Here is a 110,520-nt window from a genome sequence, read left to right on the forward strand (position 1 = left end):
GTATATAAAACCTCAGAATCACAGAAATATTTAGGCTGGAAGGGCCCCTGGTCCAAGCCTCAATTCAAAGCAGGGTTATCTTCAAAGTTCAATCAATCTTCAAAATGTCTCAGGGTCTTAGCTATTTGTGTAACTCAGAATTCTGCATTTTCTTTTCTAGAGAGAACGTGCAAAAACTTCTAGTAGATGGAAATTTGAAACGCTAATTGTTCCTGCTCTCAGTTTTGGATTTATTACTGATTGGCAAACATACTACTTCTCAGTAGCTCAGGAACAGGTTTCTTGTGCCTCATGAACCATGCAATGCAATGGTCCTGGACAACCAATGACCAAAGTCAACCTCACACAGCACAGGAGAGCCAGAAGAAGATCAAAAGGAGAAAAGAAGCACAAACTCCATCGTGAGAATGGGGAGGGAGAAGGGGGAATGAAAGCATTCGTTTGTTAAACATGCAAAGAGTCCGTTGACTCTCTAAACACAGGGATGCTTTTATTCTCAGGGTTTTGCAAGGCAGATGGAGGAAGTGGTCATTTGGAGGGACTGGAGGAAGTAAGGGATGTGGCTTGGTAAACAGTTTGGGGCCACTGTTGCATGCCTGCAGAGATAAAAGAAAAATAAAACCAGACAATACCCACTCGAAACTCAGTGACAATTGATAATATTTGAACACAGAAAGAGAACATGTGAGACAACCCTGAGCTCAGGATGACTGGTCTACACAGATCCCAGTGGCCGTCTCCACTGCATGGCTATCCCAGTCCAGGACTGGCATTCTCTGCGTGGAGCCCAACATCTCAGTTCCTCAGATAAAAATGAAGTGAGGTGGACTGCACTTGGCTGTCTGCAAGACACCCACCCAGCCCCTCTCTCATTCCCCCTCCTCAACAGGACAGGAAGAGAAAAAAAGGTGAAGAAGTTCATGGCTGAGATAAGGACAAGGAAATCCCTTATCGCCACATGGAAAACAGATTCCGTTTACAGAAAAATAAATTGATTGCCAATTACAATAGACTTGGATAGTGAGAAACACAGAGAACTTACACAACACCTTCCCACTCCCTCTTCTGCCAGGCTTCCATTGCCATACCTTCCCCTGCCCTGAGTGGCACAGGGGGAATGTGGTCAGTCCATGGCAGTTTGTCACTGCTGCTCTGTCCTCATCCTTTTCTCATGCTCCGTTGTGGGTCCTTCCCATGGGCTGCAGTCCTTCAGCATAAACCAATGGAATATCCTCCAGGATAGTCCAGCATCAGCTCCCCATGGCCACAGCTCATTCAGGAAATGTGCTCTTGCTCCAGCACAGGGGCCCTCTGTGGTCTGTGGGGACATTCAGGTCTGGCACATGGAGCAGCTCTGCTTCCTCTGTCTCCTCTAACCTTGGTGTTTGCAGGGTTGTTCCTCATGTTTTCTCCCCCCAAATCCTCATTTCCTGCGTGGCATTTCGTAGTTAAATACAGGTCAGCCATGCCCTGAGCTGGGACTGCTGCAGAGCTGGCTGGAACACACCAAAGCACCAGAGCTGCTGGCTCAGTAGTCAAGACACCAGTTGGCATCTCTTGAACCACCCCCTCCATTTAATTACATTTGCTTCATTTGCAGTGGTCACTAACCTGACATTGCAGAAAAAAATTCAAAGAGCCAGCAGCAAAACAGTGCTCTGGTACTGAATGGTTTTTTGCACAAAAATACGTTTCTTCCTACCAGGTAGGATGGCTGATGGAGTGGGGGATTTTCTTGACTCTTGGCTCATTTCACCAGAGCTGGAACTTGATGAGAATGTGTGGAAACATTAATTTCAGTTTGGATCCATACTCGCTTTAAAAGTCAGCTATGCAATGAAATGCTTGTCCTTTGGATGGGAGAAAGGATGCAAGTTGTTCGCCCTTTTTTATAAATTGTTATAAGCAGTCAGCTCCCACTAACTCCTTCAAATTCAATTGATACCATAACTTCTATTTTAGCATCAGTGATGCTTCTTCCCTAAGACAGGGTATGGCAAGGGCCAGAAAGCAGGCACCAGTCACTCACCCCAAGCTGAAATAGCCTCCTTGGTACACAGCTTCCCTGCTCCCTGTCCCCTCTCCCTATCTGCTCACTTCTGTCCAAAGTTTTGTTTGCACAGGTAATACCAAAGCAAATTGTAAGGCAGGAATGGTTTGCTTGCATCAGGAAATCAAGATTTATGATTAAGCTATGTTTGCTTGAGACAGGGAAGATTAAATGATTTAATCTGACCCTGGAGACAACCTTGCTGCCTGGCTGTGGGAATACCAGTTCCCTCCTGACAGAGGCCTCCTGCCATTCCTCTGCTGCACTTGGTCCCGTTTCTCAGTGGCCATTAAGTCACAAATGTGTTCCTTAAGTACAGTGGTGCATCAGGCAAGGAGAGAAAACAGGGTCAAATGGACTTTTCCTGTAGAAGGCTCGCTGGTGCTGCTCTGTCCCTGTCCTCTCTGGCTGCTTTGCTCAGCCATACAACCCTTCCACTGATCCTCTAGAGATTCCCTCTGCACCTCTGCAAGCTTTCCTTCAGTTCTCCTGTTCTTCTCCTTCTTATACAGCTGTGGCTGTCCTCACCATGGATGTCTGAGAGCACGTGCACAGCTGGAACAGAACCAATTACAGATCTTGATTGCAAGGTACCAACAGAGAAATCTCAGCTGCAGACAAACACACAGACACCGAGTCCCCTCTGCATGGCTGTGGGGTTCTCCTCTCTTCGTTCCTCTTCTACCCTCTCTCTCTTGGCTTGCTGTTGCTTTCCCAGCCCACTCCTCTCTGCTCCATTGCTGACTCACTCATCTCCAAGAGGAATGACATTCAGATCCACACCAGCAGCTCCCAGGAGGGCAGAGAATGTTTGTCCAAACAACTCCTGCCTGGTGCGCTATGGGTGAGAGCATCCAGGTGAGAGGGTGGGGACAGATCTCTGTGAGAGCCAAGAGCTGCATAAGGAAATAATTTTATTGTTCGTATGATACTTAGGATCTATGGCATTCCTGAGAAGTGACCATACTCCAGCCAGGAGTAAAGTTGAAAAATGGGGAGAAAAAATGCTCAACACAAATTCAGGCTGAATTCAGCAAAGAATTTAATTTGACCAAAATGCTAAAGTGTAAAAAATTTCTGTTCTGGACCTGTCATAACAAGATGTTTCAAATAAAGTCATTGGGAATTGACCCAGTCTTTTCTTTAAAGCTTGAAGAACCTGAGAGCCTGAGACACAGTCCCTTTGAGGCAGTGAAAGATTGCAGCTGAAAGATTTATTAAGCAACCAGCCCTGCAATTGTTGAATTGTTCTCCCATCCTTGGAAGAGATGTTGAGCTGTTGAGTAAGTGAAGGGATGTGGAATTATTTGGGAAAAGTGCTAGGCAGATGAAAGGAAACTTGTGCCTTGCCTCCTTTTGTGTTCCTGTTGGTTGCACCTCATCTGCTTCCGACACTCCTCCCTCTTCCAGACCTCCACTGACTCCAACCCATCCCAACTAAAGAACACCAACCTCTTTGAGTGCAACAGGATTTATTTACCAAATGTATACATGAGATAACAGAAATCCTTTACCTTACGGCCAGGGGGACACCATGCAGAACAGGAACTCTCTGATCCCTGTTTGCTTTCTGGTAGCAAATATCCCAATGTTTTACACACCATGTCAGAGCACAAGATATTCTTTTATAGGAACATATAGTTGCCGCTCCTTAAATCAACACACTTAGGCCTGCAGCTGGTAAAGATAAATGAAGGGTCACTGGCAACGGAAAAATAAATGAAAAATATAATTTCTGAGAATATCCTTGTCATTATGATGTCTTAATACCTAAGAGTTACCTAAAGACCTACTGCAACAGAGACATTAATGAAACCTAGAGCAGCACTGAGGCTTCCACACCTTCAAACAACCTTTAAAAGTGCAGAAAGCTGCTCCTTCCCCTGCAATTCTCTGTGCCTGGCACCACACAGGTAGAAGCACAGAGATCTCTCCCACCCTGGCCAACAGGTAATCAAGTACTTAGGTTGGTTTTGTGGGATGAGATTGATGGATTCGGCCCCTTCTCACCTGGGGCATTTCTCAGCTGAACAGAATAGCCCTTAAGCTGGGAACCACCCGTGCTCAGAGAGAAAACAGCTTCTGCTTTCCTCTTTTAAGTATCCTCATCTGGCACTCGCTGATATGTCCCACCATTTCAGACCTTTTAGGCAGCTGCTAAATGTCTGAGTCCCAATAACCAAATTTAAATACCTCCAAGGTTTGTGGCAACTGCTGCCTGCAAGAGATATGGAAGGGCAGTTCAGCTTCCATCCATCCCGGATCTTCCTTGGATCTTGCCTTATGTTTGTTGAACAAATTTGATCTATTACCCAACAAACAGCAGAAGCTGAGAAATGCACTGCTGTGATTTGCAGGAGGAGGGTGGGTCTTAAAGATTTATTGTTTCCTGAACACAGAAAGGAAAATAATTAGAGGAATGATCCATTAAACCACAATCCCATGAAATTTCACAGAAAAGTAAAAATATTACCATAAACGTAAGGATAACCAGAAGCACTTGACAGGTATCACAGCTTGAAAATTTGTGTTTTCTTGTAGCTAAGATCTCCAGACCCAAAGTTGGTGTTAATGCTCACAACGTGTCATGAGTTCCTTCACCCCTCAAAATGCTAAAATATTTTGGTTTGTCATTAAAGTTTAACACTACTATCAAACAAATATTGACAATCTTCTTATGTAGTTTCTCTCCCACTGCATAAAGAAACAGTGCTATGTATTATTAACACATACTTTTGCCTATACAGTTTGGCCAACTTCCTAAACAATCCACCCCACCTGGTTTTGAATTTAGGACAATGGTTTCATTAATTCAGCTGGGCTGATTACTGCTAGTTATAAACTTTGCAGTTCTGCCTCCTTCTCCCAATATGACCTGTAATTGTATCAAACACTTCTGCCACCCTGACAAAATTAATAAGACCACAGCCAGACTAAAAAATGTCAAAGCCAAGAGCATTTGTATTATAAAGGAGAGAGACTAAGGTCTCTTAAGGTCATTTAAAAGACAAAGGAAAGCACAAAAATGTTCTTCATGAGGGGAACAGCTGTTTGACCAGGACAGACACAGGACTGAGTTCTGCAGTTGTATTTGAATGCAAAACTGACTTCCAACACTAAATGCCAGAAATTCAGACATTTAAGGCTAGACCCTGGGAATCTCCCACTCAGAGAGACCCAAGTGCTCACCAGAGCCGTGACTGATCAGCCACAGCCGAGTGCAGGTCCCTGCTCTGAGGGAGCAGCCACGAGCCACAGCTCCAGCCTGGCATTGATGCTCCCAATGGAGACAGCTCCAGCTCCCCACTCCTGCACTGGCCTTCCACAGGAGGTTTGGGATCAGATCAAGGTTCTTTTCTCTGCCTTAGGTTTCTGTGCCATTTCCCATTCCTTGTTCTTCAGAGCCACTGTCCAGTGTCTGGAAATAATTTTCTGTGGCCATTGTTTCAAATAAAACGATTCTATTTCTCTGCTGAAGCAGACTCTCCTGGAAGCACAATTTCCCTGCTGTGGCCAAGGTTTGGCAAGGATCTGATACAGAAACAGAAAAAGCCCTAAAGCAGATCCCAAACAGATTGCAAGACTGTGAGAATTGCAACCCCCACTTTGTAAAATACATACAGGCAGCTCATCACAACAATGAAGTGCCAGGCAAAACTTAGAGGCCAAATCCTTTCAGAAAACCCTGTTTCTTACCAACACCCAGCCCTGCCACCTTCCTCAGTGCACCAGCCATCTGTGCAGCACCCTGCTGAGCTATTTCAATGCAACTTGAAACAACAAGGCACTTTCTCCATGTTCCCATCCAAGATCTCCCACAGAATGGCTCAAAGAACAGAAAAGGGAAAGAACTCCTATCATAATACGATGTGTTTTTATAAATACAAGGCTGTCTGACTCCTGTAAGCTCAGCACTGACTGTCCATCTTGTTGGCTTTCTGAGCAGTGCCCACTTCCATAGGAGAACATAAATACATTTATCTTGGACATGGGCTCACCTTAGAAATCTTGTATTAACCCTTCTGAGTCCTTGTTGCCCAGGAGAAATGCAGGCAAAGAGAACAGGCTTGAGGAAATGAATTGCCATAGATCAGATTTTAATGTGGGCATCCTGTAATCCAGAAGCTAACCTCTTCTGAAAGACTGCATTTTTGTTCAAAATATTAATAATTTTGTTAAGTGCATATGTTTGGTAGGTTGCCATAATTTTTCTCCTGTAATGAGGGCAAGTTTCAGGCTTTAGTAATAACAGCACGGTTAATATAATTTAATTTGTGGATGTCATTTTGGATCAAGGGGTTTGCACAGGCAATTACCATATTTGAATGTAATGATTAATGGTTGATTCTAAATAGCAGGATTTACAAAGACATAAGTGGTTGATAGCACATTATAGTCATATTAAAGTTATATTTAGTTTATGTAAAGGCAACGCCTGGATATGATGACATCTGGATTGAGGTAGATGAAACAAACAACTCTTTCAATTTTAGCAATAAAGCTTCTACCACTTCTGTTTAAGCAAGTCTGAAGCATTTCTGTGATAAAGTTGAGAAAGTACATGATATCTTTTTCAACCTTCAGGCTGCAATTTCAAACTGTCCCAGACTGAAGCCAGAGCTAAAAAATTACTATAATCCTATGTGACATCACTCCATGCTAGCTACAGATAAATGAACGGCTGTCTCTCTGAGTCTCTAGAGGGTGCAGCTTTGCTCTCTCCATATAACTGCAAGGGATGCCCTGTGGCCAGGCTGGGCACCTCAAAAAGGATCTGGACCAACTGAAAAGAGTCCAGTAATGAGGACAAGGACAGAAAATGTCACCTGAGATAGGAAGAGAACAAAATAATCACTGAGGACAATTGTCCTCTGTCTTCAGAGGCGTTGTGCCAGGAGTGGAGCTGCAGCGTGTTTGGGTAACAAAGCAAATTTCACTACGAACATCTGTGGGTTGGGATTTGCTCTTGCTGTTTCTTTTTCTCCTGGGCAGAGACAGTGTTGAGCAGAGAACTTTGGCTTTTAATTGAAAAGAAAAAGAAATATTGGTCTGCTCTTCAGGCAATAAAGCAAGTTGAGCAGAGGAAGCCCTTTGCAGGAGTGGCAAGGTTTGCAGAGTCCCTCAGCGCTTCAGGAACTCACTGCCCAAGCTGGAACTGATCCCAGCAGAGCTTTTGCACAGCCCTAGATTATCTTTGGGAGTGCTTTTTTGTTAATCAAATATAAAAACCCTTTAGCTGAGATAAATAACAGTGAAAAGATTAGATTGCAATGTAAAAACAAGATGAGTGTCATAGCTCCAGCATATCATTATCCTTTACACAGTTCTGTTTATGTAACATTTGCATGGCTGTAAACCCTCCTCTGTTACACCAATAAAATATTCATCTCCCACTAACTGCACCAGTGAAATGCAGCGTTCTTCTGCCAACTCCTCTTCAAAAGGAAGCTCTCCTTTCAGGATCCCAGCCTCCAGGTCAAATGTTGATTGAGATGTGAGGAAATGTACATTTATTCTTCTGTTAATTACAGCTGGGTTTTATTACAGGTTTGTTTTGCACCCGAGAGTGGTAGCTAGAGCACCTTTTCTGTTATATTTGCCTGTTTGTGGTTGATTTGCAGGTTTGGTGGGTTGATTTCTTTTTCTTACAAGTGCAAAGAATTTTAAAACAGTCACAGCATGCTGAAACATCCTAGTTTTCCAAATGAGACAGTCGACTCTCCTTTTTGCCAGACACAGGAACTTACCAGAGATGAGATGCAGACAAAATCTACTTTTTCCTTGCCAGAACTGCCCAGTTCCTTGGAAGATTGGAATCACCTTTTATGAGAACAGCTTTCAGCACTTCTTTCTGAACAGACACTATATTCAGACTTCCAAGGACATCTGCTTTTCCCCCTGCATCCCCCTCCTCCTGCAGGAGGTCACCCCCTCACCCCAGCCACACACACCAGCAGAAAGTGCTCCAAATCACAGTGACACATCCAGACCCTGCTTCCACAGAGGATGAAGCTGAGTTTTTAGCTTCAATTCGCCCTCTCGTGGACTTACCTGTCCACAGGTTCTTATAAAAAGGTTGTCCACAGAAGCTGTGGCTCTGCCGTCCCTGGGAGTGTCCAAGGCCAGGCTGGACGGAGCTTGGAGCAACCTGGGATAGTGGAAGGTGTCCCTGCCCGTGGGACTAGATGGTCTTTAAGGTCCCTTCCAACTCAAGTCATTCTCTGATTCTATGAAAAACACCCATTTTTCCTGGAGGACTGCAGGTCTAGGGTAAGGTCCAAGGGCTGCTGCTTCTCTCTCAGCTTTCATGAACTTTGAGGAAGGGGTTGTCCAGGCAGACACAGCAAATCCCACAGTCACTGCACGGACGCAGCCTAACTCACAGCTCTCTCAATCAGTAACACCTCACAAATGTGTTTTCCTCTGTGGGGTGGTGATCTGCACCATTAGCTCCATTTCAGAGGGGAAAGGAAGATTACACTATGCTGCTGTTACCACAGTCCGTCTCCCTCAAACAGCCACATGGCAAACTTTCTGAAGATCACTCTGGTCTCTGCATAAACACTGCACAGAAAAGGAATGAACTGAAAAAATATTTAATTTTCTCCTCCAGCATGTTATGCAGTATTTCCAAGCTCCTAAAGTGAATTCTTTACCACATTAAGTAAATTTGACTCGTGTGCTTTAGCTCTGACTCATTTTCCTTCTAATCAGTTGCTAATTATTACCCACTTCCTCAGAAAGTTTATGGGGACAGATGCTGCAGTACCATGACTACTAAACAAAACCCTGAGATTGAAGGAAAACTTCCCAGCAGATGCAGATAGATTAAACTGGTGAGCTGCTCTGTAGTTTCTTTCCCCACTTTCTCTACCCAATTAGTCAATTTACATATGCACTGGTTTTAGCAGTGGTTTTATGCAATCAGCAATCCTTACCTGATCAAGTTATTGCATATTTACAGAGGAATGGTACAAAGAGGCTGAACTGGCTGAAATCCTGGGGCCAGAGGGTCCAGCTCTGACTTCCCTGCCAGCATCTTGCACAAGAGATGGGGTTTTGGGGTTGAGGGGACCTGAAAAGGACTCACACAGTGACCTACCATCACATACAACTGAATACTCAGTGCACTCATCATTCACTGCTCTGGATTGGTGACTTCTACCTTCATCACCTCTATTTCTCCTGAACGTTTGCAGTTTTAATCAGTATTATATAGAATCAGAACAGTTAATGCTGCAGTACTTTTCTGATATACAATAAGAACCTGTATTTAATCTGATCATGCTTTACCAAATGTCTCCCTCACCATAATTTGGAAAAATGTAGTTTTAAAAATATCCTCAACATGAATACAAAATAGTTCTAGGTAAGGAGGGGAAAAAGAAAAAAAAAAAGTCCTCTGGTAATGAAATGACAGGATTTTACTTCTTGGCATCTAAGCCACAGAAACCAGACAATTGTTAGTCATGACCATTTCTTTTATAGCTCAAGATTTTTCCCTTATGGAATAAGTGAACTTGCACTTCAAAACTACCTCCAAGAGTAGCCCCATGTAGCCATCTACTCAGCATCACACACAGCAACTCCAGTTTCCATTTCAGACATTATAAAATACTGAAAATCAAGCCAGAATGTCCAATTTCCTTGATATAACATCCAACACTTTTTAAAATTTCCAGGAAACTGATATTTATACAAACTGTGCCAAAGCTATTCAGTACAAAGTATTTTCAGTTGCACTTTGGAAAGAACTGTGTGCTGAAGCAACAAAGAATAAAAACCATTCCAGATCTATAACCCAGTAATACATCAAAAAAATACATGGTAATCAACTGTATTAAAGAAAAACTTTGCCTCCATGTCTTTGCTCATCAGTAATCTTGCTTCATAAACTTAAAAATCATTTAGAGAATACTTTGATTGTAAGAAACCATCTGAGTAGCTGCATGGTTGGATAGAAGAAAAGTAAATTCTAAACATTTTGCACGTAATATTCATGTGGTTACCGATATCCACTGCCCAGAAATTAATTATGTGTCAAGGAAAGGTAAATCAGAAAACCACTCTCCAAGTGAACGGCTGTATCTCACATCCCACTAGATGGAGCTCAGGGCTAGAATTCTGGTCAAATATTCCACTAATCCCAGTGACCCAGGAAAACCATTTACAGAATTTCATTTGCCTCTTTCCTAATGCCCACACAAAGAAAATTAATGACTTTGCATATTAAGAGACCACAACAACAAGCAATAGGAACAAATAGAATCGATCAGCTCTGCAAATTGTGCAAGCGCTTGTTTTGAAGTAAAAAGGCAGATGGAAAATAACTTCTGGTTTAAACACAATTTCCTGGCTTTGGGGCTTTAGTTTAATTTTTGATAGTTGGGTTAGGTGGAGTACTAGAGAAGGCAGGTGATTTTCAAACTTATTTTTGCTGAGAGCTGTGTGTCACCACTCTGTGCTACCCAGGGCACAAATGGTCTGCAAAACAGAGCACCACTTCAGTGGGAAGCTGGAACATTAATCAACATCAGCATGATGAACTTGCAGTGCAAAGATGCTACAAAACACTTCTGCAAGATCATTCTTTGCATCTTTGGGGCCAGAAAGGATTGCAGACTACCAGGGTTTGGCACTGCAGTGTTTTGGCAGATTTTCACAGGTGTGATTTACCACAGCCATGGCACAAGTTGGTAATGAGGTGTCAAGTGTCAATATTGGGCTGAAAGGTGCACTGCAACTAATTAATGTTATACACTCTGTAAATTTACAGTGATCCAAGTGAGTAAGGGCAGGCACTGGCAGTTGGGGATACAAAGGCTCCTCAAATCAGGATAAACTGGCTGAAACAGAACTGAAATACAGCTGGGAGGAGAAGGAGCACTGTCAGGAATCCAGCTCTAGTGGATTTGTTGCTGTAATTGGATGGAACACAGCCCTTTCTTTAAAAATCATAAACTGCCAGCTACCCAGCTGGAGATGTTTACTAAAACACTCTTCTTCTAAAAGAAGAACATGTTTAGGAGTGACAGTCACCAAAACTTGTCTACAGCCCTTGGATTTATTCTCTGAGATACATGTTTCAACAGAGGAAAGAAAAGGCTGCTGAGCCTATTGTTTACCCAACGAGTAATCACCTTGTAATTAAGTGTGGTTGATTGTTCTCCTTCACAGCAGGACAAACCCACTCACCACCCCCAAGCTTCAAGGGCATCCATAAACACGTATATAAGGATTAATGCCTGTTAGAGGAATGCCCAATATCCTAGAGTCAAAACCAGGTCCATACACACACCAGCACTCCAGATTTGAATAAACCAGGCCTGTTTTAAAGAGTTTAAGGCCAGATCTAAATGGTTACACACATCCTAATGTCAGAACAAGAATGGTATGGGATCTGTGATCCACCATGTGGCAATGTCTACAGTGGGCAAACAGATTCCAGGCATTGGTGAAGCTGTAATTAAAACAACAAGGAAAATGAATTAACATCTGGATGGCATAAGCAAAATGACAAATTCAACCCAGCCTTGCTGAGGAGAACAGATGCACAAAAGCACAAATACAAGACACATACTGAAAAATAAGTCATGCGATTCATGATGATTAAAAGGAGACCAGCAGGACATCCTCCCAGGCAGATGTGCCACTCAAAGTAAACCACTCCACAAGGGGAAGCAAAATGAGTCACTCACAAGAAGTACTGTTGAATTCTTTTAATAACACTAGGAAAATATCATAGTATTAAAGTCCTGCACGGGATCCTCGGAAGGTTATTCGGGTTGGGATTCCTCTGTGTTTATAAACCAAACTTTGTTTCCCAAACTACTCCTTTACAATGGCATTTCCAGTTAAAACACAGCTACCCTATAAATACCTGAATGCCACAACACACACTGTGTGCGTGGGCTTTGTTTTTGTTTAAGTCTTAGCAGAAATAACGGGAAATCTACTCAACACAGGGAAGCAAATGTCGATTTGTTAAGCGGGGGATGTAAAAGCCAGTAAAGAATACATTGCGTACATAATACAGAAGGAAAAAAATTATCATCTGGAGTATTTGAAATTACACTGATTTTGCACCTTAAACCTAGTAAAGTTACTCTGTTGGCCAATACTAATCCACTGAACAAGCAGAATGTTGGTCAGAAGTCTAACGTTTCCTGTACCAGCACAGAGAGGATATAAGCAGTCCATTGCTGTTAAAAGAAAACATGAAATCCAGCTCATGTTTCTGGTTAGGGATCGATTTCTTCGGGAACTATTGTTAACATAACATCTTCGTTGCCCCTGCGCACAACCATGTGCAACGTACTGTCCTTTTTAATAATGTCACTGACATCACTGGCTGAGCTTATCGACTGTCCATTGATGCTTATAATCACATCGTTGTCCTTCAGGCCACCACTGAAAATACAAAGCAGCAATGTGTTATTATAATTGCAGTTTTATTGTTTAGAAAAAAAAAAGAAAAAAAGATTGCTGGATTATTTCTATTTCCCACCCAACAGCAGCTGTGCAGACATGGCAGGCATGAGGAAAGCAATCAGAATTTATGAAGCAGTGAAGGTTACAATAAAGTGCAGAAACCTCAGAATCTGATGGATGTACAAGTTCGATGAATCCCATATTTCACTGTCTTCAAAGGAATTCACTATTGCAAATAGCAGTTAATTCTGCAATAAAGATCCTAGGTGCTGATATCTGTCTTCTAAAATAATTGCAACAAGGCACACTCATTTTAGAGGGGAGATTTCCCAAGCTTTTGGGAGAGGCATAGAGAGGCAACCTGAGTGGCACTGTGTGCTAACACATGAGGAATTTCAGTCCCTGTTCTCCACACGCAGCTCACTGGCAGCCACTTCACATACCCTTCATGTTTTAAACTTGAGCAGAGTAACACATGTAGCTACCCAGCTTGGTCACCAAAAATCATGTGCATCCTTCCTCTCTGGGCACTGCCCATAGCACCCAAAATCCCTTTTTCTGACCTCAAAAACTGAACCTTCCTGACTCAAAGCAAGACGGGGCAGAATCGGGGCCATGTCCCTCCCCGAGCTGGCTGGAGCTGCTGCCAGCACCAAGAAACAGCTGGTGAGGGATGCCACAGACCACAACATCTTGCCCAGTCTTGCACAACGATCTGGCTCCCAGTTATGGAAAAATTAACCAAGACAGATCAGACATGATTCAGCCCTTCACAAGCATAATCCTTCACAAAACCACAGACCACTCATCGGCCTCTTCCACCCACAGAAGGAGCCTGACATGAGTGTCTCCTGCAAGCAGGATGCCCTTGGCCAATGTTTGCAACAAATCTGGTCGCCTACTGAAGGCATGGCTCAGAACATGTTCCTGGAGGAAGTCATTCCATGGTTTTTCATGCAGCCTCTCCGTGCGACTCAAAGCCAGGACGGGTGACTCCAGCACTGCTCCAGTGCCCCACCAGCACATCTACAGAACATGTGCTGGAGAGATCAGCAGAAGAAGGAAACCCCTGGGCAGGGGGACTAGAAGTGAGGAGGACAGAGCCAACATGGGCTGCATTTTAACTGCCAGGCCAACCTTTGGATGGAGCACCTTGATTTAGGTCTGCCTTCACATTCGAAGGTTACATTGCCTCACATCTCTTCTCCCCTTCTAAAGTCCTTCTCCCACTCTCTGCTGTTATCCATGCTCCTAAAATGACTTTTCTGCACCTTCAGACTGGACCTGCACACCAAGGCAGCAATTCCAGCCCCACACTGGAGCAGCCAAATCATTCCTACACATTCCTTCACATTACAGACACTCTCCAGTCTTCTGCCTGACCAGCACTGCCAACAAGAATCATCTACAAACACAGCACAGCAATAGTTCACAGAGGACACTAGACAGCTAACACTGTTTATCTTACATCCAAACTGCCAAAAAGACACCATCCAACCATCCTTGCAGTCTTCCTAAGAGGTAATGTATGCCTGCCCCAAGCAGCTTTCTGCCTACATGCCTTTGGTACCACATAAGCCTCTTCATTGCCACAAAGATTTACTCTTCTCTTAAATGATCACTAGTTTCAGAAAATGAATAAGGTTTCCCATTTCCTGCCCTTGATTACTGAGCGGTTTCCTATCAAGCAAACCCCTAGAGGAAAGTGTCTCCAGCAAAAGCCAGCCAGACCAGTGCCAGTGACCACAGCCCAGCTGCCAGGCTTCAGCCAGACATGGTACCAACCAGCAGGGCAGTTTCTGAGCAAATACTGAGTAATATGAATTTAAAAAATCAGTTGTCCAAACCCAAAAGCTCTTCCCAGTAATGTGACTGCTGACAGAGCTCTCACATGGAAGAGTGCCTGCTGCCAAGAGAGGATTTCAGCCCCAAGGCTTGCCAGGGGAGCTGGTGGGTTTGGCCAACACTGAGGTGGACACATCTTCCCCAAGGTGGACCCAAAGCTTCTCGCTCGCTCTCCTGCAGAGTGACCAGCAGGGCTGTGGAGAGTGTGAATAATCAAAGGTCTTTATTCAGCACTGGCATTGGTACAACAGATGCCTTGGAAGCAATTGCTGAGAAAAATGAAAAGGGAGCTTTCACACCCCCTGAATCTCTGCCCTTTGGGCCTGGAAAGCTGACAGGGCTTCCCTGCAATACCCTGATACAGTTACAGAATTGCCCATCAGGGACCAGACTAAAACCACAAACCCATTTCCAGCAGACAACATAATAGCAATCAGATGGCCGTAACTTTGTTAATTTAGCATAATGAAGAAAGCCAGTTAAGCAGAGAACAGCCTCCATCTTTACCCCCTCAAGTCAGTGGCAGTGGTTTTGAGAGAAAAGTACTTCAACCTACGCTTCAGCTGGTGTTTCTGGAATAACTTCAATAACATAGGCCCCAGAGACAACATCAGGGAAGTCTTTATGGCGATCCTTCAGCTCTCTAGCTTTGCTGAAAAATGAAGAAATAGCAAAAAAAATATTTTGTCAAGACAGGAAAAAACCCGCCCACACTTTTTTACTGAAGTCACTTAATAACCACGAGCTGAGGTGTTTTACACATTGATATGGCACTTCAGCATTCATTTTAACCCTTAGATGCATATTTCAAGAATTATTACACTTCTTGCATGCATACAGCTTTTTAATGTTTATTTCTGGTAAGGGCAATAATTTCAGTAGAAACAGAGAGTCAGAGTTAAAACATTCCAAAACTTTACACCTAGCAGATCATAGAATCACAGAATGGTTTAGGTTGGAAGGGACCTTAAAGCCCATCCAGTCTCATTCTCTGCCATGGGCAGGGAACACCTTCCACTGTTCCAGGCTGCTCCAAGCCCATGTCAACCTGGCCTTGGACACTTCCAGGCATCCAGGGGCAGCCACAGCTTCTCTGGGCACCCTGTGCCAGGGCCTCCCCACCCTCACAGGGAAGATTTTTTTCCTAATATCTCATCTAAACCCACACTCTGTCAGTTTGAAGCCATCCCCCCTTGTCCTGTCACTCCAGGCCCTTTGTAAATAGTCCATCTTTCTTTCAGGCTCCCTTCAGGTACTGGAAGGCCACAATTAGGTCACCCCAAAGCTTGTCTTTTCCAGGCTGAGCAATCCCAATTCTCCCAGCCTTTCCTCATGGGAGAGGTGCTCAACCCCTCTGATCATCTTTGTGGCCTCCTCTGGACATGCTCCAACAGGTTCATGACCTTTTTGTGCTGGGGACCCCAGAGCTGGATGCAGAGCTCCAGCTGGGGTCTCCCCAGAGCAGATTAGAGGGACAAAATCACCTCCTTCAACCCTCAACACCTAAAAAACCCCAACCCCGTGTGTTTCAACGCTTTGTTCTACCTGTGGATCCTGCACAAGGAAAAACCTCTGGTTACTTTTACAGGACATGGCGTTACCTGCTCATGAGTCTCTTATAGTTTGAGCATGAATAAGCAAGTCCACACAAAAGCTTCATTTGACGTTAAGTGAATTGTTTAATGAAAACAATTTTATAGAAATGGAAGTACGCACGTAGCTGATGTTAAGTCATGAAAACATACAACAACATTGATATAACCCCAGGACAGTCTCAGTCACTAGCTATTCTCTTCTGAAGCATTAAGGAGAAGAAAAAGCCAGGAGTTGTTTAAGAACTAGCTCATACAAGAGTCTAGAGGAGAGTTCGACCGTGTAGCAGACGCAGAGGAGAAGGTGGCAAGAACTGGCTGCGAGCTGTCCCCAGCCCGCACAGAGAGAGACACGGTGCTGCCTCAAACCTCCCAGGCGCTTCTGCACATCACGAGCTTCATCCAAATGCATGCAGAGACCATGCTTCAGAAAGGTGAGGAGCCACCTTGCTTACTTACCTGGGAGTTAGAGACATCATTCGTATGCCAATGTATTTCTTTTTGGTTACAGCTTTTCCTACAAAAAGGAAAACAGGTCTTGATCAGTCGCTCTGACCAAAGGAGCCTCGCAGGCTGTTGGCTTTCTGGTTTATCACTGTTTTCACAGAATGGTTTGGGTTGGAAGGGTCCTTCAAGGTCATCTAGTTCCAACCCCCTGCCATGGGCAATGATGCCACCCACTAAATGAGGTTATTCTCATGTTTTCCTCTTTGAAAGCAGTGAAGTACAGTACCTTTAGCTTGTCTGTCATGGGATTCAGTTAGGAACTTCTTTATTTTATCAGATGGGATAGCAAACGAGATGCCTGCTGTAACTTTTAATGTGTTAATTCCAATCACTTCACCATCCTATAGAAATTTAAAAAGTCATTATTAGCAAATGTGGAACACCTCAAAAAGAAATGGATAATTTCTTCCAAGCAGTCACAAAGACAAATTCACACTTTGTAGCTGGTCTTTAATTTTCTAAACTTTTTAAGTCTTAATTTTTTTTGTCTCCTGATAAAACACTACTTAGGAATTTTAGAAAATCAATGTGATTATTCATCTTGCTGCAGAAGAGATCAAAACTGGGCAATTCTCATGCTTCAAGCAGATAAGCAACATATTCTGCAGCCAATCTGTGTTTACTTCAGCAAGCACCACATAAAGTATGGCACCGACTGCTCCTGAGCCACTGTAACATAATAACGTAAAGAAAAATGACAGTTCACCAAAATCAAAAGTTTTCCTGGCAATGTAACTCCAGAGCTTTGGATAAAACATCTCTGCTGTCATCTCTTCTGAAATCTCAGCAGCTTCTTTGCCTGCTTCATCCCAGATAAAAACAATCCAGCCACAATTTTTTTTTAAGTGAAGGTTAAGTGTGACTGAATGTGTGCTGTGAATTGGGTGGAAACAAAAAAAAATTGCCAGATCTCCTTCAGGGCAGAAACTCTGAGTAGTTCTGAGTTTCAGTCTGTGCCATGCCTCCTGAGGACTCCACATACCCCCAGGAGACCTGAGAGCTCTCACACAGTTTTGCAACCTGCTTCAGTCCATTCTACAATATTGGCAAATAAAGCCTAACATCCTGAAAATATGTGGACTTTTTAGGTGTCATTCAAAATGAAAGGGTAGATACATTTTAGAAACACTGAACTGAGTTTCGGTGCACATAAGAAAAGAATTGCCAGCTGCAGGGTAAACAGCAATGGCAAACACCTCACTGTAAAACATGCTTTCTGCAAGGCTTGAGCAAAAAAAAACACATTACACTTGTTCAAAACTGTGCAAACCATAAACATCCTAAACATTGAAATCCAAATGTAGCCTGTAGCCAGCATAAACACAGACAAATGATTAGTAAGAACCATGTGAATTTTGTGTAGTCAGCCAGATATCAAAAGCTCTGAATCACATATCTGGTAGGGGGAGTTTGCTTTTTTCTTGGTTCGGGTGGGGTATTTTGTTTTGTTTTTAAATTAAAAATCAATAAGCTTGACACTAAGTAAACTTAGAGAAACTCTTACCAGATTTACTAGGGGTCCTCCAGAGTTCCCATACTGAAAATAAACATAATTTAAGAACATGTTTTAATATTTACCTCTTAATTTGTTGCAAGCAAAACATGAAAGAATTTTCTGAAATATTTCTGTAGTACTGTTCCCATTGTCTATTAAATATGTGCAATAGAACAGTCCTAAACAGCCAAAGCCATAAGCTACACTTTAACATCCCCCATTTTAGCTGAGCTTTGCAAATGCTTAGTTTTTCTTCTCTTGCCAGCGTAAGTTAAGAAAGCCAAGGTTTTCCTTTTGTTTTATTAGTGCCACACTAGAAACTGAGAAGATTTTAGGACAGCTCTGGGAGCTGTTAGTGAAGATTTCTTACAGGGCCAAGATTTGAAGTACAAAAACTATTGTTTTGCCTTAATGCAGAAACAAACTTGAATCCTTAAACTAATCTTGGCTTCTTTTTCAGAAAACAAGATGGATTTTGAAAAGATATTTGCCAGAGACTACTGCCTCCTCCCTAAAATCCTGCAAGGATTTTGAAGTGAAGGCAGATATTGTGCCTGGTGTGGTTCCTTGGGGGGTTTCTAAAAAACAACCAAGCGCTGCTGCGGCGCAGATGTCCAGATTTACATGGAGAGAAAAAGAAGAGCCAGCCATGCTCCCTGCTCCTAAGAGCAGCATCACAGGAGGAATCTTCCAAGCAGCTACTGCAGAAATGTGAGAGCTGGAGGCAGCAGGCTCAGAGGGGACGTACATTGATGATGGCATCTGTCTGAATGTAGTCCATGTCGGAGTTGCGGAGCCCCAGCTCCTTGCCCCCGCGCTGCGTGGTGCTGACAATGCCCGTGGTCACCGTGTTCTGAAGAGAAAAGGGACTTCCAATTGCCACCACAAATTCCCCTGGCCTCAGGTCTGCAGACTGACCAAGCAGAAGAACTGGCAATTTACCCTGCAAATGAAAATAGAATGAAAAAAAAGAGAAGAAAAATTCAAATGTTAGGACGCTGCTTCTGTGGCAGAACAAATGTTACAGAAGGATGAATACAGTCACAGGGTAGAGGAAAAGCCTCTCTCAGGGATTTTGCTTGCTCTGTTTTCTTTGAGTATTTTGTGTGGTTGATACTGAAACATCCCAATGGGCATCTACACTGGAGTGTGGGCTCTCTACACTGTAGGAGAACTTCTTTCACAACAGGTACCCATTAAATCAGGACCAGTTCCATGGCTAAAGGGATATTTATGCTCTGCTGTACAAAGCAAACATCTGATGATACTAGAAATGAGCCGTTTCCAACACTTCTTGAAATAATTAGCCAACAGCTGCTGAAGTAAAAGTACAATATTGTTTGAGAGTGAACACTAAAGAATCATGAAAGCAACAGCCCAAGAGTTTTAAACATGCATGTGTACAGTTAAAAGCATTTTATATTCTCACAAGACACCAGCTAATGTTTCATCTTACTTTTTTAAAATGAAGTTTCTCTTCTAAATAATTATATTCCCTCCTACATACAGTGACATCTTCCTCTGGAGATGTTAGGATTTAAAGACTTTATGTGATTTTTCTGTTATGAGAGTAGGGGATACCATTATACTCCCTTTTAAGGTCTTATCTCTAAACATATTAAATATCATGTAGTTGAAGACATTCCCACTAAAACATTCTTAAAATCCAGCAAACACTGCATTGTACAGCAGTTAAAAATAAAAAAAGGGAGGGAAGGTTGGATACACACATTCTTGCCAATGAATCAAGGGTGTTCTGAAAGAGATCATACTTGAAATAGATACTTTTCCTTCGTTTCTCACCTGCCTGTGCAACACACATTGAGTGCCATTTCTCCCTTTCTTCACACTTTTGAAAGTCAGTCCTTACCCTTACAGTGATGTGACATGTTTTTAAATATTTTTGGTTTATCTGTTATCCAAATGATCCTGACCCTCCCCAGGTAATTTAACCACGTATTTAATCTTGTCCCTGGACTATTTCTATTAGCATCAGTGAACCTGGACACAAATAAATACAAGTTTTGACTCAGAGGTTTGGAGGATTAGGTTACTGAACCCAAAAATCAAAACAGAAATCTGGAGGCATTTATCTTTTGCTTGGCAAAGCTGACTTGAACCTAGCTTTCCTCCAAGCTTGACCTACTTCAAAACTCTAAATTTTTGGCAAAAAGGGAAATTATTACGTGTTTAGTTTGGAAACCTATGGCTAGATCTTTAGAGGTCTTCTATTACCAGCAGTTTGAAAGCCTGAATCAATAAGTCACCCTTAGGGAAAACAATCTAGTAATATAAACTAGCCCAAATGCCCATCATTTTGTATTTTTCACCTACAGTTTTATTTCAAATACCCTAAGAGATAGAAAGTAGAAAGTGAAAAATAATGGCACCAGTTACCACTATATGCAGCTGCAAATAGAGAAGTTATGGTTTTAATGTTTAACAAGATTGATCTTGTGCATCCTTTATCCAGCTTTGTTACAACTCCACCAGGGAAATTTTACTCAGATGAGCAGATTATTTCAATAAAATTCATTGCCAGCTCCCAGACAGGGTAAGATTCTTTTTGGAAACTTTATCTTTCAGTCTCCAGACAGGAAGAAAACAATTAAACCAACTGCTCATTCAACAGAGTGAGCTGGGAGAGCAACAGAACAGGCAGCACAGAAAGGAGGAAAACATTTCCATGCCTAGTTACCTTTCAGAGGAATGTTTTCACAACCAGCAATGCCCTGCTATTAAATAATAATTGTAAAATACAGCCCTTATCAGTGCCACAGCCACAGATAAACCCAGCCACAGCTGTGGCTCAGTGCTGGGAAGGGTCCAGCAGCTCTTTCCCTGTCGTGTCTGCAGCACTGCAGAGAAGCAGCAGCATCCCAGGGCAGTCCCTGATCCCAGCCCACAGCCCTGGCTCCAGGGATGTGTCCAGGACAGCAGGAATCAGGCAGCTACGATTAGCTGTGCTGGGAAGCACGCAGCATGTGCAGCACAAACAGCCCCAGATGGGTATTGTTTGGATACAGGGAGCACCCTGGCCCTTCCTCCTCTGACCAGATGCTATTGAGCTTACGTAGCACGTGTTTGCAAGATGTCATTGGTCAAGAAGAGCATCTTTTTTTGGCACTTATTTGTGCCAAATATGCTTTTCCTTATTTAAAAAAAAAAAAAACAAACCACAACACAAAGACAAAAAGTGGCTTTTGTTTGTATCCCAGTGCACTGAACATGGATACTTTGCAGAGGAAGAGAACATTTATCAGCAAATGAAACACAGACAAGCAAAAGAAAACAGAATACTTTTTATTTTTCATTAACAGAAAAAAAAAAAAAGAGAAAAAGACTGGTTGTGTACAAAGTTAAAGATTTATACAAAGTTCCTGAGTTGTAACAACAGTCACAAAGCCAAAATCGCATCTGGCAGCAGAGAGAAAACACAGGAATGATCTCTGACTAATGCAATTCTGATTGTGCTGAGTTTTCAGGCCTGTGCCTATACTAGCCAGGCTTCAGCTCAAACTCTGATGCTGTATGGATTGGCTGCAGGTCACCCCTGTGATTCAACATGCCTTCTGGAAAGTCTGGCTAACCTTTCCCTCGCTAGGAACACAAATCCATTGCAAAAAGCGCCTCGTCCTGCACATGTTATGAAACACAGCTTTGGAAAACGTGTCCTCTGCTCCTTGTGATTTCATGGTGTGGGGCAGAGCACACTGACAGCACTCATGTAAATATATTTTTATACATATACAAAACAATGCCATGAAAAATTGGTTTTGATGAATATATGTGTTGCAGTGGCTTTAAATTTGGGGGGTTCTCTCTAAAATAGCTCAAAACATTGCCACAGTCAGTATTAAATTTTTCATTATAAAAAAAACCAAAACCAAAACAAGTATTTATTTAAATTGCACACGTGATTCTGAAATGAAACCAGTACAAAAGCTATCAAAATCCCATGATGGAGTGGGATAAACATCCTTCTGCAGTCCTCAAGAGGAGGCACTTATGGCAGTGTTGTAACCAGGATCATGTCAGAACACCCTCTCTGTGCCCTCACACCCTTCCACTGGCAAGCTCATCCCAAGGAATCCTTGTAAAATGAGTGTGAGTTCAGGGCCCTTAATAACTCTACTTAATAAATGTGCATTCTTCAATTTCTACATAATGTCTGATGGCCGTCAGGATGACATAACCACCTCTCCAACTCACAGTTCTCCTGTTTTAACTACAGCTTTGCCACAGAAGTTAATTAAAACTTCCAGGCAAAGGACCATGCCTTGCAGCACAACCAGCAGGGAGCCAGGAACACCGAGCACCCAAACCCAGCTCTCCCAGTGACTCACTGCATGGCTTTGGGCAACATAAAATGTCTTTTCTACCCCTTATTTTCTAATTCGTCCTTTGATGAAGCCTTGGGGCTCTACTGGATCCGTGTTTACTCAATAAAACAAATCTGCAGGCAGGCATTCTGCAAGCACACAGAAATAGGACTAAACATGCAAACCCCTAAGTGGCACATGACTCACTGTTTACACCCAGCCAGAGAAGGAGCCATTAATTAGGGTTAATATTTTAAGCCTTTCGCATCCCAAAGGGCTTCAGACATTTTTATATATGGATTTGACTCAAACCCTGGATAAACACAACTCCCACGACATGGAGTGCTGCACACCACCACAAGAAGTGGCTCCATCCAACAATAGGTCACAGCTATTGTGGCAAGAGAGAGCAGGAGAGGTAGGAGAGGTAGAGATCAACAGCATCAGCCAGGAGCCAGAGGGAATCATACAAACATGGAAACACTTAGGTTGGAAAAGACCTCTGCAATTACTGAGTCCAACCATTAACCCAGCACTGCCAAGGCCACCACTAACCCATGTCGCCAAGTGCTGCATCCACATGGCTTTTAAATCCCTCCAGGAATGGGGATTTCAACACTGCCCTTCTATGAAGAAATTTGTCCCCCTATCCAATCTTGCCCTCTCCTGGCACAGCTTGGGTCTCCTCTCCTCCTGTCCCTGTTCCCTGCCAGCAGAGCCCGACCCCCCCAGCTGCCCCCTCCTGTCAGGGACTTGTGCAGAGCCACAAGGTCCCCCCTGAGCCTCCTTTGCTCCAGGCTCAGCCCCTTTCCCAGCTCCCTCAGCCGCTCCTGGGGCTCCAGACCCTTCCCCAGCTCTGTTCCCTTCCCTGGACACACTCCAGCCCCTCCATGTCCTTCTTGCAGTGAGGGGCCCAACCTGACCCCAGGGTTCAAGGTGCACCCTCAGCAGGGCCAGCAGAGATGTTCATCTGATGTATATGAGCAGCATAACTTGAGTCAGGTAAAATAAATGAAATCTGGACAAAACAACTCCAAAACTAATGGAGGCGGAAGCACAAAACCACCACGAGGCACAGCCACTGCCACAGAGAAATGGAAACCAAGAGGCAGCCATAACCAGGAGGTGTTTTGGTTTGAACCTTTTCATCCATGAAATAAGTGAATGTGTCTCTATGCTGGCACAGAAAGCAAGTAAATCCCTCCTCTGTTCTGTAATCCCCTTCATTTGTGGATGGAAGGTCAGGAATTTGCAGGAAGCACTTTGCAGTTCAATAAATGGATGAAGAGGAGACAAAAGTTCTGAGTTCAATTTGTGTTAACCAGCAACAGATCTCCTTCATGCTTTTTATTTTTAGGTGGGAAAGGCACAGAAGCTGGTATGGAACACTAATTCAGCTGTAAGTGTAACTCTGGCAAAACATGTAACTTTCCCGGGAACTGCATTTCTGTTCTGATTAATGAAACTATTCAACTTTCAGAATATGCTATGGCAAAATAAAAACACCAGCCATGAGCATATGAAAATGTAGGATATCATCTACAATCTAGAAACTGCTTGACAGAGAGCCAAAGAAAATGAAAACCCTAGCTGAATGCATTACAAGCCTCCAAAAGTATTTCATCTATAGTTAGAAAAGCAAAACTGAGTCTCCTTTTCTAAATATGGAGCATGGGAAGCTTGCAGGAAAAAAAATAAAGAAGAAAAGGATGAAGTGTTGTTTTGATATGTCACCAGGTTTTCAATTGCCTGGCAAGACATTGCTGCTCTCCCTTAAAAATAAAATACAAATGAAATTGCAATTAAAATAAAAAAAAAATAAAAATAGTATTTAAAAATGCTAGTGCTGGGGATGTATGAGTATTTCACTGCATGGGAAGATGGACCAGCACACTGTCCCCACAGTGACGGCTACTAGGAGCTGAAGAGGGCAGGAAACCACTGCTGCCTAAATTGGTGAATAAACAGGAGTTAAGAGCCAAGCTTTTTACAAGCTATTTCATTTCTATGGGTCCGGAAGGCTTCTGGAAGAAATATGTAGGCTTCCTTGTGCTCTCGAGAGGAAGCAAGGTATTACCCAGTGACAGATTTCAAAGTGAAATAGCATTTTAGAAAAGCCACTTACATCTGGTATCCAAGTAGTTTGTTTTTTCAAAACGTGGGCTATTAAAATATTGATGTATAAACAGGAAAGTTTGCTGTCCTGCCTCCTCCAGTTTGTACACACGGGGGAAAAAGGCAAATCCCCTCTGACCACAAAGACACAGACACTCATTGCCTCAGGAAACCACCAGAGGAACGAGGGCAGGAGGTCTTGTTGATTTAAAAGTGTTAGACTAAGTGTTTATTAGTAAGATGCAGGAGAAACCTTAAGCTGAAGGTTTCAGATGAAGGGCTGAACGGCCACCACAAATTAGGGATGGGTCACAAACCCCCCCGCTGCTGCACCACACAGTGCCAAATCCTGTCTGGGATAAAGAACCAGGAATTGGCCACACTGAGACACAAAAATCTTCAGGACCTGGCATGTCTTCCATGACACAGCTGTGATGTCTCATGGCTGGTTTTTAAGCACGTAGAAAGAACTCCTCAAAATAAAGCCACTCACCGTGCTCCTCCCTTCAGTGCCAAACCACAGACATCATTTTTGTGGACAGAGTTCGATTTCCAGGGGTGAAAAGGGTCTCCAGGCAAAAGCCATCTCCACCTTCCACTACTTTGGGCTTCCAGTCTCCATTTGGGTTGGGTTCTTTTATAATTCTGCCCCCCATTACCCCTGACATTGTCCATTAAACCACCCCGAAATTTCTTGCCCTCCTGCTGGTGTTTATTTTTCAGCAGCTGTATCACACATTCTGATTTAACAAGGTAGTTATTTGCCTTGAGATGAATCCCACCATCCAGCTCTGCCAGCAAAAAAGCATCTGCTCCCTTTGGAGTGTTGTGCAATAATTTTGATGGGTTTCACACTCGCTGCAGTATCACACGTGCCACGCAGGACAGATTATTTATTTCACCAGTCCCTGCCTATGCTGCCAAAATCCCAATTTTTTCTAGGGAAGTCTTTTATAAATTTTGCATGTTCGTATCCAAATTGCCTGCAACTGCACTGTTCCTTTTTAGTGCTGTAGTCTCCTCCTTGCATTTGGAAGGATATTTAGATTGGATTCATGGCTACCACATTGATTCCAATCTTACTTCCTACTTTCATCACTCCAGCAAACTGCTCTGTGTCACTACAGACATGAGAAACACTGTTGCTCTCTTTTATAGACTGTAAAAACAAGCACGTTTTTAGGATTGGAACAACTGCTCCAAGGTTTCTGTTCCTCATTGACTGCAAGATGTTTTTCCACGGAGAAGAATTTAATCAGGGAAACGGTTCATCCTTACTGGTGCCCAGAGTTTACCACCCTCTTTCATTTCCTATTGCACTCAGCAAAGCCAAATTAGTTCTAGCAATGTCTTTGACCAGATGTTCACACCTTAAAGAAAAACAGCATTCAGGCTGCTGCAAAATCCGAACAGCTTTAGGAATACCAGCTGGCAGCCTGATCCCATACAGAAGCCCAGCTCTGTTCCTAACCACAGAGCATTCCTCACCCTTCAGATCCTGCCTTAACATGCCACACAAAAAAAGAAGAGAAAAACCCTTCTGCATCTTTGATGTCACCTTCAAATAATTTATTCCGATTAAGGAGCTTTGCCTTTTACTTCAGAAAAATTCTTAGGGATGGTTTTCATGCCATATCCAGATTTTTAAAGGGTCATTTGTACCATTCCATTGACTTCCTTAGCCAGCAAATACATTTCAAATTCAACAAATTATTACCCGTGTGATTTTAAAAAGTCCTTTATGCATCTGAATGACTGCAAGGTGTTTCAGTGCAAAAAGGAAAGCTCAAACACTGAACTTGAGGGGGAATATAAAAATGTCCCATAAAAGTTCAGTCTGAGAATCAACTTCTCATCTGTGTTTCCATTTTAACTTCTTTTTGTGAACACATGAAATACTGTGATAATTCTCAAATGCACAGCAACACCTGTCCTTTGAACAGAGGGGCCTCAGGCCTCACCTTGGACTGGGATTTCCCAGTGCCATGTTACCAGAGCTGGTTGGAAATCTGGATCTCCCATCCCATTAAATTTTTCCCAAGTCTTCTCAAAATTATCCTGAGCTGCAATGGGAGAGGCCAGCAGGAGAACAACACCCAAGGTACTGGGTTGTACAGCTGATAAGATGCTTCCAAGGGCATGTCAGACCAATTCCAGCCCTGCTGAGCAGTGGTTTCCACCACAAGCAGCTCATCTGGCTGCATTATCTTTTTTCCAAGCTGCTTCCAGTCTTCCAGGTTCTCCCTCCCCACAAGCAGCTTCCCAGGGCAACCTGGAGCCATTTCCTTAGGGTATCAAATAACATTCAACCCCATGTCTGCTCTTTTCCTAAGTCCTCACAACAATCCACCACAACAATTCAATGTCTCCTCTCTGACTGCCACCTCTCTTCTCTGAAGTTCAGCTTCCTGCTGCTCCAAGTCCTCTCCTTCTCACCGTGCCTGCTCTCCCCACCATGTTGTGCTTCCGATTTCAAAGCACTTTTCCAGCTGCCCTTCACTCCCTGCCACATCCTGCTCATCCTAATGCAGCCACTGCTCATCCTGGGGATCTTTCCCTTTGCTTTGTTACTGCTTTTGCTTATTTTAAGATAAAAATGAGAAAATAAGCGACCCCATGAGAACAGAGAAAAAACAACATGGCAAAAACGTTACTGGTACTGTTCAGTTTTTCTGCCTGGTTGCTGTTAAGAAGCTTTCGCAGAAGAAAAAGGGAAAGCTTTTAAATGATAAAGGTGGCAAGGGAGCAGCAGGAGCACTTCATACCTCGGGTCATCCAAGAGTTCTGCCTTAGGCATCTGACTTAGTCATGAACTCTGGCACAAACACTTCTGACCTCGCTGGGGAATAGGTCTGAACTAAAACAGCACTGCAAGATTTTTGAGTCATGTGTTTCAAATGAAACGTTCTTGCCCATTAAACTTGGAGGTCATTAACTGACAGACCAAACGAGGGGAGCCAACAGCAGCAGCACCCCAAAGAGCCACATTCAGCTCATTGCATCTCCATTATGCAGCATTTCCACACAATATTCCACTTGCTACATGTGCAGAACCTCCTGACGGCTGTTCTGCTGTGGCAGGAGGCACAATAACGCTGACAGAGGAACATTTGATATGGAGGAAGAGTATGGATGGGAAGCTGCTCAGAAAACCACTTGCAGTGTAAGCACATCTTGCCAAGCTGGCTTAATTTCCATGTTCCAAGATGCTCCCCAAGATTATTTTCCATTTTAGTAGCTACATCAGTGAGGGACAAATGTATCCTCTAAAAGCAATTTGTGACTTCAATACAGGCACTCAAGACAGAATAGCACAAGCAAAGCACCCCCATTTCTTCTCTAAGAGTTGTATCAGACAAAGTGTGTGCAAACCAGCCAGCAAACTGGGCTGTTGTTTTTTATTTTGAGGATGCATAAAGAAGTGCTGTGTAATACTTTCACTACACTGAGAGATGACAAAATTAACCACTACCACCCACAAACTTGGCTTTTAAATATGTGTATCCACCTATATACTCTCTACAACCCAGCCCAGCAAACCCATAGTTTTTCCTTCAAACCTGAAAATCAGCAACAGTTTTTGGAAAGGAGGATGTTAAACTAGAGGAATAAAACATGTCTTGCTTTAACAACTCACCTGAGAATCTATTTTAATTAGTGCAATGTCTGATTTTTCATCAACGTCTTTAATTTTAGCTTCGTAAGTCTCCCCATTCTTCAGCTCCACCTTCACCCGGTTCTTGTTGGTGACCACGTGGGCGTTGGTCACTATCAGCCCATCTTCAGAGACAATGAACCCCGAACCACTGGCAACAGGAACCTCCCTCTTGGAAAAAGGAAGTCTAAAAGACAAGGGAAATAAAACCCTTATTGCTGCAAAAAAGCTGAAAGGTCACAAATCACTCCAAATAACACACAGCCAAAAGGAGTTTGGTGAGTTTTAATGTTTTAAGCTATCTGCTGTTACTCTCATTAAGAAGATAAAGCACACCCATTAGTTTAACTAATTTTTTTTTCCACGACTCTTAAATTATCCTTAATTCTTAAGCATGACAAATATTTATTATCTCAAAACCTCTTTGCTATTTCATAGCACCAATCAACATTTCTGGCATGCTGGCAGCTGTTTTCAAGAATATAAAAAAAAAATCAAGACTGGGCATCTTGTTTACTTGCGAAATAATTCAATGTGAACCACAGCAGGAGCGATCTTCTCCACCACATCTGCAATAAAGTTGTATTTGTGCCTCAGGCTGTTCGGATGTTCTTGGCCTAAAATAGAAACAGAGGACATGTCATGAGTTCTTCAAGTGACTGCAGGAGGGTCATTGCAAAACACCTGAATTAAAAAAAGCTCTGAGTGGGTATCTTTCCCTTCCTTAAAAGTCATCTGCAGCATGACCCCTGGCCCTAGATTTCTCTTCTGCCTCTCTGCACAGAGGCAGAGTGATTTATCCTTAGGAAAAGTGATCTGTGAAACCTCCTGGTCTGGAGTGCCATGGGGCAGCATGGGCTCATCCCACTGTGGTGCCCAGGGATGAGGCACTGGAGGAGCACAGAGTTTATTCCCTGTCTGCACCACCCACTCTCCCTTTGTGAAAGGGATTTTGTACTCAGATGCCTCCATTGCTGCTCTCCTTTCCTGGATGGTCTACTTAGCTTGTATGGTCTTCTCAGATTAAACAAACGAGCTCTGTTCCTCTGCCAAAATACGCCTTCTTGGAGGTTTTTGAAGTCTCAGGCTGCTGCATTTGTAAAATGCCGAGGACACCGAGGTCCTGACCCCAGTGCAAGCCCTCAGCAGCTGCTGAGAAAGTTTAACTCTGCTACAAGGTTGGGCTTCCTTTCCCACCAGTGTCCCCACGCTTGACCCAGCAGCCTCTGCCTGGCACCCACACGTGGAAGCACCTTGCACAACTCCACACAGCCATACTCAAGGTATCCTTTCCACTGATGCACCCTGAGGTCCATCAGCTCCGTGGAGTGGTGGATCCCACACTGCTTTGGAGTTATCAAGCCACCTCCAGGGCCATAAAATAGATATAACACAGCACATGAGGACAATGGGACCACGAAGCTCTGCATTGCTGGGCAGTGTGTAACAAAAGCTCATGCTCACTGAGTATTCAACAGGGCCAGTGGGATTTTCAAAAGCAACTGGATACCCAACTCTTATTGTAGCCAACAGAAAACCTGTCTGCACCAAGAGATGTCTAAAAATCTCTGGGAAAAACTCACAATTCTGGCACAGCTTCTCCTTCTGAAGCAGTTCAGGGCCAAAACACTCCTTTATAAAACTGGGAGCAACTATGCAAATTGGGAACATCCCAAAGAGCTATTTTGTGTTCCTTTAGAGGCAAGAAACACCCTTTGTTCTCACTGCAGTTTTATTTGGTGCATCCATCTCATGTTATACAGGCACAAGCCAAGCCTGCAACAGACTTTCAGGAGTATTAATGTGTTGTGCTGCTCCCATCCATCTCTGCCATTTGGCTTCTAAATCTGTGCAGAGATTAAAGCAATAAGCAGCTTTGGATGCTGTAAGTGCCTTTTGACAGCGTAAGAGGACAGTTTATTTGCAGAATCACAGGAGACCAAGGACTATCCCAGAAAACCATCCCAATACTGAAACCCTGAATGCCCTCTGCTATTGGAAAAACCAAAGTGGAAAACCATGCAAACTTTTAAGTACACACTGGAGGCAATAATATTTTGGGAACAAAATGCCTCTGCTTTTAACACTAGCCAGACAAGTTTGATTCAGGGGCAAACATGTTCCAGGTGACTTCCCAATGCCAGCCAGCACAGCTGCCCTCAGGAGAGGGGTGCATGCTCCACCCAAACATTATCTGTCACTCAAGAACAGGTTTTTTTCTTATTTACACCCTGTGAAACATCTCAAGGACTTTTAAATGCAGCCAGTCACAAGCAGCAGCCACAGCAGTAACCACGAAATCCGCTGTGCGGTTCCGGAAATGTTTATCTGCTTTATGAAGCAGCAACATTGATCAGGAAACTCTTGTCCTCACCTACTGTCTTCCTCAAGAGTAATTCAGTGCTTTCTGATTTACACATGAGCTGTTGCCCTTGGGCTTTCACCCCACAGGGGCATAAGGGCTTGCTGATTGAGAAATATCAATTTACTGAAGGATTTCTATTCCTTACTAGAAATATTCGGTATCAAACAATTCATACCACTGTTGTAAAGCTGACGATTATAACGGGGATAGTTTTGGAAAACTGCTACAATAAGAAATGCAGTTTGGAATTATCCACTTGCATGAAATAGGTGCTTGGACAGATTATCAGATGGGATTAACGTGGTGCTGGGCTAAAATGCCACAGGGCACTGCTGCATCCATCGATATGCTTTGTGATCACTGCTTGTAAAATGATTTCATCTCCACTGCAATGCTGTAGACATCCAAAGGTCACATCCTGCCCTTGGGGAAAAAAAAAAAGACAGCTCCACGGATGAGGAAACTGCACAGGAAAAGCACAGCCTTTTTTTATGCCTTCAATCTTTTTTGCTTTTAGCCATTGAAGAAGAAAAAGGATGCCCAGGCTGTACATGGTGAGACTGCTAATACTTCACCTCAGAGCTGCCTTCCCTTGGAACTGGAGCCTACAAAAGCCAAGATTTCAGAGGCAACAGTATTTTGTACGTAATCCACCTCCTCATGCAGTCCCAAACTAAACTGTGGAGTGAAAAAAAAAGCTTCAGAATTTCCTACTTTGGAAAAGTTAGATAATAAATACTAATTCATGGCATACTGACCCAAAAAGCTCACAGCAGCTGGCCACGCCTGCCTATTGCTTATGTATTAGGAATTTCTGCATTGTGTAACACAGTTTTGCAACAGCTCTTGAACCATTGCCCATTTAAATGGAAAAAATACCTTTTAAAAGCAAATAAACAACAGTCAAAGCACTAATTCTGGTGAATTCATTGATGAATGTTAACGAAAATAATTCCTGTGAGCTGGTCTTTACCATCGACATAAAACCTGAAGGCTGTAGTAGAAATATCAATATATTGAAAATTTCTTCTGTCATTGAGATAAAGAGTAATGGGGGCGGGGGTAAAAAACGAGACCAAAATAAGCATGCTTATCATTTGCATATTATTCACATACTTAATGCTCCCCACAGCTAATTGTTCTTTGGGATTACTGAGCCACACACTGGGGGTTGAGAGGTTCACTGATCTTTCCTACAAGAAACCACCCGTGTGGAATTTTATATAAGGTTTGAACCTAGGCACAAACTACTCCGTGGAAGCCTAAATGGCCAAAAACCCACCAATATTACAAATTTAATATGAGAAGATGCTCATTCCTCAACCACCCCAGGGCAGTTTCCAGCCATCACCAGCCACTGTAGAAGACAGCAGTGAAACTGAGAACTTCACCAGGTACACTTTCCTCTTCTCTCTTAAACATTTATTTTCCAGCTGTACCAACAGCTCAGGGGCTTAGCAGAAAATACGTTTTGGTTTTTGGTTTGGAGGGATTTTTTTTTTGTGGGGGTGGTGTTGTTTTGGTTTGGTTTTAAATCATTGAGAGTTGGGCTTGAATAAAGCTCTAGCTCCTAAATACCTTCAGGCTCTGACGTTCAGATCTTCCCAGACTGCTTGTCTTTCTATTTATATGCTGTGATTATTGTGTTTTGTAACGTTTTTATTGAACTATTGCACAATGCCCTAAATGCCCACGAGCACGGCTAAGAAACCTTTATTAATGACATTATAAAGATGATTGTTGTGAATTCAGTTAATGACCAAAAAAAAGAAAAATACAAATAGGTTATAGCATGAAGAATTCCCAAGGCAACTAATTCTTCAAGGACTTCAAAGGTGTGCTGGCTGCCAGCCCTGAAATGAAAGGGCAAATCTCTGCCAACTGGCATTAACAGGGCTAATAATCAGTAAACAGACTGCTAGGAGAGCAAGACAGAGTACCAAGCCATGAGAAAAAGCACACCTAGCTGTAAACAACTGAAGTAATTTGGTTTCATAAAGAGGAGCCAAAAAGCAAATTAAGATCTGGGTTCTGGTTAGGTCATTACTCAAAGTGGCATCGATGCAATGATGCTCACAGCTCACACATGCTGCTTTTGGTGGTTATTTTGAGCTAAACTGAAGAGATGCTGTGGAGATAGAAATCTCACCAAAGTAACCTCTCCCCTTCAGCTGGGAGAGCTGTGTCTGCTGCTCTGGACTTCTCTTGGTGTAGGGAAGAGAGCAGGTCTTCAAACAAAGCTTTAGGCACATCTCAGTCAGACATGATGCTTTTCCCCATCCCATTTTCACCTGTTTTCCCCTTTTCAAAAGAGGGGGTTCTGCTCTCCTTCATCAGGACCTTCCCACTGACTGAAGTTAGGACCAACACAGTTATCCCATCCAATGGGACTTTTAGACCCAGTGACAGGGAAAAAGGTACACCCCAGCAAGCCTCTCCCTTACACCCTCACTGAAGGGCTGCAGTTTATGGGGTAACTAAAGATATTAAACTACCCAGGCTGCTGAAAATAGGTGATTATTTCCTCTGGCACTCACCACTTGCTCAACAATATGTTTAGACACACACAAGGGTTTGAAAGCACAGCTTGGGTTTGGGATGCTCTGCAGAACGAAACCAAAAGAGCTCCAGCACTCACGAAACCTCTGGGCTGCCAGAACCGGTGACTACTGACACAAACCACAAACCAAGTTTTGCTTGGAGAACTTCCACCCTCCCAAATAAAACTCCAGCCGCTGGTGTTTGTACAAACTTCCATTCATGCCATATGAAAACGTTCAAACCTCTTGACTATGGAGACAAAAAACTCCAGCAAAGGTGCTCAGCTCACGCTGAAAACAGGGGGATCAGCAAGCCCTGCTGGAGAGAGACAAGGGGAAAAGTGTGGGAATCTGCTGCCACACATTCTTTTTTTAAATTACAGAAAACTGCAAGCCTAAATATTCCACTTCCTATTCAAGGATAGATGGTGTAATTCACCAAAAAAAGGGTGTTACACAATGAAAACACTAAGAAAATAAGAAACAACATTCTACGTGTCACAGGCAATTTACTCAAGAGCAACTCTTAGGTCATGGGAGGGAATTTTGAGAGGTCTAAACCACAGCACCTTGTTAATAGACATGCTATTGCATCAGTTATTTTTCCCCCTGTATAATCCATGGAGGAACTCAAGACACTTCACAGATTTCTGGAAGGTCTGTATTACTGTGACATCCTTAAAAGCAGAAATATTTTCGTAGCCCTAAATAATGGTAGAATAAAATGCTTGAGACCTCTCCAAACAGTAAACTGCACAAATCTGGTCTTCACTTAAACTATTTCCTGCAGCAAGAACCACTGCAAAATTAAAGTGAGGATTTTAAGTAAAATTGCTATTTGGCATAAATGCACACGTGCAAAGGGAAACTAAAGTCCATTTTCATCATCATAATATTTACGTGATCAATTCTTTCTTGGCAGTCTTCAACAAGGACTTTGTATTTTCCCTGCTAATCCGAAAGCATAAACCCATTCATTTTAATCACCAACTTTAAACAAAACAAAAGGAGCTGCCAAGCTAAACAAAACAGGGAATCTACACAAAGTTCATAGAACAGAACAGCTCTCAAATTAATGGTAACCCAGGACAGTTTTCAGACCAATATGTGGTTGCTCGAGTAACAAAAGCACGTTTGAGTAACAAAAGGAAGGTGGAAAAGTTTCACATCTTAATGGATATTCTACTGGTACACTACTGGACACAAATTAATGCTTGCCCTGAGCAGAGCTTAAAAGGGAAAGGTATTGAGAATCCAGCTGGAGTAAGTAAAAGCAGATATTGGCAACACAAGAAGGTTACCAACAGCTGATGTCCCATCCCTGGAAGTGTCCAAGAACAGGTTGGACAGGGCTTGGAGCAGCCTGGGACAGTGGAAGGTGTCCCTGCCCATGGCAGGGGTTGGAATGAGATGGTCTTTAAGGTTCCTTCCAACCTAAACCACTCTGTGACAGTATGAATTATCAGGCTATATGGGGAGAAATACACATAAATAGATCTTGTGTGTTTATAAAATGGGAAAACAAGAACAAAAAGTATTTGAAGATAATGAAATTGCAAAGCAAAGCCTTCAGAGAACTTTGGTCCAATGTCTTCAGCCCAGCTTCTTTCTTAGTGGGAATCAGACCTCTTTGGCTTCCAGTACCAAGGCAGTACAGGATCTTCTTGCCACTGAAAATGGTCAGTGGGCAAATTCTTCATGTAACATGCCCATAGCTTGCCTCTAGGAAGTTCCTATATACTTTCATATTTACACTTATATTTTTAGCCAAACAGGAACTTTTCCTACCACTTACCTACAAGGCAGAATAAGTGGGAAGTTAATCGGATACAGAATATCTTTGTTACAGCTCCGCTGCTGAATTACTATAGATCACAGGGTTGGAAGGTTCTGCAAAGGAGGAACGCCCTGGATGGGTGCATCTTGGTCCAAGCCGTGTTACTCAGTCTCCCTGTAACTTGTGAAAAGCAATTTGTGCTTTAGTGTCCTAGATTTATCTCTAAAATGGGCATAACCCCTATTTTATCTGATTGGAACAGTCATGGGCTTTAGCAACCCTTGCAGAACCTCACAGGGAGAAAATATGTATATAAAAAACTCTCAGGAATGCCAGAAATTCCCTTATAAACCAAGTGCACTGGCTGCCCCTGCAAAACAGACTCACAGAGCAGCAAGGAACAAAAGCCACCAGACTTTCGAGCAGATGAGGCTCAAAAGCAACTGGGTGTCAGCAGGGAGGGCAGGAATCCAGAAAGGAGCGACAGCTCCATCTAAAACAACAGGAAACTGCAATTCCTTCTGTAAACAGCAGCGCTGAGGTGGGAGGAAACCCAGCTTGTGCATAAACAGGCAGGCCTGGAGCCCCGGGAAGGAGGAGCAGGAACCCTGGGAGCAGGAACACGCCGTTCCCGCAGCAGCATTGCCATATTAATACAGTGCTGAGCGGGGGCTCAGCGAGATGACAAATTAATTGGGAGCCAGGAGCCCTCTGACAAAGGCACAGGGCTCTGGTGGCTGTGCCAGCAGTGCTGGCAGTGCCCTGCACAGGCACCAGGCGTGGCACAAGCAGAGGAGGCAGCGTGCAGGGAGATGCTCAGACACACAGAATAAAGGTGAAGAGCAATTCAGGACAGGGGCAAAGAGTGCTGAGCTCGAAAATGTCATTAACAGCAGCCCTGCCTGAGCTGGAAACACTAAGAAATGTAACTCAGGTAGTTATGGAAAAGAGTCTGCCCCATTTCCTGCAGACAGAGGAACAGAATATTTCAGCCAACAGGTTAAAGCAGACGTATTCTCTAAAGAAGGTTGAAAATACAACAGATGAGTCAGGAATAATTTCTCCTCTCCTTTTTTCCAGCCCTGCTCAGTCTGTATCACTTCCAAGTCGGGTCATCACCCTGCTTTACCTCCCTGCTCCAACTCACTACAGGCAGAGAACCAGAAAAATAACCTCAAAACTGCCATTAAGTACCAACGACGTGGTAATTCCCATAACCCACATGTAACCAGCAGCTGTCCGATCTTGAGAATTCCTCTTAAAATTATAAACCCATTAAGATCTCATTTTAAGTATGTGAGAAACTTTTGCACTGCATCTTCAGAAGAAATCCCTGCTTAAGAGAGACTCAGCTTCAACTTCCAGGAACCCTGGTATGAAGACACCAGGGAATAAAAACAAGTTCTTGTTTCCATGCTTCTTAAACTTCTCTCTAACCTAAAAAAAAACCTCTTAAGGGGAAAGCCTATAAAAAGCTTCCTAGGATGCTGCTTTTCGGCAGCTGGAGGAGGCATTGATTTCACTGCTTTGCTGTGGCAGGACTTAAGAGTGACATGGAGCTGATACAAATAAGGATCAAATCTATAGGAAAAAATACAGAAAGCCCTCAGAACAGTAATAAAACAAACACCACTGCTACTCTGGGGTGTTGTAATTGTACAATACATAAACCCAGCACAACTATGTTACAAAAGCCTCAATAGCCTGAAAAATCTGTCAGCCTTTGGCAGTATTTTCTACATCTGTCTCAAGAATCACTCCAAGACCACCCAGATTTGTTTTAGTGCAGACTTCAGAAATCAGTGAGTGGCTGGGAATTGAATCTGGAGTAATGTGGATGTTCCTTCTACCACCCTACTCGGAGAGGTGCAAGAAGGAGGTGGCAGTGCCACTGGTGAGGCAGCCACTGTCACACAGCACCCTGCTGCTCCTGTAGTTCCTCATGAAAGGTTTAAAGGAGAGCAGGTTTCTATTTCACTCTCTCAATTATGCATTTTTAAAAGATATTTAGAATTCTCATTATTATATTCACTGCTCCCCTAACAATAGTAGCTATTTAAATAGCGATATTTTTATCCACCCACCCATTCTGCTTTATTTTATGGGCCATCCAAGTATTTTTTGTATTTATAAGTGGCTTCTGCTTGCCCACTTTTCGTGTCTGAATACAAAAGCAAACAAGGCCAAGCTTTACCTTCATAGGTCAAGGTCTACCCAGAGATAGAGAAAGGGCAGACATTCCAAACAGTGCCTGTGCTGTCCTGGAAAAAGGAGTGAATCATCCCTTTACCACCACAAATGTTGAAGTATGAGATTCCTGGGGGGTTGTGTTTATTTTGGGGGTGGGATGGTGGGAGAGGAGAGACTTGTTTGGGTTTCTCTTCCTTCCTAGTGCTTGGTCCACCCACTTCTTCCCTCCTCCAAGAGGACTTTTCTGCGGACGCAGATCGACAGATCATTGATGCTGTTTGCAGGGCAAAGCCAAAACTGCAGCCTGCAAGTTTGAGAAATAAGAGTAATGGAAAAGAAAAGTAATGGAAAATGGAGCAGCAGTGCTGGCAAGGGACAGAAAACTGAGTAGGGACTCATGAAAGCTCAGTTTGCTCTCAGCTCTGCTGCTGGCTGACCTTGAGCGAAGCTCTTCATCTTTCCCTGCCCTAGATCCACTATCTGTGAAATGGTACAATGACAGCAGCCTCTGGAAAAATATTGTGAGCTCCTCCTAATGTTACTCTCTGAAAATAGATCAAATTTTAGACCACTGGGTAACTTCTGTGCATGGCTACCACATTTAATAAGTGTTATTTCATCCATCAGTTGTCTGGTGACAAAAATATGCACAAATCCAAGCACTACCAGAAACATTTTAACCACATAGCTCTGTCTCACTGGGATTTCTAGCAGCAGTTCTGCAAGAGGGGATGTAGAACTATTCACTTTACATCCCTCTCCCATGTCTCACCAAAAAAAGGCTTTACAAGAGCGAGGCAATGGAAAAACTGAGAAGCCCTGATGGGAAAAAATGACAGAGACAAGAATGAGGTTTGGTTAACCAACACCGCACAGGGTTTTAATGGCACTGCCACACCACTGCTGGCACCAACAGGGCCGGGTACTATCCTGGTGCCAGCCTGCAGGGCTGCTGTGCAGGAAAGGCAGAGGAAAATCCATCTGCTCACATGTGACACACACATTTGCTTTGTTTTCCCACTTTTTTCCTCCAGAATCAAGCTCCTGGCAGAGCACTTGTAACAAATAGCACAACACAGCTGACCTCCAGCCTTGTGCTTCACTTTATCTGGGTACCTGATATTAACCCAGAAATTCAAGAGCTGCTCTGCCTGGCTGCGTAATTCATCTCCAAGGGGTAAAATATGGCAGTAAAGATCTTCTCAGTTCACTAAACTTTAAAATAACTTGTCACCTGTGTCCTGTCCCACAAGCTTGAGATCCTATAACTCTCCTGTTACCTACAGATATGAGGTCAACATCAGTTAGGATGAGATCAATTATTTTATATCCCTGTAATATACAGGAGTGGAGGCTTATTTTTTAGCTACATTCTTCTCTTTGAAACAGGACAACCAATCACAATGACCTGCATCCAGAAGGCAAAATAAAATATTTTTTTCTACATCCTGAACACAGCCTCAAAAATAATGTCAGATATCCACCTGGGCCCAGTTACAAAGGCAGTGGGACTCTCTGCCAAGCCCAGCCAGAGATCCTATCCAGCAGCTTCTGGGAGTGAGGAATGGCTGTATTTACAACACAAGTTCCACAGAACCCCAGTTTCTATTTCTAGCTTTGCTTTCTCTTACTCCAAGCACACGTAAATTCACATTTGAAAAATATTTTCCAGCTTCTCCTATTTCTTGGACAGCAGAGCCTTAAATCTGCTTGGGATATGCTGCCTCCCTCACATCCAAACTCTGCTTAACAACACTCCTGCTGCTTACTCATGGCCTCAAGTATTCCTGCCCAGTCCACAGGTACCTTTAAATTTCAAAGCCCAGAAGATGAAAGGATTGAATCATTCCTTGTTCCAAATCTGTATTTACTGACTTGACTGTTTGAAGTCTGGAGACTGCAAAATTACTGCCTGCTCCCCGGGAAAGAAATATAGATGTGGAGAGGGGAAAAGGTGAGCTTCTTCAGACAAACCACTTCTCACAGTTGCCTCCTCTCTGAGCTGAATACTTGGCTTTGGAAAAGCGTTTTAATCCCACACTTGGGGATTGGTTCTCTTCTGGAAAGATGTTGCTATTTATTTCCATTGCCTTCAGCTGCCTCTTCTCTCCCTCCCTGCCTCCCTTCTTCTGCTGCTGCAAAATAGACCGAGGAAAAGTCAAAAGAGAATCATGTTCAGACCACCCAAACAGCAACTGAGGGAGAGAGATGAAATTTAACAGCACTGGAATGCTTATTTGTGCCCCCAGACCCTAAAAACCTGGTCCTCCTGGGTCATTTTTAATTGACTTGGCACGTGCCAAGTAACCTGCCAAGGTCTCCCAACACTTCTTCAGCACACAAATAATAATAATAAAAACACCACCGTGTGCCTGTTATTATCTTTGGGGAAACAGCTGAAAGCCTTGTTCATAACAACCGTATCAACTTCCCTCTTGATAAATATCTGGCCGAGTTCCCAGCCTCTACAGACTTCCCGGCTGAGTTTCTCTCCCTGCCCTGATTATCCATTCCTGCCAGGCTCAGCACTGCCAGCCCATTAGCACTATCAGCACCACGGGCACAGGAATGCAGGCAGGTCCATCTCCTTCCCATCCTCTGCTGCACTGAGCTCTTATGCTGTTTTTGAAGGGCTCGGGTAATGGCAAATGGGTTATTGACCACAGAGGTCCTTTTCTCCTGCCAGATAATTACACAGAGACACTTGGATGCAGTTTTGCCTGGTGCATTTCAAAATACAGTCAGCCACTTTGCAAGAAACTTGAGTTTGAGTGATTTTTTTCCTTCCCCTTCCCTGTCTCTAGAACTGTGAAATTTGGTGATGAAGTAGCAAAGTCTGTATCTCAGTGATACACAGCTTTCTAGACTGAGAGTTACCCCTCACCTCTGCCTTCCCCCCAAGCAACCAAGCTGCAAGGACCTGCTTAATCTAAACCATAAGAGCTCCCATCAAACCCCAGATATGACATCATGCTGTGAGCACTCCTGGAATAGAAGTGTGAGCCACCTGTGACAGATGTCGGCAAGCTGAGGACTGCTGAGGTCACTGGGATACCACATCAGACATAGTAAACCTAATAAAAATATGAAAACATATAAAACCAGCTCAAAACCAGGCAGAACATAGTTAGAAATGGAGAGCAACCACAAGGAATGTTCTTCTTCCTCGGGTTAATGAGGAAAGGACAAATCCAGGTTAGTTTACACTTTACAGTGTGAAGAGCACAACGAGGAGAGAAGGGCACACTGTCCCAAAACGCCTGCCAGCACTTGTGGGAAAAACGAGAAAGGGAAGAAAGCCTGGTTTAAGTTGTGTGTTGAGCCTTCTTCCCTTGGTCAGCAGGAGGGATTTAAGGCCACCAAAAACATATTTGCAGAAGAAAAAGAAAACATCCTGCCAGCACGCTGAGCCTCACCACTGAATACTGAGGTCTCGTGGCACTGACCTCACTCCTGGGTGTGGGATGCTCACAGTTTCACCTTCTCTCTGTGCCTTTGCATTTTCAGTGCTATCAACACGCACTGAGCTGCACCAGCACGGGCTCTGCAGGCCTGAACATCCTGCAGCAACATCTCTCATGCTCTGGGGGAAAGGGAGGATTTCTTCAGTGACAGCTCAGGAGCCCTGTCCAGACTGGTGCAGAAAGGGCCACAACAGGACGGGTACCACTGGTTATGCTGCCCGTGGCCACAGCCCAGCTGGACACTGCTGGGAAGAGTTTGTGTTTTTTAAGGCTCATTTTGCACAGGAAAATATCCCCCTTATGCACACAGAGCCAGAGCAACCTGCTCCTGCCTCTACTGCAGCTGGTATTTGAACAGATTCCCTGGGAAACACTGAAGGGCAAAAAAGAGCACCAGGAATGGACTGTAATAGATGAAAGTCGAACATGACAGGAAGTTTTACTTTATTTTAAGCAATATACACAATATTGTACTTGACCAGCTACTGAAACAGTGTAAAGCTTAAAAACAACAACAAAAAGTGCTTTCCAAACACTTTCTCTACATCCCCATCCCTTCATTTCCCTGGACCATTGCGTTGTATTGACCAAATTATTTATATGGGTGTGTTACTATGAAAAAAATTGCCAAAGACAGCTCAATCCCCAGATAGAAAAAGCACTCCCAAGGATGAACTCAAAGTAAAATTAAAAATTAACTACTCTAAGGAGACAAATATTAGGCAATGCTTCTTTCAAAACATTGATTCAAGCACTTTACTCTCCAACCCTTTTTATTTCAGGTTCTTTACATATGAAAAAAAAGCTCTGCTGGTAGCAATGTTTGCTCTTATCTAGGGATAAACATGTGCTACTGGTTGGCTTCTCCAGCACTTTCTTTTTGTCCCAGAGGTGCAACAGGGCAAAATGATTGTCTGGAATTACTCCTGATGGATCTACAACAGCAGAGCTTTCCCAGACAGGGTCTCTGTGCAGCCTGTGCATTCTCTGTACCCCCCACCAGAGGCACGTACTGCTCCCAGCTCAAACACAGCCCCAATTCTGCAAGCGTTCAGCACAAAAGGCTGAGAAGACAATATTGGTTTCATGAATTGAGAATAAAAATCACAAGGCATTGTCTTACACTGGGCATCAGGAAACTGTGGCGTGAAAGGTTCAATTGTCTCTAGTGTCAGCAAATGCCAGCAACGTCCCATGGAGCACAACACAGCTTTGACACCGAGGGGACAACCAGGGGTACAAAAATTTGATTGTGTTGACACCAAAGCTGGGAGCTTGTTCTGTAACACAGGATTGGGATTTCACCCAATCTGAACACACAGCCACTGTACATCGGAATGTTTTTCTGCTGGAGAGATGACGGCTAAGTGTAGAAAAATGTGTGTTTTAAAAGGAAGTAAGTCCACAAATGATACAGCCTATACCAAAAGAATCAATCCTCGTTGAAACAGCGCTGATTTACTTAAAGGTGACTACCACTTCAGAAAAAAAGACTGAATTCATGCTAATTTTTACGCATTACCCCCTAATGGTGCTGAATGGCTTGGAAAGGATACACAGCCTTGGCTTAGAGGTTTAATCCAGCCTGTATTAGGGGCTGCATCTTGTGACGATCATCCCCTGCTTATCCCAGCGCGGTTTTGCCCCGCCGTGTGTCACATCCGGCACTCACCGCTCCTACAAGACCAAACACTTCGCCGGGCTGCTCAGCCCAGTCGCTCCAGCTGCTGAGCCACCGTTTCGTAACCCAGCAATGCCTTTTTATACCGTTTACAAATAATAGCATCCGTCCTGCAGCTCTGAGGACTCACATTACATTCGATTTGACCGCACTGACAGCTAAAGAACGCTGAAGGAAAAATGCGACGCGTTGTTACTTATCGGCGGCCATCTCCATCCTCAAAAAAAAACTCAACAAAAACAAACACAAAACTCTGGACTGAGCTTAACACGCTGTTACAGGCTTCTTCCTTTCCAGCAAGTCTTTTATTAAATAATCAGAGCGCATCTGCTAAGCCGGGTCAAGGCAGGCAGCAGCCTGCTCTGCCCACCCCTTTGCTCCATCACATCTGAACGGCTCCCGCATTCCTGGCTTTATTCCCCAGGGCATTTCCCTGTGACAAAGCGCCGGGACGGGAGCGCGCTCGAGTTATTTCTCCGAACTTTGCTGGAGCCGCACAGCCGGCCCCGGGTTCGCATCCGTACCCGCCTCTGGGGGTTTGCACCAATTTCCCCCAGTTTCGAGTCCGACATCACCTCTCGGGGGTGGGAGATAAGTTTAAATCGGGGGTAGGGTTTTTTTTTCCCCCGGCACTTGACACCCGCGGCCAAACCTCATTCCTGCTCCAGTTTCTCGCCGAGCTGGAGCGCCCAAGTTGAGCCGCGGCCAAGCCTCGACTCCAGCTCCTCTCTCTCCGCGGTCCCTCCTCCCCTCGAGGCGGTGGCAGCACGGCCCGGGACGCCGGGCTGAGGACCACGGGGCTGAACCTCCGCGCTACCCCCGCACCCCGGCACATCCCCCCGCGCATCCTCACCCTGCCCGCAGGCTCCGCGCTGGATGGCGATGATGGGCGGCTGCCGGAGGCGCTCTGCGCGGCGGCTGGCGGCCCGCAGCTGGCAGGGGCTGGCGTAGGTCACCGCATCGCTGCCGCACACGGGCTCGGTGCTGGTGCACTGGCAGCGCCCCGCGGCCGCCCGCTTGCGCACCGTGGCCGAGGCGGGGACGCCGGCGCCGGGCGGCACCACGCACTGCAGCCCCTCTCCGCAGGGCGGCCCGCCGCCCCCCGCGCCCCCGCACGCCTCGCCCTCCTCCGCGCCGCACACGCGGCAGCAGCCGCAGGCGTCCAGCACGGGCCCGCCGGGGCAGGCTGCGGGCAGCGCCGGGCAGCGCGACCGATCGCAGCGCTCGGGGCAGGCGGGCGGCGGCGCGGCCAGCAGCGGCGGCAGCACGGAGGGCAGCAGGGCCGCCAGCAGCAGCGTCCAGCCCCGCAGCGGCATCGCGGCGGCGGCTCCGGGGCGGCGAGCGCGGTGAGCGCGCCGGGGGCCGGGCGGCCGCTTTAAGCCGAGACGCGGCGGGGCGGGGCGGGACCGCGGGCGCGGCCCCCCCTCCACCCGGCTGGGACACCCCCACACCGCCCCCCGGGACCGTGACACCCCCCCCCGGGACAGCGACAGCCTCTCCCCGCCGCCTTGGCTCGTGTGGTTACACGGCTTTGGTCCGGCGCTGCGGGGAAACTTGGCGGTGAAAGCGCCGAAATCGCGACAGGCGATTATGATCAGGGGAAAGGCTGATAACGCGCTCCTGCAAACAAGGGGGGGGGGGGGGGGGGACGCTTCCCCACCTCAGGAATTACGGGAAAGCAACCCAGAGTGAGCGCCGATAACGTTTCCAGCTGATAAGGGGATGGATGGAGCCAGCCGGTCCCACGGTAGAAGGAGTGAAGCGATACGCCCATTATATGTAAATGTATGCAAACATCAGGCATCCCCACCGGGAATGCCCGGCATTCCCGCACACGGCGAGCCGTGACATTCCCGGCTCGGAGGGATGGGAGGAAGGATGCTCCCGACCCTTCTGCTCGGCCCCGCTTCACCCGGGATGCTCAGAGCCGCAGGGCGAGGCGGATACCGGCAATCAGCAGAAGTTTAATCTACCGAAATAATAATCGGGAAAAAAAAAAAAATCAAAAGTCGTTTTCCATCATCCCACAAGCAGGCTGATCCCATTTATCCGGCAGCTGGGCAACGGCCAGAACCTATGGACAGCGGCCTCTCTGCCATCTGCTCTTTGGGCACACACAAGGTGCTCTGAAAGGAGGTTTAATTACTACCAAGCGCCCTCCGAGGGACAGGGCATCCCTGCCAAAGATGGGAGGGAGGGAACGGTTTAAAAGAGCTGGAAACTGAGCAAAGCCAATTTTTTTTTTTTTTTTTAATTACAAGCCGATTAAACTTTTGAACTGACTCCCCATCTATAATTATTTAAGTGTACCTTTATCAGGCACCGATAACCAAGCAGCTAATGAACTTTACAACCCATTAGGCAAGAGGAAATGCTGTTAACTGTTAGATGAGCTGCAACCAAGGAGATGAACTTGGCAGCAGCTACATTAATACAAAATAATTCGAAGTCTTTTCTCCTAGGAAAAGTTTAACAACGAGCCACTTCAGCAGGTAGCAGCAGCATCCCAAGCACCAGAATTCAAATTGTTCCAGGGAACATCATAAAAACTTATCAAACTGTGTCAAAACTTACTAAACTGCTTGGTTAGTACCTGAAGGTGGGGAACCATGTATATTCCAGTGTTCCCAGGTAAAGTTCCAGTGTGAACTCTTTTCATCTGTTGTTTTCAAGTAACTTCTACGCTCTGCAAGAAAGGAGATTTCAGGAGAATTACCTGATTTCAGAAGTGACCCAAGTAGTAAAATGGAACAATTCACAGAAAACTACCTTAATATTAAAATCAGTAGTGCTATCACGTCTAAGAAAAAGTTTGAAAATGTTTACAAGTTTAAATCTTTTTAATGTATATATACACACATACATATACATACCCCCTATATATATATATGGATAGATATCATGGCAAAATTTTTCCAAGTTATTAGTTATCAATTGCTTATTGGCTACTTTTACTAAGCTTTGGGGTTTTATAAGCTTGGGGTTTTTTTGTTTGGTTTGGGTTTTGCCCCTTTTTAAATAAAGACAAGTCTTTAAGGAAAGATGAACCGCTTTTAGTGAAAAACAAACAAACAAACAGCCCCCACCAAACAAAAAACCAGAACAAAAACAAAACACCAAACCCCATTAAAAAAACAAACAAAAAAAACCCCAAAAAATATAACAGGTTCACAAAAGATCTTATAAGCTCCTATTTGGAAGCAGGAACAAAATATTGAAAGATCATTGAGTTATTGTGGGGTTCCATCCTCCCCAGCCCAGAAAGGCTCACTGCTTTCCTCTCACATTGCTGTGGTCAGATAACTTACTGCTGCTCCAAGCCATATCTCTGCAGCCAGGGAAAGATTACAGGCAGTGGGAAAGCTCCAGGTTCTGTCATCCTCCCTCTCTGGATGGTTGAGTCTCTTTTTATCTTGGTATTCTTTGACAGCGGTCCTTCTAGAGAGCAAAGGTGTACAACTGTATTTTTAACAAGTCAGCCAGCACTATGAGCTTCAAGGTCTTTTGGTAAGAATGTAAATCTTCTATTGAGTATCAAAAATATAATATTTTATAGTATTAATTTTATCATTTTCATCTAGGTGCACAAAATGCTGGCAATTAACATCTCTCTTCCCAGAATAACTGAGCTTAGTCTTTGGGGAGGTTAATAAATCAGCTTACCAAAAAATAGATTTGCTAATTGCCTACATGATCTGTGCAGAAGTGCCATAGACCTGAGAGGCACTGCACACCCAGCGATTATTATTTCTCCTCCACCTGATACAGAACAGCTCCCCAGGCCAGCAGACATTAACCACCAGAAAGGCTGAAAACGTGGTCTGAAAAACACACTCCAGAGACTCAGTGGTAAAATATCTCATCTCCTACTTTTCGAAAGGAACTGGGTGATAGGAGGCTCCACCTAGAGATCACATGCTGGAAATTCTCCTAGAGGTACGAAGTTTGGATACTGCTGTCAGGGATGCAGGGATGCTGTGCCAGCCCGCCCTGCCCTGCAATGTGACCCTCGGAGCACCTGGGCACACACGGAAAGGGTGGGAAGCAAGTAAAGGATGAAAACAGAGCTCACTTGGCCACAGAAAAAAGGGTAAAGTCTGAGTCTAGAAGGGTCCCGGCCAGAAAAGAGGATGAAGGAGGTTCGGAAAGGTTGGAATGCTGATAGTCTGAGCAAAGTCCAACGTCTTGGACTTTGCAGAAAGCTTTTCGAGCTTTATTCTGGTTGCTTCATTAATTATTATCATTATCATTTTGCTTCATTCCTTAATGGCTTCCTCTCAGATTTCTCAGGGAAAAAAATGGAACATCTCTACTCCCACCTCCCAAAAACCCAGGACTTCTCTACTTTAACATAACAAGAGAAGTCTTAACAAAAACTTAAAGAAAAAACCAAACCCTTTTTTAGAAAACATGTGCTGGATTCATTGCTACGTACAGGAAAAAAATGCCATTGCCTTGAAAGAGAATGGCTGCAAACCAGGGAATTTAAAGCTCCATGGTTTTTTTCCTGATATAATCTAGCCCTGGTGCTTGACAAGCATTAACTGTTGGCATAATTTACAAACTAAATGAACCACCAGGGTGCCTTTTGTAAAGCCTGACATGAACCCAAGCGACCTGCCCCAAGAAACAATGGCTAATCTGCACCAAGTATGTCTCTGTGGTCAGGTGGCATTTCCTTCCTGTCAAGAGGGCAAACCTACAAGCAGGAGTGCACGTATCACACTGCACACTGTAAAACAAGCGCTGAAACTTCGTAATTGATAGAGAACAAACCCACTGCGCTGCGAACTCGCAGCTGACACCCATCTGTTGAGAGCAGACTGACTCAGGTGTCCCGACGTGCCCGGTTACCATCAGGAGAATGCAGTGCGACAGAGCGGCTTAAATTCTTGCAAGATGCGTTCACTGCGCACAGTGATATGCAAAATGCCACTCGTTTGAAATGCAAATCCCTAATTACAGTGTCAAAAGCGACACTCTGAAGAGCAGTGTTCAACCACTACTACACCATTAGTAGTGCCTTCACAAATGAGTACCAGTTTCTTTTCCTGAGAGGCTGCGCAGAAAAGCTGAAGGGAAAAATCCAGGCAGACAACTCACAAGGCAGGATTCAGGTTTAACTCTTCCTGAGAGCTGCCTTCAGTATTTCACTGGAAGATCTCAGAAGGGCTTTAGCAGCTCACTGGCTTGGAGCATCGAATACTTTATAAGCTGTTCCACAAAGTACAGATGAGTATTAAGACATTAAATGAAACTATTAAAAGGTAAAACTACACATAGCACAGAGGGCTTCACTTTCTTAATTTCAACTTTTAGACTAAAATTCCCTATCCAGATTTCCCCTTCTTTCATTTCTTCCCTCTCTCTCACCTCTATCTAATATGGAATGGATAAAACGACAGCAATATTTCTGTTCCAAACCTTCAGAGTGCACATATTAGGTGCACTCTGTAATTTCTCCATCCATTATAACACTTACTATAAAACTTTAGAAGATTAGCCTAAAAAAGAGCAAAAATAAAAAAAAAAACAAAACAAAACAAAAAAACCAACAACAACAACCCAACCAACTGGAGCAGCCCAATGACTTAACAACTGGAATCTCCAGATCACTTTTTATGTATGATATACACTACAAAAGCAAATACTAGACTTGACTGATTTTTAAAGCTGGAGTGTGACCCCTAGGTGGCGCTGACATCCTGTTATTCCACGAGGCTTAAGGAATATTCCACTTTCTTAAACTGTATCCTGGAGCATCACCCCTCAGCAGCCGCCTCCAGGAATGTGCAGTGCAGAGTCAGCAGCTCCATTTTCCGTAAATATTTTATTTAACACAGTGGGTTTAAATCTGTAGCCACACAGAACAATTTGATTTCCTCTTCAGTGCAGAGGCAGAGTGCACAGCCAGGTGGTGGCAGTGGGATCTGGGTAATTGTGTACAGTCTGCATTTCAGGAAAGCATTTCTGAGAGAGAACCTCTCTTATGCATCACCATAAATACAGAAAAATGCATGATATAGTTTGTTCTTTTTTCCCCCTTTCAGATGGTGCCTGAACATTTCCAAATAATAACTTGGTATTACTCTGCATCACCCCTTCCTTTAGTGGGAAAGGAACCTGGTAAGTATCCCCTGCATGTAAAACATGTAGAACTTCCACAGAAGAAACTGAGAACAGCACAAGAAAATCAGCTCAGTCTGTTCAATTCCATTCTTAGGCTACACAACCCGATCAGATTTGAAGAATTAAAGAGATGTTATGGCTGGATAAAGGAGAATCTGTTCTCTTACATGCTGAAAAGGAATATACTGCTCTAATATTTACCATGGCAAAGAAACTCAACCAGATGATATTTTAAGTTACCCAAACTGATTTATTGACAATTTAAATGTGACATATTTACAGCACTGTTTCTAAAATAATTTAACAATTTTCATAGATTTATAAAAGTACTGATAAATAGGAGACCCTGACAGTGACCAACCACAAATATTTCCCTATGCTACCGAACTACAACAGTAGTTCTTTTCTTTTTTCGTTTTTCTCTTTTTCCCTCTTTTTGTAAGTCCCATAATGGAGCTGCTTTACCTCCACCCAACGTGTAAAAATTGCCAATACCAAAATATAATAAAATGACCATGCAGTGTGAAAGCTGTACCAGAGCAAGTGATTTCAGATGTTAGACTACAGTAAAAATATTACAACACAAAGTGTCTTCCACACATAATGTGAAAAAATAAGCTTTGAAAGAGCTATTGGTTTATTTTTATAGAAATTAAAACCTACAATACTAGTACAGACATTTACAGTAACTTCCAATTCTGTGCTAGTTTTCACATATAGCTAAAGAGTCAAACAAAACCAGTAATTTACAGACACCACTGCCTTCAGACAGTGGTTAATTAGCTTATGGATAAAAAAAAATAGACCAAAACCAAAAGAAGGTGCTGATATAATTTAAGGTTTTGAAATTAATTCTATTCCATTCTTATATGACACCAATTATTCTATCCTGGGATCAACAAATTGCTGTGGGAAAGCCATCCATATCTCTCAAGCAGGAAGTCAGTTTGGAAGTTGGAGAGAAGATGGACTTGCCTGATATGTATCTTAGGTTCCAGCAGACAAAGAAAGTCTCACAAAGCTGGACAATCGGGATCACAGTAAGCAGCAGCATGAGATATTTGTGGGGTTGGGATTAAAGCAAACATTTTTTTTCCAAAAATGATGAAAAGTACACACCATCTAATCGAATACTTGAAATGTAAAGGTTCTCCTCATTGGCATCGCTGATGCCCCATAACACAATGTACACAAACAACAAATACTCACTTTTTAAGAACATATTGCACAGCAGCGGGTGCAACACCAGAACACTGGTACCCCTGGCATAAATCTTCTTTTAAAGAGCTGTTTCGAACTATGCTATCCAGAGCAACTCCAAGCCAACACTCAAACCCAGTAAGAATGGTTTGTGTACATCACTAACCCAAAAGTGTTTCAAAAACGTGAGAGAAAACACAGGCACTTCAGATTCTTAGTGCACCAAAAGTTATAGGCCACGATTGCAGGACTAGGAACAGTTCAGTACCAATAACAACAAAACTAAACAACGAGCTCTTCCACTGATCAATACAGAAACAAGAACTGTTCACAAAGCACTGGGAAGGAAACCATTCTCAAACAGTAACCAAACAAAACATTTAAACATTTAAGAAAACATAATTGCTGCAAAGCCTAATGTAACACAACATAAACCCTACTTAGTTCAAAAGATCTAAAGTGTCCAAATTCCAAAGTCCAAATTCTCTTCTCCCCCCCTCCAAAACACCACTACATGCAGTCCATGGAAATCCAAATGTGCAAAAAGTTATAACCCACCTTTAGGAGTGCATCAAAAATAGGCTGACTATTCAAAATATTATTTTAGTGGAAATTTTACAGCACCATAACTAGAATTCCAAGGGAGTTCAGAATTCTTGTTCTGATAACAACTCAGTTGACACTGTTGATCCTAAAGAACAGAAGAAACATTTTTGCATTTCCTGGTATCTGAAAGTCACGGAGAGAAAAAATTCTCATATATGCCTAAAATCTTACTGTAGTTTAAGATGAAATTAAATAATCACATTTGTTGGCAACAAGTTCTCCAAAATAGAGCATTAGTTGCAAATTTAGTAAATCTGCCAGGTTAGGAATTAGAAGTTGCTGGTACCTTGCTTACTTGCAGAAGTACTTTTTTCTTTTTTTTCTATGTGTTTTGGGTTGGTTTTATTTCCTAAATTGTGCAGTTTGGCCCCTCCCTAGTAAGCAATTTACTATCAGGCTTTGAGAAAACGCCTAAGGTCCATTTCTGACCCTCAGCTGCAAGGCAACACACAAACACATTATATATACCCATGTGTGCACAGAACACACACACACATATATATAACAGCAGTGCTCCGGTTTTTTTATTTTTTGTTCTCATTTCCTGGAATTTTCTTTGGTTCAAAGTCCGAGCAAGGAAATTAAAGGACCGAACAAATGGATCATTCTCCAAACACTTCCATCCCTACACATCACTAACTGGAAGGCTTGCATCATCCAGATCCACAAGGCCAGGATCCTGTTCCTGAGTGCCATTTTTGCTCCGGGGTTCCCAGGGGCCCCGTTCAGTCACTTTGGAAGTTGATTCTCTTGGAGCGACAGCCTGGATCTTGTAGCTCCCTGGCTTGGCCTTGGTAAAAGACTCGTGAAATCCTCGCTTCTCCAAGGCAGGGGGTTTGGGGTGAGGGGTTGGGACCAGAGGGCTGCCGTGAGGGGCTGTGGAATGTGAGCTGGCTGCGGCTGGGCCGGCAGGACGGACAGCATGGCCGGGTTCGGAAGAAGACTCGGGATGCTCCTGGAAAAAGAAGGGACCGTGTCAGATGAAGTGACCGATGTCACGTTGGAAAGATGCAGTTTCAGATTTCACACTCACAAAAAAAAAAAAAAAAAAAAAAATCGAGACAGAAAATACACAAAGCGAAGCATCAGCCACGGCAGTAGGAGGCAGGTGCTTTCTCAGGCACTGCTTTACAGAGTGTGAGCTCACAGCAGCATGTGACAGCAACATCAGCTGCTGCATTTAATGAAATTAAATTCTTCAATCAAGCACAGCAGCTCTTTAGACTTCATAATACAGTCCAGCAAATTGAGGCTTCTCATTCTACTAAGATGTTAAATAACCTTCTGAAGATACACAGGTTAAAGGCCACTGAAAGTCACATCTTTCCAAAAGAAAAATGTATTCAGACCTATTCATATGAATCAAGCACTCATATCCTGAATCCTGAAGAAATGCACATTTTACTGTTCCCTCTTCTTGGGATACTGAATCTCCCCAGTTTCTCCCAGGGACTAAACAAAAATTTCATGTTATCAAGACTATATAGAAATTTCTGAAGTTAACAACCTAGAAAAGGAACTGATACTTAAGCTGCTCCTTCTAATTGTTGAGTTATTATTTTATGTTTATTATCATTACTCTGCTGACCTTTACATAACTCTGAAAATAATCTTCCACCATTTATTTACTGACAGAAACAAATTCCCAGACTACCTAGGAATGATTTAGCTGTCTGAAGCACAGGCATGGGATGCCATTTGCACGTCCTAGGATAGCCTGAACCCCAGCACAGGAACAAGAAGTTCCCTGAGTTCTGCATTGCATCTATCAGTTCTGTCAGGATGTCTCAATCCCTGAGCAGTGCTGGGTTTGAAATGCTCTGATCCAAATGCTGTGTGTGCATTAGGAGCTGCAGCTGCTGCCAGTTCTGCCATCACCAGTGTTAGTCCAGGAACTAAAGGAATCTGCCAACCCATGTGCACACACAAATCAAGGCATTTCTCAAGCACATTTGTTAGCAAAAAAAAAACCAACCCAAAAACCAAAAAACCATCACAGATGTGTGTCCGAGATGCAAATATACATCATAAATTCCATACTTTTTCCACAGTAGTTTTTCATATTTCTTTTAGAATGTTATGACATTCTCATGACATATAAATTAATAAATTTAATCAAAATGGATTCTGCCAAGTACTACCATATTTCTTTTTATAAATCAGTTTAATGTGATTGGATGAAGCTGTGCAACTTTTTTTTGGACTTGAGTTTGGTGTTCAATTTCACTGAAGTATTTCACATCATTTACATTGCCTTATTTCATACCTGACTTGATACTCCACTTTAAGAAACATGTTTGCTTCAGGAGAACATATGATTCAGTGATTTACCTACTATTCTTCTTATTAATAATTTTACTCCACCAAACAGGATGAAAGGGATATTAGGACAAGATCTCTATGAGTTTTTGCTAAGCTGCCCTGAAGGATACTCAGATTTTACTACCCACAGTAGCTGTAATTTCACAGTTAAGAGGCTGTGCTGCTGCACTACTCCTAAGGTGCACTGCATTGAAAACGCATCGAGTATACATTATAATTCTTCTTTGTTTGAACTAATCATTTCATGCAGAGACCTTATAAGCCATGCAAATCAGGCTACTATAGACCCTTCCAAATCCTGGAGTTACAACGTGCATGTTCTGTGTGCACTCATCTGCATCAGTTTGTGGGTAGCTTCAATTTAATCTTGCTTCTGCGCAGTTTCAAAACAAATGTAAAGTAAAATGGAAATATGAACTCTCATGCAAATTAGCTTTAGTACTTTCCTAGTAAAGTGACATCACATCACTTATGTTTAAATATTTACTGTGCTTTGAAGTATAAGCAGTGGTTTTGGCGTTTTTCATTTCCAATCATTTTAAAAGCAAGAAAAAACAGTGCAAACCTGTAAGTGAACGGTATTATTGATGAGTTAGCTGTCAGTAATGGTAATGACAACAGGTAGCATTATTTTTTAGTTTGTTTTATAGTGCAAATTAGTGTCTAGTCCTAGCCCTCTGTTAAGAAGGCAAGTTTCCATGAGAGCCCACATACGTGCTGCATTCACCAGTTCTTGATGTATACCTCTGTATACAAGGATTCGACAGCCTTCTGGCCTGCCGCATCTGGAACACAGTGCAAAGCTAAGATTAGAGTCACCTGGACTTGGGAGAGAGGACAACAGAGGGAACAAGAAGTGATGCAGACAGTCATAGCTACATTGCTCAGTTAGCCCCACACACAAAAAAAAAACAAAGGAAAAAAAGCATACAGAAAGAAAAGTTACCTGCATATTTTCATTGCCCCCAAAAAGAGAAAATTTGTAACAGGAAGTTTTAATTAAAGGCATGAAGCAGCTACCAAAAATTGGCTTAGAGCTTAGGCTGGGTTACCAGAAACATGGTATCAATGCAAATTTGTAGTCAAAAAGGTTTACATTATTAGATTTCAGATAATGGGGGTAATGATATATTCAGTTTATTACAAAACATCCCAGAGTCAGAAAATGAAAAACACAGCATGCAACATCTGAACTGTGAAGTATTCCTATTGCTACATCTGGACATACTTGGAGACACTGTGACACCAGAGTAACTCCCACTACTTTCCACAAGATAATGACCTTCGTACTAAACATCTAATATGGTTTAAATGCAAGTAGGTATGAAATGCTGGCATCCACGTGGCTTCAGAAATATTAACACTTGTCACAGTGCCCCAGTTCAGTACTGCAAGATGCTGTTCTCACTGCATTTCCAACAGCAAGAACTAATCCATGTGAGCACAGATCTGTTACTTTAAATTTTCATCTGTATCTGCATATACAGTGAACTATCAGCAATAGAGAATGACAATTTAGCAGTGAGAGTTGTTACAAACAAATTAGGATACTGTCATTTGATAGCAAAACACAGCAATTAGCAGAAACACCTCGCAGGAATTAGAAAGTTTTAATTTAACTCCCAAACTAGTAGTAGTGACAGAGATCATACTGGACTTCTCCAGGTTAGCACTGCATTATCTACGTGTTCAAGACAAACAATGCACAGAAAGTCACAGATACAACTAAAGTACTCAATTAAAAACACCAAGTATTTGATGCCAGTCTGGTTGAAAGTTCATGCAGAGAGGCCACGTCACTACAGGACAGGAGAGAGGAGAGGCAAAAGGAAAAAAACCAGAATGGAGTGGCGCAAGTGAACACGAGCTATGGCATCTGCTGTGAGGGGCAGGATGACGTACGGAAGCTGCTGATCTCCCAGGTCCCCGCTGTGCCACGATGGCCCCAGAAATCGCCTTGATCCAGCTGTGCATGTCCTCAGGGCTGTCCGCCTGCAGCAACACCACCACCATGGTCAACATCAACTCAGCCTGCCCACTGTCCCACCACCTGTGCGAGCACAACAGCCTAACCCTGCTGTTCAGCCTCCTACTGAAAGCCACAGGGACTTTATTTCTTAACCCAGACATTTCTTAAGGTCTTACTCTGAATTTACTATTAAATGTATACAGCTATATAAAGCAGTAAAGAAAAGATCCTGAAGATTACATTCCCCCTGAAAATCATGGCTTAGTCAAAGTGAAGAAGTGCTGCTATTTCACTTTTAAAGTTGTATTTAACTCTGGCAGTCCCTTGGGTTTGCCCAAAGTTTAAATAAAGAAATTACCTGCACATAAAAGGTTCGAGAAGTTGTTACAATTTCAAAGAGATTGTCTCTCATCATTATATCACTGCAAATGAAATACAAAAATACTTCAAAAGCAAGTACAACTTTCCCCACTGTATTTTAACAAGACTGTAGGGCTGGCAGAGAATCAGAGCATTTGCTGTCTGACTTTTGCATTTCTTTATCACTTACTATTGGTTTTTTTACTAATTTTAGCCCTAAGATTCTTTAGTTTACCAGTGGCGCACGTGCTACTACATGTATTTTTAATAGGAACATTCTAAATCATAGAAAGTTAAGCCTAAAAATACTTATCATACATTTTTAAATGGAACATTCTAAATCATATGCTAAGTTTAAAAATATTTACCATTCTAGTCAAATTTCTGTAAGTAGCTTGCTAAAGAAAAAATAGAAAAAATCACTATCTCTCAAGTGCTACAAAAGCAATTATTCCATGGTATAATTGCCATTTGGTAGGAGGGAAATAGCAGGATGAAGAGTGTTATCAGCCAGATTCACCCATCTAACATGAGTTAATGTCCTCTAAAGGTGTAGAGATAATATAAGAGAATAGAGACTCCTGAAATTGCTGCCTCAGATGAGACAGCACCCACAGATCTCTAACTCTTGGTTCCATGATATTCCCTTGTTCCACCCTTGTCCAAACTTACAAGTTTGAAACACATTAATACAGAACCTTCAAAACCCATTTAATGCACAAAACTATGTGCTGTCCCATAAAGAGAGAACACCCCACATGCACACATCAAGTGAAGTTATTGAACAGTTCTCCAAGGAGCAGCCTGGCCATGACCAAGCAGGGAATTCCACCCCATGTAATGGCATCAGTGCTTCCCTCCTCACCTCTGTTTGCACTCCTGAACTTTATGGACCTCCTTTAGTGGTATAACCCTGAGAGGTTCCTTTTCCTGAAAAAAACCAAACATATTTGCATATTTTAGTACAGTGTATCTAACAACTAGAACTGAAAGCCAGAGGCCAGGACAGCCGACTCACATAAATGAGCCTTTCAAGGCAGTCACTTATGATAAACGTGATGTCAACCAAATTTCATTTGCTTTTTTAAGTATTAAACCAGCCGTGACACTTGCAATGAGGAGGACAAATCAAGAAGCAAACCCTGCCCCCCCCCCCCCCCCCCCCCAAACATTAATTCCATACCATAATGAAGGCAACCACCCTGTCCTCTTCCTCTAGCCAGATCAGACAACTGACTCTGGCCTCGAGCAGCTCATTTCAGTAAAACTGTGATTACATTAATTTGCTATGAAATGCTACCATAAAAGATGCTTTGTTAATTGGACTTCATGATATGGCTTTAAGTAAGATTAACTGTATCCTGTACTTAATACAATTAAAAGTAATACAAAGAAACCAGTCCTGTAACACCAGTGAAAGAGCAAGTACTCTCAAAGCATTTGGAAATTCTGTTACCATAACAAAAATAAGTGTTAAAGTTTCACACAACAGGAAAAAAGTGAGAACATTGAAACAGAAACACTTTCATGTTTCCCATGACAACATAATGTCACACATACTATTATTTTCCGGTAGTTGTTGCAGTAAACCACAAACAAACAACTTATTTTACCTCCTACTGTGTTTTCTTTAAGCCAAGTTACAATGGATTGCTTCAGCTGGCTACAACTTCCAGATAAAACAAAAACTTTCAGCTCTGGAATGACTTCCCCTACTATTTCTGTAATAGATAACTTAGATCTACACTGAGCAAACAGCAAATGTCACCCAAACGTAACCAGCCTCAAAGAGCAGTTTTCATTAGATCATTTTGCTCTATAGCAGATCCATGTAGAGTTTAAATCCCAGTGTTTTCAGTTATTGTGCTCTTATCCCCTCTCTGTTGTTCTCAGATTCAATCATCAATTGCAATGCATTTTCAAAGTAACACATCAACTGTGAACTGCAAGATCATCTCTGGAGTCCAGACACCTCTTGGAGGGAAAACCTCAGCTCAGAAATTACAATTTTCTGAGTCCCATATTGCCTGTATTCCACTGTGCTCCTGGGGACCGACACATGCTCAAGGAGCATGATGGAACACTAGAAGTGCAGGTATTTCTACCATCCTTCTATTGTTGTCTCCCACAGTACAGTTCTTCACTGGGTTAGAACTTGTTTGTGAGCAAGCTGAGCTCAGATTTGTTTTTTAAATAAAAATAGAGGGTTTCTTATAGGCAATGAGTCAGAACTGTTATGCTGACAGCTTAACAAAGATAATGATGCAAGATCAAACTCCTGCTACTGTCAGAGATGCCCTCATTAGAAACGAAATCAAAGCTCACTTTAGAAACGGCCTGAAATTTGGGTTCTTGACATTTTACATCGTGTGTTTGGCCTGTAAACACTCCTTTGAATTTATAATACTCTATAAAACAGGCTTCATTCCTAAGGTACAGATTTTCTTACACTTAGTCTATTTTCCCAGAAAAAGGAATCCCACACTTAACTGTCTTCAGAACCAGACATTTATTTTTAAAATGAAGCCTGAAGGCACATAACATCTGGTCAAAATCAGCCAAAAACTTACAGTGACAAGGGAAGAAGAAAGATCACGAAACTAAAAGAAACTCTGCAAGTGTTGCTTCTGAACAGAAAATTAGGAGTTTTTTGTTCATCTTGGCTGCCCTGGTGAAACAAGTGTGTGGGAGAAGATCCCATCATCTGTATGAGAAAACCTAATTCTAACTTTCAATGAAGAATTGCAAGATTACAGTTTTGTCTCTCCCACAGTGATCAGCTATTGCAACAACACAATCAATTATATGAGAGTGCAAAATGACACAAGGTACTAACACAAAAATCAGGGTGACTGTAGAGTGTATTTTATTACTGTTTTTCAGTGCCCTACAGGCAGCTTCCCAAACTGATTGAAGTATAAATTAATGGCTGCCCTATGAATTTTTTTGTTCTTCCCAATCATGAAAAGTAATTACAGCACAGACTCACGAGCTGCAGGAGCAGCACAGCACATTTTTCAAACACAAGCATATTCCTCCAGATCTTCTTGCAACTGTTACTGGAAAATAACACAGAATTGTAAACTTACCAGTTCAGACTTGAAATATCCTATTGTGTTTTCATCTAGCTGAAAGTACCTTCTCTTCCAGTTCTTCATCTGTTAAGGGAAAAGAAATAAATATTTCTATATTTTATTTATAAAAAAATACTTACATGTCATGTGTTATGCATATATTGAATATTTATAATTTCAGTTTTTATTTATAGTATATGATGCTGTATAATTCCTATTTAGTCATAACTGTTAATTTTGAGTTATGTCTTCATTGCAGTTTATTATAATTACAAATTTTGTATCTTTACTGCCCCAAGATAATTATGCACAACTCTACCCAATTAATAAATTTTTATGAAAACTGCAAAAATTAAAAATTCTTTAAGCTACTATTTTCTATTATAAGATTTATTCAAACTGTAGAAACTCAACAGCAGAATTAGGAAAAATTGAAAGAGAATACATCACAGGTTTCTAGTTTATTTTTAACTAAAAAAAGGATGTCACAAAAAGAAGCTTCATAATCCAAGATACAAAGAGTCTGAGAACTCAAAGATGTGTATCTTGCTTAATCTGAGCTATCTGTTCCTTCTTCTAGCAAAGCATCACACAAATAGCTCCACTTGTGTTAATCAGTCTGATAAACTGCACAATTCTTCCTCTGAACCGAAAAATCAGCTTTTTCTTAACATTTTACTGGTTCAAAAAGCAGGCACTGAACTTCTGTCCCAATTTAGATGTTTTTAATAAGCAAAAAAAGGATCTCTACAGAATGTAGAGCAGGAAAATTCCCAGCTGCATGCACTAACCATAACATGGAGGTCTGTGCACACACTTTACCCCACTAAAATATCTTCAACAACATCACACTGAAGGGAAGTAATGCAGCTATAAATTAAATGCTACTGGAGGATAAATTTTATCTTTAGTTATCCTTACTATTGTCAATAGTAATAAAATTCCTGGTGATTGGCTTTTGTTTTTAATAACACTTACCACTGCTCCTTGTTTCACACAGTAACCAGCTTTGATAATGGCATTATCTGGGGGATGCTTAGCAGCAAAATAAGGAAGGTGACTTTGTGACCGCTTCAAATAATTCCTGTCAGCCCCTTCACTGCCCTCACTGACTTCTTCTTTCTAGAAACAAAAGCAGGAAAGTTCGGAACACTCTCAGGTTTTTTTGGTTTTTTTTAAAGGTCAAGGAATAACTATACTAGTTATAATAGGAAATAACTGTATCATCCCATGCTCACAAATCCCGTTTTCAATTTGAAAGAACAAAGTATTTTAACTGATTTCCAGAGACAACTGAGACTCTCCAAGGGCTAAGTCCTTGTAAGCTCCTCTTAGAAGCTAACTAAGAAAGTGCTAAGTACTTTCAAATAATATTGACAAACACTCAGTAAAAAATATGGTACAGATTTAAACTCATGCATGTATTTAGTGCAAACTTGTAACATGGGCAAAACACTAGAGGCAGCTACAGCAAACAAAAAGTTATTTCTAGGACTACAAGACATCAGAATTCACCAACTTTTTTAATGCAGTTTGGGAGTATACTGTCATTTACATGATATTCATCTAATCTGCAACTATTTTCAGCTCAGGAAACTTTCAGCAACAGGTTCAGTTCTATCTTTAGCACTGCATAGATTCTACTTCCATAAGCTTGTCCCACCTCTCAAACTTTTTTGCCTAGTTTTCCTTGCAACTTTTTTCTGTTAAAGGGGCAGAACTTCATCACTGTTAACACCAACAATTAATTTCACACGGACATAAGATTATTATTATAATAACAACAGATGTGTGAGCAAAAAAAAAAAAAAAAAAAAAAAAAAAATCAGTATTCAAGCAATTCTTTAAAATTGATGTATAAAAGGAATAAAATCCTTAGAACCCCCCACTCAGTAGGAATAAAAGGTGCATACAGAATACAGCTCCCTGCATCAAATAATAACCCACTTGTTTGGAGGGTTTTACCTGGGTGGGAGTAATGATGGGAACACCACCAACAATTTCTGTCCTGTAAGAGACTTGCTTCTTTCCAGCTGGGCTTTCAGCTTGCCGATTGGCATTATCCATTTGACAGAGAGGATCAGACTGCTTTGGTACCTGCAATTGGAATTGAGAATTGACACCACTTTCATGAAAAAAGCCCTAAACATTACACAAGAATTCTGAGGCTTTTTCAGCAGGATTTAACAAATGTTCACTAATTGTGAAAGGCAAGAAATTGCTTCCCCAAAAATCTGTTGTAAGTACTATGCTTTAGTGCTCAAGAGAAAACTGGTGCCAATAAAGACATTTCACTGGATGAAACCAGTTGCAAGCTTTGCCATAAAGTGCTTGACTTAATCTTCAAGAAGCACTGCCAATTTATAGAACTGGTTCTTTATTTTTCAGCTGCTTTCAGTTTTAGTAAGAAGTGGAGACGGCCCAGTGCCTGCAGAGCCAGCACAGCAAGGCCATAAACACTGGGGCTTTGGTCACACAGGGTGTCTGACCAGTGTGACATCTGCCCTCACATGTACTGGGCATGAAGACTGTGTGTTACTGCCCCCATTAATCACACATACATTGCTAAATTCTGTCCAAAAGGACCCCACCTACCTACTTCTAACTATCAATAACTATTAGATAATTCTCTCAAATGTGGAACTAAAGCCATCAAAACTCCACAGGAATTTGCTTTCCTTGTGTTTTGCTCTAAAATGTTTCCTCAGGTTTCTGAGAAAACTTCTTTAACCTAAGAAATGCACTGACTACCTAAGACATTTGCACTTCTAATCTCCTTTCACCTCTAATATAAGAATTAGATCAACAAGAAGAGATCAAGTGTCACACCCAAATACCCCACCCAGAAACCTACTGGGTATTTACAGACGACATACAAACTCCTTCAGAAAGGAGGACATACAAATTGTCCATCCAAGACTGTGACACATTCAAAACTTGGAACTGAACTGATCTAGACAAGAAAACAAAGCTACTTTGTGATTCAAGTTCCTGTGTCCAGGACTGCTTATTTTACAAAATACAGCCTGCAGAGAAGTACAGACAGTGCTGAGAGCAGATGTCAGCCTAGGACAGTGTCCTGCTGGCCACCCCTTTGCCAGTGACTCCATCCCCAGCCAAGTCCAGCACTGAAGGATAAGACACTCATAAGCCTCAGCCTTTCAAGAGCAAGGGCTTGTAGCTACAGCTTTGTGGGCAAGGGCTTCAGCCGTCACAAACTCCTACTGAAAATGCTGCAGACCAAGCCCACAACCACCTCCTCACACAGAGGCATTTTCAAACAGCACTCAAAAATGGGTACAGAGTGTGCTAATCTGCAGAGGTTCACAGTCATCCTGAAATTATCAGCACTCAAGAGGACTAAAACATGCAATGAATCTTGGAGGATTGCAGTCTGCAGCAAGTAATGCTCATATTGTAATTAATAATTGAGTGATCTTAATTATTTGATTAAATAATTGGCTGTACTTAATACTGTACTCGAGCTGTGAACAGATGAATGGTTCAAAGGCTCATTCCTTCAAAGACAAAATACTAATGATTTTGTCAGCCATTTAAAATGCAAGTTAAACAGATGATAAATAGCATTCACTCTAAATTGATGCAATTAATTATTTATTTATTCACTTTATTTCTTCAACTGGAAACAGCTCAGGCCTGGTTGTGGTGCATCCTCCTCATGAAAAACCCAAGTGAGAAGGTTTTGTGTTTCTGGGGTTTTTAAAATTCATTACACTTTTTAGTAGTAGTGTTTTTTGGAACCCTAAAGAATGGGCTGCATTAAAACAATGCAAAGAACTATGTAAACAGCCTTAGACAACTTAAAAATGAGAAAGTCACTGACAACAAGCACAAATGTGCGCACCCATGCTCACAACCCCTTCTTTGTCAGGGTGTGCTCTCAGAAATGTTCATTGTCATCACTTCCCCAAAACTGGAGAAAACAAAACCATAACTTCCACCTCCTGAAAAGACTGAGATAACACGTGGAGGTTTCTATCATGAGATAACAATTTGTCCTGGTACAAACCAGAAATTTAACATTTACCAGAAGAACCATTAATGTTTCTTTGCATGGAAATCAGGAGAGAGCCTTTGGAGCCTGGCATGATGTGCTTGATCAGTATTTTAGTGATACTTTAAGAAATACCAACTTTAGACAGCAGGGAAAAGTATATGTATCTTGTCATTGCTTTCAAGTGTCTTCTGGATATTTCAAATAATATTACATGTGCACAGTTAATTTTAAATTATTAGAAAACATCCCATGCTGTAATTAAAAAGATAATCCCATTTTTGTCCAATTTCCAAAAAGTAAATTAAACTCAAGTTTAGGGGGAGTTCTGTACTGTTTCTCCAAGTACTGAAAAGCCAAGCCAAGACTTGTTTGCAGTGATAAAAACTGGAGGCAAAGGTTACATTTAAGCACCTTGAGACAGTCACCATTGGAAAGCATTGCTGAATATCAACTCGACCACTTACTGTGATTTTGGTAGCTTTGTTCAGAACATTTACCCATTCAACTAGGTCCTGCTGATCATTGGCTTGTAGAAAGTATTTTCTCATCCCTGCATTCATAACTGTTAAAAACCATTATGAAAAGTTAAGAACATTGAAGTTTAAGAGCAAACGTAACATCATCATGAAAAGATTTTACTTCAGATGAAAATTCCATCTAAAGTAGATAAGTGCTCTGCTGCATTTCTTTTTTAGAAAGTCACCTTAAGACACACAGATCCACTTGATTGCTTTATTCTAAAAAAATAGTAATTTAAGCTCTCCACTTAAATGGCATCATACAGACTTTGAAAAATGATTTTTATGAAGTCTTGAATTTTATCAAACTATTCTGCAGTTCTATTTCCTCTTTCTCAATTTCCCCAAGCAACAAGTTTTATACCTGGGGACTTCTACAATTTCTCCTTTTAATCCTCTGCCCAGAATCTCTTATCCTTTGTAACAACATTATAAACATGACTATGGTTACTTTTTAAAAAAATCTTTTTATTGCTGGAAAAATCAGTATTAATTACTAAGTACGTGATGCACAGGACCAAATAACTTTTAAGACAGCTATAACACAAATTTTATTGTACTTAATGATTTGGCAGAGAAACATACTTTAGTCAGTTTATATCTCTACCTCACAACACCTGGCATCTTTTATCTAAAAAGGACAAACAAATTTCAGTGCAACAGCAAAAAAAAATTATGGGTAATTCTTGAAATAGGTTGTATGGTGTACAGTGATTAAAACCATCTCAATAAAATTAAATTTAAAATTAAAACCATCTGAATAAAAAGACAATAAATTTGTATTTTTCCTGTAGAAAGTATGAGAACCACTTTAATAGGTTAGAGACATTTGAGCCAGCATCTTGGATCATTAAGGTGTTTTAGAGCTGGCCCACTGACAGGAGAAACTTTACAAGTGCTGAAAACAAAGCCCTCCACACATGTGGAGAGGAATCTGTAGATGGCACTGAACTGACACACCACGAACTTGCCTAAAACCAGAAGGAGCTCTATGATTATCTAAAGCTTCAGTAAATTTTAAACAAGTTTAAACCCAGAAGGCACCCCAAAAATTTCTTTTTTTTTTTTCTGGGCAGCAACAGAAGCTGAAATTTGACCTAAGAGCATTGTCTGACAGTATTTCAGGATCAATTAAATCAACTCTTTTATCAGTAAAACAGATTTTAATAGTTACATTTCTTGTCTTCACAGCTGACAGGCATGCCACATCTCTGAAAACAAGTTTTAGTGCTTATTAATGCCTCAAAAATTTCAGACATCTGAAAAACAGCTCTCACCTACTCCTCATTAGGCTGCAATATGAAAAAACACAAGAACACCTTATGAGGAAGCCAACATTTCCATCATACTAAAGAAGAAAGTGAATACAAGCTATTTTTTAAACACTACCAGCTGTAGCTGGTACCAGAACTGCAGAACATTATCTTTGTTCCAAATTTCTGAAGAAGGCACTTGATGCACAAAGCACACGCCAGAACTTACCAAAGCAGAACTCTGCCTTTGGCCTCAGCTTAGTTGCATCGCTAACCTAGAAGGGAAATTAAGATTATAAATGTCACAAAACACACATCAGATATCACAAGTTTTATTCCCTTTCAAGTGGGTAAATTCAAACATTAGCAGCACAGCAAGCTGGTCGGGCACAATGATAAACAAGAATTAAAAATCAAAATGAAAGACAAACAAGGAAGGTGGGAAGATGCAGTATTGACAACAAAAAATGCAAAGGAAGAATGAGAAATGAGCAGAAAACCAAGAAAAGGTCAAGTATTTTTCTCCATTTATTTGTTAATGCAGTATCTGCTACAAATTTAACCATGGAAACTTTCTTAGTTCACAGTTCCCTTTCAGACATATTTAGAACTAACTGTACACAGTCTGTGTCCTGTCTACTAAAGGTCATTATTACTTGCAAGCTATCACACCCAAGGACTTACCTTCCCCTTCATAAAAGGCCTGTATTTTCTCCAAGACTAATGGGAACTCAAATATTCATAAAGAACTGAAATATCAATTCTGTGAGCACAAAGAGCTGAGGTTTGAAATCACTAAATAAACCTAGGCAACACAGTAATTAATCTGTTCTTCTTTTAACCTGAACCTATTGAAGTGTTTGTAACACCTCTCTAATTCAGGAGTATCACAGAAGCAAGAGGAGGAAGTGGCATTTAAATTTGTCTGAAGTTGAGGCCCTTGGTAGTTACCATCAAGAATTTAACCAGTATCTCACATATTAATTATCCTACCTTTGAAATATAGGTAAGTTTAATGACCCCAACAGGTGGAGATCCAGAGGGAAGATTCTGAAACAAATCACATGTGTTACAAAGTGAAACTAGTTTATTCTCATACCACAGTCAGTTTTTATGCATAAAAAGCAAGTAATTCCACAAACAAAAAGAAAATCCTACATATTTTTATAGACAATGCACAATGTATGCTTGAAACAGGATCTAAACTACTTGTTTATTATACACACATCTGTTAATCAACTAAAAACAGAAAGACTGCTAGAAACAATACAAATAGTAATTGTTTCAGAGGTTTATGTATTTTACTAGAGGAAAAAGGATTCTTGTGGGTCTGCATCCAGGAAATCCGGAAAGAATACTTTTTCCTTAACAGATGTTGGAGTCTCATGTACTTTGACCAGGGCAGGCGGAAGGGACAAGAAGTGACATTCATCTATTATGTCAGATACTTCAAAGGCCATCTCACATATTTTCCAATCACTTCAGGGATTTAGAATGGCCTTCACATAGTTATAAGAACCCTACAGTTCTTCAAAACTAAAGCAGCGGAAGAAAATCAAGAAGTTTCAACTTGCCTCTTGCAAGAAACCCTTTCATTTGTACATGTAAAATAAAAGGCCTAACCTAGGCCTGGGTGTGCACTGCAAATATCATTTAAGCCTTAAAGCTTCTGAGGAATTGCAATTTCTACAGCACTTCAAGATTTTGTCCACATGCCCTGAATTGCTTCGTTTCACTCATCGAGATCAAACGTTTGAAGTCTGTCTTACTTCCAGAAATTCTTTTTCTCCTCAGTGAGAACTGCTAAATGCTTCAGTCACAAGTCACATCCATCGAGCTGCACTTCATTTACATTTTGTTTTTGCTGGTTCCTTTGAACAGCAGACTCCTGCTTTTTAACTCTCCTGTTCCTGGCAGAAGCGTACATGGATATTCTTCTAGCAGGCACTTGTCAGCTGACCTGGATCCTACGCTCTCACTGTCTCTGTGCCCAAACCTTGAGCAATTATCTGTTCTTCCCTCTGCTAGAAAACACAGGGATGCAGGTAAATTGTAAAAGTAGCTTTTATCTAATGGCTGCTCTCCATCACAATGGATACAAGCTGTCCTCATTCATACACCATCCATGCTGGATTGCAACTGCAGGTTTCATTAAAAATTGCTTTTCAATGACTGATTCTGTTGAGGGAAAGGAATATGTAATGCAAGGAAAACCACACACTACCACGTAAGGTTAAAGGTGAATGAAACACCTGGATACTGAACACCTGGGTGTGTGATTTGGCTCATCTGGTTATACTAAACTGATTTACAATTATTTCACTTATGTCAATGATTTTTTTTCCCCAGCTTCCAGGTCCATAATACCAAACCCCACCTCTCTTTTGCGAATTTGTTAGAAAACCCAAACTTGACATAAACCAGGAAATTGCTGCCAGGAACACCTCACCTGTGGGTTATCCATGTACCATACCAGGCTGTCTTCTCGTGTGTCCAGAATGAAGTACCGCCGCAGGAATTTCCCACTATTCTCATTTTCCTCAATGTCTAGGAAACCACAGATGCGATTCTGGCGATCCACATAAGGCATTTCTGACCCTGGACATCACACTGCACAACAAAAAGCACAGGAGGTAAGCAAAGTTCCTTGGTGCTAATTTTAAGACTGCTCTGTGCCTACCCATGACATTTTGAGCAGTTTCAACCAGTAGCTTAAAGAAGTTTCTATGGAAGGGTAAGTGAAGCGTAGCTGCTCCCCACACCACCACCACTGAACTTTTACATAGAACTTTCATACTTCTTTGAAGCATGTATTTAGCAGATCTAATAGCCTAAGTGTAAAGTTACAAGTGGTAAGCAACAGATGAGCATCAAGACTAATTTTGACAAGATCACTGAAAAATAAAAGTTCTCCTTCACAACGTGCACAAAATTGAGACAGCAGTGGGGTTACACTTCCTCCTTTGACATTGCCTCTCATGGCCAAGAAAGAATCTTTGGGAGTGGCTCGACTGCCCAATGCAATTTTTCATATCTTGCTTAGGCAAATGCAATAAGAAAGCTTTTAGAAACATTGTTCACATTTTTCTCCTACAAAAAGCACTTCATGTCTAACCATGTCTAAGAACAGACATCTTTTCATTCTTATACACTAAATAGCCAAAATGAAGTTGTATGTGCACCAAGAGACAGGCAAACACCCTTTGCTCATGGTACTGAGGTCTGAGGATGTCAGGCGCTTTTTTTGCTGGGGGGGGTTTTGGAGGGGCTTTTTGTTTGTTTGTTTGTTTAGCTTTAAAAAATTAAATTAAAAGCTGCATTGTGCCCACCTATTGCCATTTTGCCTGCTTCACCTTTTGTGGCTCTGCCTTACTGCAGCCTATTGCATCACAGGTTTTGCTTCCTTTTATTTTATGGGACAGTCATTTTACTTTAAGAGCCAGCCTTGTAAAACCAAAGATAAATCTGCATATTCATCTAAAAATGATAAAAATCAAGTTGATGCCAATCTTTCCCAGGGCACGAAAGAAATGATTCAGTCTTTACATTTTGTTACAAAATTCAGAAATAGTACAGATCCAAAAATACTAACGTAAGACACAGAAGGTTGAAGCACTTCACACTTTTCATCATTTTCCAACTTTTCCAGCTTTAACCATGTAATGTGGAAGTTTCATTTTAGCATTTCTTTGAATTCTTTAATACTTTTTTAAGGTTGCTTGATTTAAATACATTTACATACACAATGAGACAGACACCTGATAATTATCTGTAGCAAGCTATTGATATACCACAGCAAAACATGAGACAGTTTTTCAAGTGTTGTTTCAGGGAGAGAATCAGTGTTTATTTTAAGGACTCAGATATCCACATTTTTGGGGGGAATTGATTGATTGATTTTTATCAATATACAAACATGTAGAGATATACTTGTATTTACAGCTGTCATTTTATATGCCTAATTACAATACAAGCAAAATTTTGGTTCAACCACTTTCAGAAATATGTTTTAAAACGTGTGTTACCAGCAACAATGCTTTAAATATGCAAAGGTTTGTTCTTCAATCAAGTAAGAAAATTTACTAAGGTAATCTAAATTTTCTTGCTGTGTTCCTCACAATCTAAATATCACAGATCTAAGTCCAGTCCTGTAATCAAGTTATAACTATAAGAAATACAAAAATAAACACTTGAGCACTCAGGACAATATCACTACTTTAACAAACAATCATCAGTAATTCAATTGAGGCTCTTGGGATCACTTCACACTGAAGCAACATCTCCCTACAAACACATCTGAGGGAAAGCTCAAGGGTAGCTGTTCTCTAAATGACACCTCTAATCTGTCAGAACTTGGCATCACATCTTGTTTTCATTTAAATGAATATAAAAATTGCCATTTACCAGTATTGCCCTAAGTTGTGGCAGGTGGTCCCTCAACAAAATCATCCAGCACTTCCAGGACACCCTTCAGGCTTCATAACAACAGTTTATGAAGCCCAGAAAAGCCCTGTGCCTAAAAAAAGCAAATATTGGTGGCTGGTTTCCTGTCTGAGCAGACTTAAAGCTGTGTTCTCTGCAGATGTGAAGAAAACGAAACAAGGAAAACTTGTTTTTGAAACAAGATATGGATTGATTAAGAATCCTTGAATAAAACCAACTGATTTTCAAAGCACTTTTCCCCTATAAGAGAATCTATGTTTCAGAAATCCTTTTAAGGAAAATGAAAGGAGGATGCTCATAATGCTCCATTATGAACACACAATTAGCTAAAGCTGAGCTACTGAAATACTTGAAGGTTTTTTTTCCAGGGCAAAAGACAAGACTCAGAAGCTTTTTCTTATTTGTCAATAAACCAACCCTCACAGACAAAAAAAACCCCCCCCCAAACCTAAATTAATAAATATTTTATATTTCAAATTACTACTAGCTAATTTCTAGCCTACAAAATGATTCTATTTGCACCTACTCTGTGCTCTATGAAAATATAGCATAAATTAACACTAATCTAAAACTTAAATTGTGTACCTGCTGTTTTCTTCAAATTAGTTTAAAATTCCTCATGGGATTACAGACTTCTATTAGACTGATAGTCTTAAATAATAAGAGACAAAAAAAAAAAGCCCTTTAACTTTATAACAAATTGAATTCTAACACAGTATCATCCAACCATTTTCCAGTTTTAAAAGCCTGCTTATTACACCATATTGCACCTTGGCAAGATTCCCCTGTAAATTAATAGCAATTCTATTCAGCCTTCATTAATGAACCACAATTTGCAATGCACATCAAAAAAAAAAAAAAAAAAAAAAAAAAAATCAATTTGTGCCTTTCTTCCAGTTACTAAAGGGACTGAACACATGACAAAACCACCACCACGATACCCTTCCTACAACTCTAGACAGACGAAAAAAGCACTGATGGAATTGCCATGATTCATATAAGGAATTGCAGAACTCTAATTCCTCAGTGTAGGAAATCTGGCTGGAAGACCACCAGCCTAAGAATTCATCAGAACTTCATCTTAAAAGTGTCTTCAGAATACAGATCATGTCTTGCACAGATGAGATTTTTCATTAAATTATTTGAAGCAATTATGAAACAAAAATCTCCAAGTCTGTACAGTTTACAGCATTATTACACGCACCCTTAGTTATTTTCTGCAGCAGAACCTGCAGTACAGAACAGTGCATTAACTCTTCTAGAATCAAGTATTATAAAAAGATGATGAGTTCTTAGAAAGGCTGAAGGCATCAAACCTGTTACAGATCACATACAACTTCATTTCATTTTGCCTTCCCTCCCTGGAGTGGAAGGGTAGGGCAGGGGAGATATGGGTCAATGATACAGTGCTGCTTCAGGAAAAACATCCCTGTGGCCCATTTCCTCCTGGTTCTTGCCATAATCCACCAGAAACTAAGAGATTTTTGAAAACCTATTTTGTGGCGTATAGTAACACTCTAAGAATTCAGAAAACTCTCAGCTCCTTAAAATTCTTTTCCTGGAGGGCTGTGTTATAATCCAGACAGGAGGTGTCACTTATTTTTGAAGCCTTACATCCCTCCTTCCAGCAGCAGGGTACTAATTTAAGTAGGTCCATACCTCATCAGCCCAGCTTCTCTCAGATTTCCCCTCTCCCCACTCTCTTCCTCTGAGGTACAGCACACACCGACATTCCCCAACATTTATATCACACACTGAGGGCTGCCTGGCCTCCTGGGCACCACTATAAATAAAAATCCCAGATCACCTTCCCCAGTCTCACTGTAAATGCATGACTGCACAAGTAGGACCTGCAGAGGCACACGAGCATCTCCTTTTCACTATTTATAACACACGGCTTGAACTCTCCTACATTAATTCCTATTTTTAGTTTCCCACCAGCACCTGTTCTTGAGTTCACCTCCATTACAGATTGGCTGCAGCCTTCGTATCTTCAAGTACAAGTCTAGACAAGACTGAAGTGAGGTGCCAGATAATCCCTATGGCCCAATCTCTCCCTTGACTTCATTTCCACAGGTAGGTACAAACCAAGGACCACTGGCTGACTAAAGCAAGCAGAATTTTGTGCTTACAAAAAGACCATGCAATAGGCTTTGCACTACCACAGGAGAGCTTGATTAATAAATACAACATGAGCACTTAATATCTCTTTATTTTACATGTCTTTTCCCCAAGGTTTGGGTATATTTTATTACTTTTATTTCTTTTGTTTAGACGAACAGTTCTGCTTCCTGCTCTTTAACATGTGGACATTTGGAACTTCAGATTTAACTTACCCCAGGAGATGACTTTGGGGTTTTCTTCTATCAGCTAGGAAGATTAAGAAACATACATTACCTACTTACTCATCCCTATGAAATGAAGAACAACATTCATACACCTCCACTTGATAAATATAAAATGATGCCATGAGTCATGCCCATCCCTCCTCCCCACCTCCCTTTTTAAGCTCTGCTGTTTACAGCAGCTCCGGCACCACAAAGGGAAGGTAAAGCAGCATCCCCAGCGATCTCCAGTCTTTCCTGCAGTTCCAGGGACAGCTTAATTAGTGAGGGCTCCTGGCTTTTGCCTAGGCAATTACTCTCAGCTTCCTGCTGTAAATCAGCTGCTCTCCAGCTGGTCATCTCTTTTACTGACCATTTACTGACTCCCGAGGGGAAGGGATGAGCTCAGACTGTTCTGCTTATCCCCTGAAGAACACAGCAATGAAAGCTTTCCTTCTTGTGCACTTCCAGAACAAGGAAAGGGAGCAGGGACAGGGAAATTCCAACCCTAAGACAACCAGCTCAGAACAGCCTCTGAAAACAAGCCTCCTAAATCTTCAAGGGACAGTAGTTCAACTTCTTTTTACTTCCTTGAAAACCTTCCAGCACAGGCAACCCACTAAAGAGGTAACTTATACTATGAGACAATGTCCCTGCTCACCTTTCATTCAACTTCCAAAGTACAAAAAACATGACAAAAAAAAAACCCACAAAGAACTAATCCAGGAACTGGAGAGGTGACTTGGCTGCAATTCTTTTGACAACAAAAGATAATTCAGAATTGATGGATTTAAAATTACAAGTCCAGCTTTTCAATTTCCCAAAGGTCCTCCACTGATTCATTTTTGTCCTGGAGGGCACAGCAGACACTGGATACTTCTGTTAACAGAAAAGACATGCCTTTGATTTGCTAGCAGCCTATGACACTCTGATCAACTTTTTAACTACATCTGAAAATGGAAACTGCAAGTCTCCAGGATACACTGCCTCGAAAATTCAGATTCCCTCTCTAAAGTAGTCAAAAAGAAGGAAAAACCAGCTGCAAAAGGCCAGTATTCACCTGTAAGAGAATTCCTAAGCAGAAGTCAGTCTCCCAAATAAAAAAACCTGAAATACAAGTAGCACTGACCTCTCCTATCCCTGACCAAACTATGAGGAATGCCAAAAGATACATCCCTCCCCCAGTACCTAATCCAACTTCCAAGCAGGCCACAATATAGAAAAATCATCATTGCAGCGATGATTCATCTAACAAAACCAGCAGCCTTATCTTGAACTTAAGTCTTAGCCAGTCATGATTCTGTGTTCAAAATGCTGATCTGCTGTTTTCCAGGAACACTTGTTAAATCAGGGTAAGCTAACCACTCCCATCTTTTCCAGTGTACCTCAGCAAGTCAGATGATTGATTTCATTCAATACTATCCTGCAATGTTGCTTTCACCTCGGAAAAATTTCTGTATGTTCTAGGGGAAGATTGAAGTTCCAAGGAAAACGCTTTCAAGTTACCCAAATCCATCATCCCCTGGCCTTTCTCAAGCACTGATCTACAAGTTCCATGATGGGACAGACTGGTACTTCCTCAAAACCTTCTGCAGAAATTTCTCTGAGTGATGTTTCCTGTTCTTAACTAAACTATTTTCCTCCATTTTAAGGTATTTGCAACAGCAGCCAAAGGCTCTGGGATCTGATGGAATGAGGAAATGCACTGCACAGGATGCAAAACTCCTCTCTATCACTGACCTTTTAAGTCAAAACAAAACAAAAAAACCCAACCTCACCTACTAATGGTTTTTGCCCAGCTAAAACAATTATTTTAATTGTCCCTCTAAATGCACTGAGCTAACACAAACAAAAGGAAGCATCCTGTGCAACAAGGCCATTATAAAAATACATGCTTGAAATTTATCCATTAATAACTTATGAATGATGACCAGCTTACAAGGCAATAAAGTAAAATAACAAAGCTGAGAAACAGTCATAGAACATGTTCAATAACACCAAGTCTTTACAACAGTCAGATGTAATTTTCATCACTTTATATTAAGCCTAGATAATATAGTTACTCAAAATGAGATATAACCAGAGATAAATACAATAAAGGAAAAAAAATATAGTTACTCTAATTCACTTTGACTTGTATCTCATACATGACTCAAAACAAGTTTTTTAATGCTTATTAATTTCAGTTACATACTAGTTAAAATCCTTCAAAATGCAAGTTCAAAGTTGATTCATATTTACAATTTTTTAATAAGCCTTTTCAAAATTTTGAATAAGTGCCATCTGCAAAACTCCAAATATGACAAATTAGGTCCTTGTTCTTGAATATGCTTACATGTCTATTCTATAGAAAGTGTCCATTCATGACAACCAAAACAAATTAAAAATCAAGCAGGAAATCACCACATTACTTATTAGGATTACTTATTATTACCAGTAAGTCATTAGAAAAAACCCTGTTTAATTTCAATAATAGTCACTGTTTCATCCGGGCCAACCACTCCAAGCACTTGAATTCCACACACTCCCAGCTTTTTTCAAATTCTCATCTGAATCAAACTACAAATCCTGGTGAAGCTTATTTGACTTGAGGAAGTCCAACACAAAAAGAAGGTGAGGCTGGTTGAATAACGAAGTTTGCCATTTTTGAGCCAGTCTTGCTGATTTTCACTCTGAATCCCGGGCATAAACTCAGCAGTATAAATGAACACAGACCTTCCTGGGAAGTATGCAAGAAATGGAAAGGCCAGCTGCTTAGGAAATTAGCTATATCTCCAGTTTTCACAGAACACTCTCATGATGTTAAAGAAAGCACTGTAAATAACTAAAATTTTCAGTTCATTTCAAATATCAAATAATGAAAAGAACATTATCAGGTGAATATTTGGTTTGATCCCTTTTACAGATATAAAAAGATTTAATGAAAACAAAGCACACAAAGCTGATGATCAATTTTGATTTTATAGATCTAATTTAGCAATTTTGATGCAGAATAAAGAAAAGTGCAATGCTTCACCTACGTTAACACTCTGGAAAGGAAAAAATCATTGCTGTTCAATTTTTACCTCATTTAATATTTACAGTACAGACTGTGTTTGTATAATCCACTATGTCAGCCAAAATTCCCTCTACTGCAAAGACTTGATATTTCCCCCAGAATCCAGCTCACTTATCAATTATATCAGTCCTACACAAGGATTCCCAGAGATTAGGACTAATCTCAGAGCTCTTCAGTAAGTGCAAGCGTAGTGAAAGCTCTTCAGGAAGAACAGGGCTTTGTCTGTCTGATGTAAGAGAACCAATGTGCATTTATAGAACACACCAGCTCCTGTTTACCAAGGTGGGAGGAGAAAATTAAGCTCCCATCAAATGGCAAAGTTTTTGGGACATTACCCTCCCCCTCCTTTTTTTTATACATCTTAAATTAAGAAAAATCAAATCCCAGTCTGCCATATTTAATGAAAGTCTCACCCAACACAGAGATAAACCCCATAAAGTGAAAGCTGCTCTGCAGTGACAGGTTTTGTAGCACAGTGCCAGCACACTAACACTTCACTCGAAGCACATCACTCACTGTAACTTCTCACAGAATTCATTTCCAGCAGCCTTCCTACTTGGAACCAAGCCATAAGCCCAGGGAATTGTCCTCATGTCAGGTACAGCCCATGCCTGGCTGCTGGCCTTCTTCCTCACCTTCCTCCTTATTTGTAGGGTGACACAAATAACAGTTACTGCCCAGCTGTTGCTCTGCACTGACAAAGGTGTTTCTCAAAACCTGTTACAGTGTGTAGGGAGAGTAACACCCCTCCACCCACAGAATAATCCCAAAAGTACCAGGCAGGCTCCTGGCATTTTGTGGGATTGCTGTCTGACCTATACATGGCGAGGGAGAAACACTCCAGAAGAATCCCAAATCCTGCATACATCTGACAAGCCTGGAAATCCTGGATGGACCATGAGCATGCAACAGGCTGGGTTTCAACACTGTACTGCTGCCTCCCACAAAAAGGCAGCAAATGGACCTCCTGAAGGAGTCATGCTCCTCCACCCAAAAATCAGGACACCAGCACAAAGTAGGAAGATATTATAGATAAATTACAGCACCTGCAGTGAACTTGATTTAAGGAAGAAACAAAAGAAAAAGGTTAATGATAAAAAAATCAAGATAACCAAATCCTGAAGTCCTGAATCAGCAGACACACTTCTGAAGCAAGAACATCCTTTAAGTTACCCAACCTTCCAGCAGTGGTGCACACACAGGCATGGAGTCTACCAGATAGAGAAATAACTTGCCAGCTGAATTATTAGCACAGCCTAAGTTCCCATTTGTCATTCTAAACCTCCCTAAAGAGTTAACCAACATATTTAACAACATCTTTTGAAGTGCAGTTTTAAGAGGACTGCTCACTCTTACAACAAACCTGGCATGTAACTGTTCTAGTGCTTAACAGAAGAACATTTAATTAAGTCACTAGTCTGAACAAGTTCCAACACATTTTCTTGGACATGGGATGTAAATGTGGTGGGTACCAAAGCACCCAGGGAGAGCATACACATCAAAACAATTACATATTAAATGAATTAATTTATCACCTCTCTGTCAGTATACAGAGACTGTTCCTGGGAGTGTTGACTCTCAACAATGAAAACATGTTTGCAAAGCTTGATAATTGCTGTCTAGTCTACATCTTAAATTTATAGCAATGACAGTGCCCTATTTCCACCAGAAGGATTTAAAATCCAAAATAATTTTAACTCTATAACATTACTAAAGACACTGCTCATTAGAGGTGGCTGCAAATTCTTTTTCCCTTTGGGGGAGTTGAGAGGTAGAGAAGCTCAACCTCTTTCACATGAGAAGTCAGTAAATCAGGCCCAATTTAAGAGATTCTGCTTACCATGCCAGCAGAACAAATGAGCTAAATTGATATCCAAAACATGTGGATGCAATGGTTAGCTAGATTTAAAAGCATCTTCCAAAGACCAGAACAGCCAACAAAGGAACAGAGAGAGCTTTGCTACTGTCCCCGGTGTGGCAGAACCATAACATAAAAGATTTACATGTTTGTGTGGGTATTTTAAGCATTGTTTTAAAATTCTGTTAAACAAACGAGGCCATACAGTGCTCCTTAAAGTTTTAAGGACTTGCTTTCTCTAAGTGACACCAGAGATTTCCAGTCAAAACCTTTTTTCCATCTTTTTCTGGTTTTCCTCCTCCTGCCTGGAGCTTACCCCTAGTTTTTAAGTTGGCCAGCGTCTTCAACCTCTCCCTCCCAGCCCAAGGGAGCTCTGTGCCCCACATCAACACCACCCCTGGCCACGTCCAACCTGACATACCCTAAACACTCCTGTGATGCAGAGCTGCTGCTGCTGCTGCTCTGCACTCTCAGTATGAGAACGGAGGGACAGAGAAGCAGCTTGTCCCAGGCCACACAGGAAGCTTTTTGGCAACACAGTAAGCTGAACCTGTTTCCCAAGTCCCAGAGCAGCAACCTCACTATTGAACCACCTTTCTTCTACATAAAATACCTGAAACTATTCAGATTTTAAGGCAAAGGCATATGTTCAAACCTGAAAACTGTTTAAACTGTTGAATGCCACAAATGTCTACCAGACCTGCAACTCCCTACTCGTGCAGATAACATCTGTTAAGAATAAGTGGCTCATACAGTTCTGCACCAGAAAGCTTAATAAGTTCCTTCTTCAAGATTAAAGAAACACCTACACATTCTAGATGTTTCTGCAAGTCCCTGGAGGGAGAAAATGCTGCTTAGTGCTGAGACAATCAACCAGCTTCCTTCCTCAACAGCAACAAAACCCTGCTGCTTTACCTAGCACTGAGAGGAAAGTGTTATTTATAGAATTGAGCCCTATACCAACACGTACCTAAATATTTCTCACAGTTAGGGTACAGCACGTATCAAGATGACCTTAGCCCTACGTATTTTCAAAGTCCTAATTTGAAAGATCAGCGTAAGAGCAGAAAAAAACTTGAAGCAGCTCAGCCATATCTCCCATTCCAATTCATTTCAGTAATTCTCTGCATTGAAGTATAACTTCAAAACCTGAACCATTCTCATCACTCAGACCTCTTCAGCAGGCGACTTTTTAAAAGCAGTTACATTATTTTTATATGTCAAAGAAGCACACTAGGATTATGGTATTTAGGTTTCTTATATAATTTTATAAATCACTGACAGCAATACTTCAATACATGTACTACTGACTGTTGTGCTTCTTATATAATTTCCTGGTGACTTCTTAAGCACTTGTTCCACGCTGTAAAAATGTTTTATGCTAAAGCCAGTTACCTAAATTCCCATTTTGGCACTGAAATAAGTTACTATCCTGTATTTTCATGCAATTATACAACTGCACAAAGGTTCACTTGGCTCCAAACCCCAGTAACTGGTTTCTAAGACTGTTTCTATTGTTCGTAATTATCAGAGAAAAAAAAACCTGCCAAAAGCCATCTTGTAAGACAGATACATGCTCTCATATCACAAACTATTGTTTGTCTAAACACTGATGTAGAGCTGGATACCTCCAAAAGCACAGCAGAGCGTGCAAGGACTCTGCTCATTAGAACATGTACTCACTTCCTAACACTGCTGGTTTGCTGCACTTTGGAGGAACTGCATTTACTATGATAACTGTCAGCTTAAATAACCAGGAACAGTCAGTAATAAAGACATCGATGGAATTCTAAATCTACTAAAACAGATTAAGAATTTTGCAGGCCTGGCAGTTTGGGCTACATCCAACACTACACTGGAGACTGTGTTACAAGCCGAGATCTGTTCTCATTTCAGTAATGTCCTCAAGTTCTTTCTAATCTGTTACAGTCAATAAAAACTGACTTCTGCACTTCCTCTCTTCTACACCAACTCTCTGACATGCAGTCAGCCTTTATTTGAGCTGAGATAGCTCTGCTGCCTTCTGGAACAAGCCCCAGCTACCTGGAAAAAACAAGGCCTTTTCCTGCATTCAGGTCTCTTCCTCACGCACATGCCTTCTGTATTCCTCATGTGTGTGTGTCTGTCTTCTGTCACACAGCTACTACTCCTGAGGAAAAATAAATACAGGAGGAGAGAAGGAGGAGGGAAAGCATTAAAATGCTGCCTGCTTTCTTCATACAATGATTCTTCTTTGCCTGTTCTCTAATCTGTATGAAAGCATCCACTCCTCTGAAACGTTTCAACACTGCACTACACCTGCCACTGACCCACTGTGCATCTTTTTCTTTAATTTCACCCTTAAAATGCAGAGCTACACAATGGAACATGAGGCCAAATGTAGTTTTACAGCAGAGAAATAGCTCAAGAAAACAGATGTCTTCAGAAATTATGAACTTGGAATTAAATTTTCTACACTCACAAAATCAAACCACAATGTTTGGTAACTGCAAATAGAACTCAGTGAGTCGCACAAAGGTTTTTATTTTATGCAAAGCTGACTCCAGTGGTGTAGCACTCACTGATATTCAGGACACATAAAACCCTCATGTATTATTTCTTGAATTATCACTTTCTGCATCAGTGCTTATCTATCCCCGAATTAAAAGGCTCTCCTCCAAATATCAACCAGGCCCAGCATCTCTCTCTGCCACAAAGAGATTTCAGCCCACTTTTAACACTTCCTCATGTGACAAAAGGGAAAACAGCACTTCTACACTTCTGCGCTTCACAAACCTGACAGTTTTATGTATTGTTACTGGTGTGACTCTTTCAACTAAAAATAACAAGTAGGAGAGAACAAGACTGAATGGACCTAAAATGCAAGTTCACTGTTCCATAAGACAGAGTAACTCATGAGAGAGCAACCAGTCAAAGTTACCATGCGCATTTCCACCTCGGTTAGGATTGTGTTCGTGCTGCCTCAAAATAAATGCAGCCCAAATTAAAAAAAAACAAAAACAACAACAAAAAAAAACAAAACAAAAACACAAAACCCAGCAAACCCCGTTGGATTGGTTTCAACAGCAAGAAGCCGCTCCTCACATGTCACAGGCTCCAAAACCGTACGATCAAATATGGCTCTGCCCTGCAGGGTCACGTATGGGAGCAGGTAGGGAGAAGAGAAAATTTATCTTTACAGACATTACAGCCTCTGTCAGGAAAGCAAGGAATTCATCAGAAGGCAACAAAGAAGTTTATGCTGTTCAGCTTGCTCTAAGCCTAGTAGTCTATTTAAAAGTACTCTGCTTTGAAAAGAAGGTGAAGCATGGAGATATGTAGCTCTTAAGAATCTAAATAAAAAAAAAAAAATTAAAAAAGATTCTACCTCTGAGCTTTACTCAGGTAAGTAACACCACTTTGCTGATGCCTAATTCAGGTGCTCAGCCTAACTAAGTAATAACTGTTTCCCCACTTGAAGACTGTTCATTCTGCTTGATTATAAACACAATAGACTGCTTAGTGAAAATCAGACTTTTTTTTTTTACAGAAGGCCTCAAAGCAGCAGCCTGCCAAAGAGAAAATTGCTGTCCTCTTGATGTTACTTTGCAAACATTTGATGCAATAACATAATGCCTTTTATGAAGGTCATGCATTAGTTCCTCCCAAGAGAGCTGCACAACACATACAGAATTTAAGTCTGTGTTAAGTTTAGCAGCATGTCAAACGCCTATCTGGAATTTTACAGGTGATAAAAACCGCGCATATAACAACACTGGTTACAGTTTAACATTCATTTATAGTCAAGTTATCCATTTAAAGACACTTTGGTTCAGTAAATAACCAGCCTCGGTTACAGCTAACCCAGAACACAGTTCAGAGCGTGCCAACAGCCTCCCCACCCAGCCCTCTCCAAAACTTATGCCTTCCAAAGCTAAAAACAAACGCGGCACTACACACTGGCTGTCCCAGCCCCACTGAGCTCTCCTTGGAGCTGCAGCTGGGAGAGGGATCCCAAAGGCGAGCCGAACCGAGGGAGGGTGCTCGGGGAGCCCACACCCTCGCAGGCACCATCCCTGCAGGCTCTGCCCAGATAACATCGCTCCTTCCCGGCGTGCTCCAACACCGGAGCGGCGAAGGCGAGCGCAGGGAGAACAGACCATGACGAGCAATGAGATCACCTCTTCTCCTACCTCTGGGGCTGTGACAGCGCCCTGCCTGCGCCACCGGGGCACCCAACACCGCGCTGCCCCCGGGGGACGCACGGGCAGAGCCCCCGCGCCGCCGAGCGCCTTCCAGGGAAAACGGAAAGGAAAAGAGAAGGGAGAGGCGCAGCGGCAGCAGGACAGTGCCCTGGCGCGGTCACACACCGGGCAGGCGCGGAAGGAAGGGCATCACCCAGGGCAGGCCGAGCCCCGCCCCGGGCCGAGGCACTTACTGGAGTCCTGACAGTGCGGGAGCCCCCTGAGGAGAGCCGGGCGCTCCCCGGGCGCGCTCCCGGCCCCGCTCCGCGCTCCGCACCGGGAACGGGCTCGTCCCGCCGCCTCCGTCCGCACCGCCGGGCACCCACACTGCGCGTGCGCCGCCGCGCCACCGCCCGCACCGCCCCGCGGCCTGCTGGGACATGTAGTGCGGCGCGGGAGGGGAGGGGCACGGGCCGGCGGCGGGGGCATGATGGGAATTGTAGTCCAATTACTGGGATTTTAATCTTGTCTTTAATGGGGAGGCCCGAGCAGGGAAGGAAATGTTGCACGTTGTGAAGAAATTCTTCCCTGCGAGGGTGGGGAGGCCCTGGCACAGGGTGCCCAGAGAAGCTGTGGCTGCCCCTGGATCCCTGGCAGTGTCCAAGGCCAGGCTGGAAGGGGCTTGGAGCAGCCTGGGACAGTGGAAGGTGTCCCTGCCCATGGCAGGGGGTGGCACTGGTTGGGCTTTAAGGTCCCTTCCAACCAAACTGTTTTGTGATCTATGCTTCCATGAACTGGCATTCACCAACCATGTGATGTTTAACAGGCTGAGTGCCAGATTCTGCACCTGGGATAGATCGACCCTGGATGTACAGACAGACTGGGGAATGACACTGGAGAGCAACGCTCTGGAAAGGGACTGGGGGGTCCTGGCTGATGGCAAATCAAATATGAGTCAGCAGTGCCCTTAGAACACATAGCACAGTTGGCTTCCCTTACTCAAGGACATCTTGGAGCTAACAAGCTTTAAGGATGTAGTAAATCACGATGTTGATACATGTCTGTGTACACTTTACTAATGTGGCAAAAAACTCGAATTCTCTGTACCCTGCAGCTGAACTCTCTTCACCTGGAGGCTCAGGTGCAGCCTTTTGTTGTCGGTCCTAGTGGCAAATGACAATTCCCCATAGTGATGTTTAACCAGTTTTACTGGGAAGCTACTTCTCTCCTAAGCAGACATTAAATTTATACTGAAAAACTTTGTGTTTTCTGAAATAGTAACACAGGAATTTTTTTCCTTGCTTAAAGCAGTGATATCTCTAATTATAGAAACCATTTGAACTCCGCCGCTGCCTGTAAATGCATCTTTGTTTCGAGCTGGCGTGTAACAACCATACTTCACAGTGAAACAAAAGCTGTAATCAGAGCACAACAATAAAAGCTGAAGTCAGCCGCAAACAATGCCGCAGCATTCCCATGGCAACTCTTCCCTATCAAACCCCGGAGAGGTCACACACTCTGCAGCTGCAGAGGCTTTTCAGTTTGGACTTCATTCACAATTATTCATACATTTTCTTGTTGTCGTTTTTCACTTAACAGTGTTTTACTGGAGTTAATGCAAGACAATTTACAGTGGGCAGCACCACGGCTCTCCCCCACTGAAGTTCGGAGCTGGCATTTCTCATCCTGACAGAACTATCGGGGCTGTGGCAGCTATTAAATGACTGCAGGATGTGTCCTGCCATCACACTGCACATGGAAGAGCCTTTTACAAAATTATACACCCTTTTTGCACTCAAAAAGCCATAGAAGCAAAAGCCATTCCACAACACATGGAATCTACAGCAGTCTACAGTCTGATGTGCCTTAACTTGCAAATATTTTCTCCAGCCTCCCACACAAGGTTTGAATAACCATATATTCTGACAGTAAGACTCAGGAAAGGATAAAAAGATTATTACATTTATAAGAAGGAGTATATTTCATTGGAATTGGGTAACAAACCTCCTACTGTAGTTTACCGTAGTTTCTATCATGAAACACAACTGCAACTTTCCTTTTAGGGTAGCCTAATTCTCCCAATTTAGTGAGGAGACAATCAGGTATATAAGGAGCTGTCTTTACTTAAGCTGAGACACAAACACTTTACTATAGACATATTCTGTCCTTTGTGCTGTTCACAAAAGTATTTTCATGAAATTCGCATGTGGAGAACCAAAAAATGAGGAGCTGTGAATCTTTGATGTCCAAGACATAAATACAGTTATCTCTAATAATAATCATTCTAAGTTATCTCTTGAATAAGAGGTGCTCTCAGTACAATGCTGCTCCTAGTTCTGCTTTTATGAACTGTAGTGCTACAGAGGCTGCTTAAAGCTCAGCTGAGCTCCCTGACTTCAAAATAACTCAGTATTTTCAGTATTCCTCTCCGTGGAACGTGCAAATGCAACAGCTGAAGGTGATTGTGATGACAAACAGGTAAACTTTGGGTGTGAAGTGACTGGGTCACCCAGGGACCTTCCTATTCTGCAGCACAAAGTAGGCATGCAGAGATTACAAAGGACAGAATCTCTATTTTACCTACCCTGCCATGTCTAAAAATATTCAAGTATAAATTCTGCACTGGCTTCTTCTCCATGCAATGCCACTGACTTCAGTGTAGAAATTGGTTCAGGGCCCAGTATATTCCAGCAGAATTATGAGACAGGCACTTATTTCCTCTCCAGTTGTCTCTATTCATAGTTTTCAAATACTGGCAGGTATCCCCACAAGAGTCTTCATGTCTGGCAGAAAATGTTGGCAGGCCCCTGCTGTGCCAAGCTTTTACTCAGAACCTGCTTGTGATTCTCATCACTGAGACAGGTCGGAGGGTTTGGACATCAGTTCCTACTGGGATTGCAGTTGCTCAGAATACAGTTTATAATAGATAGCATTTGGTGAGTGACCTGCAGCAATGTGCACCCTTAGGAACAAGTGTTTATTTCACAGGTATGGAAGCTCCCAGTGGAACAGTGGTACCAGAGGAGTAGCATGTATCTATCCATATAAATGTCAACACACAAATATAAATATAAACATGCAAATCACATACATACCTTGTATATATAAATACACAGATTTCATGTCTTGGCAAAGAAGCAGAAATATCCAAAAATTCCAAAATATTGCTTTTCTAATGGTATTTTCATGATGGATACTTTTACCCAGCTGAGGAAGTTCAACAACTTTATAGGTATGCAGAAATAAAGAGCTATGAACAAAACCTCAGTTCATTGCTCTAAAGAAATTAATTCGGCCTTGGACAAAACGGTTTTGTTAAAACCAACAGTTATGTTGCCGTGGAAAACAGGAAAAAAGCCTGGCCAGTGAATTACTGAGTGCAGAGCAAAATGCTGTCACTATATTCTGTTTTTATGGGTTCAATATTGCAAATTCCATCCACATGCAGTATGCCTCCTGTGCACTATTTTAAGAGGGGTGTTGCTGACCTCAATGGGACTACTTTTCTCAGAGGCTGTGACCAGGCAAGGCCATTACTCTGCTGACACCTTCAGTGTTAGCAACCAAGGAAAGTTTTTCAGTCATTAAACTTCATCCCAGAGGATGAATGTATGAGTTTACTGCAGTGGCATGGGGCTAATTAGGTAGTATTTATTACCTAATTAAATTATTTGCCATAACAGAGAGAGAGAGACCAAAATTTCTCCAAGGCTCCCACCAGTGTGACCTGGGGAAGAACAACCCTTGCTACTTCAGGTTTGCCAGTTCTGTGGCTGAAACATGTGAGCACAACAGACTCTGAGAAAAGAGGTTGTCCTGTCCCCCTCTGGAGCAGACCCTAGTTTATGGCCAGTTGCTGAAGCTTGAGAGGATGACACTGATTCCTGAGCGAGCCTAACGGGTAGCGAAGGACAAACATCCTCTCCATCCCTGCAGGTAATCAGCTAAAGCACTGCAGAAGGCTTCCCTCCAGTCAGTGCCTTACAGCAGAACTCTGCATGTGATGGGCACCTCGAGGGCAGCACAGATGAAACCTCTCTGTGCCTCCCACGGCAAGGAGAGGAGCGGGAGCATTAAAACCCCGGCACAGACGAGCAGACGGTTTAATTCAAAAGCTGCTCTAAAGCATATTTGCAATATGCATTTTAAAGCTAAAACTTCATCTCTTCTGATGAAATGATGTTGACAGAGCTTGGGAATTTAATCTCACATGGAGGTTGAATTCATTCAGCTTGAGCTGCCAGTCATTGGATCTTGTTATTAATTTGATATTGAAGTAGAAAAGCACCCTGATGTAGCTGCTGTGGATAAGTACTGATATACAGTGATGAAATAATTTCCCAGCCTTTTAAGTACTCTGTTTCCCTGAAAGCCATATTTAAACACTTTGAGTTCGTTAGGAGTTTAATATTCCTATGTTGAAGTTGTTTTCCTCATTCCTATGTGCATAGCATTATACTAAAATACATATGGTGATTCCTCATTTTCTACCAAACAGTGCGTTTTTATTCTGCTTCCATCTTTCTAGATATAAAGTTTATTAGCAAAAACCAAAAAAGCCCTCTTATTCCCTTTTGTCTATTTTAACCTAAAACCATTCCACATTAAAAAAAAAAAAAAAAAAGTGAGTTGTCTTCAAAATACAGTGTCCCTGCAATAAAAAAAATCGAAATACTTTCATTTCATTTCAAAGCTTAAAAGATGAGAGCTTAATCTTCTTCAGGAAAGGGCGTATTCTGCACTGAAATATATGCAAACCGCCCGGGGGGCTTTCAGCTCACACGGCTGCTGCAGTCAGGTCAGGACCGTGCCTTGCTGCTGTCATTGGGCAGGATAGGAGGCAGAGGCTCACTATTTTGTGTGTTTTATTTGTTTAGTATTTCACTATGCGCTATGTTACAGAGATAATTTACATTTATATTAGCTAGTACAGTGCAGAGTAAAGCTGGGGGTTGAAGTTGCTCTCATTTGTGCTCTTTACTGGGAGCTATAACATCATACTTTGCTGTAAGTCCCAGTCTTCAAAGGACCAGGGCTGGAGATTGTACTGGATGTGCCTTTTAAATTGTTATAAGCCATGATTTGAGCTGTATTTCACAGGAATTACTACAGCAGGAACGACCTGAACCAATGGAGGAGAAGCCTTAAAAGAAGCAGTGGCAGTGCAGCAGTGACCTGACCCGAGCTGGCTTTGGGGCACAGGAACTCCCTCCAAACACCACCTCTCCTGTCCTGAGTGACCACCAGAACAGATGGAGCCTGAAGTCATGGACCAAATGAATTCAACAGACTTGCTTTTACCCTTTGGATTCTCTCCCCTGTCTCTGTGGTGGGGAGTGAGCCGTGTGGGGCTTGGCTGGGGTTAAACCACGAGAGGGTGAAAGTAAAAAAGCTTTAATTCAGTTATAGCGAGACCCCGAAGTACATGGCAATGTCCTGCCCTTGGCACACCCTTCCGACTTAGCTGTGGCTGATATTTGCCAAGCTGGGGAATCCCTTGGTGATGGCACTCTGCTTTCTCCACCTGGTCAAAGCAGTGTCCCCAGTGGTGAGAGTCCCACTGCTGGTGCCACCAGCCCTCAACCCCTCTCACTGGTACCCATCTATGGATGTGCCCCACGGGGATGCCCACACATCTAGGTGCCCTAGATCAACTTTTTTTCACGGGCAGAACAGCTCTGCAGGTGGAGATCCAAGCAGCAGTGCCCAAAATGTGGTGTTTTACATCCAAGGAGGAGCTACAGGGGCTCCCAGTGCAAGGTAAAAACTGTCCCAGCCCTGTGACACACAGGACAGCACCAGCAAAACCTCAGTTGATAATTTCAGATGGGGTTAACATTTTTCCCAGCCCACTCTTGCCCTGGCAGGTGTTGTGACAATTCAGGTATTACCTGGAACTCTGAGCTGGCACACAGGCAGCATTAAAGCCCAAAACTGGCACGAGCTCCAGAGAAAACACCTTGGCTCCTTCACTGCCATGTGATTCTGTCACCCACACAGCCATTAAAAAAATGTTCAAGAGTTGGAATGTATGAAGGCCCTGGCTAACAGCTAACATTGTAACTTTTAAGCTCATAAAATAAAATAAGCAATTAATAAAGATTTATTAAAAGATAAGGATATTCCTATAAAATCCACCATATTACATGACACAACTTGAAGTAGATAGCCAAAAAAAACCCCAAACCCCAACTCTGTGCCTACATTTAAAAAAGAAAATATAAATTTTGTTACCATTTCAGAGTATCTAGAAGGAATGCAAAAATCTTTGAATGTTTAGATTTAGAAAGTGTGTGAAATGATGAGGCTCTGGAGACATTCCCAAATGGCATTTTAGCCTGTTGGTGCCCCCTTCCCAGGTTGTTCCTTGAGTGCTGTTCTACATCTCCTTCAGAGAAATTATTTTGTAATGTCTTAGGTTGGTTTCTGAGCAGAAAAACTGAGCTCCCTTCAGCCCTAATAATTCCCGTTTCTTGGGTGAAATGCCTGTCATCCTTTTTGGACAATCCCCATTTTTCTTACCTCATCACTTCTGAAGAGCTCCCAGGAACTCCCAGAATGATTTGCTTTATTTACCTCCTTTTTGCCATCCCCCAAACTCTACTGCCTTCAGTAATGTTCCCTTTTATTTACCTTGGAGGAAAGATTAAAACTGGTTGCTGGAATTAAAGAGGCTCAAAATTTGATCCCACACTCGACCAAATTTCAGTTTTTGTAACTTCCAACTGCTCTGACTTTTAGTGCAGGAAGCCACAGCCTTCGCACATGGTGCACATTACACAATGGGTTACTGCTTAAAAATCAATTGTGAATATTTTGCCATCAAAAGCTACCCAAATTGGGTCTTTCCAATTTAAAAACTAGTGTCTTTATTACAATATCTCTGGTATTTATATTTTTTTAAGTCAGTGTAGGAATAAAGTTCTCTTAGTATATTCTTATGGTAATGGATGCAGTTATGACATGACCCATAAAATCCCCTGCTGCCAACAGTTCCTATCTGAAATCAACCCTGGATTTATCACTGATGGGGAGAGACCTGGAGCCAGAACCAGCTCTGACCCTGCTGAGGTGGGGAACAGGATTTTACATGGAGATAGCAGCCCCTGTGCCTGGAGCACAGCCAGTGCCTGCCACAGGGCATGAAGGCAATCCTGGCCTCTCCTTCTTGGTCCCCAAGGATGATTTAGGAGACAAGAAGTTTCCTCTGGAGCCCTTTTTCCAAGCTCTGTTGCCATCAACCTGTACACTCAGGGCTGAACATGGATGAAATTGAACTGCTGCTGAAAATTATTTCACTGACAACGCGCCCAGCACCGCTCCAGATATTGCTCCAGCTTGTCTGGCTTCTCAGCATTTCCTTGCTCTCCACAGATTTTCCACTCCTGCTAAAACCAGCTCCACAGGTTGTGGCAGTAGCTCCGAGGGGTTGTGTAAACAGCAGCATTGCCAGGTCAGCTGCACCTCTGCTCCACCAGTGACAGCGCTGGCGGCTGCTCCCTGCCATCTGTCATCCTGGGGGGGACAGATGTTGACAGCTGTTCTCATGCCAAATGCTACCTTTGCCATCCAGCTACTGCTCATCCAGCCATAACATTTCTCTAAGTTAGCCTGGTGGCTTTCTATTTCAAAGGTAGACACCCATTTTCCATGGTAAGGGGATTGGATTTTTGTTTCTCCTGGTATCTGGAATGACAACATTTCTAGAAGGTGCACTGCACTGTTCTGTGGAATTTCAGGATTTTTTTATTTTTATTCTGTAGATAGCTAAGCTATGAAATGCATCATTTTTTTTTTTAGTGCAATTCTGATATTAATGATGAAAAGATGACTGCTTCTGTCAATCCTGCTTTGTCTTGGGAAGAAAACCCCAGAACTGACTTATCCTTTGGATCATTTGGCAGGTTCATCACACCTTAGAAATATTTACAAGCAGTTGTAGTGGAATGGGGCATGTGCCTGACTGGGAGTGACTTCCCTTCTAGGAAAATACCTCTGCAGATATTAAATAATGTCTTGTGAACCACTAACACAAGAGTTTAGAAAGGATAGAAATAGAGCTGATTCAATGTTTAAAAAAATGAAATAAATATCTGATGGCAATTAAGAGGCATCTTTCCTTTTCACAGAGATTAATTGAGTTACAGTTTTGTTAAAAGCATCCTTCAGTTTTGTTAAAACCAATAAGAACTCAATAGAAGTATCTCATGGTCCTGTTTTGAATTAATTATTAATCAGCAAGAGTAATCAAAATCATCAAATAAATTTGTCTCTCTCCATTAAAAGCCTATCAGGGCGGTTGACAGTGGCAAACCACAGCCAGATATGACATTTCTGAAGGAAAAAAGGGTCGCCAAACCAAGGACAAAACAGAGCAGCTGTTTTTTTGTGGCTGGGAGAGAGCAGAGGAGAACCTGTGCTGGGGGGAGAACCCTGAGCTGTGCTGGGCACAAACCTGCCCTTTAGGGAAGAGCCCTGCAGGGTTCCCTCATTTAGTTGCAAGTTTATCTCTGGGTCCCTACATTGTTTTACAGCTGTAGGGATAATTTTTAAGTTATTTTTAATATACAGTTTTTGGATAAAAAACTGTCCCAAAATCTTAACAGCAAACTGTTCCCTTGTTTCGAGTTAAACTATTATTTTTTCCTTTTGCTCCTCTTTCCTTTGAGAAATCAAGAACCATATTTTCTGGAATTTCAGCGTTGCTTCTCCTGGGTGAAGGCTGGGAGCAGGTTATGGAGAGGGCTCCCTGATCTGCAGGAGGAGTGGTACCCACAGCGAGGGGAACCCCTCTGGACCGGTGCCTGTCTGCTGGGGAAGTATCCTCCTCCTGGTGGGTTATGGAGCCATCCAAGCAGTTCCTGACTCCTGTGCCCTTAATTTGAATTGTTTAAATGAAGAGCCTCTTGTGAAGGCTATAAAATTGCAGTTTGCTGAGAAATCAAGGACCAGTGGGCCATGATAGGAAGCCAATTTAGTCCACAAAAATGCGAGAGCTGCGATAAGGAAGAACAAAGGACAAAAGGAAAAAAAGGCAGAAATCATGGCTAACAATTATATGAGTAACTCACTCACTCCTCTGCAATGATTAAACATTAAACTCCCACAAGCTAAGCAAACAAAACAAAAAAAAATCCTCTTAATTCCCCCAAGGCTTTTGTCTTCATGACAAGGTCTGAACTTGAGGGTAAGTGCAGCTGCATCATCTGCTGAGCTCCCTCTGCCCTGGAGGTGCTCTCTGGGTGAGCTGTCTGTACAGGGGTGTCCGTATTGGGGTGTCTCTGGCCAGGCTGGCTTCAGGCTGGGGCGATGAGCACTCCATTCATAAAGCTCCTACACCATCCCTACAGGTGCAGCAGGGCACCAGAGCTTCTGTCCCCCTGCTCCACCTTACCTGCATGAGTTCAAGTCCAAAGAGGCAGAATTGCACCCCTTTGTTTTCCCTACAAAGGAATAGTCTGTGTTTGCCTCTCCTTAGCTGTTATAACCCCAGTAGCTTGTCCTCCTTTAGCTTCATTTTATTCACCACGCAGATCCCAGGCACATGCAGACTGCCTGTAGCCCGAAATTTGCCTTTTGCTACTTATCACCTCTCCGCAACTTTAATTACTCCAACTAACTTCAAAAAGCAGAAGGAGATTTGAAAATCATCCCAGATTACAAAGCAGGCAACTCAATTTACTCTTGCAGAGCCGCCTTGCCAAAACAAAGACCGCAAAAGCAGTTCTCTCCTAGGTGGACTCAACCACTGCTTTATCAAAGAAAGGAATGGAGCAGCCAGCTTCCCACACGGCTCCCCCGAACCCAGCTTCCCTCGGGAATGCAGCACAAACATGCACAGGCATGCCAGGGCGAGCAGCATGCAAACAAACATTCCTTTGCAGGGTCCACAATGCTCTTGCTTAACGCAAAGCTCGGCTTTCCACCTCCGCTTTGCTCGGTGTTTGTGTTGCTGGAGGTGAACAGGGTCAGCAGAAGTTGCTGAGGTCGGGATTCAGCTTTTTTCCTGTGGACAGCACAGGAGGGTTGGGGATGAATTCCCAGCAGGGAAGGCTCTGAGGGGGTGTTATCCCAGGGGCAGCTGGAGAAAAGGGACTGGACATCCTCGGTTGTTGACAATGAGACTTTCCCTCTGGAGCATCTCCCCCCCTGTCTGAGTAGTGCTGAAATCCAGGAAGGTCTGGGGCCATAGTGAGAGTCTGTGAAGGAGCTGTGATATGATTCCAAGAGCTACAATATGGTTTTGGGTAAGCACACTTGTTCACAGACACACCAGCTTTGTGAAAACACCGAGATTCATCCAGACACACCAAGGTCAGACGTGCAAAAAGGATTCCTGTTTGCAAAATTTGAAAATATCCCTCTCCTGCAGCTCAACTCTGAACACCATCACTTGGAAGGGAGCAAGGCAACTGAAATCAAAATTGGAAGTATGCTCTCTTAGGTGATTATTTATTCAAAGCTGTGGCCAAAACAATGAGACACTCACAGTCTATGCCTGGCTGAAATAAAGAGGGCTTTATCCTGGTGGGGCTGTTCCTCAGCAGAACTAAAGGTAAGGCTGGGCAATTGCATCTGGTTGAGTTATCATGTCTAATAAGTTAATTCAGCCACGTGAAAGCCTGAAAGACTTTAAATACATGTGAGGGGATTTTTTTTTTATGTTTGCACTAGGCTATGGGCCTGTTTGTAGCTGGGGAATATGATACAGTGAATGGGAAGTGGCGTATTAAGCTCAGCTGCTTCAACAAATGCATGTGTAAATAACAGTGCTGGATTAAGGACTTAGTTTTAAAGGGTACAGATCGGGAGTTCTAAGGGAGTGAGAGAGTTGAACAGAGAAAATGAAATGAAAATGGTAAAACAGGAGAGGAAAGGAGGAGAAAGGAGAAGTAAAAACAAAAAAACCAGAAAGGAAATTATGGAGCAGACATAAAAACAGAGGAGATCACCAGGAAGAAAACAAAAACAGAGACTGGGTTGTCCCCTTTCAGATGGTGATTGTGAAATGAGAAAGCTTCACTGGAACCTAAAGTGGTCACTTCAGTTCATCTCCCCTGGAGAAGCCCGTAAAGCCGGCACGGCGTGCCCAGAGATACGGAAAACGGTGAGTGTTGCTGCTGCGCAATCTGTTTTCTTTCATTTGATGAAGGTCATGACTTTGACATTTTCCACCAGACTGGCCTGGTTTGGGTGTCGGGCTGTTTGTTTGTTTACAGATGGACAAATGTTTCCGACATCAGTCTGCATTCTCCCAGCAGCTACCTCATGTTTCTTGCAGCTTCCCAGCCTTGCCCACGGACCGTTCTTGGAAGGTTAGTTTAGTTTGTGTTGGTTAAAACACCCTTTAGCTGAACTCAACACAACACCACACTGAGAACTGTCTTAGTGTTCATGCAATGTTTTGCTAATTTTAACAAACAGGCTGAGTGGTAGGAGCCACTGGGGTTGCTGAAGAGCCATGAAGAGATTACTTAGTCAGATATTTCTGGAAACGTCTAGTTTTCTAGAAATACAGATGAAATCATACCGAGATCACAGGGCAGCTGTGCAGAGAAGAGGCAACTCATTTTTCACCTCCATTGTCAAGCCAAAATTAGTCCAGCACTGGTTGGAGCAGTGATGTGGTCGCTTTGTTTTAGAGCAACTTGAGCAGAGACCTGTGAAATGGGCACAAGCTGGTGCTGGAGCTGGGGATTAACGAGTCCCCTGAGCCCTTGGAGCAGCTCCTGTCTCATCCCTGTGTGCATCCCACAGCAGGGCCAACCTGCATCTGACCTCCCGGGTGCAAGAAACAAAATGAGTTTGGGAAATACACAGAAACCAGAAAGTCAATGCCTCAAGTGGAAATCTTGTGACAAACAGAGCTGTTCTCTGAGCAGCCAAGTAATCAGGCTTACAGAGTTGTGTCTGGCCCTTATTCCCACCCCCTGTGGGGCTCCCAGCTCCTTCCCACGTCCTCCTGGCCGTCCCCTGGGGCGAGCCAGGGCTGGGGGTCAGCTGCCCAGTGGGCAGAATGGCAGCCAAGGAGCACGTGTCCTCTCCTCCAGTGTCCCGACACACATCTCTCCTCCCTACCCCCGCTGATTTTTATCATATGGGCAGGGGTGTCATTGGGTTTCTTAGGCTCTTTCAGATTTGATTTTATTTAGCCAGCAGGCTCTGTATTCTGACGAAATGTACTTCAGCCTTAACTCTGCTTTAAAATTGGCTTCTGTGTAAGAAGACATGAAAATCGATGTGTGTGAACTTGGGAGCTTATTACCTGTGCATTTTATCTACTAATGGCTATGCCTAAATGTTTTACACTTCCTACAGTATATCAATGTTATAATTTTGCAACTAATTGAACAGGGCTTTCATTGAACTATCCCTAGGAACAGTTTACACTTAAACACTCAACCAACCATTACCTAAAGCTTTTACAGAAATGATTACCATAAATTTCCTTTCAAAATTGTGATTTAGTGCAAGCACACTGCCATTTTTTTTAGCAAAAAATATATAAACTTTATGCTGTAGAAATGTGCACATGGTCTTTGGCAGACTGACTCCTGACCTCAGAATTACTATGAAACATGTATTTGAAATACTGAGAAACTAGAGGGTAAATGTATTTACAGGAATGAAAGGCTGACCAGAATGATAAATGAATCAGGCTTAATCAGAAACAAACAGTGACCTATTCATAGCTGTTTCAAAAAGGCAAGAATTTTGCAGATGTTGTTGGGTCAAGTTATATAAAAAGACAGTTTATAATGAGCAGAATGCGTGTTCTAAAGTCAAGGGAAGTCTTCACAGACACATGTTTTTCCCATAGCTACGTGACTTTATTCCCCAGCGGCATGGTTTCATTTTGATACATGCTCCTTTTCATCTCTGACCAGGGCACCATCCCCGCGGTGGAGGGATTGCTGGAGAGTGCAGTGAGAACTTGGAGAGACATAGGAAACTGAAGTTTTAGACTTAATTCCCTTAAGACATCCCAATCCATATTAGTGGGAGCGATGCCCAGTGCTGAGCAAAACCTGTGCCGGGAACCTGCACCGTGGGCAGCACAGGGGTGGTGCTGCACTGCCCAGATTTTGAGCAAGGTCAAACATTACTCTGACGTATTCATCAGTGCCTCTGGGGTGCTCACAAGTGTGTGGGAAACACTTTCTTGGACGGCAGCTCTGGCTCCCATGGGCAAGGCTTCTGCTGGCTGCAAGTGGAGTTTTGAGAGCCTTGTGTTTAGAGTCCGGCAGGACTAAGGAGCTCATCAAGAGCTGGAGCCCATTTTTCTCCAATCTCAAGTGGTAGGAGAGTCAGGCAAAGGGCTGCAATTCAGCCAGCAGAGGAGCTGGGGAAGAGCCAAGATGAGCTTTTAAAGGGCTCATGAGTTGACACTGATTCGCCTTTGAAAACCCTGAGCATCTGCACTGAAGCCCAAAAGACCAGAACCCATTCACTGGCCTGGAGCCCAACACATGCTCCATTAAACCACATTTCATTTCTTCTAAATAAATAATCAGCCTCCTTTATGGCTCCAAAATATATCTGAGGTAGTGTCTCTGCTGCTATTAAAGTAGAAGAAGAGGGGAAAGAGATTGATAGCCAACGTTTCATGTGATGAAAGACAGAATTAATCATAACCCAAGTATAGAATGGCACCGCTGCATCAGTTCTGGCCTGAGCCTGCTTCTCTGTATCACCTTGTTGCACAATATTTCATAAAACACAGAAATGTTGAAATAGAGTCATCCTGGAAAGAACTGTTTATACCCAAACTGTGGATCTGGTGGCATTCAACAAGATCCCTTGCTTTGAATCAGGCTATGTTTTGTCCCCTCTAGGGCTGCATGGGTGGCTGGAGAAGTCAGACCTGCAATGTCCAGAGACTGCCAAGAGTTGTGCACTGAAATTTGAAATGTAGAAGTGGCGTAGTAGGAAAGGGCATAGGCTGGAGGGTCAGGAAGGGCACAGAGCAGTGTGTAAACTCCGAAGGATTTACGAAAACATTTGCACAACTGATCCAGAATAAGCTCATTCATAGTTTATGTAAAATTAGAGCCCACTTGGAAAATATTATTCAGTCAAAGAGAAATTAGAAAACATGTGTGGATCTGCAGGAAATTTGAGAGGTGAACACCCCCAAACTTTCTCTTCCTATAGTCTAGAGCCAGGTTTTGCCATCTAAGCCCATGCCTTAATACAGTGGAAATTGCCAGTTTTCAGCAAGAACCTGCGGGTAATGGAAACGAGCTGCTGACTGAATTTACCCTTCCAATGAGCGTGACAGGAGGAGAGGCTGCAGTTGCTTATTTTCACTGTGTGACAAACATGATTAATGGGCTAAACTGATCAGTTCTGGTTCCGGTCCACCACCTCCACCAGGTGCTAAAATCACTTAATCAAGGGAGGAAACACCAGCACTGACTGAAGGAAGAAGAGCATGCATGGCATGGCTTGGAAGGGGTGGTAGCCGTGTTTCGCCACCAACACCCAGACCTGAACCAGGACCCATATTGGAGGAATCAATCTGATTTTTAGTAATTTAAGATTCTCGGGTGACTTCTGGCTGAGAATTTGGTTTGGAGAAATATCTGCAATTTCATGGCTGCGAACTTTCAGCAAAAAGACAGTTTCTTTTTAAATGAGGAAGGGGTAGCTCTAAGCACTTTGTTTTCCTGCTGTGGAGCAGACAGTTTTTATCTCTACCTGAAATCTAAGCTTTGCAGACAAGTTAAAAAGAGATGTGTTTGACTCCTGTGTAACAATTCAAAAGTCCCGACACAGACACACAGAGACGAACCACAGACATCGTCTCTTAAATAACTTCTTGCAAAAGCTGTGCAGGCGATTCACAGGTCTTCACAGGAACTTGGTATTTTGCTGGGGAGCATAATCTTTTCTAATACTCTTAATCTTAATGAGCCCTTTCTTGTCTGGTGGTTAAACCACAGGTCTACAAGTCACAACACAGGTGTGACGTTCCTCCTCTTCCTTGGCCTTGTGTCTCACCTCCAGCGAGACACAATTGCATTGTTACGTTTTTCTGAACCTTGAGCCCTAAAACTGCAAGATATTTACCCATCCATATTGTTTCACTGAAATAACATTTGCAGAGCACTTTGGGTTGTCAGGGGAGAGACATTATTTATTAGTGTAATTTCTGATTTCGGCTACGCCCACGCGACCTGCTTGTTCATGTGGAACGGCGTCATTTCTCTGACTTCCTTTCTGTGCAAAGGCTCAGTGTTATCTGCGTTAGGAAGTGTGATTAAGGAAAGAACTATGCTTCTTTTTAAAGGTTTTTTTAGATAGATCAACTTCACATGTGCTTTTCCCTTCACAGAAGTAATTTTACTTTTTTTCTAAGCTGAAAACCCTGCAACAATGAGTTGTGATCCTGAGATAACAACAAGCATTTTCTAGATGACTTGAGTCCATGTGCCACCCGCATTTTGTTTGAGGTGCTAAGCCTCTCCTTTCAACACCAACGTCAGTAAAATTCAAGGGAACTCCAATAGTTCAGAATGGAACCTTGGCTGGAACAATTCTTGTGGAGGCTGTTCACGCTCGGGCATCACTTACAGGAAGGACTGGGACTGATGTACGAAAATTTTATTTACAGCAACTGTGCTAATGAACTCTCCAGCTAATTGTGACCCTTGAAACACTCTGCAGCTTCCAGAAAGTGCAAAGTGAGTTAATGGTCATGTGTGGACGTGAAGATCAGTGGGTAAAGGCTGAAGAAATCTAGCAAAACCCCATGTCAGCAGCCTGTTGAATCAGCTCTTTAAACAAGCTGCTGGATGTTGATGTAGGGTTTTGAAGTCTTATGTGCTGACAGGCCCTTGTATTTGCCTACTGATGGCAAAGGCATTATATTTGTCATCAACTGCACAGCAATAATTTGAGACAGCATTTTTGTCACAGACTCAATAGGTGTTGCAACAAGCCTGGTGTGTTGCTTCTGTGTCTGTCGCCACATTTTTAAATTCATGGAGTAGGCCTGTTTTTTTTTTCTGATATGTCATATCAGTGTCCAAGCTGTTTTATGAGCAGTAAGCATTTACTTACCACAAATACCTCATCAGCATCCAGACATAGCAGGAATTACTGCGGTAGAGTTCATCCTTTCCCAAATGCCTGCTGCAGGAGGACTGTGTCACTCCGGATTTGGGTGAGCTGGTCAGCACCCATCTGTGTGTCTGATTCTCTGAAGAGATAACTAATAAAATGCAGGCAAAAACCTGTAATGTGCATGGGAAAACCAATGGCCAAACATTGCTTGTGTCAACTGGTAATTGCAATTCAGGTTGGGAGATGGTAGCCCCTGGTTATGTGCAGTTTTTTTCAGGTATAAACAGAGATAAAGTTCTCTCAGATTTTGAGGAGTGAAAATACTGAGTCTCATGTCAAGGTTTGCACAACGCATTTGATTTCCCTCCCATTTTTGCTGTTAGTTCAAATGAATGGGTTGCTCTGGAGTTTTGAGCCAGAATCACGGAGTTCTGTGAAGTTGCAGGTTAAAGAAGGACAGGTTTCTGTGAAAAGTAAAGGGATTCTGTGGTAGGGATGCCCATCCCTACAGCAACAGTGGAAAACAGGCTGGGGAGGACCAGGCAAACACTTTCTGTGCTGCCCCAAATGAGGGATGCCCACTCCAAAGTTGGACATCTCACCAGTGGTTCCAGTGCTCACACCCCACCCAGGCTTGGCCCTGAAAATGCAAAGTATTAAGTGTTTGGGTGAGAAGGAAGATCCATTTTCCTTCAAAATCTACTTCATGTTGCCTTGGTGTTCAGTTCTGAGGGCACCTTCTGAGCTGCTCCTGGGCCAGGCCAGCCCTGGAAGCACAACTTTTGTCCTGGTGAGAGCTGACGCTGAGCCTGGTGAAGTACCAGCAGTTCTGGAAACCCCCAAGCAGCAGCAGCCAGGCAGCACAACCTGCATGCTGCAAAAAAACCCCTATTCACCACCATCCCCAATATTATTAATCAGCCCACGGTTTGCTCAGACAGGAAATTGTTACTGACCACTTTAATTTTACTAAACAAATGAAACCACCCCATTACTCATTCAAATCTAATAAACCGCAGCACACAGAGGAGGAAGTGAGCACTTCAAAATGGCTTGGAGAAAAGTTCTCACTTTGTTTTGCCATTTAATTAAAGCCAGTCTCTTTACAGGAAGGGGCATAATTAAATGGCAGCATGTGTACTATGATAATCTTCTCCATTGGCATCTCAACATGCAACTTGCTACTGAAGGCAGACAGACTCTTTGTGCTGCTCTTTGCACTCCCAGAGCCTTACCTGCTCCTCAGGAAGAAAATACATTGGGTACCAGCACAGCTCTCCTCTTCATACCCTCTCAGATGATCCAGGGCTTCATTAGGAAGGTGCCAATGAAATCAATTTCCTTATTGCCTCATGTCTGCAGATGTTCAAAAAGCAACTTCCTGAAGATGGGCCCTGCAAATCACCTGACAGCCGTCGATTTTATCAATGCCTCGGCATTTCCCGATCATCAGGTCTTTAAAATATAAACAAAATAGTCCAGCTTTAATATTTGCAATCCTAGCACTAGTTCAATATGTGATGTGATTTGTGTGCATATGTAAATATTGTCTTTGCAGTCAGAAGGCAGACAAAGCATGAATGTACTTGTACCACAGAGAGGGATTGCTGTAATTGTTTGCCTTTCTTCTCAATGTCAAATTACTGCTTTAAATGAAGGGAATTTCACAAACAGGCAGAAATGCCATTTTTGCTATGGGAATTCTACTTACTCCAGCTGCATGATGAAGTTTCACCTGAAAGAAGAGTTCATAAATGGGAATTATTCCTTTGTGGTGTTTTGGCTCCTAAAAGGTGATTAAAGAAGAAAAACACAGATAATCTCAATAAAGGGCAAATATCACAAGGAAACTTAACACCCAACATGTTTCTGTAGCACTGCAAAGGCCATGAAGGCATTTTCAAGTACACACGAGTTTGTTCCTGTCTGTACAACACCCACTCTTTGGGATTGTTGGCGTTTGGCACCTTCACACTCAGGGGATGGACAGTGTTTGCTGGAAGGTCCTTGCCAATTTGTTTGGTGTCTCACCTGGTTTGCCCTAGACAATCCTTAATCCAATGCAAACAAGAGTAAAGTCGACAGGAAGAAGTATTAAAGAAGCCTGCATACTTAATAAATCCCCTATTAGGCACCATCAGAATGAACTGGTGTGTGATAAATCCTTTTTGTTGCCATGCACCAGTCCCATGCATGGACCATGTTCTCCATATGGAACCAGCCCCTCTTCCCTTCCCCATCACAGATGTGAAATGGGATTCAATCTGCTCTCCTTCCCATTCTTCAGAATGTTCTCCCTACCACTCTCATTAGTCTTACTTAATTTGTTTTGCTCTCTGGAAGGAATTACAGATTTGCCATCCTGGAGAACAGCTGACATTTTTACAGGAACAGAAGTACGTGATTCATAATTTTCCAGAAATCTGCACATCACATACGAAGCATATTAACACCTTCTGAGAAACAGGATAAATCTTGAAACTCGTACTATATTGTTCCTGTTTGTCTACTTTATGTACCTGTTCAAACACCACATCAAATCTCACAGCCAGCAAGGAAAAATATCTGTGGCCTCTCGTGCCACCATCATTCAGCTGAAAGGAGAGTGGTTGCACCCTGTGAGGAAAATGATTTTAATCAGTGCCATTTTGTAATGGCCTTTTCCAGTGGTGCAGAGGACTGTGGAAGATGCAGGGAGGTGGAGTGTTGGGAGCTGTAGGACGGATGTTTTTTCTAAGTCAGAACATGCAAAAGGAATTCATTATATAGTTCTGATTCAGTGTTCAATTTCAGTCATCACTTTCTGCTTTTCTTGTTGGTTTGGTTTTTTTGCTCCTGTCCTTTTCAAAAGCAGCATCTTCAGCTTGTCTTATCAGGATTCATGGGGGGAAATGCTGTGATGGAACCAGACTGTCACGAGAAGAGTCCTAAAGAAAGTTGGCAAGAAATGCTATGGAAAGGTGCCATGGTCAAGGGGACATTCAGCTCCGTCTTTCTCCTTGTCATTTTGAGAGGCAAACTTGCACATGTTGTACAGAGCAGAAAAAACTCCAAGATACCAGAAAAAATATTAATAATTAAATTCAGTGAGTGTTTTATGTCAGTGAACACAGCCTCAGGAGGAATAGCTGGATGTTTTGAATAATGTACTCCTCAGAAATCTTCAGAAAGGGAAAAAATTATTTATGAAGTGCATGTGAGGACAGCAGTGGTCTATCCACTAAGCTAAAAATCTCTTTCTTTCTGTCATCTACTTTTTAGCATCACTCGCAGGTGCCTTGTATCCCAAAAGGTGTACCACCAAAATTATTTTATATGTGCAACAGGGAAAAAAAATCTTTGCAGTGCAGAGGTTGTTTCTCACACCTTTCTGGCCTTAATCAGAGCAGGAATTCAAGGCACTTTTAAAGGATTTAATACCCCACCTGGAGTGCTGCATCCAGCTCTGGGTCCTCACCACAGGAAGGTCATGGACCTGTTGGAACATGTCCAGAGGAGGCCACAGAGGTGATCAGAGGGATGGAGCAGCTCTGCTGTGAGGAAAGGCTGGGAGAACTGGGATTGTTCAGCCTGGAGAAGAAAAAACTCCAGGGAGACCTTAGAGCCTCAAGTGCCTAAAGGGGCTCCAAGAGAGCTGGAGAGGGACTTGGGACAAGGGCATGGAGTGCCAGAACAAAGGGAATGGCTTCCCACTGCCAGAGGGCAGGGTTAGATAGGATATGGGGAAGAAATTCTTCCCTGTGAGGAGGCTAAGGCCCTGGCACAGGGTGCCCAGAGAAGCTGTGGCTGCCCCTGGATCCCTGGCAGTGTCCAAGGCCAGGTCGGATGTGGCTTGGAGCAACCTGGGATAGTGGAAGGTGTCCCTGGCCATGGCAGGCGGTGAATCTTATTAAGGTCCCTTCCAAACCAAACCATTCTGTGAGTCTATGATTACAAAAAGCAGCAATCTGAGATTCAAGGAACAGCCTCCCACATTTTCTATTTCTGTTCTGGAACTCATCCCTCCAGCTCCCTGCAGGCCAAGGCACTGAAAGAATTCACTCTTCCTCAAGCCCCTCCAGCTGCAGGAGTCCTTCAAGAGCCGCCTGTCCAGCCCGATGCCACCCTCAGCCCTGTGCTCCTACCCACAGCACTGCTAGGACAGTGGTATTTCCTGCTCTGGAGCTGCACATTCCCATTGCCTCCTCTGGAAGAATAACCCTGGTGTGAGTCAATAGCAGCCTTCAAAGGGAGATTGCTCTGCAGGGCCGTTTCACTTGGCTCGCCACAGCTCTGGAAGTCCCCGGCGCTCGGTGCCACCGAGGCAGTTCCTCGCCAGTTTTCCCCTACAGATCCCAGTTCCAGCAAAGTGGGACAGGATCAGCTCTCCTCTCCAGGGCTAGTTTCCTCCCATGCAGGCTTTTGTGACACCCCTGGGCTGCAGGAGGCTTTAGAATTGCAAGCTCCCTGCAATTTTAGTGTCCCAGCAGCGCAGGTAGCCACTTGCCAGAAAAAGCCCCTCATTATACAAGTGCTGAGGTTCCTCTTTCTCCCCCAGAACCTTCCCAGAAGTTATAAGAAGTGATGGTATAGCTTTGTTAAGCAAAAAAAAAAAAAAACCAAAACACCAAGCCCCAACTTTCAGAGTATTTTTAGAATCCTTTCCAGTGTACCTCATCCTTCATGTTTGCTCCAGCAACTGTTCAAACAGTTTGTGTTTGCTTAGGCAACTAGATTTATATCCCGGATCAGTAAATAAACCTGTAACTGTGTGCTTTCCTACAGATACTTCTACCTGATTATTGCAAAACACGGCAAGCAGGAGAAAATGTCATGTGCACAAAGAAAACTGGTGTCTTTAGGGAAAAAGATCAGGAATTATAGCTCTGGTTTGATGTATGGCAACAGACACACAGCCAGTCGTGGCTGCTTAGCTCCAGGATTTAGGTTCAGAAGTGTCTCTCTAAGCAAAATGATGTCCAAGTAAAAATGTTAGGGTGGATGACAAAATGTGAATCCAGAAAGTCTGTGGGTCAGATTTCACTGAGCTTTGGCTGGAGTTGCTGGATTGAGGAGCTCTGTCTCCTCTGGCTTAGACATTACATAGCAAAGCTTGTAATTTTTCATCTCCTCTGGAATGCAATTTTGCAACAAATACCAATTCTAACTACTAGGTGCAAAGGAATTTTTTAAAACTAAGCTTCTACCTTGTCCACCTGCATTCAGAGTAGGTCAGAGCGTGCAAAGAAGGTGCCCCCCTACCCAGGAGAAAGGTACTGAGGGGACCTGGGCTGCACACAGGCCTGGCACTGGCACTTCAAATCCTTCCATCTGAAAACAGGGGCTGGTAAGGTTTAAATCACAAACACACAACAAAACCTACTTGAAATGAGTCCATGTAAACGAAGGGATTGAAAACCAGCTATGTATCTCTGTCCTATTTCCCTTTCCAGGAAGGAACATCTCTTGGGTAATCTAAAAACAAAACAAAGTAGCAGAAAACTTTACTTAACCTCCAGCTAATTTCCTGTCTGGACTAAATTTAGCTGGTTGGATTTTGTTTGGTGGCTGTGCCTCCGAATACAGTAAATTCAGGGGGATGTTGCCATTTGCCTAAAGCAACTGTTGTAGTGCTCTGGTTGAAACTGGCCGATTTAATTCCACATCACAGCATTAATTTTTAACACGAAATGTCACTTTCTGCTTGGACACGGCAGCGCAGGGGTCTGGTAAAGCTGATGGGTGAATTTTGCTCCCTGGAAAAGCCCAGCCACCCACAGAGCAAACAGCTGCTGGGAACTGGCTCCCAGTGACTTCTGCTCGCAGAGAGCGGGCGAGGGAGAGCACAGGAGGATAAAAACATTATCATGAAAGCTTCTCCACACGTATTTGAAACAGACAGTCCTTAATTGAAGGAAGATCAAGTCAGGGACCAGCCCAAAACACTTAGATTATTTTTCCGTGAGTCAAGAGTTATACTCAAAACAAAAATTAGCCTACAAATACCAAGGCCAGGCTGGTGCACTGAGCATTTCCCAGCACAGGTCACTGCTGCCAGCCTCCTGCTACAGAGAAAAAACCATCTGACAAACTGCTTGGAAAGTTTTTAAAACTTTATTCACTCTGTCTGTCTTTGCCTTTCTAAAACCTTTAATTTTAGGGCCTGCAATTATTTGCACTGCTTGTCAGCTCGAGGTGTAGAAATTATGGTAGGAGCATAAAGTAATAACAAAAACATTTAGAAACTCTCTAAAACTGAGAGCAAGTGTTTCTGCTGTGTGCAAGGGTTTGGGGAAGCTGGAGACCAGAACGAGGTACTTCTCTTACCTAACTGAGAATTGCATCGTCCTTGTGGTGAGAATCTTTCCAGGGTAGGGAGATACCAGGTTACCAAACTGTCACAGAAACTATTGATGCCTTAAGACTAAGAAGTGTCTGCTGCTCACCTCAATCCAGAGATACTGGAGGAAGAAGAGGAAGGGAAGAAATAATTTTTAAGCAAGTGAATTAAAAAAAAACCCACAAGAACTTGTACAGGTACAGAGCAACACCTTTGTTAGTGTTTGAAGTTAATGTTTGAGCAAACACTGTCTTTGATCCCATCAAAGTGAAATGATTGAAAGGGAATGACAAATGCACCAACAGACTGGCTGGAAAAAGGTGATTTCAGGATACTTTCCTGCATCACATCCCCCCAAGAGCCACCAGAGCCCCTGTCCCAGCCCCTGCCCAGCCTCAGACCTGAGCATGCTCAGCTTCTGTGGCTGATTGGTTTTCCAGCCTGGCATCCAAGGTCTCTATGTTGTTACAAGCCAGAATCTGAATGCTTGAAATGACATAAAAAAACTTTGTGTGCTCATAAATGCAGTGGCAGAGGCTGCAGCCGTGTTTTCCTGTTGCGCTGGGAGGAGCAGCACCTGGCACATCACTTGGGATGGGGCATCTTGCTCCTGACAGATCTGTCTTTTTTCTTTTTTCATTATTCTTTTTTCTTTTTTTTTTTCTAGTTTGTGGGAAGAAAATAAAATTAAATTGCATAAACCAGCCTTGTTAAATGGGACCCTTATTTTCTTCACAAACTGAAAGGGACATTTGAGATTTTACTACCCACACTAATGAACTGGATGTAAATGAAAAGAAAGCTGTCTTACATGTAATTTAGCCTTCTGTAATCATTAACATTCTTTCCTAAGTCCAGAGTTGATTCGCTTTGACATTTTTTGTGGGATTTACAAACCCATTTAGCCTCTGTTGGACAAATGAGACTGTGCCAGATGCAAGCCAGGACTGAAGATGATTTAAGATTGTTTCTACCCTTACAGCAGCAGCTTCTCATTCTATCTCTAGCATTAACAAATAAACACAGTTACAGGCCGGGCAAGAACAAAAAGCTGCTTACTAGTACAAAACAAAGGAGGAAACTTTTAGGAAGAAAAAGGAAAAATTGTTTTGCTATAATGGTTGTATTTTTCATGTGGTGACCCTCAGCTCTGGCAGAGATCTGTGAAAGCTGATTCGGGGTTGGTTTGCAGAGTTCAGCACAGGTGGTACAACGACTTTAAAAAAAAAAAAAGGCTATGAATAATAAATAATACATAATCAAGTTTTTGTTGAGTAATTATTAATAGGAAACACACCATTTAAGATAATGTAGACTCTCAGATGGCAAAATGTGGTAGATTACCATAACACTGAAGCTGGCCATCTGTGGGGTTTAGCTGGCACTCAGCAGAAAAGGAAATGTATTTTCCCTGCTATTTCCCCGAATAGTTGAGAGTGGAGCAAATCATCATCCACAGAAGGCAGGAGAAAAAAAAACAAACTGTTTCTGATGCAACTTCCCATGTTTTCAATCAGCATTTTCCATAAGCTGCCTCTTGGTGATGCATTTAAAAGGGACATAAATGCTCTGATTGCAAAGAGTATACAGATATTAAAAATGCACAAATAAATACATATTTTAAAAGACATAAAAATATATTTTATAGATATATATTTATGGGTTGGCTGAACAGTGTAACTGCCACAGCTTCTGGAGGAAATTAAATATTAATTATTTGCTTCTTCAAGTAGCTGTGCCTTTGTGGGCCCTGGAAACACAGGTGCTATTTTGCAAAGGGCTCATTGCAAATGAGAAATGAGCTGCAACTCCATCATACCTCCTCCCCCACGTTGTGAAAGGTCACAGTTGGCTGAGCTCCATTGTAGCTCCCCTCAGAAAGTGGTGAAGGAATTCAGAAGTTGTTTTTCCCACCAAAAATAAAAAAGAAAAAGAAAGAAAAAGGAACAATTGTACACCATTTCCATTTTCTGAAGAGGAAATGGTGATTTGTCCCAGCCATGCTATTGCCTGGGAATTCAGCAGCCTTTGGTATTAAAGGAGTTAAACAGCAGGTTTGCCTTAAATCTTGAGGAAAACATGCTGTTTGAATTGCTTTTTTCCTTGGTAAATAAGCATGAATTCTTCCTAGCACCTTCTCTGCTTGAGGTGCACCCTGCCTCTGGCTTGGCTGGTTTTTATTGAATCCCACCTCAGGTCTCACTCCAATAATGTGCCACACCTGAAAGGTGCATCCACGCTGGAAAATCTCAGCTTAAGGAGAACAAGTAAGAAATGCACTGAAATGCTCTGAAATTCCATCTCCTGAGCAGACATGGATTCCAAGGCACAAATTAATTATGTTCTGTGGGCTCCCTCATCCAGTGGGTCATGGTGGAAAGCCAAATGAGAATCCAGCAAATGGATTTTTCACTGTGACCTTTTAAATCACCGCAGCAGCAGGGGTGTCACTGGAAAAGCCCCAGATCCCTTTTTGTTGTGAACCAGCCCCTCCAAACCGTACTGCAAAATTTCCCTCCAGGTCTCATGTCCAAACACAAATCTGTTCTCTCTCCTCAGCATGAAATTCTGTATCACAGCTGTGCTTTGGATGAATCTGTCATGTATTTTTTGCTTTTTTCCTACGTGAGACCTGCCTGTTTCCCTCCCTGCAGAGGATGGACCTTGTCTGGGCATGAACCAGGCTGATTAGGGAAAGAGGCTGGGTTGCCTGTGACACTTGGATGGTTTGAGCTGATCAATTCCTCACACAGGCACCAGTTATTAATGGGCTGCTTTCTGGACACCTCTGATTCAGAGCTCCAGAGCTGTCAATGTCTGATTGTAATCAGGTCAGCTAAGGCTGCATGTCAAATAAACAAGATGCTGCCTGCCTCTCAATCCTCGGAGAGAACTCCAAGTTGAGGCAGCAGCTGAGCAGAAGAGGGGGGCACTTCTGATGTTCATTTCCCTCTGTCCTTCTTCCCCGAGGGGGTAATTCAGATGAGCTGAATCTTCACACCTCAAATTCATATAAAAGTACATTATTAATAAATTATGTTCACTGGGTAAGAGTGAGATGAGAACCATCACAAAGCTGACGGTGACATTTAGTATCACAATTTCAAAAAGCTGTTTTCAACAGCTCATTGCAAGATGCAGTTGCCAACAAGAAGACAGAACATGCAGGCACCTCATTTTTGCATGCTTTTCCACTCTGCATTAGGGATGTGATGACAGAAATGGTTCTTATAACTATTTATTTAAGGCTTTATTGTAATGCTCATGCCAGAGGGCCCTGGATTAAAATGAATTGGAAGTTTTAATCATGTCGTTTCACTGTTTTTGTGGACCTGGCTTGGCGTTTGCTTGTGGGCAACTGCAGGCTTTACAAAGAAAACTGTGTGAAAAGTCTGTATTTTCACTGCATTAACAATGGACAAAACCCCAGCTCACAGGAGCAACATATATCTACTGTTCTACACATTGTTCATGTTCTGAAAAGGAAGAGGAACGGGGCTGGGCTCCTCCAGAAATGAGACAGAAATGCCATTGAGGTCTCATTTCCTGCGCAGGGGCTTGCGAGAGCTCCAGCGGCTGCAGCCAGCGGTGGGTTAGAGTTGTGTCATGGTTTGTAAGAGCTGCTGCATCCTCCTGAAATCACTCATCCAACATGAAAAAGGCTAAGAATGTGTCTGCTTTTAATCAGTGTGAGAGCCCTAACAGCTCTAGCAGACTGAGCTGGGGACAGTCCCTTTGTGTGGGGAGCAGAGATCCCCTCTTCTCCACCGTAAGAGTGGAAGCAAAGCCTCAGGACATCTCAGCACCCAGAACACTCTCAGCGTGTCTGGACATTAAAGGACCATCCCTGATGTGTCCAGTGATGGTCAACAGGCCCCTGGCCACAAGCAGCACAGCATAAGCCCAGCTGGACATCAAACCCTTCTAAGTAATTGTTTAAAGTAGTCTCAGCCAAGCAGAAATTGGAGAATTTCTGTTTTAGGTGCTGTTTTAGGTGCTGGTTGTACACACTGCCACTCACACTCATTCACCACATTCCAGAAATGCTGGGGTGGCTTCAAGTGTTGTTGCTTGTAGATGAAAGTTTAGGGGCTCTGGTTGTTTAACACTGGCTTTGTGCCATTTCAGGTATTTTAGGGTGGTAAACCCCGACTGAGCCGCTTCCAGGGTGTGGGGCTTTCAAACCCATTCTTCCCCCCAACTGAAAATCATGGATTTGTGGAAAAAAATTTGGTTTGGCAACACTGTGCATCTATTGGGTGACTTTTATGGGACAAGAGGTCATCAGTAGCTTCTCCTTTCCCCTGTGTGCTTGCGTGGAGGGGCAGCTTCATCACTTTGTGGTTGCAAGAATATAAGTGAAATAGGAAACACCAGCTGCACTGGAAAAACCCTCTTCATTTCCAGAAGCTTTCCTGGGAGAGCAACAGAGATAATGGTCATTTCAACCAAAAGAAAACATTCTGAACAATATTTAATTTATATGTATTTTTTAAATATGTTGTGGCCTTTTCTGGGAAACTCATTTCCTCATCTCATCTTCCTCCTTCCCTTTCACTTGAAGTGATGGACACCATAAAAGACATTTCTTGATCCCAGATGTGTTCCAGTTCCTGCAGTTGAAACTGAAATCATTGCCTTGTTTATAAATATCTGCCAGGGATGGAGATGCACTACTTAAGAACTTTCTGCAACTGCTTTGGTTCGAAGCAAATAAATCAGAAGGATTTGAGGAGGTAGCCAGCATTTTCTAATTTGTTTCTACTGGCAAAAGTGCTGCAGTGAGGTTACATCCAAACAAATTTGGTGGCAGCATCTGCTCTATAATGACCTAAATGTCTAAATCTAACTTTAGAAAGTGACTTGCAGCAGGTTCAAGCAAGGCTTTCAGAGCTTTATTTTCACCCCTTTAAGTGAAGAGCTGATCCATGGGGTTTGTGTAGCTGATTTTGGGATCCATGGAGGGATCCTAAGCCCAGCAGAGCTGCTGTGGGTAGACCAAGACCCCCACATGTTCCAAGGAGCACATCAGTGCTGTTTGTGGAGGACCACAAAGGGTCTGACACACCGAGAGATGGTCCTAGAGGGAGAGAGGATTTGTTTTAATACCCCACCTGACAGCACTGGATTAAAATGGACAAAATGCAAACCTTCAGCTGTTGTATGGTCCAGATCCTGTCTCTGGGCAGTCTGTGGTTGGGCTTTAGTGCACAGAACTGCTCTGTTTATATCTATATACATGATTTTTGCATCCAGGCTATATAGATGTTGAAAAAAATGCTTTATTATGTTGTATCATACACACATAAAAAATATAAATGTATAAACAATACCACATTTCTGAGCTGTATGAGAAAATACCCTCCTTAGGGGTATTTTAAATATTTAAGATGCCATTCTGGAATAAAATGAGTCAAGTTAATAATCCTAGTAAAATGTAAAATCCGTGTCAAAAGATATAAGGGATTATTACTGTATATGAGGTAAAGAAACAATGAAAGAGCATGTTAATGCCTTCTATCCCATGTAGCTTTGGCCTATTCAGTGTTTTATTGTATGATTTTCTTTTCTTTTAAAGTTAGTGGTAAAAACACATCTCAGGTCAAAATAGTAAATAGTGAATCACCCACAAATTCAGCTCATTTCCTATCTCTCACTGAAAAAATGTTGATTCCAGGCATGGGAGCAGAACTTTGAGCCAAACAGTAATTTCTTTATGGTGGGGATGACTCATAGGAAAGAATGCCTCATGGGGATAGCAGGAGAAAAAACTAAAGAAGAAAAAAAAAGTAAACTTTCTTTAAAGAAACAGGCAATCAAGTAAAGGGCAAAAGGTCAGAAAAGGCCCTCAGCTGTTTTTGTGATGTTCCTGTGATCCTCCCAGTGCCCTCCAGCTCCTCTGCCCTGAAATGCCATCGTTCTTCTCCAGGAGCTCCCAGGCAGGGGGCAGCCCTGGAGAGGAAAGGTGTGAGACCCACGGGGCAGCCCAGCGCCAGGCTGAGCCCATCCTGGTTAAAGAGCCCCAAGTCAGGATTAGGAACTCATTTCACACCATCTTGCAAGACTCTGGGAATAGATGTTTTCTTCCCAACACTGATCCTGGTGTGAAGTCCTGGGAGCTGATCCTGCTCGTTCTGTGGCAGTGATCCCTGGTGGGAGAATGGTGCAGAGCCAGCAGGTTCCTCTGTTTTGGGGGGAGTTTAATGTTTTTCATGTTCAATCCCGCTTGAGTAACTCTACTTATGAGCCTCTTTTGCATCACTCTTTCTTTATTCACAAATGTGAATAAAAGCAGTTTAGCCTCCTCCGTAAGTTGCTTTGTGATCTCTTGATAAGTCTTTAATTATCACAAATGTCCCTTGCCCTCCCTGGGAAGTGTCTCCTCCCTCGGGCAGATTTATCCAGTGGGGTAAATCAATACTCGTCAAGCACATTTCATGCAGGCTGATTGAGAAATGAAACAGAATTTCAGCTCAGCTTTCAGCAGCAATATCTCATCTGATTGCCATTTCTTTTTTTTTTTTCTCCGCAGTGCTAATGAATGATTAATTTTAACAAGCGCTGGTATCTACATTTACATAATTATTTATGTGCAATTAAAACATCTTGCCTCCTGTTCCAGAGTCAATAGCACGTGGCCAGGAGTACAAAACAAGATAATGATGCAACATTAAAATGTAGGGTAGCTCGTTCCTGGGGGGGAACCATGTGCTTCTTTAATGTCATGTATTTAAAGTCATGCTCAGGACCAATTAATTTAAGTCTGTGAAGACTAAGAAAATTATTTGTGCTATCTCAGTACAGATCATTACCCTCTCCCACGCATTCTAGGAGCTTTCAAAAAAATGTGATTCAGGTTCCAGCAAGATATAATTTGAGGCCTAAGGCAAATTTCCTCTTCAGCACCTTTCCTTCAGAGGGATGCTACAGCAAATGGACTGACATTTATGTACTGTGATTGCTATAAGAAATAAACCAGATTTCTCGGATTTTCCATGAACACTTAAAATATGAAGTCCAAATGTGCCCTTTGGAAGAATTATTTAAGAGTTAATTCTTGGCGGTGTAGGTTTACAAAATTAAAGTTTATATGAAAAAAAAAGTTTGAATTGGAATTGAATTAACTTCTTTCCACTCCAGTTCACTTCCTCACCTGCTAAAATACAGTAGAACTGTTTCATGAGTTGGATTTACCCCTGGGAGTTGTTTCCAGAAGGTGTAATTCACAGAGTGTAAATAATCTGCAGGAAGAGAAGAGTTGTTAACAACAGGTTGGCAAAAATTATTTATTCCGTGCTCCCAGGCCAGGGAGAGCTCGGCCCTGTGACACTGTTTCCAACCACAGCACGTCGGGAAGCACTAGGTGGGGAGTCAGAGCTTCCCCAAATGTTTGGGAAATAATAAGAGTGTATATCCAGAGTGACTTTTGCCATTCAGAGGGAATGAAGATCAAAGGGCTGATTTCCCTCTGCCTGCTTCCAGGGTCAGGGCTAAACCCTCTGAACAACACTCGGTGTTGGACACGACGCTCTCCAGCCCTGAGCAGCTTCTCACAGACCACAGGTGAGAGCCAAGTGCTTTCCCTGGTTTTGGGTTGTCCTGTTTTTACTTGGCTTTGGGGTGGTGATGCCTGCTAGAAAACACAGAAGGAGCAGAGTAACAAACATTTCATTCCAGAAAGCACTGCAGGCGTGTCACTTGTACCACCCCTTGGTGCCCCCAGCAGCTCTGGCAGCTCACTGACCCCTCTCCTGCATTAGAGCTTGCAGAGGGCTAAAATGCTTGAGTCCAGGAGCTTGTCTATCAAATGTTCTTATCAAAATGATAAATGCAATAGATCCATGCTGGGCCTTCCTAACTAGAAGCAGACTGGCCTTCCTCGCTTGCTGTGTTTTCTTTCAACATAAGAAATAATTGCAAAAAACATTTGTATAGATCTGCCTGATGACCAGGGAGGAGAGAAGAGGCGGACTTACTCATTAGAAGGCAAACAGCTGGAGTAGGGAGACCTACACCATGACTTCCCATAGGGTGTGAGGATTTTGGATCAGCCAGGGACCACCAGCAGCTGGAGGATGAGTGCAGGCCTCATCCATTTTGTATCCTACCCATTTTGGCACGGGTAGGATACAGGGAATTGCAGGACAGAGGTTCTGAAACAAACTCAGGCAGCAGGAGATGAAACATCAGGAGCTGTGTGCTCCATACCCAGCACTCACCAGAGAGGCAGAGCCCAGGATCCCACCTGGACCTGAGCAGGTTTTCCAAGCCAGAGGATGGGAAGTGTCCCTGGCTGTCCACAGGGAACCAAACCCTGCCAGGGACAACGTACGTGTCGAGGAGGCCGCTCTGAAGGTGAGCACATGTGGAGGGATCCACTGCCACGGGGTTTGTGATGACAGCTGCTGTGAAGGAAAATGTCCTGGTTTTCCAGTGGAAAAGGCGACGTCAGGCCGGGCTGTGTCAGGAGCCAAGAAAGCACACTTTGTAGTGCAGGAGCCCAACAGGAGCCAGGAAAGCACACTTTGTAGTGCAGGAGCCCAACAGGAGCAGCCGTGTGTTTCTGGTTTAGCTCAACGCTTGACATGGAAATTGGAAAACTTGGTTTGGGAAGGACGAGACAATCAGTGTGACTGTAACACCTCAAAAGTCCGAAAGAAATGGTAACCCCTGCAAAGGGGGGATCAGGAGGCGCACAGCAGGCTGTGGGTGATGGCACAGATGTGTCCTGCTGAATTAAACACCTGGGCTGTGTTTGCCTGTGATTCCAGCTACCCACAGTCGGTGCCTCAGGTGGAGCAGGGGACGG

The 110,520-nt window shown here is 42.6% G+C and overlaps 2 protein-coding genes and 1 long non-coding RNA gene across 13 annotated transcripts; all 3 read right to left on the bottom strand.

The window, feature by feature from the left end:
* Window positions 1-3,505: 3,505 nt before the first annotated feature.
* On the bottom strand, window positions 3,506-7,933 carry LOC125329058. The gene is made up of 2 exons (XR_007205021.1): window positions 4,244-7,933; window positions 3,506-3,727 (listed from the first exon to the last, which is right to left on the bottom strand). It is a non-coding gene; the product is annotated as an uncharacterized LOC125329058 (long non-coding RNA).
* A 3,821-nt stretch (window positions 7,934-11,754) lies between these two features.
* HTRA1 (HtrA serine peptidase 1) lies at window positions 11,755-43,880 on the bottom strand. The gene is made up of 10 exons (XM_048311264.1): window positions 43,840-43,880; window positions 42,883-43,649; window positions 28,530-28,629; window positions 27,995-28,199; window positions 18,669-18,863; window positions 17,930-17,962; window positions 16,652-16,766; window positions 16,378-16,435; window positions 14,883-14,978; window positions 11,755-12,460 (listed from the first exon to the last, which is right to left on the bottom strand). The coding sequence occupies exons 1-10, from the start codon at window positions 43,878-43,880 to the stop codon at window positions 12,292-12,294; spliced, it is 1,779 nt and encodes a 592-aa protein (XP_048167221.1). The 3' UTR covers window positions 11,755-12,291.
* Window positions 43,881-48,387: 4,507 nt separating this feature from the next.
* PLEKHA1 (pleckstrin homology domain containing A1) lies at window positions 48,388-79,709 on the bottom strand. Of its 11 annotated transcripts, none has more exons than XM_048312023.1 (13): window positions 79,579-79,709; window positions 65,928-66,088; window positions 64,472-64,528; window positions 63,708-63,753; window positions 62,172-62,269; window positions 59,655-59,786; window positions 58,668-58,811; window positions 57,705-57,773; window positions 55,481-55,545; window positions 54,614-54,677; window positions 54,189-54,278; window positions 53,031-53,105; window positions 48,388-50,919 (listed from the first exon to the last, which is right to left on the bottom strand). In XM_048312023.1, the coding sequence occupies exons 2-13, from the start codon at window positions 66,066-66,068 to the stop codon at window positions 50,590-50,592; spliced, it is 1,311 nt and encodes a 436-aa protein (XP_048167980.1). In that variant the 5' UTR covers window positions 66,069-66,088; window positions 79,579-79,709; the 3' UTR covers window positions 48,388-50,589. The 11 variants fall into 11 exon arrangements, with proteins under 11 accessions (XP_048167980.1, XP_048167970.1, XP_048167971.1 ...); XM_048312016.1 differs by having other exon boundaries at window positions 50,528-50,919; window positions 53,031-53,071; XM_048312015.1 differs by having other exon boundaries at window positions 50,528-50,919; window positions 53,001-53,071.
* Between the last annotated feature and the right edge of the window lie 30,811 nt (window positions 79,710-110,520).

The sequence above is a fragment of the Corvus hawaiiensis genome, chromosome 8, assembly GCF_020740725.1.
Source record: "Corvus hawaiiensis isolate bCorHaw1 chromosome 8, bCorHaw1.pri.cur, whole genome shotgun sequence".
NCBI classification, from domain to species: Eukaryota; Metazoa; Chordata; class Aves; order Passeriformes; family Corvidae; genus Corvus; species Corvus hawaiiensis.

Bases quoted from the DNA above. Each gene is read 5' to 3' on its own strand.
- PLEKHA1 (XM_048312023.1), bottom strand. From the start codon at position 66,068: ATGCCTTATGTGGATCGCCAGAATCGCATCTGTGGTTTCCTAGACATT. The intron at 62,270-63,707 runs GTAAGTTCTGGC...GGTTTTTAACAG, and splicing joins AAAGGCAGAGTTCTGCTTTG to TTATGAATGCAGGGATGAGA. The intron at 59,787-62,171 runs GTAAGTGGTCGA...TTCCAATTGCAG, and splicing joins ACAAAGCTACCAAAATCACA to GTACCAAAGCAGTCTGATCC.
- HTRA1 (XM_048311264.1), bottom strand. From the start codon at position 43,880: ATGTCACGGCTCGCCGTGTGCGGGAATGCCGGGCATTCCCG. The intron at 28,630-42,882 runs GTGAGGATGCGC...TTTCTATTTTAG, and splicing joins GCGCGGAGCCTGCGGGCAGG to GCCAAGAACATCCGAACAGC. The intron at 17,963-18,668 runs GTACGTCCCCTC...GTTTATTTTCAG, and splicing joins AGACAGATGCCATCATCAAT to TATGGGAACTCTGGAGGACC.